General features: G+C 35.9%; 1 pseudogene; it reads right to left on the bottom strand.

Annotated features, from left to right (window-relative positions):
• Positions 1–68,165: 68,165 nt before the first annotated feature.
• LOC149239886 (putative protein phosphatase 2C 44 pseudogene) lies at positions 68,166–99,298 on the bottom strand (annotated as a pseudogene).
• Between the last annotated feature and the right edge of the window lie 44,881 nt (positions 99,299–144,179).

The raw sequence follows: 144,179 nt of genomic DNA, 5'->3' as shown, positions 1-144,179 counted from the left end.
ATTTAATTTGATAACATTTTTTTAATGTAATCTAAAAGGAAAAATGTTACAAGTAGTTTTTGAGATATACCTAAACCCTCAAATACCTCTTTATAATGTTTCCATGTTGTTTCCTTTTTATTAATTACATTAGAAATTTTGGTATTCTCCCACCAAATATTGGATTCACCATTTAATTGGTATGTAGTAAGCCTAGCTTTTGGGTTGTTAGAATATTGATAAATGAAAACATTTTCTTATATTACTCAACCATGAGCTTTTTTCTCTTTAGAATCTCTTTCAGAAATCGATGGCATCAATTTTTGAAATTCCCCTTGTAGTTCTTCTACATTGTTCTTTTTCTCAAAGTGTTTGTTCATTTTGTTCACTATTGTCTAATAATTTAGTGGTCACATTTATTATGTCAGGTTCATTGAACAATTCATTTCCTAGATTAGGTGGAGAGTTTATTTTTAAATATTCCTTTTGTTCCTTTGGAATCCTTTCCTTAATATTATAGCTCTACCCATATTTTTCATTTTCTTTTATCATTAGATCTTTTTAACATTGTTGCATTCATCCTCTATCTCTCTCCTTACATTTTATATTACTCTACCTACATCCTCAATGGTTGTTTGTTATCTATTCTATGCTTATCTATTTCCAGTTTGCATCCATGGCCGATTCTGTTTCACCCTTCCTTCTCCACCTGAAGAAAAAGCTCAAACTACAAATCTCACACTAATGACTGAAACATTAATGCTTGATATTATGGATGTATTTCTTCGTTATTTTTCGGGCTACTTAGCTATTATCTATAGTGTTGATATAATTTTAACTTTTATACCAAATGAAACTACGATATGTAATTGAGTAGTTGGATGTAATTGAAAAAAGCGCATAGTTCTTAATATTTACCTATTGTTAAAACCACTTAAAGGTGGAATTTATATTATATTATGTATTATATTGTGATTAAAAAAATACAAGGTGTTTTATTTAAATCAAATCTAATTTAAGAGGAACTTGTGCCATGGCCCAAAAAAGAGTTACTCTTTAATTTTTTAATTTTATTTTAATGATAAGGAGGTTAAATAGATATTATGTCTAAACGGTTTTATTCCCTTAACGTTTTGTTATCATCTTTCACCAGAATTTTTTTCAAACCAATAATCCTTACTCCACAAAATGTCTTAAGAGAATATACTAATTTTATTGTATAAATTTTGAAACAGTAAAATAATCATAAAATAAAATAAATAAATTTGTAAATTTTAAAACTATTTCAAAAGTTAAATGAAAAATGGAAATAAAGTGATTATATTGATTTATTTTCATAATATTTCAAATTATACAGTTAAATTAAATTAAACTTTAAAATATAAATATTATATATATAAGCCTTAAATCCTAGAAAGAAAAAAATTAATCCTCCTATTATTGAAACTTATAAAAAGTTAATAAAATATCAAGTGAGGAAAGTTCCTGGTACTTGTTTTATTTATTTATATATATAATGGTAATATATGATCACAATGTTAATTTTTTCTAATGTTTATTTTAATAAATTAATTTAAAAATATAATATTTTTTGAATTTTTAAATATTTTTGAATTATTTATGTAATTGTAATTTAGTTTGCTAAGAGGCAGCTCTGCAAGTTAGATGACAATAGTTAATTTTTTCTAATGTTTATTTTAATCAAATAATTTTCAAATATAGTATTTTTTGAATTTTTAAATATTTTTGAATTATTTATGTAACTGCAATTTAATTTGTTAAAAGGCGACTCTACAAGTTAAAGTATATGTGCATGTGTAAAGTGTAGTGCAAGTATGTAAATAATTTTAAATGTTGGTTTTATTAAAATTTAATAAAAAAAATAAAAGTGATATTGGAAATGAGTTTAAACATTTAAATATTGTTTCAATTAATAACAAAAAGTTAAAATGATAAATTTCAACATTAAAATGTTTGCTCAATTAATAATAAAAGTTTAAATTAATAAAAATAATAAAATTCATTTTGTTATATATAATTTATATCGTGTGACAAACAAGTACTACAAAAGTAGTTGACACTTGCTACAGTTTCATATCACAAAACCACCTCACATCAACATTTTCAAAAATGTGAGACACTTAAATGTGTAGATAAAGAGCTCAAAATTATCATTCCAAAAAATCCCCACTAAATTTTAACGAAATAAAAGAAAAATAATGTTGAAAAAAAGGAAAAGTATCTTACAATTAATTTAACTTGTGAATAGGATTAGTTACAATTCCATAGGCCAACACCATGAATTATAAATACCCCATTCCCAAAAACAATAACTTATTTCACAACCAAAATATTTTATAGCAATATGACAAAAAATTTAACCATGGAGATTGACCCCCATATTACAGTTGATATTATTAACTTGTAAATAGGCCTTGTTACAATATCATGGGCCAATACCACGACTTACCAATACAACATACCCTGAAGGACATGAATTATTTCACAATCAAAATATTTTATTAACAACACGAAAAGTTACTTAACCATGGATATTCATCCTCACTTTACGAGATATATTATTAACTTGTAAATAATATTTCTGATAATAGCATGAGCCAATACCATGGCTTATCACGAGATCCTTAACTATAGATATTAACCCCCACTTTTCCATTCATATTATGAATGTGAATAGATTTTGTTACAATACCATGGACCAATACCATGGCTTTTCAATACTACATGCCAAAAAATCATAACTTATTTCGCATTCAAATTTTTTTATAACAATATGACAAGATTCTTAACTATGAATATTGGCCCCCACTTGAAAATAGATATTATTAATTTGCAAATATGATTTGTATAATACCATGGGCCAATACCATGAATTATTAGTACCACATGCCCAAATACCATAAGTTATTTCACAATCGAAATATCTTATATTAATTTAATTTGATAACATTTTTTCAATCGAATCTAAAAGGAAAAATGTTATAAGTAGTTTTGAGATATATCTAAACCCTCAACTACTAAAAATATTTCTATACAAATTAAATCAAGGTTTTAATAAAATTAAAAATGAGAATACTTTTATGTATACTGACGTGAACTTTATATAATATTAAATGATATTATGAAGAAACAACATAGATCCATCCTAACTAAATATCCAAGCGATGAGAGCAAGAAAAGTGACGAACAATAATAGAGGAAAGATAGAGCATGATTTGTTTAAGGTTTTCATTATTTTATTTTCTTTCACATGATTTATCCAAAATATAGGTTTAATATTTTACAACCAATTCAAATTTTTTAATTTAGATACTTCCTTAAACAAAATAAAACATGATCAAATTTAAGAGAGATAAGAAGGGGATAGTAACAAAGTTGGATGGCAGAGATAGGTAGAGACATAGGGGGGAGAGAAAGGGAGGAATAAGAAAGGCACAGAGAGATAAATGTGGAGAGAAAGAGGGAGTGACAAGGGAGAGATTGAGAGAAAGTGAGGTAGAGAGGTAGAGAGGAGAGGAGGGAAGAGAAGAGGAGAGGAAGGAGATAGGGAGAGCATTGAAAAATGTAATTAGGTTCATTCTTCATAATCACTCATGTACTCTTGATATTTTATATTTAATGTAAAAAGAAAAAGGGGAAAAATATTTATTGTTTTATAAGAACGGGTTTCATGCTCAAGCTAATTAGGTCAAGCATGTTCTTCATGCTTTTAGGTCTTTTCAAGTAAAAATATTATTTTTCATAAATCAAGAGAGTCATTGTTATGTATATAATATCCTAGTGGCCATTTTACATCAAAAGAGAAGATTTATTTTTGTGTCTAAAGTGTCAAAAGAGTCCTCCAAGACCAAGTCGGCCTACCTTGAAAAATTCATACTAGGAAGGCCTATTCGACCACATGGAAGTTTATATATAGAAGTGAAATTTGTCTTCATTTAACACAATTACTTAGTTCAATCTACAATAGAAACAATAAGAAAGGAAGTGTGAAGCGACTAGAAGAGAAGAAGAATCCTTAGCGAAGGAAGGAAGACCTAATTCTTAACTATTTTTGCTCACACATGCAAAAGGGCAAGAGTTTTTGACCTATTGTAAGGCTAAGAGATGCAAACTAAGTTGCAAACCTACAGTTGAGGTCCCAAAATATGATTTGACCAACAAAATAGAAGTTTGAGTTTCATTGACTTTGTTGACTTAGGCTGATATGAAGAATTATTTCTTGGAAGGATGACTTGGTGCTTGGATCGAATCTTTGTCTTGGTCTAAAGGTCTTGAAGCTCTCATTTTTTCTTGGTTCTATAAGAAGAAGAGAATTTTAATGTGGTTTTCCCCTAGGAGAGGTGTTTTCCCTAGGTGAGATCCTACATAATATGTTATATTGTTGTTTCGACCTTCATGTTCCTTATGGTTTGATAGTTGCTTGATGAAAATAAGACATAAGAAGACAATATAATTAAAAATTATCACAAGTTGTTATCAAAGTAAGAAAATATTTTATGCCTTTTGATTTTCTAACGGAGAAAAGGCGAAGAGAGAGAGAGGGAGACACAAAAAATGAGGGGAGAGTGAGAAGGAGAGAGGGATTGAGATAATGAAAGAGCTGGAGGGAAGAGGGAGAGAGCAAGTGATGGGGGGAGAGATAGAGGGGTGTGGGGGAGGAAGGGAGGGAGAGGAAGGAAGAGAACACTTAAAAGACAGAAGGTGAGAGATATGGAGTTTGAGGGAGAGAGAGAGGGAGGGAGAGGAAGGAAGAGAAGACTCAAAAGAGAGAAGGTGAGAGAGATGGTGTTTGAGTGGGAGAGAGAGGGAGGGAAGGAGAACGATGTAGAGGGAGAAAGGTGGAGAGAGAGAGGGAATGATAAGGGAGAGATGGAAAGAGAGTGAGGGAGAGAGGAGGAAAGGGAGAGAGAAGGAGAGAGAAAGAGAGAAGGAGAGATAAAGAACCATATATGTAGTTTGTAATATAAAATTAACTTGCATTTTTATTTGAGATGATAATGTTAATGAGAATTTTTTCTAGATAGAAATAAACTATTAGAGGTGAGAAAAATTATGTAACATAAGAGAAAGAAAAGTACTATATTGAGACAGATGATTTAAAAAAATAGTAACAAAGGGAGATGTGACACCTGAACATATTTGACACGAGATAAGACCTAAGAAACCTTGTTGAGAGGAAACCCTAGTTGGAAGGTGAGTCTCCCCTATTCTCTTTCCCTAATAAAAAATGGTTGTGAGTACAAAGAATTATGGCTTGTGGTCGATGGGCTACTATAGTGCACAAATCATCTCCGTGTTCTCTATCTCCTATGCCTCTTAGCTAATTTTTTGCATCCATGGAAGAAATGCACTCTAAATAATGGAACCCCTTTTCTTCCGAGTCACCTGGTTATACTACAACCCAATAGCCTATTAGTGGCTAGGTTTGACTACCTCATCTATTAATGAGAGTTACAATATATACTTTTCTAGGATCTAGTTCACTGTAATAATGTGGCTAGTCCATTTTTCACGAATAAGATGGGATTACATAGGATGCTCTCAAATTATTGTGGTGAAAATAGGAATGTTGAATTTTGAGCGACATAATTTTCACATACGAACTCTGATTGACGAAATTCATTCACAGTTAGAAAGGTATTTGTGTGTACGATAGGAAAACAATGTGTGATGCTAAGGAGACAAATATTTTACCTTAAAAAATTGTCATTTAATGCCTCAAAATTCTTTGATAATGTTTTAGACCCCAATTTGACAAATTGGGTCCTACGAGTAAAAAGGGTCTCGTGAGTTGATTCTTCTAATTTTTTCATTCCAAAAGCATAGAGATGGAGAAAAAAATTATAATGATCAAATCCATATCATAAATTATGGGTATTATAATCCCTTTCCTATGAAATGTGACATCTCCTTTTTATTAGTAGACCATGGCTTGCATTGTTCTGTCTTGTGACAAAATTGTTAATAACACAAATTTTATTTTCTCATAACTTTATCCATTCTTTTTTGGTTCTAAAATTCAATTTTATTCTATTATAAGGAGGGTAAGAATTAGATTTACCTATTCACCTTTTCATTTGTTCCCCAAAGGTAGGGTACATACATAAACAACCTTAAAAATTTGGTGGTGGCGACATCTATATTCATACTTCCCAGTTTCAAATCATGAAACTCCTTGGCTCTATTATCAATGTATCTTTGACGTAAATATTTTTTCTTAGATACCTCCTTAAAATGTTTCCATGTTGTTTCCTTTTTATTAATTACATTAGAAATTTTGGTATTCTCCCACCAAATATTGGATTCACTATTTAATTGGTATGTAGTAAACCTAGCTTTTGGGTTGTTATAATATTGACAAAGATAAAAATATTTTCCTATATTACTCAACCATGCATCTTTTTCTCTTTAGAATCTATTTCAAAAATCGATGGCATCAATTTCTTAAATTCCCCTTATATTTCTTCTACATTGTTCTTTTTTCTCGAAGTGTTTGTTCATTTTGTTCACTATTGTCTAATGATTTAGTGGTCACATTTTTTATGTTAGTTTAATTTGATAATTCATTTCCTAGATTAGGTGGATCATTTATTTTTAAATCTTCCTTTCGTTCCTTTGGAATCCTTTCCTTAATATTATAGTTCTACCCATTATTTCTCATTGTTTTTTTATCATTAGACCTTTTTAACATTGTTGAATTCATCCTCTATTGCTCTTCTTACATTTTATATTACTCTACCTTCCTCCTCAATAGTTGTTTGTTATCCATTCTATGCTTATCTATTTCTAGTTTTCATCCCTTTAATAGTTTCTTAAAGGAATTACTACATATCTTGGATATCTTGATTCCTAGAGATTAGTATTTCAATAGATATCCCTTTTCATGATTCTTTACCTCAATGATGTTCACTCCCTTCACGGATTCAATACAGAGCCTCTCCTTCTCCCTCCTCAACCATTTAACATGTAAGAGTTCTAATAAAACTTATTAGTTATTATATTTTTATTTTACGCCCATGTAGGTCCAAGTGTTGTAAACTAGTTGTTTGATACCATTTCTGATACCTCTCTTAATAGCTCTCCTAATTTTTTTTTTTGGTTTTAACACAAGATATAACTTAGCTTATGAGTTCTCCTTATCTAAGTTTATTATTGACTATAGGTTGACTTTTGTTACCTTATAAATTTTGATAAAAAAATCCACTCTACCATATTATTTGGTGACTCATTGAGGCACAATGGGGAAGATTATATGCTAACCCCACCCTCATATGGTTTTCCCCTTCCCTCAATTTATTTCAACAAGGTTTTATGTTATACCAGGGGGATATATGTTCGATGTGGTGTCTCGCATCACACTTGGGTTTAATTTATGCTTACTTATCACTATGTTCATGTGCTCAAATGGTATTTCGGATCTTAAATAATTGACTAATGTTGATTCCCCTTCTTGTCCCAAATGCAATGTTTTCTATGGGCTTAATAGAAACCTTTTTTGTCATTTTGAACAAAGGTGATCTGAAGCTTAATAGGTAATTGAAATGTGGAAAATGGATTGGCTTCCTCAGTAAGAACATTTTGAAATTAGGTTTTGAACATATTCTTTCAGAGTTATGGTTCTACAGTTTTCATTACTATTGTCCCAATTTTTTTTTGACTCTGTGAATTGTTTTCCTTCATTCCGTTACTAATTTCCTACAATCCATTTTCTTCATTTTATTTTTAGCTTTCCCCCTTCCCTCTTATGCATCCCAAATCTCAGATTGCAATCAACCGAGATTACCCACATCAAGTTTTATTCTTTCTATGAAATGTAAAATTGGATTAACTTTAACTTTCCTAGACTATGTAGAGGATTTGAAAGGAATGGGAAGAAAGGTGGGTAATAACTACATTTTTTTGCTATCTATTTTTGTTTTTCACTTTCTTTTCATTTTTCTAAGACACTCAATTCTTCTTGGCATGGTTTGGGTAGGAGGTTTGTTATTTGGAGGTGAGTTTCTGATAATGCTAAGATATAAACTAAGGAGGGGATGTATGTCGTCCCATGGATGTATTTCGCGAATACTTTCCCTTAGTATGATGATGAGATAATGATAACTTCCTTCCCTTGCTTTGTTTTTCAACCAACTCCTTGCATGGCTTCTATTTTCACTTATTGTGAATGGACTCATTTTCAGCTATCTCTAGTTTATATGGTTATTGGGTCTCCGTAAGACATTTTTTTTGTAATGAAATACGTCAAAGAGGGTTAACACACTAGGATCCCGTTCTTCATACTTATAATATTACTTATCCGTTCCCTTGGAGAAATGGAAATACATCATTTAGTTTAATATTGTTTTATGGTTATTTACTAATGGGTTCTTTTGTGATTCCATTTAGCAATGGAGAGGGTAAGGGTATCATACCATAGCCCTATAATTCTTGCATTATATAATATTGATTCTATTTACAGTGCTCTAAATGTGTATAAATTCTAATATAAAGTGTATGCATTGTTTATTATTCTCCACACTTTTGAGTTTGGGATCTTATTTGAGTTTTGGCCCCTCCCCCGCCCCCGCTAGATATTGATAATAACAATAAATTTAGGGTTGTGTTTAAGGAACCATGACCATGTTTTTCTCACATTAGGAATGTGGTTTTACTTTTCCATTGTGGCTAAAACTCTAGGAATGCATAAAAATTGTTTTTTTTTTGCTTTTGGAGTGAATAGTTACATGCTAGGTTTATCCTTGTATCCACTTTTCTTAGTTATCGACACAACATACCTCATAGGGCATCCCACCTTTCCTAAGAATCTCATGCTTCTAGGTTGTAACTTGCCCTTTACTTGGTGTGCTCAAGGATTTATTCTGATTCTTGGAGTTTGCATGGTCTAAATAGGTTCTTGTAGGAAACATCATAGGTTTTACATTTATCCTTAGCTTCCATTCATAAATGTTATTACCATTAGTTCCCTTGTTTTATGATATTCAATAAACAACATTGAGTTTATCCCTATGCTATAGTTTTGGCATATACTCTTCTCAATACATTTGTCTACTTATATCTATAATTTAATCTAATACATCACATTTGTGTTAAGTCTAGGAGGATGTGTAATCCTTCCATATGTAATATTCTGGGCCTAGCATATTCTTTCTGGACAAGCAATGAAGGAAGATTTAGAAGTTTATCGAAATTCAAGTGGCTCCCTTTGGGACTATCTTGGTATTTCCTAATATGCAAGACATAAATCTAATTTCTTTTTATAGTGTATATTTTTTTTAACCCTACCCATCAACCATTCAAATGCCCATCAATCTAGTGAACAACCATTTTTATTTATTTATTTATTTATTTATTTTTTTCTTTCTACTTTTGGAGTGAATAGTTACATACTAGGTTTATCCTTGTATCCACTTTTCTTAGTTATCGACACAACATACCTCATAGGGCATCCCACCTTTCCTAAGAATCTCATGCTTCTAGGTTGTAACTTGCCCTTTACTTGGTGTGCTCAAGGATTTATTCTGATTCTTGGAGTTTGCATGGTCTAAATAGGTTCTTGTAGGAAACATCATAGGTTTACATTTATCCTTAGCTTCCATTCATAAATGTTATTTCCATTAGTTCCCTTGTTTTATGATATTCAATAAACAACACTAAGTTTATCCCTATGCTATAGTTTTGGCATATACTCTTCTCAATACGTTTGTCACTTATATCTATAATTTAATCTAATACATCACCTTTGTGTTAAGTCTAGGAGGATGTGTAATTCTTCCATATGTAATATTATGGACCTAGCATATTCTTTCTGGACAAGCAATGAAGGAGGATTTAGAAGTTTATCTAAATTCAGGTGGCTTCCCTTTGGGACTATCTTGGTATTTCCTAATATGCAAAACATAATTCTAATTTCTTTTTATAGTGTATATTTTTTTTTAACCCTTCCCATCAACCATTGAAATGCCCATCAATCTAGTGAACAACAATTTAGCTTTATACATTATCCATATTTCTTTTTAACCTTTAAAACGTGTAGACAATAAGATTGATATGAAATTCTTGGGTGGGATAATAACCTTCTCTTAAAGGTTATAATGATTGGTAGTAAAGCCTACAAGATATTCATTTTTGTCAATTTTCTTAAAAAGGCACTACTAAGCAACCTTATTTTATAAACTTCTGCATGATTTAATATATCTTACATGTAACATCATTAGTGATGAATTGAAATCACTACCTGAACACATGCATTAAGGATGAGATGAACCAAGAACCATATGGATGATAAAAATTTATGGGGGATGTTCCACCTATCTGTAGCAGATCAATAAGACAAATCTCTTTACCAACACAACCCTAAGCCTTGGGTTGTGATTTTATAGAGATGAGTTCCTCACGCCTATTTTAGCTCTGTGGATTTTCACTTTCAAGTATTAGATGGTGGTATTCAGAGATCAAGCTCAACCTTTCACTTATTCTCTCACAACATGAGACTCCTCTCTCTTCCTCGGGTAATTATAAATTCATTGTTGATCCTTCATAGCCTCATAACATGTGGAAAATATCCCACTAAAAACTATTTATTTCCTACGACTTGTTCCACCATGAGGCCATATCCCTTTTGTGATACATGCCCCCTGAAGATATGTTGTTTATCCACCTTTCAAATTTATTTTTAGAGAATAAAAATTCCTCGAATCTGTATTTTCCATTCATAGCTTGTCATCAGTCAAGCAGAGCCACCTCATATAAAATCAAAATCCATACTCATAAACATCGCTCATCCAATTGTGTCTATTTATTTATTATTAATAAAATAAAATTGTCTACAACATTTATTACAATATTATTTTCGAAATTTAAAGTTTCGAGACCTTTCAACCATAATTAAAGTAAACTTATGTTCAGAAACCAAAAGTTAAAGCAACTTGTGATAGTAATGGATAACATGTTATTTTTGTTATGTCATCTCAAACACCTGTAATACCGAATCAAATGTTAGCTAGATAATTTTTTTTGAATGTCTCATTGGAAAAACTCATTACTTGAAATTACTTTCCTCACGTATGATAACAAAATAAGAAAAATATAAAACTTATAAAATCCTTAGCAACATAAATTAATCTAATATCATTTGACTAATCTTTACTTACCATTGCAGCCTCAGCTAATTTCATAGGGTGAATTGAAAGTCATGCACCTTGTAAAAATAAGGTGACATGAATAATCAAATAAGTGTATTGCTGAAACACTAGTCTACCGATATGGAAATATTTGTCTGCAGAAATCAAGAAATGTCCAATGACAAGTATGGGATTGTAGTCAATCTCACCAATTTGTTGTAATGCTTAAAAAACACCATTGAATTACCTTGTCAAATCTGAGACATCATATTGTGGCTTTGTTACATGGATGGCTAACCATGTTTCTATACTTGACATGTAGAAAGTGAACACGCACACTATGTTCACCATTAGTGACTCAAGAAAAAGGGTCCAAAACATATAGTGGAGGTTGTGAGCTATAACAGAGACGTCCATATGTCATATGATGTGAGGGATCGAGTTTAATATGAGTTATAAGCATGATACACATTAAACATATCTTGAATTTTAGTAGGGCTAGGTGGAAATGATGAAATGTCTTAATAATCCCCAAACACATTATTTTATTCTCAAGGGGGAGCCATACCACATTGCGATGGGATATTATAGAGACTCAAAAGTTGTTTAAATGTTGTGGAACCCATAGTAAAATCTCATCCTATTTTAGATAGAGAGGATTATTGTTTTTCAAAAATTAAAAGAGAATGAATCTTCATCCAAGAATGTCTCTATACCATTTTACTTATGGTAACCATTTAGAAAAATTTAGAGGGGAAAACTAACTCTATATGAAGTTGGAACTTCTGAACGCTTGTTTAAGAGGAAAGTTCACTTCACCTTAATAATGATAGCATGTTATTACTAGATTAAATATAAGCCAAAAAAAAATTAATGTGTAAATTTGAAGGTGCACTAGAGTTTATATCTCTAATTACATTATGTCTTTTGTACATTTTCTAATTTTATCATTATGATAATATGATTTTAAGTCATTTTATTAGTTATTGGAGACCTTCACACTTGATATGTCAAAGGTTTCCAACGTTTCGCATGGTGACTCTATGGTCCTTCATGATGGATGGAGTCACCATCCAAAACATGGTGACTCTGTGGTCCCTGATGATGGATGGAGTCACCATCCAAAAAATGGTGAGTCTGTGGTCCGTGATATTGGATGGAGTCACCATCCAAAACGTTATCACTCATATTACACATTATTATTTTGTTTTTTATTTCCTTTTATTACTATTACTATTATTATATCTAATATGTTAATACTATTAATCACCTAATTATTCTACTCATTTATTATTTTATATTAATTATCTAATTTTATTATGAGTACTCCTATCATCTCTATTCTATTTATATATTATTCATAACAACTGTACAATTAATTATTAATATTTTTTTTTTTTAAACTAAGGTAAGATTCTATTACTGAAATATAATGTACATACATACGCAGGACGCCACCCACCCTAAAGGGAAACCGGGTGGCCTTCGATAGTATATAATAGCCATCCAAAAAAAGTAGATGTTCAGTCTATCTAACCATGCCAGCAATCCGCCTATTCGTCCTAAAAACATACTATTCATAACTTGAAACCAGACCATTTACTATATCAAAAATACAAAAAAGTTCAATAAAAACCTCCTATCGACCTCTGCATTTGCTACTGCTTCATTGCTTCAGGCTTGCCCTCAGTTTCTGCTTTAACCTCTATACCACTTGCTTTAAACAGCTGGACCAGCTTGTCCATCTTCCTATCCTGCATGAGAAGAGTCAGTTGTATATTCTTCAGTTCTCTTTTAAGGGTGGGCATTCCTTGAGCCAGCTCCACCATTTCTACTGCCACTTGTTCCATAGCCTTAGCGAGTAGTCGCTTCATACCCCAGTATACATGTAAGGATTGCTTGTAAAGGGACATTCGCCCTCTAGTGTGTCCCGGATCAGGGAGAAGACTCGCCCAATCTTCCATTTCAGGGTCAGATTGTTCCTGCATTGCCTCTTCTTCCAGATGATCTATAATTCTCCGAATTTTAGGATTAGTCTCATTAAGATAGGCCTCCTCTGCCTCCTGCAGCTTCCGCCTCATATCCTTTTTGCCTCTCCCCCTACCTCGAACTCCACTGGCTGGACCATCCTCATACCCTGCTTTATTTGTTCGACTCCCACCACTACCTACAGGCCTCCCTCTGCTCCTAACGCTCCCTCGGCCTCGACCGCGACTCCTTCCGCGCCTGTTGCCCTCATCCTCTGCTGACTCTTCCGACTCCTCTTCTGTATCTCCCCTGGCGTCCAATGGAGTATAACTCCGCTTGCTAATCCCAACTTTTCCCCCAGAGGTCGGCCTCTGTTCCTCCTCAGCAAAATAAGCCCGAATATCAAACTCTTCCGAATCTTCCGGTATGTCCAGGTAAATGCAATGCGGTGGTTCGTCAGCAGCCACACTCTTTCCTTTCACATCCCTACTCGCCCCCTGGCTGCGCGTTCGCCTTCCATCACCGCTATCGGGGTTCGCAGCCATACTGTATATCAGTAATTTCGTAAACCGACTACTGTTCGCTCCCACTTGCACGATACTATACGCAGACAGAGGAGCTAAGCCTCCCCCCCTCGCTTGACTGTTATTCACTCGCAAATTGAACTGTTGTAGACTAGCATGCAGCAATAAAATCCTTCTCCTTCGACAGGCATACAAAATGAGAGCGTTGCGCCATCTACAAGCATGCACCATAATAACCTTGCTCGGCCACCTTATTTCCTGACTGCTTGGGTTCCTCCAAACCTGCTCATTATTACACGTCGCAGGTCTTGGATCGTGATGTGATACGATCCCTGTCCGTCTGACGCCACCGCTCCACCACCTCGGTACCTGACCCGTATTCCTTCTTGGAATGATCATTTCGCACAAAACCTTAGTATATTTACGCCTCCTGAAATTAATTATGACGACCTTAATCTTCATACCCCCGATGTTCTCATTAATGAACCTGTCCCTTCCCCTCCGATTCATTATGTGGAGGCAACTAGTCCGTCCTTTCAAGCGTGACCGCCTCTTCATTATCTTGTCGTAAGATGGCTGATAACGCAGTCCACCGTGGATCCGCCTGGAGAACTAACCAACTACCATCCAGCATCCTATTCGGCTCGCCACATGCCCAATTGGCTAAGAAATCAGCAGCCCTATTACCTCGCCTCAGAACATGGGTGAATGTCATATAATCAATCGTCCACATCAGTCCTTCGATGTCCTGTATAATCGCAGCTGTCCTCCAGCTTTTTGCCACATGGTCCCAGCTTTTGCCACCCCTCAATTTCTTTAACATTTCGATCACTAATTGGGAGTCCCCTTCAATATCAAGGCTGCGAAATCCATTTCTTGCGGCAATTCGTAATCCATGATAGACCCCCCATAACTCGGCTTCATTATTGGACATGTCGCCTCCCCATTCTGCATATACCCACCGTGAAATCCCTCTACAGTCTCGGAATATACCTCCCCATCCTGCTTGCCCAGGATTGCCCTTTGATGCGCCATCGAAGGACAGTTTAATTTGGCTATCTCCGGGGAAGCGAAAATGATTTGGGCTCTGCATGCGGTACCTAATACGCTTGTCAGTGTTGGGATATAACATTGTATAGTCAATATTCAATTTTGATAGAATTCGCTGCTCAACCAAGTTTAATTTCCAATCATCTTCACTCCAGGTTTCAGATAAGATCGTCTCTTTGATCGATCGGCAAACTTCGTCCCAAATTAGTGATTCATGGCAACACCTATCTCTGAAAATTCTACGATTCCGTTCTTTCCACACCGCCCATATTACAAAACCAACCGCTAGACTCCATATCCTCCTGATAAGTTTACTTTGAAACTGCCCCTTTCCCCATTGTAAAATGGTATTCCTCAGACTATCTGGATCTCGGTTTGTCTGGCCAAAGAGTATCCGAAGTTCTTCCCACAAACTCTGAGTATACATACATCTGTTCAATAAGTGTTCCTGGTTCTCAAAGTCCTTGCTACACAAAGAGCACCGGGATGGACCAATCATTCCTCGTTTCTGCAAATTGTCCCAAGTCAAGATCCTTCCTCTACACACCAACCATGCAAAAAGTGTTACTTTTGGCCACCATTTACCTTCCCAGATCTTTTTCCAATCCACTGGTTCGTCCACCCTTTCCTCCTTCGTTATCCAGTAATAAGCCTCTTTGACTGTGAACATACCTTGCATTGTTTTACCCCATCTGAGGATATCACTGCCTGCCCTGATCTTAATTTTCCGCGAGTCCATTTCTCTAATATACGCTTGCTGAGTTTCCAGACTACTTCTCGCAGCCCATGCTTGCGGTCTTTTCCATTTCCTCCACATATCATTCAAGTCTGCTCTATGCCAATAATCCCTAACATATTCCATTCCTGCCCCCTGCGCTACAGCTTGTAGTTCGTCATGAAAGATTTGAATTCTTGCCAACTGCTCACGCTGTTGCCATCCATCCTCCCAAAACCGCACTGAACTTCCATCACGAATCTCCCAAAAAGCAAAGTCCCGAACCAGATCATTATTCTTTCTTGCTAATTCCCATATTTGCGATCCTCGCGGAGTTTCTGCTACCCGGAGGCGTCCTTCAATTGATCGTGGCATATCATATTTATGATTCCATATTCGCTTCCATACATCCGCACCCCCCTGCACCCATCTCCACCATAACTTTGCCCCTAAAACCTTATTGACTAGTTCCAGATCCCTGACCCCTAAACCTCCTTCCTCTTTCCGCCTGATTACATGTTGCCATGAAACCAAAGTCCATTTTTTCTGCTGCGTAGGTCCCCCCCAAAGGAATTTACCCAATATTTCTCTCAATTTGGAAAAAAAAGCTTTAGGTGCAGCCATAATTGACAAAGGATATATAGGGATAGATAGTAATACCGATTTTAAAAGAACAATTCAACTTGCTATATTGAGTATTCGAAACGACCAACTATCTAATCTTTTCCGGATCTTATCTAATAACCATTGCCAATTCTTGATGCGCGTTGAATTGATATCTAGCTGAATACCCAAGTATTTTGTGGGTAGTTCTCCCTGTCTAAAGCCTAACACTCTAGTTAAATGGGCCTTAACAGCTTCAGGGGAGTTAAAAATAAAAGTACAAGATTTATCGTTATTAACCGCCATACCTGAAGCATTCATAAAAACTTCTAAGACATATTTGAAACCCCTTACCTCTCTGAGCGACGCTTCTCCGAACAACATTAGATCATCAACAAACTGTTGATGTGTGATGATCAGATTATCTCCCCATAAACGAATGCCTTTGATCCTTCTTTCCCTGACCTCCTTCTTAATTTTCCTGCTTAATCCTTCCATAGCCAGTATGAACAGGAACGGCGAAATTGGATCCCCCTGTCGGATGCCCCTGGTGGCATTAAAGGTATCTGTAGGTATCCCATTAACCAAAATTGAGAAGTGCGGAGTAGAGACCATACTACTTATCCAAGCAATCCACCTGCTTTCAAACCCGTAAGCTTCTAGAACCGCTTTTAGGTAATCCCAATTCAATCGATCATAAGCTTTAGACATATCCAATTTCATAAGCATCCCTTTCTTTTTCCTCTGTTTTAACGAATGTATTACTTCCTGAGAAACCACAATACCGTCCAAAATTTGCCTACCTTCCACAAACCCAGTTTGTTCAGGCGCAATTAAACTGGGTAGAAGAGGTTTCAAGCACTTCGCAATCACTGTAGATATAATCTTATAAATTACATTACACAAGGCGATGGGTCTAAAACCCTGTGGTTCTTCTGATGTTCTGCTCTTAGGGATTAATGTGAAAAAAGTTGAGTTAATACCAGTCCATATTCGCTGCCTGATACGTGATTCCTCCACAGCTTCCAGTATTTCTTTGCCTAGAAATTGCCAGCAGGCCTGAAAGAATTCAATTGTGTACCCATCGGGCCCTGGTGCCTTATTTTTAGCCATATTCATCACAACTTCTTCTATCTCCTCCATGGTAATTGCCCGCATTAATGCCTTATTCTGGTCCTCTGTAACGAGTCTTGGTATCTCTCCGCATATATTACGAATTGCCTCCCTTCTATCCCTCTGATTTTCCGTGAGCACCCCCTTAAAGTAATCCACTAGAGTCTTTTCAATATCTTTCTGTTCTACCACTCTTTCTCCCTCTGCATTCTTAATTGAAAAAATTTGATTCCTCTGCCTATGTTGAATCATAGCTTGATGAAAAAATTTTGTATTTCTTTCGCCTTCCCTTAACCATCGTACCCTTGATTTTTGTCGCCATAAAATCTCCTCTTGTTTTCGTCGTTCCTCTAATTGGCTTATAATACACCCTTCCTCCCTACTTTTAACTTCATTTCTGCCTTCCAGTATAATTTGTTGCTGTAGATCCTCCATTTCTCCCTCCAAACGCTGCTTAGCCTCCAAAATATTCCCAAATTCTTTCCGGTTCCATTCTCTGATCCTTTGTTTTAGTTCCTTAAGTTTCAATTGAAGAGTATGCATTCTCCCTCTGCCCTGACTAGTGCATTGATTCCACCATGCTTCCAGCTTCGTTATAAATTGTGGATCCCTAAGCCAAAAAGATTCAAAACGAAAAGGTTTCTTCCCTTTTGTCAGCTTGATATCAACCTCCAACCGAATGGGCCAGTGATCAGATCCAATGCTAGGGAGAATTTTAGCTTCAATGAACACATCCCTGTTCAAAATTTCCTCCGATAATAAAAATCGATCCAGTCGAGAAGCAATTTGACTATGTCCTCCACGACGGTTGTTCCAAGTATGTACACCATTTATTGTTTGTATATCGATTAATCTCAAATCTCTGATCATATCATTGAACCCTTCCATATTCAAATCTTCTCGCCTTACCCCCCCTCTCTTCTCTCCTAGATGTCTAATCAGATTAAAATCCCCCCCAATTATCCACGGGAGGGTCGGAAGAAGATGTCTCATAGTATTACTATTAAAATCAATTATTCTTATTTTCTTTTTTTGAGTTAGTTTCTCAGAATCTTTTTCTTTGATTCCTAGGATTTCTATACCTCACCTTTCCCACCTCTTATCTTGCAACACATATGCATATGGACCTTACCACTCTTATGCTCTTAAACATTTGGTCTGAAATGTATATCTCCTTTTAGATTTGAAAAATCAAATGAAAATGATCTATAAATCTCCAAAATCAGATTCTACAAAATTTAATGAAAAAAATCTCAAAACATTATGATTTAAATTTTAAAAGATTAAAGAAAGGCATTAACTTTAGTAATAACTTATTTTTTTGATAATTTATTTTTCGTACTTTTATTTAGTAAAGTGAATAGCAATATGGTATCCTAAAGTAATATTCATTTTTAAAGAAAAACCATCATATCTATTTAATGAGAGAATGACAACTATACCTCTAACAATCCATGTAACTTTTTTGCATTTTATTTTTGTGTCAAGTAACTAAAAGTTAAATTGTTTATAAAAAGAAGTTTGAGTAATAATTTAAATAATAATATATTTATTAATTGTTAAAAATATAATTTGTATTTTTTTTTTCAATTATTTAAATTAAGTTAATTGATAATATTTTTTGGCAAAATATAAATATGAATGATTTATCTAATTTTTATAATAAAATATAATGTTATAACAATAAATAATAAATAAAATTAATAATATATAACAAAATTATGCTCTATTTTTTTGGGTTAATTTCTAGAACAAAAAAGATCTCAATGTAAAGATAAAGATGAAAGAAGATTTAAATGTAAATTTAAATTTCATATTTGATGATAAAAAAAACAAAACCAACAAAGCTCCGAATCCGATTTAATGTAAAAGGGGATTTTCTAAGCGATTTAAAATTCCGGTTTAAATCCGATTTAATGTTTACGGCCGTTTCAGATGGAAATGATATAAAGCCAACATTACGCTAGATTCATCTCATTCGTTTCATCTTCTCTAAATTGTGTTGGTTTCTTTTTCGTTTGGCTTGTATCAGCTTCCTCTGTACTTTCATTGCTAAACATGTTAGTTGGTTTTTACAGTCGGTTTTCTTTTACTGTTTTTTTTTGGTCGTAGCAAAAACGTGTAGCTCGTTTTGCTGGTTGATCTTTTCTTCATTTTTTTTGGTTGATAGATTTTGTTTTATAGCAAAATATAAGGGGCGGAGATGAAACTTGATATAAGAGGATCATTAATTGTTACATTGGAGATATGATACAAGTAGAAGCGTGCAGCTTCCAACGAGGTTACGAAGGTTGGTTTGCAAGTAGAAGCGTGCAGCTTCCAGCGAGGTTACGAAGGTGCGTAGTTTGAGGGCATCATATTGTCCTGCGAGAGGGACCACTGCAATGTACTCTTCGAACAATACAGAAATGAAGATGGGAATGGGCCTCTGGTAGAGTAAACAGAGTACCATCTATTAAGGCCACGCCCTCCTCCGACCACATTAAGAAATTGGGCGGTTGGCGATCTGGTGGAAGCAAATGAAAATGACGCCTGGTGGAGAGGTATTGTGACGCAGATTTCACCTGCCCAGCAATACCGTGTAGTATTTCCAAATACGGCTTCAGAGAATATATTCCACCTGCCCATATACCGAATGCAATGTATATATGAGAATATATTCTCTGAAGCCGTATCTGGAAATACTACACGGTATTGCTGGGCAGGTGAAATCTGCGTCACAATACCTCTCCACCAGGCGTCATTTTCATTTGCTTCCACCAGATCGCCAACCGCCCAATTTCTTAAGGTGGTCGAGGAGGGCGTGGCCTTAATAGATGGTACTCTGTTTCCTCTACCAGAGGCTCATTCCCATCTTCATTTCTGTATTGTTCGAAGAGTACATTGCAGTGGTCCCTCTCGCAGGACAATATGATGCCCTCAAACCACGCACGCTGGAAGCTGCACGCTTCTACTGGATCATTAATTGTTACATTGGAAGTGAGATCAAAAGATCGCTCCCTCTGTCACTTTTGCATCTCATCATGAGAGATGTCGCATACAATGGGTGAGGTCGCGAGGAACACCACCAACGCTGTTTAAGGTCAGCAGTCGATACCCATTAGTGCGGTTTATTTTTAATATTATTTGTTATTCTCTTGAAGGATTTTTTGAATTGGTTATTTCAGATTCCAAAGCTTTTATTGTTTATGTTAGGTCAGTGTTGAAGGATTTTTTGAATTGGTTATTTCAGATTCCAAAGCTTTTATTGTTTATGTTAGGTCAGTGTTTGAGATCCACATGATACCAGGTTTGATGGTTTGCGAAGTTGATTTTTAATATTCAATTTTTCAGAAATTGAAATTCCTAGGTATAACTGTATTAATTTGGGCTAATTCTGAATGGGCTCTATGTACTACAGTATTGAATGGGATACGTATTAGACATAACACTGATTAATCAATACATCGCCCTCCATCTTTACGGCCAGGATTTTGGCTGCCAGTTCAGTACCTCTATTCCAGTTCTGGTTCGCTCAGTTCATTTCGCTTTGTGTAGCGTTTGACTAGAAGTTCCTCTGAATTTTCTGGCCCAGCAGGCTTCTGGTGGAATTCTCTATTTTGGCCCGTGAGGGTTATCCACGTATTGAACGCGATTCTGGATTATTACTAATTTTGACTATTCTGTACTTACGAGTTATGAGCCAAGATAAACATTTTGGTGAATATAGAAAGCATACACTATGCAATATAGAGGGTTATCCCTGTTTAAATTCTCTGGTTTGCAATTTTTCTGCCTTACATTCTCCGGCCAAGATAAACATTTTGGTGAATATAGAAAGCATACACTATGCTTTTCGCCTCAGCAATTTTGAATTTGTACGGAACACTGATATGTACCGGTTGTAGAAATATCTAAGAAAACTTTAAGATAACACTGAAAAATAAGAATAGAACCTATGCAATTAGAAATTTTATATTAACAATCAGACAATTTTACCCAAACTAAAGCAAGTTAGGAACAGATTGACTTTGATATTCAAGGTAATAGACAAGTGTATATCTATTGTACCTGTAGTTTAACTTTATTAAGCAAATTGTGTCACTCATCATACAACTTTTTCTCATCATACAAAGGAAAAAATTATCAATATTTCAAGATGTTATGAGGAACTTCAACGTCAAGTTTTGGTCTTCCACTTTTGAACAAGGTGACACTGATTTCAATGGAAGCTGAGCGATTCTCAAGTGAACATGGCAGGATTTCTCCTTTTTTTTTTACCATGATCTCTAAACACAATTTTCTTTCTTAGAAAGACTTTTAAACATGGCTACAATGTACTCTAATATATCCACAATTTGAAGACCAGAAGCTACTGGGAATTTATCAATAATGATATCTTTCATCAGCAAAAGATCCTTTCCAAGTGCCAAAGAATTATGTCCCGCCCGTTGTTCTGCTTTGTTGTTCTGCTTCGTGTGCCCCTCTGAAATAGCAAAGGCATCATTCCAACCCTCAATTTCTCTGGCTATGGCTATGCATAGAATTACAACATTATCCAACACATCCCACTGATGCCGAAAAACAAATGACAATCAGTCACATCCCAGTGATGCCCAAAAACAAATGACAATCAGTTATGACCGTGGATGATGTCATGACCGTTGATGAAGGCCCTTCTTAGCAATCCCGTGATTGAGATCTTCACTACAGATATCTATTCTATTGCAACCGGTTCATTAAACTTAACGAGGGTGGTGGCAACGTCCACTATACAAAGTCACTTTTATTCCAAGAATCTTAGAAGAAGGGGGATTTCCACTACCCTCCTTAACCTTACTAAACTAAATGCAATAAATATAAATAGTAAAAATCTGAATCACAGGTTTTCTATTCTGGCAATGGCCTCCATAGAGGACTTGTTAAAATAAGATAATTACTCTTGAGTTGGGTAAATATAGAGAGTCAATTAATTGAGTGATTGAGTATTTGAGTATTTGTGCAAGTGGAGTGATATATGACTTTTAGTGTGTGGTTGCATGTCAAGGCAAGTAGCTAGTTGGAAAAGGATAAATACCTTTCACTGGGTTCATTGTAAGCATAATTCTTTGGCTCTTGAAAAGTGTCTTTTGTTGATGAGATATAATTATTATTGAAGGTCCAACAGCTTATGGTCTTTGACTTGTGGATATATTAGAGTACATTGTTGCTACGTTCAAACGTGTTTCTTAGATCCACCGCATAGAGTTCATGGTAAAAAAGAGAACCAAAGCATTAGAGGATGTTAACATGAGAATCACGCAGTTTGGATTGGAAACCATTGTCTGCACCACGGCTTGATGTCTGATGTCTGCATAACATCTTGAAATATTGATAACTTTTTCTTTTCTACTGTCACTTTGACGTAGATGAGAATACTTTTTCCTTTCCACTGTCACTTTGAGGTAGATTAGAATAATTTGTAAGATGAGTGACACAGTTTATTTAAGGATGTTAATCTACCTGTACAATAGATATACATTTGTCTATTAACTTTACTTTGAATGTTTCATACATTGAAATTCTTGGTTAGAACTGTATACTTCACACAAAATTCGCTGCTAATACAAGAACTGTATACACAAAATTCGCTTCAACTGTATTAATAATGGGTGTTAACTAGTCATTGTCGGTAAAGGTGCAAAGGTACACTTAATAAATGAAAGATTTGGAAAGATCATATTTAGTTAAGCATATCTAACTATAATTCATGCTTTGTATTTTGTTATAGAGTTAAATCTTTTTAAGCACACTAGACAACGAAATGATTTGGGAAAGGTTATTTTTATTGATTTGATGAGTCATAGTAAACAATGAGGCTGCTTTTGGATGTTGCTCATTTGAATCGTGTGTTTTCAGGGGACTTGCGACGTAAATTCCATATTTATTAAAATTGGGGTTATTTCAATTTCTGGTTATGACATCTCGTTTATGACTAGCTTTTGGAGAGGGAGACAAATCTTCACTGGATATCTTCAAACTTGTTTTTATTACTCTAATATGAGGTTAAATCTGTTGGAATTTAATTCCAACTGCAACAATGAACAACTGGACAAGAATCTGATCTGCAGTAAATACTCCAGGCTGATCGGTGCATCAAAGTCAAGCCCGATATTTTTGCACATTAATATGCATTAAAGTTTCAATTGAATTCCCCTGCAGACAGCCGACTTGTTTTTTGATAGAAGCATCACCGCCTTGCTGCATTAAATACAAAGATAAACATTAGAAGATATTTTGTAATATTTTACTTTTTTAATCAGATACGTTTTAGCATATAAATATCACACAACAGTTCTGTTTTGAGGTTAGCAACAGTTGAAGAATCACACAGAGCAGAGGAGAGCATGCAGCAGCGTGAGGAAGAAGAATAATTTCAGAACAGTGAAATGCACAGAAGTGCAGAAATTTGAATGTAATTTGCTTTCTGGTTGTTTGCTGATAGAAAGGGTAGATGTTATTTGTGTGGAACAGAAGCGTTCCTTGGTAAATCTATTTTGTAATAGAAGTTGTGAAATTCCCTCAGTATGAGGAAGACAAATCTGTAACAGTTAGTTTATTTTGATGAATACAAGTTAATTTCTTCTGTTGTTGTTACACCGTCACCGTTGTTGTTACACCGTAACTCAAAAAAATACTTGACGTCAAAAATTTACGTTGCTGCAACACCACGAACAACGTTGCTGCAACACAAGTTACAACAACTGAGGAAAAACTGCGTTGCTGCAACACCATTTCCAGAGAACGAATTTTTCTGTTTTCTGAGTTAAAAACTGAGTATTTTTCTGTGTTAAAACAGAGTGTTATTCTGCGTTGCTGCAACACCAAACTCAGTTGCTGCAACACCAAACTGTATTGCTGAAACACCGTTTCCAGCAAGCGATTTTTCTGTTTTTTGTGCAAAAAAAACAGAGTGCAAAAACAGAGCAATTTTTTGTCTGTCTGTTATGGAATTTATCAGAAAATTCCAACATGGTATCAGAGCTAGTCTAGGCACTCAGTGAGTCAAAAACAGAGTTTGTTTTTCACTGTAGGAGCTGTAAGAAGTTTGTTGAATAGATTTTTCCAGTAGAGAAAGTTTTTGCTTGTTTTCAAAATACAGTCAGTATCTTTTCTTTACCAGTACAGGTTAAGATGGCAGATGCTGGAACAGGTTTGACAAATCCCCAACTGCCTCAGTTTAATGGGAAAAATTATAGTTATTGGTCCATAACAATGAAAGCATTGTTTGCTTCTCAAGGAATATGGGAGCTGGTTGAAACAGGTTATGCTGAACCTGCAGATGGAACAGCGTTGGCTGCTTTGACAGCAGCAGGAAGAGACCAGTTGAAGAGCGAAAAAAAGAAGGATGCCAAAGCCCTCTTTTTCCTCTTCCAATCAGTACATGAAAGTGTTTTTCCACGGATTGCAGCAGCAACAAAATCTAAGGAGGCATGGGATATTCTCCAAACTGCCTATCAAGGCATGGAGAAGGTGAAGACTGCAAAGTTGCAGATGTTGAGGAGAGACTTTGAAAATCTCAGCATGAAGGAATCTGATACAATAGATTCATTCTTCACTCAGGTTATTGGCTTGATAACCCAGATAAGATCTCATGGTGAGATTCTTGAAGATAGAAGGATTGTAGAGAAAATCTTGAGATGTTTACCCTCAAGGTTTGAATCTATTGTGGTAGCAATAGAAGAAACAAAAGATCTCTCACAGTTCACGGTAGATGAGCTGAGTGCTTCTCTGTTGTCTCATGAACACAGACTGAGTAGAGGAACAAATTCCTCTTTTGAGCAAGCATTTAAGACTCAGATGTCTTTTGGCCAAAGAAGAGGTCGAGGCAGAGCAAATAACAGAGGTCGTGGTAGAAGCCAAAACAGAGGCAGAAATTATCCTGCTAGCACAAGCGGAAGGAGCTGCAATCAAAACCAAGCTGAAGGTTCAAGCAAACAGCAAGCTCATGGGCAAAGGTATGACAAATCCCAAGTCCAATGTCATTATTGTAAGAAATTTGGGCACTATGCCAATGAATGTAAGAAAAAACAAAATGACATGAATAATAGGAAAAATGTTAATTTTGCAAATGAAGAAGATAAGAACCGAAAGAATGTGTTGTTAACATGTAACATAGCACAAGACAAACAAGATGATTTTTGGTTCTTAGACTCAGGTTGTAGTAATCACATGACTGGAAATATTGCAATGTTTGCCAATCTGGATGAAAATGTGAAATCTGAGGTAACAACAGGGACTGATAATAAGATATATGTCAAGGGTAAGGGCAGTGTCAATATCTGAGCAAAAAATGGAGAATAGATGACTGTACAAGCTGTATACTATGTACCTGGTCTGAAATGTAATCTTTTGAGCATTGGACAGCTCATGGACAAAGGTTACAACGTGTTCTTCAAAGATGATACGTGTACAATCAGAGACATACCTCCAAGTAAGAAGATCATTGCACAGGTGCAGATGACCAGCAATAGAATGTTTCCTCTCAAACTCAGGGCAGATTTGAAGGAAGGCAGAACTATTGCGGCTGTAACACAAGAAGTCTTTCAAGAACATGTGAAAGATGTGAATTGGTTGTGGCATTTGAGATTTGGACATCTCAATTTCGGAGGCCTGAATCTGTTGCACAGAAAGGGCATGGTAAAGGGATTGCCGTTGATTGAGAAACCAGATAGCCTTTGTGAAGGCTGCATCTTGGGCAAGCAACACAAGGAAAGCTTTCCAGCAGGAAAGAGTATAAGGGCAAAAGCACCCTTGGAAATTGTTCATTCTGATGTGTGCGGACCGATGCAAATACCATCATTTGCTGGAAATAAATATGTTTTAACTTTTATTGATGATTACACCAGAAAGACATGGGTGTATATGTTGAAACAGAAGAGTGAAGTGTTTGAGAAATTCCGCCAGTTCAAAACTCTTGTTGAAAAGCAAAGTGGGCATTATATCAAAGTGCTCAGAACAGATAGAGGAGGAGAGTACATCTCCCAAGACTTTCTGCGTTTTTGCAGAGAAAATGGCATACAAAAGCAATTTACCACAAGGTATACACCTCAGCAAAACGGTGTTGCTGAAAGAAAGAATAGGACCATTCTTGACATGGTTAGAAGTATGCTGAAGGCAAAACATTTGCCGTATGAGTATTGGGCAGAAGCTGTTACTTGCGCAGTTTACATCTTGAATAGATGCCCAACTAAAGTTGTCATGAACAGAATACCAGAAGAGGCATGGAGTGGTCAAAAGCAAATTGTCACTCACATGAGAGTATTCGGTTGTGTTGCATATGCACATGTACCGGATCAGCTAAGGAAAAAGCTTGATAGTAAGGTGGAGAAGTGTGTCTTTATTGGCTATTGTGATGAGTCAAAAGCATACAAACTCTATAATCCATCCACCAAGAAATTAATAGTAAGCAGAGATGTGCAGTTCATTGAAGATGAAGCTTGGGATGGAAGCTTGGAAAAAACAGTGAATGTAAAGACAATAGTGTCTCATGAAGAACAAGAGGAAGGGACAGCAGCAAATAATCCTTCCTTGGTGGCTCCTCCTACACCACAGCAAGTACAACAAACCACACCACAAGCTGGAATCCGAACAGCCTTGAGAAGTCAAGGAAGAATAGATGTTGTTACACCACAAAGAGCTGATGCTGAAACACCACAGGGATCTGAAATACCCTCAAGTTCGGATGGAACTCCAAGCACACCAAGAATACCAAGATTCAGAAATCTGAATGAGATTTATGAACAAGGAGAGGTAAGTAACAATACCGGTCTGAATTCATTATTCGCTTTGTATTGTCATATTGATGACCCAATCCATTTTGAAGATGCTGTAAATGAAGATAAATGGATTGAAGCAATGAATGAAGAAATTGGTGCAATTGAGAAGAGTAAAACATGGGAGTTAGTGGACCTCCCTGAAGGCAAGGATGCCATTGGAGTTAAGTGGGTCTATAAGACCAAAAGCAATGCTGAAGGTAGGATTGACAGGCACAAAGCAAGACTAGTTGTGAAAGGCTACAAGCAGCAACAAGGCAGAGACTATGATGAAACCTTTGCACCAGTAGCAAGGATGGAAATAGTGAGAACAGTGTTGTCTATTGCAGCACAACACAAATGGAAGATTTATCAGATGGATGTTAAATCTGCATTCCTGAATGGAGTGTTAAAAGAAGAGGTTTATGTTGATCAACCTCCGGGCTATGAAGTTGAAGGCCAAAAGCATAAAGTTTGTAAATTGAAAAAGACTCTTTATGGGCTGAAGCAAGCTCCAAGAGCATGGTACAACAGAATTGATGCTTATCTGATTGAGAATGGGTTTGCTAAGTGTGATGGTGAACCCACACTCTACATAAAACAAAATGATGGTAAGATTATTATTGTTGTTTTATATGTAGATGATCTGATTTTTACTAGCAATGATGCTTCTCTCATTGCTGATTTTCAAGCAGTCATGAAGAGTGAATTTGAAATGACTGACTTGGGCTTATTAAGATATTTTCTTAGAATTGAAGTAGACCAAAGTGAAAATGGTGTTTTCATTTCTCAAGATAAATATGTAGAAGCTGTGTTGAAGAGATTTAACATGCAGAACAGCAAGGCTGCTGTGATTCCAACAGTAGTGGGGCTGAAATTAACCAAAGAAGACAACAGCAAATATTTTGATCCAAAACTGTACAAGAGCATAGTTGGCAGCCTTATGTACTTGACTGCAACTAGGCCGGACATTATGCACGCTGTGAGTTTAATCTCCAGATTTATGGAAAGACCGAAAGAGACTCATTGGCAGGCAGCCAAGAGGATTCTAAGGTATGTGAATGGAACGAAGGGGTTTGGTATTTTATACTCCTCTTCTGAAAGTTTCATGTTGACAGGTTACACTGACAGTGATTGGGCTGGAAGTGTTGATGATAGGAAAAGCACATAGGGATATGTGTTTCATATGGGATCGGGAGCCATCTCATGGGCTTCCAAAAAGCAACCAGTTGTGGCTTTGTCAACAGCAGAGGCAGAGTATGTGGCAGCAACAGCAGCAGTATGCCAAGCAGTATGGCTGAGAAGAGTTCTCAAAGATTTGTGTCATGAACAAGAAAATGGCACAACCATTTAGTGTGACAATAGCTCAGCAATAGCACTGTCTAAAAACTTTGTTGTTCATAAAAGAACAAAGCACATAGACACCAAATTTCACTTCATACGTGAATTGGTTAACAATGGTGAGATTGTTTTGCAGCACTGCAGAACAGAGGATCAGCTTGCTGACATCTTGACAAAACCATTAGCAAAGAAAGGTTTTGATCATTTCAGAAAATGTCTGGGTATGCAGTAGTTGAAATTAAGGGGGAGTGTTGGAATTTAATTCCAACTGCAACAATGAACAGCTGGACAAGAATCTGATCTGCAGTAAATACTCCAGGCTGATCGGTGCATCAAAGTCAAGCCCGATATTTTTGCACATTAATATGCATTAAAGTTTCAATTGAATTCCCCTGCAGACAGCCGACTTGTTTTTTGATAGAAGCATCACCGCCTTGCTGCATTAAATACAGAGATAAACATTAGAAGATATTTTGTAATATTTTACTGTTTTTAATCAGATATGTTTTAGCATATAAATATCACACAACAGTTCTGTTTTGAGGTTAGCAGTAGCTGAAGAATCATACAGAGTAGAGGAGAGCACGCAGCAGCGTTAGGAAGAAGAATAATTTCAGAACAGTGAAATGCACAGCAGTGCAGAAATTTGAATGTAATTTTCTTTCTGGTTTTTTGCTGATAGAAAGGGTAGATGTTATTTGTGTGGAACAAAGGCGTTCCTTGGTAAATCTATTTTGTAATAGAAGTTGTGAAATTCCCTTAGTATGAGGAAGACAAATATGTAACAGTTAGTTTATTTTGATGAATACAAGTTAATTTCTTCTGTTGTTGTTACACCATCACTGTTGCTGTTACACCGTAACTCAAAAAATACTTGACGTCAAAAATTTACGTTGCTGCAACACCACGAACAACATTGCTGCAACACAAGTTACAACAACTGAAGAAAAACTGCGTTGCTGCAACACCATTTCCAGAGAACGATTTTTTCTGTTTTCTGAGTTAAAAACTGAGTATTTTTCTCTGTTAAAACAGAGTGTTATTCTGCGTTGCTGCAACACCAAACTCAGTTTCTGCAACACTAAGCTGTGTTGCTGAAACACCGTTTCCAGCAAGCGATTTTTCTGTTTTTTGTGCAAAAAAAACAGAGTGCAAAAACAGAGCAATTTTTTGTCTGTCTGTTATGGAATTTATCAGAAAATTCCAACAAAATCACCAAAATCTAGGAAAGATGTCTTCTCTTAGAACATTTCTTCTCATTTAAGTCTGATATTTATGTGGGTCCTATCACATTGGATAAGCCAAATGAAATGCATGAAGAAAAATGTGGGTGGGTGGCGCAAATTTAGTTGCAATATGAGAAACCTTGTATGCAGGAATATTTTATTGGCTTTCTACAATGAATTTTTGAGGGATATGGCATTCATTATGGTTTCTTGACAAAATAACGTAGAGGGCACTTTCCTGGATAATATTTTCCTTTTACAACAGTTTGTCCGGTTTTCTTTGGGAAGATCCATAATGTCGAATAACATTCCAAGCAATGCGACACATGATTGACATTGTTCGAACAGAGCGAGAAATTGAGTTTCACAGTAAATGTCTGTTGAAGTTTGAGGCTGTTTAATGAGCTCGCTGTTGAAATTAAATTCTCTTAAATTTGAAAAGCTACTTTCGGTCAAGTTTGAATTCTAGTAATTTTGAACTCGGAAATTTAAGTTTTAATTAGGAAGAATTTACGTTGCCTCCATTAAAATTTAACGTTTTGAGGATTTGGATCATTTCTGACATTGCATTCGGTATTTTGCTTTGATGTCAAAATTTAACGTCTTGAGGATTTGTACCATTTCGTATTTTATGTTTGACCGTTAAAGTACTTTACTTTCTCGTGAAAATATTTGATTTCTTATTTTGAGCGTTGGGCATTTTTGAGTTTGAGGTTTCTTCTGAACGAAAAATCTGATTTCAAGATATTTGATTGAATTTAATGTTATATATGATTTCTACCGATTATAATGAGAGTTGTGATTTTAAAAAATTGTGAAACTTATGCACTCACCAGCGGTTGGATCAATTTTTAGAGCCATAGACAACTGCGATAAAATGACATTATCAAATTTTGGTGGGACGAGCTCCATGAACGACTCTGTATCACATGTCGGCACCACTCAGATATCGTGAATCCGTTATTAAAGTCACCCAATGCCGCTGGAATCTCCAATGAATAATAGTTTCAGTCTTACTTGTGTTTTATTAAGTTGCAGGTAAAACAACTTGTATTTTTATTTATTTCCTAAGTTTGGTATTTTTCTCTTTGATGGGACGAGTTTCATGGCCGATTCTGTATCACATGCAGGCACCACTCATATATTGTGAATGCGTCTTTAAAGTCACCCTATGCCGCTGGAAGCTTCAATAAATAATAGTTTCAGATAATGATTGACTTTGTGTTGATAGGCACATTATTCATTGGAGCTTCCAGCGGCATTGGGTGACTTGACGGATTCACGATATCAAAGAGAAAAATCTGAAACCTAGGAAATAAATAAAAATGCGAGTTGTTTTACCTGCAACTTAATAACACACTAGTAATACGGGCTGACTGACTTTAAAGACGGATTTACGATATCTCTGAGTGGTGCCCGCTTGTGATACAGAATCTGCCATGGAACTCGTCCCACCAAAATCTGACAACGTCATTGTATCGCTGTTGTCTCTGCCTCAAAAAAATGGATCCAATCACTCGTGAGTGCATAAGTTTCACCCTTCCTTCTCCACCTGAAGAAATTGCTTTCTAACGCAAAAATGCTCCAAAGAAGCTCAAACCACAAATCTCGCACTAATGACTGAAACATTAATGCTTGATATTTTGGATGTATGTTATAATTTCAAACAATAATACTGGTTGATTTTCTTCGTTGTTTTTCGGGCTACTTAGCTATTATCTATATTGTTGATATAATTTTAACTTTTGTACCAAATGAAACTATGATATGTAATTGAGTGGTCGGATGTAATTGAAACAAGCGCATAGTTCTTAATATTTACCTGTTGTTAAAACCACTTAAAGATCGAATTTATATTCATATTATATATTATATTGTGATTAAAAAAATACAAGGTGTTTTATTTAAAGAAAATCTAACTTGAAAGGAACCTGTGCGCCCAAAAAAGAGTTATTGTTTACTTGAATTAATTTTTTAATTTTATTTTTCGGATATTTTATTTTAATGATAAGGAGGTTAAATAGATATCATGTCTAAATGGTTTTATTCTAGACATATTTTTCCGTTAACGTTTTGTTATCATTTTTCACTAGAATTTTTTCCAAACCAATAATCTTTACATTACAGAATGTTTTAAATAAATTTGTAAATTTTAAAACTATTTCCAGAGATAAATGAAAAAATGGAAATCAAGTGATTGTATTGACTTATGTTAGTAATATTTCAAATTATATAGTAAAATTAAATTCAATTTGAAATTATAAATATTATAAATAAATGAAAAATATGGAAATCGAGAATTATATTGATTTATGTTCGTAATATTTCAAATTATACAGTAAAAATAAATTCAACTTGAACCAGGTTTCCACACCCTAGGGATGTCTTGATCAAGTCTAGACAGTTTGCGAACCAGTCCTTCGTGCTTGTCTACTTTCACACAGCTGCCTTCTCTATGCAACTACCTTTGTGTGGTTTGGATGACAAGCGTGACTGGTCTTTACACTCTATAGTACTTATTAGTATTATAGATCTTGAGTTAAATTAAGTGGGCCCAATGTTTTCCTTTACCATTCAACATAAATAGACAAACGCGTAAACGTAAACCTTAAAGAGATGCATAAATCATAACAGAAGAATAACCACCTTTATGAGCAGATGCATAATATTTCAGAAACACTTATCTTTTATTGATCTTTCGTTCTAGTACAATCCAATTCCACCTTGCGCACTCAGCTGTAAGGGTTTGCGCACATAGCTGCGGACTCTACCAGGCCTTTGTGCACATAGCTACAGAGCTTCTTGTACAACTACAACCCTCAACTTGGACTTACGGACTCAAAGCGATTATCACTTTCAGAAACCCATATACTTTCAGATCTAAACAAAACCTACTAAAAAACTGACCTCTGTACCTAGAACCTTGCTCTATTTATACATTCCCATGGTCTGTGGACCATGGGCAGGTCAACTCTCTTTCTATTATCTTGCATTATTTCGGGCAGACAACCCTTTGACTTGACAATTTGTACTTTGTGCTCTGCGCACTTTGTGGAGCCTTTATAATACCATTACCTAAAAATGTGGGCTTTAAACCCCAAAACCATTATGCGAGGGATCCCTTGCCCAACAGGCTCCCAACACAATCTTCGTGACTCGTCTTAAGTCACTTGGCTGGTGCAGTGATGTTCATGCGAAGTTCATCCAATAATCTCTGTGCTTCGCTTACGTCTGCAACACATTATTTTGCTATCTGATGTACCTATTGTGTGCGTATCTATGATGTTTGATTTTCCAGTGCATGTCCTTGCCTGTGTGCATATACGCCCTACATGTGTGCCAACTTTCCCTCGATCTTGGCGGTGACCGTGAATGCTTCCTCCAGCCAAGGCTAGATACGTTCTTTAAGCACTATTTATTTTTTATGTGCGGCGTCCACCTGGGCATTTAAGGCCTTAGATTCCCTCATCTTGGCCAGCCACTGAGTAAGGGAAACTGTCTGCACGATCCCCCAGATATTTTCGTAAGCCTGCTGCAACTATTACGCTTCTGTCTGTTATGAAACCAACTCACAAAAAGATACAACAGATAGTTGAATGCCTTAGAATTCAACCTCTTCAAGGGGGCAACCTCCTTTACATTACACAAATGAACAATTCTTGAATGATACAAATGACAAGGCCTCCTTTCTATATATAGGAGTCTAAGGGGTCATAATATAATCAGAGCTGACATAACAATAATAATGTAAGGGCACAATAATAACAATAATGGGCTTCTATGGGGCACAATAATAACAATATGGGGACTACATGGGCACAAAAATATAATAAGGGGGTTGTACTAATAACAATAATGGGTTACACTAATAGTATAGTGACCTAACATGCCCCTCTCCTTCAAAAAGTGTTGCCTTCAATGCTTGAGTAGTTCTTGATGCTTCTGTACAGAATTCTTGTCCTCCCATGTGGAATCTTCAGCAGGTAAGTTCTTCCACTTTATGAGATACACTAAAATTGATCGATTTTGTAGCTGTTAGGTTCTTACTTCTATGAATTCTTTAAGTTCCAATATGATTTTTTCCTTCCTCTTCAAGTTCTGGCAATATTGTTTAAATTGGGATCTTCTGCAACTTTTGAATGAGTGGCCATAGTTCTTCGTCCTTCTTCCATTCATCCCTTGCTTCATTTATCAAATCTGGTTGGATAATAGAAATAACACAAAACAATGCTTCCACATCCTCATCCTTTCTTGAGAGTGCATCTGCAACAAAATTTTGCTTCCCTTTTCTATAGCTGATGTGAAAGTCATAACCGAACATATTTGTGACCCATTTTTTCTGTTCTTCTAAAGATAATAGTTGTTCTAAAAGGTATTTAAGACTATCATGATCCATTTTTACCTTGAAGTATCTTTCCATTCGGTAAGGTCGCCATTTCTTAAGTGCATGTAGTATTGCCAACATTTCCTTCTCATAAATAGCTTTCTTGAGATGTAGCAGTAAAAATACCCAATCATCTACATCAAAACATTTTTCACTATGATGTTGATCTACCTGTTTCATTCGTTTTTGCACCAAACTGGTGTTATCCTTTAAAAGCTGGAGAATTTGTTGTTGATGCTCGATGTGATCTTTCACTGCTTGAACCTTTTTCTTCTTGATATATCCTTCTATCTTGAGAGTTTGAAGAGTGATAATTTCTTCCAATGCTTTACAAGATATGGTCGGATTCATTTCTTGAAGCTCGATGTGATCTTTCACTTGAACATTTTTTTTCTTGATATGTCTTTCTATCTAGATATTTGAGGAGTGGTAATTCCGGTCAATGCATTACAAGATATGGTTGGATTCATATCTTCTTTCTTGATGTGATATTTCACTTCTAACTTTTTTCTTTTTGATATGTCCTTCTTTCTTAAGAGTTTGAGGAGTGGTACTTCTTGCCAATGCTCTACAAGATATGGTCGGATTTATTTCTTCTTTCTCCGGGGTTGGGTCCTCATGTATATCCTCTTCTTTTGATATTTCTTGATCCTTTTATTCCTCCTCTTCATACTCTATGTAAAATAATTTATTCTCAACACAATTATGACCTTTAGTGCATTTGATATCACAATTATAACAAAGTCCTTTTTCTCTTTTTTCTTCTAGTTTTTGTGGTGTAACCCCTGTAGGTTGTGGAAGGCTAGGAGAAACAAAACTTCCATCTTTATAGTTATGAGGGGTATAATTCTTTGTTTCCATAATTTTTCTCTCCACTTTGTAACAAAGCTTTTTTTCTCTTTTTTCTTCCAATTGCTGTGGTGTTGTTCTAAAGAAGTTGTTGCTCTTTGTATTCTCATAATGTGCTATAATTTCCTCCGTGAAAATTGACCAGGTAACAAGTTGTTTATGAGAACAAAGCCCTTTATACCATAAAAATTGATCTTGTTCTAAATAGGAAGATGCAATACATATCTCTTGTAACAGTTGTACCCCATGTAGATGAAAATATTTCTCCCTCAGTAGTATCCAATTTATCGGATCCTTGCCATCAAACCTCCTCATCTCGTTTTTTTCCTAATTTTAGGAGCTCAATCTTGAAATGACTTTAACTCTGTATTTTCTGATCTTTAAGTTCTGAAATTGTGACTTGTAGTAGCTCTCTGCATCCTCTTTCTAATGCCACCAGTCTGATCAAATTTAGATTCTCGAATAAAGATTTATGCACAATCTCCCAAAATGACTTGACTATATACCTTTTAAGAAGAGAAAACTGTGTATGAAGTACCATGTGTCCATTCTCTTTCTACAACTTCTTACGAAATTTTAATCTGATGCTCAAAACAAAAGTTATGAAAGTTTTTCCTAGGTCACCTATTTGGAATTTAATTTGGGAGTCTCCAAAAAGGCCAACTTCCTCAGATCATATATCCAAAAATATAACGCAAAAAGATCTAAAAATTAGACCCATGGTTCAGAACGATTTCGACCCAAATGGGTTTTTTTTGTAGCGTCTGAAACATCGAAGAAAAAAAGTTATATTGCAAATTCCATGATGACATGTTTAGAGTAGCGAAACCCTAGAATCCAAAGTTTTGATACCAAATGTTATGAAACCAGCTCACAAAATGATAGAAAAGATAGTTGAATGCCTTACAATTCAGCCTCTTGGAGAGGGCAACCTCCTTTACATTACAAAAATAAACAATTCTTGGATGATACAAATGACAAAACCTCCTTTCTATATATAGGAGTCTAAAGGGTCATAATATAATCAGAGCTGAGATAACAATAATAATGTAAGGGCACAATAATAACAATAGTGGGCTTCTATGGGGTACAATAATAACAATATGGGGACTACATGGGCACAACAATATAATAAGGGGGTTGTACTAATAACTATAAGGGGTTACACTGGTAGTATAGGGACCTAACATTGTATCTAGGCGTTGGAGTGTTGGGTCTTCCTGTAGTGAAGTGAGAGTGACGAGTGACTGATTGAGCAAGCCAGTGCAATCCTGTATGGCACACTCTATTACTTCCAACCCTACTTGAATGGCATGGTGTCGCTATTCTCTGACCTCCAGCAGTGTAGTGGGTTGCGCCTTCAGCCTCAGTGTCACGATCTGCAAGTTGAGGTCCAACTAGATCCTCGTTTCCTTTTCCTTTGCCTCGTGTAACCCACTGGCCAATTTGTGGATTCGTAAGCCTACTGGTAAGTCTGCTGCAATCTCGAGCTCGGGGACGCGGCTACATGTTTCCTCAATGATTTGCTCCAACTACCAAGTCAATGATATTGCTTCATCGCATTGGAGGCTTAGCTACTCAATGTTGATTCGTTGTTCACTAAGAAACTATATTGCGCGTCCTTCCCTAGTGCGGAGCTCTGTTGTCACTCCATCTTGTTGTTGGTATAATATTTCTCGTGGGGGGGGGTAGCCAAGTTTAAGCCAAGTCCCTTGAGCCATCCAGCCACAGCTTTGTCCTCCGCGCTGTCTGCTATTAGTGCTCCTTCTGGCAACGCGACAATATTAACCATTTTGGCCCGTAGCAATTGCTAATTTGTTGATGTACGCATAGCCCCATAGGCGACAACCATTCCCTGTTGTGGAGGCCGCACCTGAAGTTCTTGAAGTTGCATTGTGTGTACCCCCAACACAATTTGTGGCTCTGTCATTACCTCTTGGAGTGACTCCCTGGTGACTTCGCAAACTGTATCACCAATGTCACATAGGTCACCCTCAGTCAGTGTGATAGGCTCCCCATCCAGCTTGGATGACTTGTTCTTCTTTTGTGGCCCTATTTGTTCTATCACGTGTAGCCATTTTAAGTGTGTAGATGTGGTGCTTGGGTCCGCACCTTCCGGCATATTATCTATCCCAGGTCCTGTGGTCACGTTCGGGCCTCTATCTTCTTTTGTTGTATTGGTGCCTCCTCCTGTTGCCTTTTCTGTAGTGGCCTTCGCTGCCTCTCGGGATGCCCGTACTTCTTCAACTAGCTATTCATTCCACTCATGTTGTGCTAGAAACTTTGCGACAGCCTTCTATCTTTGAATCTCCCTCTCATTGCGCACCACCGCATCTAGCATATGCCATTCTTATGGCCATGTGTCGAGCATCGTGAAGACATCGTCATCTATTGTGATGAATGGGAGCGTGGTCCATTTCTGCTCTGGATCCTTTCGTGCCCTGATATACACATGGTGCATATCTGCTTTAAAATCTGTAAAGCTCTTCACAGTGTCATATACCGAGGCGGATAGGCACAGTCGTTTGTTAATCCTCGGTCGTATTCTTTCCTCCATCAATAACCAGAAGATATTGGCTTGTCAGATTCTTGTAACATCTTTCATCGGCCATAGCGAGGCATATTTTGCTACCTCTGTACAATCTTGGTCAAGAGCAGGAAACTAACTATCCTCATTGAGTTCACCTGTGACTAATAGGATGGATAAGAGCAACCAAGCGTAGTGGAGGTTCTTACCTTGGTCTTTGGCCTCCTTATAGTTTGTCAAGAACTCATCATGGAGGAACTACGCCCAATTGAACTGTACCCCTTCTGCGCATTGCTCGGCTAGCATGATGACCATTGTTGGTACATTGCCCCATCATTTTCTCATCACCTTTTTTGCCAACGACTAGGTAGCAATGTAGACCCCTTTATCTTGAATACTAGTAATAATGTACCCCCACTGCTTTTGTTCCAACTTATATTTCATTTTGATGGCCTCCATAATTGTCAAGTTGCCACTTGTGCCAGCTATTTCCGCAACGTCCCTTCCTGCACAGGGAAGTCGAGAAATCCTATGAATGAGCTCTGCTATTATGGGAATGGGCTCTTCTAGCCATAATTACCCTTCGCGCACCAGGAAGAGCAGTTTCTTGATGACAAATATCGTGATTGGGGCCCGATGAAAGTGTGGAATTGATAGGAGGTGGAGTAGTCTGGCCTCCTCCACCCCACACAACCACGTCTGCAGATGTAGTGTTGTAACGACCCCCTCCGTGCTTTGTTCCATTAGCTCGCTAGTTTCCAAATGAGGAAACTTCTCGCTATTCGCAAGGTCCCAGTCTTCAAACTTCATAGTGGGAATGCGGCCCACAGCCACTCCATTGAATAGAACCCTCTCGGGGAGGGATGCGGTGTTAAGTGTGCTTTTAATGACATCCAAGTCTTTAGGTACCTTTACCCTTCCTTTCGATGAAGGGACATACTTGGGTAGTTTTACTGCAGTACGTATTGGCTGGATATCTTCTCCCATCTCTTCCTCTGGTTCCATCTCTTTGACAAAGGTCAGATGATCTTGTTCCTCATCATCACTCTCAATATTAGCTATTTTTCCCTTTTCTTCCATCGAGAGTTTTATAAACTGTAGATTTCGCAAAGAGATATGGAGCAGTCTTGCTACCTGTGGGTCCTTCTTAGGCCTCAGTGTTTGGGGTGATTTAGGGATTTCTAGTGCATCCCCTATCGGTGGCGTAGGACTCCATGTGGCTCCCTTGGTTGTTGACATGATTCTAATCCAGGACTCCTGTGTATCCTTCGGTAATGCTTCAAACCACGAGCTTGCTCTTACGACCTCCTCATTCATCAATTTCATACATGCTTGATAACGCAACAATTTTATTTGAACATGCCAAGGGTTGTTTGGTGGAGAGCCATCTGTGATTTATAGGCCCGTTGAAATTCAAATTTAAATGTCCCCCCATATTCTAGCTCATTAATGTTATACTGCGGGCAGATCGTTTCAAATCTAGTTCTGAATTTATGTCTTAAATCCCCACCGCCCACTTCTTTTTTCCTTAACTCGGACGTCTTGTCATGAACAGTGATTTCAATGGTCACTTCCTTGTTTATCCACGTGGTAGCATAGCCCCTTCTACGTGACCACGACCCTTGTGACATATCGACCCTGTGCGCACCCTTGCTATCACACAGCTTCGTAACGATTTGTTTTATAGTCCTGCGCTCTCTTTCAATTGTCTGGAGCACTTAGACTGTCTCTTCTTCGGTTAGTTAGGTGGTCGCACCCCCTTGGTGCATTGATATCGTGTCTTGATGAGCAACCCATGACATGGTATTTATTGTCGCTGCTATGCAGCTACTGGAGGTAGTGCGCTATCCTGATTTCCCTTCAATGATATAATGTTGATATAATTTTAACTTTTGTACCAAATGAAACTACGATATGTAATTGAGTAGTCGGATGTAATTGAAACAAGCGCATAGTTCTTAATATTTACCTGTTGTTAAAACAACTTAAAGGTCGAATTTATATTCATATTATATATTATATTGTGATTAAAAAAATACAAGGCACTTAAAGATCGAATTTATATTCATATTATATATTATATTGTGATTAAAAAAATACAAGGTGTTTTATTCAAAGAAAATCTAACTTGAAAGGAACCTGTGCGCCCAAAAAAGAGTTATTGTTTACTTGAATTAATTTTTAAATTTTATTTTTCAAATATTTTATTTTAATGATAAGGAGGTTAAATAGATATTATGTCTAAATGGTTTTATTCTAGATATCTTTTTCCGTTAACGTTTTGTTATCATTTTTCACTAGAATTCTTTCCAAACCAATAATCTTTACATTACAGAATGTTTTAAATAAATTTGTAAATTTAAAAATATTTCCAGAGATAAATGAAAAAATGGAAATCAAGTGATTATATTGATTTATGTTAGTAATATTTCAAATTATACAGTAAAATTAAATTCAATTTGAAATTATAAATATTATAAATAAATGAAAAATATGGAAAACGAAAATTATATTGATTTATGTTCGTAATATTTCAAATTATACAGTAAAAATAAATTCAACTTGAACCAGGTTTCCACACCCTAGGGATGTCTTGATCAAGTCTAGACAGTTTGCGAACCAATCCTTCATGCTGGTCTACTTTCGCACAGCTGCCTTCTCTATGCAACTACCTTTGTGTGGTTTGGATGACAAGCGTGACTGGTCTTTACACTCTATAGTACTTATTAGTATTATAGATCTTGAGTTAAATTAAGTGGGCCCAATGTTTTCCATTACCATTCAACATAAATAGACAAACGCGTAAACGTAAGCCTTAAAGAGATGCATAAATCATAACAGAAGAATAACCACATAGATTTATGAGCAGATGCATAATATTTCAGAAACACTTATCTTTTATTGATCTTTTGTTCTAGTACAATCCAATTCCACCTTGCGCACTCAGCTGTAAGGGTCTGCGCACTTAGCTGCGGACTCTACCAGGCCTTTGTGCACATAGCTACAAAGCTTCTTGTACAACTACAACCCTCAACTTGGACTTACGGACTCAAAGCGATTATCAGTTTCAGAAACCCATATACTTTCAGATCTAAACAAAAGCCACTAAAAAACTGACCTCTGTACTATTTATATGGACAGGTCAACTCTCTTTCTATTATCTTGCATTATTTCGGGCAGACAACCCTTTGACTTGACTTATTGTACTTTGTGCTTTGCGCACTTTGTGGAGCCTTTATAATACCATTACCTAAAAATGTGGGCTTTAAACCCCAAAACCATTATGCGAGGGATCCCTTGCCCAACAGGCTCCCAACACAATCTTCGTGACTCGTCTTAAGTCACTTGGCTGGTGCAGTGATGTTCATGCGAAGTTCATCCAATAATCTCTGCGCTTCGCTTACGTCCGCAACACATTCTTTTGCTATCTGATGTACCTGTTGTGTGCGTATCTCTGATGTTTGATTTTCTAGTGCATGTCCTTGCCTACGTGCATATACGCCCTCCATGTGTGCCAACTTTCCCTCGATCTTGGCGATGACCGTGAATGCTTCCTCCAGCCAAGGCTAGATACGTTCTTTAAGCATTATTTATTTTTTATGTGCGGCGTCCACCTGGGCCTTTAAGGACTCAGATTCCCTCATCTTGGCCAGCCACTGAGTAAGGGCGACTGTCTGCACGATCCCCCAGATATTGTCGTAAGCCTGCTGCAACTCTTACGCTTCTGTCTGTTATGAAACCAACTCACAAAAAGATACAATAAATAGTTGAATGCCTTAGAATTCAACCTCTTCAAGGGGGCAACCTCCTTTACATTACACAAATGAACAATTCTTGAATGATACAAATGACAAGGCCTCCTTTCTATATATAGGAGTCTAAGGGGTCATAATATAATCAGAGCTGACATAACAATAATAATGTAAAGGCTCAATAATAACAATAGTGGGCTTCTATGGGGCACAATAATAACAATATGGGGACTACATGGGCACAAAAATATAATAAGGGGGTTGTACTAATAACAATAAGGGGTTACACTAATAGTATAGTGACCTAACATGCCCCTCTCCTTCAAAAAGTGTTGCCTTCAATGCTTGAGTAGTTCTTGATGCTTCTGTACAGAATTCTTGTCCTCCCATGTGGAATCTTCAGCAGGTAAGTTCTTCCACTTTATGAGATACACTGAAATTGATCGATTTTGTAGCTGTTAGGTTCTTACTTCTATGAACTCTTTAAGTTCCAATATGATTTTTTCCTTCCTCTTCAAGTTCTGGAAATATTGTTTAAATTGGGATCTTCTGCAACTTTTTAATGAGTGGCCATAGTTCTTCATCCTTCTTCCATTCATCCCTTGCTTCATTTATCAAATCTGGTTGGATAATAGAAATAGCGCAAAACAATGCTTCCACATCCTCATCCTTTCTTGAGAGTTCATCTGCAACAAAATTTTGCTTCCCTTTTCTATAGCTGATGTGAAAGTCATAACCCAACATATTTGTGACCCATTTTTTCTGTTCTTCTAAAGATAATAGTTGTTCTAAAAATTATTTAAGACTATCATGATCCATTTTTACCTTGAAGTATCTTTCCATTCGGTAAGGTCGCCATTTCATAAGTGCATGTAGTATTGCCAACATTTCCTTCTCATAAATAGCTTTCTTGAGATGTAGCAGTAAAAATACCCAATCATCTACATCAAAACATTTTTCACTATGATGTTGATCTACCTATTTCATTCGATTTTGCACCAAAGTGGTGTTATCCTTTAAAAGCTGGAGAATTTGTTGTTGATGCTCGATGTGATCTTTCACTGCTTGAACCTTTTTCTTCTTGATATATCCTTCTATCTTGAGAGTTTGAAGAGTGATAATTTCTTCCAATGCTTTACAAGATATGGTCGGATTCATTTCTTGATGCTCGATGTGATCTTTCACTTGAACATTTTTTTTCTTGATATATCTTTCTATCTAGATATTTGAGGAGTGGTAATTCCAGTCAATGCATTACAAGATATGGTTGGATTCATATCTTCTTTCTTGATGTGATATTTCACTTCTAACTTTTTTCTTCTTGATATATCCTTCTATCTTAAGAGTTTGAGGAGTGGTACTTCTTGCCAATGCTCTACAAGATATGGTCAGATTCATTTCTTCTTTATCTGGGGTTGGGTCCTCATGTATATCCTCTTCTTTTGATATTTCTTGATCCTTTTATTCCTCCTCTTCATACTCTATGTAAAATAATTTATTCCCAACACAATTATGACCTTTAGTGCATTTGATATCACAATTATAACAAAGTCCTTTTTCTCTTTTTTCTTCTAATTTTTGTGGTGTAACCCCTGTAGGTTGTGGAAGGCTAGAGAAACAAAACTTCCATCTTTATAGTTATGAGGGGTATAATTCTTTGTTTCCATAATTTTTCTCTCCACTTTGTAACAAAGCCTTTTTTCTCTTTTTTCTTCCAATTGTTGTGGTGTTGCTCTAAAGAAGGTGTTGCTCTTTGTATTCTCATAATGTGTTGTAATTTCCTCCGTGAAAATTGACCAGGTAACAAGTTGTTTATGAGAACAAAGCCCTTTATACCATAAAAATTGATCTTGTTCTAAATATGAAGATGCAATACATATCTTTTGTAACAGTGGTACCCCATGTAGATCAAAATATTTCTCCCTCTGTAATATCCAATTTACCGGATCCTTGCCATCAAAACCTCCTCATCTCGTTTTTTTCCTGATTTTAGGAGCTCAATCTTGAAATGACTTTAACTCTGTATTTTTTGATCTTTAAGTTCTAAAATTGTGACTTGTAGTATCTCTCTGCATCCTCTTTCTAATGCCACCAGTCTGATCAAATTTAGATTCTCTAATAAAGAGTTATGCACAATCTCCCAAGATGACTTGTCTATATACCTTTTAAGAAGAGAAAACTTGTGTGAAGTGCCATGTGTCACTGTTTTTACCTTCGGATCTAAAAAATATACACAAGAAACTATAGTCCATTCTCTTTCTATAACTTCTTACGAAATTTTAATCTGATGCTCAAAACAAAAGTTATGAAAGTTTTTCCTAGGTCACCTATTTGGAATGTAATTTGGGAGTCTGCAAAAAGGCCAACTTCCTCAGATCATATATCCAAAAATATAGCGCAAAAAGATCTAAAAATCAGACCCATGGTTCAGAACGATTTCGACCCAAATGGGTTTTTTTTGTAGCGTCTGAAACATCGCAGAAAAAAAGTTATATTGAAAATTCCATGATGGCATGTTTAGAGTAGAGAAACCCTAGAATCCAAAGTTTTGATACCAAATGTTATGAAACCAGCTCACAAAATGATAGAAAAGATAGTTGAACGCCTTAGAATTTAGCCTCTTGGAGGGGGCAACCTCCTTTACATTACAAAAATAAACAATTCTTGGATGATACAAATGACAAAACCTCCTTTCTATATATAGGAGTCTAAAGGGTCATAATATAATTAGAGCCGAGATAACAATAATAATGTAAGGGCACAATAATAACAATAGTGGGCTTCTATGGGGCACAATAATAACAATATGGGGACTAGATGGGCGCAACAATATAATAAGGGGGTTGTACTAATAACTATAAGGGGTTACACTGGTAGTATAGGGACCTAACACTGTCTCTAGGCGTTGGAGTGTTGGGTCTTCCTGTAGTGAAGTGAGAGTGACGAGTGACTGATCGAGAAAGCCAGTGCAATCCTGTATGGCACACTTTATTACTTCCAACCCTGCTTGAATGGCATGGTGTCGCTATTCTCTGACCTCCAGCAGTGTAGTGGGTTGCGCCTTTAGCCTCAGTGTCGCGATCTGCAAGTTGAGGTCCAACTGGATCCTCGTTTCCTTTTCCTTTGCCTCGTGGAACCCACTGGCCAATTTGTGGATTCGTAAGCCTACTGGTAAGTCTGCTGCAATCTCGAGCTCGGGGATGCGGCTACATGTTTCCTCAACGATTTTCTCCAACTACCAAGTCTGTGTTATTGCTTCATCGCATTGGAGGCTTAGCTACTCAATGTTGATTCGTTGTTCGCTAAGCAACTATACTGTGCGTCCTTCCCTAGTGCGGAGCTCTGTTGTCACTCCATCTTGTTGTTGGTATAATATTTCCCGTGGGGGGGTAGCCAAGTTTAAGCCAAGTCCCTTGAGCCATCCTGCCACAACTTTGTCGTCCGCGTTGTCTGCTATTAGTGCTCCTTCTGGCAACGGGACAATATTAGCCATTTTGGCCCGTAGCAACTGCTAATTTGTTGATGTACGCATAGCCCCATAGGCGGAAACCATTCCCTGTTGTCGAGGCCGCACCTGAAGTTATTGAACTTGCATTGTGTGTGCCCCCAACACAATCTGCGGCTCTATCATTGCCTCTTGGAGTGCCTCCCTAGTGACTTCGCAAACTGTATCACCAATGTCACATAGGTCACCCTTAGTCAGTGTGATAGGCTCCCCATCCAGCTTGGATGCCTTGTTCCTCTTCTGTGGCCCTATTTGTTCTATCACGTGTAGCCATAGGGTGTAGATGTGGTGCTTGGGTCCGTACCTTCCGGCATATTATCTATCCCAGGTCCTGTGGTCACGTTCGGGCCTCTATCTTCTTCTGTTGTAGTGGTGCCTCCTCCTGTTGCCTTTTCTGTAGTGGCCTTCGCTACCTCTCGGGATGCCCGTACTTCTTCAACTAGCTATTGATTCCGCTCATGTTGTGCTAGAAACTTTGCGACAACCTTCTATCTTTGAATCTCCGTCTCATTGCGCACCACCGCATCTAGCGCATGCCATTCTTATGGCCATGTGTCGAGCATCGTGAAGACATCGTCATCTATTGTGATGAATGGGAGCATGGTCCATTTCTGCTCTGGATCCTTTTGTGCCCTGATATACACATGGTGCATATCTGCTTTAAAATCTGTAAAGCTCTTCACACTGTCATATACCGAGGAAGATAGGCACAGTCGTTTGTTAATCCTCGGTCGTATTCTTTCCTCCATCAATATCTAGAAGATACTGGCTTCTCAGATTCTTGTAACATCTTTCATCGCCCATAGCGACGCATATTTTGCTACCTCTGTACAATCTTGGTCAAGAGGAGGAAACTAACTATCCTCATTGAGTTCACCTGTGACCAATAGGATGGATAAGAGCAACCACGCGTAGTGGTGGGTCTTACCTTGGTCTTTGGCCTCCTTATAGTTTGTCAAGAACTCATCATCGAGGAACTACGCCCAATTGAACTGTACCCCTTCTGCACATTGCTCAGCAAGCATGATGACCGTTGTTGGTACATTGCCCCAGCATTTTCTCATCACCTTTCTTGCCAACGAATAGGTAGCAACGTAGATCCCTTTATCTTGAATACTAGTAATAATGTACCCCCACTACTTTTTCTCCAACTTATATTTCATTTTCATGGCCTCCATAATTGTCAAGTTGCCACTTGTGCCAACTATTTCCACAAGGTGCCTTATTGCACAGGGAAGTCGAGAAATCCTATGAATGAGCTCTGCTATTATGGGAATGGGCTCTTCTAGCCATAAGTACCCTTCGCGCACCAGGAAGAGCAGTTTCTTGATGACAAATATCGTGATTGGGGCCCGATGAAAGTGTGGAATTGATAGGAGGTGGAGTAGTCTGGCCTCCTCCACCCCACACAATCACGTCTGCAGATGTAGTGTTGTAACGACCCCCTCCGTGCTTTGTTCCATTAGCTCGCTAGTTTCCAAATGAGGAAACTTCTCGCTATTCACAAGGTCCCAGTCTTAAAACTTCATAGTTGGAATGCGGCCCACAACCACTCCATTGAATAGAACCCTCTCGGGGAGGGATGAGGTGTTAGTGTGCTTTTAATGACATCCAAGTCTTTAGGTACCTTTACCCTTCCTTTCGATGAAGGGACATACTTGGGCAGTTTTACTGCAGTACGTATTGGCTAGATATCTTCTCCCATCTCTACCTCTGGTTCCATCTCTTTGACAAAGGTCAGATGATCTTGTTCCTCATCATCACTCTCAATATTAACTATTTTTCCCTTTTCTTCCATCGACAGTTTTATAAACTGTAGATTTCGTAAAGAGATATGGAGCAGTCTTGCTACCTATGGGTCCTTCTTAGGCCTCGGTGTTTGGGGTGATTTAGGGATTTCTAGTGCATCCCCTATCGGTGGCGTAGGACTCCATGTGGCTCCCTTGGTTGTTGACATGATTCTGATCAAGGACTCCTGTGTATCCTTTGGTAATGCTTCAAACCACGAGCTTGCTCTTACAACCTCCTCATTCATCAATTTCATACATGCTTGATAACGAAACAATTTTATTTGAACATGCCAAGGGTTGTTTGGTGGAGAGCCATCTGTGATTTATAGGCCCGTTGAAATTCAAATTTAAATGTCCCCCCATATTCTAGCTCATTAATGTTATACTGCGGGCAGATCGTTTCAAATCTAGTTCTGAATTTATGTCTTAAATCCCCACCGCCCACTTCTTTTTTCCTTAACTCGGACATCTTGTAATGAACAGTGATTTCAATGGTCACTTCCTTGTTTATCCATGTGGTAGCATAGCCCCTTCTACGTGACCACGACCCTTGTGACATATCGACCCTGTGCGCACCCTTGCTATCCACAGCTCCGTAACAATTTGTTTTATAGTCCTGCACTCTCTTTCAATTATCTGGAGCGCTTAGACTGTCTCTTCTTTGCTTAGTTAGGTGGTCGCACCTCCTTGGTGCATCGATATTGTGTCTTGATGAGCAAACCAGGACATGGTATTTATTGTCGCTCCTATGCAGCTACTGGAGGTAGTGCGCTATCCTGATTTCCATTGAGAGTGACGCATTGCCTTAACCATGGAATTCGACCAATTACCTTGTGGTCATACTCCTCCAATTCATCCTTAGTTTTGCGCATATCTGGCGGCAACTTTCCAGGTTTTTTGTTTATAAAGCCCTCCTTTAGTTCCCTTTCCAGCTATTTAATCTCTGCACCCAGCATCATATTCTTCGTTTGGAGTAGTGTCTTGTTTCTTTCTAGTTCTCGAAGTTGCACATTCCCTTACCGAATAGCTTCCTAAATCCCTTCATATTATTCTTTGCATGGTCTTATGAGTTCTTCAGTCCGAACTTCATGCACTGTTCTCTTTATTTCCACGGCCTTCTGCAGAGGTTCTTCAAGGACTTCAGTTCTTATACAATTCTGCAGCCTTGGACTCAACTTCGCGGCCAGGTTCTTTCATAGTGCCGTAGATGCCCATATGACCACTGGGGCATGCAGGTTCCCTTTTTTACATGGTGTTCGTTGATCCTTGTTCATGACTTTTCATACCTTGGCAAATGCTTTCCCCTGCACACTTGGTAGAGCGATCCCTTTCTTCCTCCAATGCATCCTGTTTGGGCCTGCTATTGTAATATTGCTGCGCGCTAGAACAGTCTATTCTATATACATCTGTACCCATTCACAAGGGTGTGCTTGCAAACTGTTCTATCTTTTTCCACCATGGGGTCTTCCAAATTGTAAGCGCATTGTTCTTCTATATTTGCGCTAATTCCCGATATCCTTCTGACGTATATGTGTGCAACACCCATGCGAGCGATCTGCACTGCTGCTATTCCGATACAGTACTTTCAAATTTCTCTAAGGGTCCATTCATTCTTGTTACCCCATCATCCACTGGCATTTCCCTTGCTTCGATCATCATATTCCGTAGGGATCGGATCATCATGTTGCAATTCAGCATTGTAACTTTGTGCAACTGGTTCTACGAATGTTCTATTTCTTCATCGGAATCCAAAGTACAGGAACTATCATGCTCCCATGAGATTCTCCCATCTTTATTTGGGTTCACCTGATCCTGGTCTTGCGCCATTATCTGGTAAATGCAATCCAGCTCATCGTGACTATCATCTTCGCGCACAGGTTTAGTGTAGCGCGTCCCTTTGGCTGGATCGAGCGGAACTAGTACGTGTAGGGACTTTTTATTGAAAATAATTTTCCTATTTTTTACTTTGCTGACTCCATTCATATCCATGGCCTAATCTATCCCTAACAACATGGGGTAGGGGTTTCTATCATCCACAATCTCTATTACCTCAAAGTCAGTCTGTGTGCTCGCACCTTTGATATCCATTGTTACCATGTCTACTTTCGTCACACATTTGCATCTGATCCTAGGTCTAGGATGACCTGATCCATCACATATTCACCAATTTGCGCTATCAACCGCATTTCCCTACCAGTGCGCAATGCATGCTTTCCTAGCTTTCAGACTAACCGTTGTTCCCCTAACCTTGCGCACCTAGTTATCAACTCCTGTAATCCTTTAATCACCTTATTTTCATGTAGCAACTTCATGGATGTCTCTGAAAGGTAGTAAGAATAGAAGGATCCATTCCCGGCTCTGGTTGATCATTACTACCTGAAGTAGAGGCCTCTGTGAAGCTCTTCTTAGCTTCCATAAACGTTTCCTTTGCGCATTCCAAGTCAAACTAAATTTCCTTCATAGGAGCTTTGCGAACCCATGTATCATCCTCAGGTTTCTTTCCCTTATCATCCCCTGTGGTCGCTGCGCTTCTAAGCACCATGTTCACATTGGGGTCTTCTTCACACAGTTCAGACCTCATCATTTGGATATTTTGAGTCAGAGTATATTGTAGTACCCTTCTCTCACTCATTTTTGCGATCAACGTTGGAAAATCTACCATTTCATTATCAAACTGCTCACAGTACAGACAAGATATTCTCATTGGGTTGGTACAACTGCAAGTGTAGTGTCATGGTCCTCCATAATTGTAACAGATTAACTGTTCGCGGCCCCTTCTGGGCCCCATTCCTCCTCATCCTTGTCTTCACCCTTGAAATCCCCCACATGATATTACTGTGGCTGGTTCGAGGCCTCGCATTTCTATTTGCATTTGATAAGAAGGGTTCCTATCCATCATTAGCTCATAACTCCGACACGTATGCTCATCTTGGCCCACTGATCTACAGAAATTGCAAAACAGTTGTTGTAGAGTCGGTGTATACTTCTGCAATAGGTGACAGTTGTCTATTGTGTGCTTTCCTCCCACCTGACAGATCACACACTAGAGCGTAGGTGTTGCACTTGGCCTTGCTTGTGCCTCTGGTCTCAATGGCATTGGTCCTCCTCCTGTCAAATAGGTCACAAATACTGGACAGTGGTCCTTATCTTGGCCATGGCCTTTACATTTTATGCACCACACTTCTTCACATGCTTCTGGCCAGTGTGCCCTATCCTTTTTCAAACTCTGCATCTCCAAGCATAGGTTTTGTAGCTGCACGTGGATTTTTTGGATTCCCAACCCTGGATCCTATATCAATGTTTCATGCAACCTCATAGCCATTTCCAAGGTTTCTGCCTGGGTTGAGAGCTTCTACTATGACATCGTCGTCCTCAGATGTGGTGTCAAAGATGCTACAAACCATGCACAGTGTTGTGCATCTGTCAGTGTCATATTAGCCTCGCAGATCGTAATTTTTAGCCTCTTATCGAGCTCCTAGGGGGTTTCGCCTGGAAGCATTGCAATCTCCTTAAATATGATAATTGACTGCGTTTCAGATTTCGTCCTGCTAAATTCTTTGTTCAACGCGATCTGGATCTTCACTATTCCTGCATTTGGGTGATCATTCGAGTGCTTGATATACCAAGTCAATGCGCAGTCCTACAACATGCTTATCAATGTGGCCTTCTTAATGTTATCATCTGTAACCCTATGTGCTTCCCATATTGCTCTTAATACAAACCAAAACTGATCTAGATCTTTGTTCCCTACTCTAAATAACAGGTAGCTTGATCGCGCTCGCCATGCTGAATTGCTGGTTTGGTGGAGGTGGTGTGGGTGAAGATGGAGGTGAAGGAGGCATCATGAGTGGTGGCGTAAGTGGGGATGGTAGCGATAGAATGCATTGCCTTATCAAACTAACCGCACTCCTTGGAGAAACCCAAGCGTGCTCTTCCTCGCTCACAAGTGGAGGTGTCATTCCACTCATTAATGCATTCACATCACCCATTTTTGACATAACAACATCTTAATCTAGGTATTCAAAGATTTGATGTACTTACCTCGCGGTCCCTTGAGAAAATGCATATCTGCTTCGCTGTAGCTTATAGTCATGTCTATCACAAATTCGGTGATAAACCCTCCTATTATCTGATCGAGCCAATGGTCTACTACCCATGCAATCTTATCATTTGAAGCCTCTAGCCTGCGCACCAACTCCGCAGTCCACACTATTGGTGGATCAAGCTTGCACCTTCCCTGGCTATCGGCTAGCCTTGTGATCCAAACATACAACTCTAAAGAGAAGGTTGCGTAGAACATTTCATGGATTTCCGTGTATACGTAGCGATCCAACCACCTCTTCTTGGATATTTGCAGGGTTTTGTTTTCGTGTATCACGAAATTGTGAAGCTTTTGATCCAACCAATCTTCAATTTGTTTATTCGTAGGGTTCCAAAGTTCCGACATCTGACATCCCTTAGGAAAATCCCGGTCTCAGCAACGGAACCATTTGTTGGCTTATTAGGGCCTGACCCAGGTTTAGAAGTGTTTTAGCCAAACAAATCCTGAAACTACTGTATCTTTTGGTAATAGTCCGCGGGGCAAGGACTGAGGTTTCACCTGAGGTAGTACAGGAGGGTGCTGGAACCAGGTTTCCGCACCCTAGGGATGTCTTGATGAAGTCTAGACAGTTCATAAACTAGTCCTTTGCGTTGGGCTACTTTCGCATAGCTGCCTTCTCTGTGCAACTACCTTTGCGCGGTTTGGATGACAAGCACAACTGGTCTTTACCCACACAGATCTATGAGCAGATGTACAACATTTCAGAAACACTTATACTTTATTGATCTTCCATTCTAGTACAATGCAATTCCACCCTGCACACTCAGTTGCAGGGGTCTGCACACACAACTGCGGACTCTACCAGGCCTCGGCACACACAGCTGTAGAGCCTCTTCTACAACTACAACCCTCAACTTGGACTTACATACTCAGAGAGATTATCACTTTCAGAAACCCATATACTTTCAGATTTGAACAAAACCTACCAAAAAACTGACCTCTACACCTAGAACCTTGCTCTATTTATACATTCCCATGGTCCGTAGGCCATGGGCAAGCCGACTCTCTTTCTATTATTTTGCATTATTTTCAGACGGACAACCTTTCGACTTGACTTATTGTACTTCATGCTCCGCACACTTCGCAGAGCCTTTATAATACCATTACCCAAAACTGTGGGCTTTAAGCCCCAAAACCATTATGTGGGGGATCCGGTGCCCAACAAATTCAATTTGTTATAGATAATTTATATAGTGTGACAAGAAGGTACTACAAAGTAGTTGACACTTGCAACTGGTTACATATAAAAAAAAACCTTGATGTCGACATCAACATTATAGAAAATGCGAGACACTTAAATCTGCATATAAAGAGCTTAAAATTATCATTCCAAAAAATCCCCACTAAATTTTAACGAAATCAAAGAAAAACAATGTTGAAAAAAATGAAAAACATCTTACAATTAATTTGACTTGTGAATAATATTTGCTACAATTCCATGGGCCAACACCATGGCTTATAAATACCGCATTCCGAAAAACAATAACTTATTTCACAACCAAAATATTTTATAGCAATATGACAATTATTAACCATGGAGATTGACCCCCCATATTACAGTGGATATTATTAACTAGTAAGTAGGCTTTGTTACAGTATCATGGACCAATACCAAGACTTACCAATACAACATACCTTGAAAGACATGAATTATTTCACAATCAAATATTTTATTGACAATGCCAAAAGTTTCTTAACCATGGATATTCACCCCCACTTTACCATATATATTATTAACTTGTAAATAAAATTTCTTATAATAGCATGGGCTAATACCATGGCTTATCACGAGATCCTTAACCATGGGTATTCACCCCAACTTTTCCATTCATATTATGAACATGTGAATAGATTTTGCTACAATACCATGGCTTATCAGTACTACATGCCAAAAAATCAGAACTTATTTCACATTCAAAATATTTATATTGTGATGAAAAAAATACAAGGTGTTTTATTTAAAGCAAATCTAACTTAAAAGGAACCTGTGACACGGCCCAAAAAAGAGTTACTGTTTACTTGAATTATTTTTTTAATTTTATTTTTCGAATATTTTATTTTAATGATAAGGAGGTTAAATAGGTATTATGTCTGAATGGTTTTATTCCAGACATCTTTGTCCCTTAACATTTTGTTATCATCTTTCACTAGAATTTTTTTCAAACCAACAATCTTTACACTATAGAATGTTTTAATAGAATATACTAATTTTTATTGTATGAGCTTTGAAATAGTAAAATAATCTTTAAGAAAAAAATAAAATTATGTAAATAAATCTAAATTTTAAACTATTTCAAGAGATAAATGAAAAAATGGAAATCAAGTGATTATATTTATTTATGTTCATAATATTTATAAAATTAAATTCAAGTTGAAATTATAAATATTATAAATATAAGCCGTAAATCCTATAAAAAGATAATCCCCTTATTATTGAAACTTATAAAAGGTTAAGTTCCTGGCACTTATTTTATATATATATATATATATATATATATATATATATATATATATATATATATGTGATAGGTAATACAGGATGACAATAGTTAATCTTTTCTAATCTTTATTTTAATAAATTAATTTAATAGTATAGTATTTTTTGAATTATTGATGTAATTGCAAATTATTTTCTTAAGAGGTGGCTCTACAAGTGAAAATAGATGTGCAAGTGTAAAGTGTAATGCAAGTATGTAAATAATTTTAAATGTTGGTTTCATTAAAATATAATAAAAAATAAAAGTGATATTGGAAATGAGTTTAAACATTTAAATATTGCCTCAATTAATAATAAAAAGTTAAAATGATAAGGGTAAACATTAAAATATTTGCTAAATTAATAATAAAAAGTTAAAATAATAAAAATAATAAATTCAATTTTTTATAGATAATTTATATCATTTGACAAACAAGTACTGCAAAAGTAGTTGACACTTGCTACATCTTCATACCGGAAAACTATCTCCATGTGGACACTTGAAATGTGCATTTAAATATTGGCTCAATTAATAATAGAAAGTCAAATTAATAAACTCAATTTGTTATAGATAATTTATATAGTGTGACAAGCAAGTACTACAAAGTAGTTGACACTTGCAACCATTACATATAAAAAAATCCCCGATGTCGACATCAATATTTTAAAAAATGCAAGACAGTTAATGTGCAAATGAAGAGCTCAAAATTATCATTCCAAAAAATCCCCACTAAATTTTAACGAAATAAAAGAAAAAAAATGTTGAAGAAAATGAAAAACATCTTACAATTAATTTAACTTGTGAATAATATTTGTTACAATTCCATTGGCCAACACCATGGCTTATAAATACCGTATTCCCAGAAACTATAACTTATTTGACAACCAAAATATTTTATAGCAATAGGACAATTTTTAACCATGGAGATTGACCACCATATTACAGTGGATAATATTAACTTGTAAATATGCTTTGTTACAATATCATGGACCAATACCATGACTTACCAATACAACATATCCTGAAAGACATGAATTATTTCACAATCAAAATATGAAACCATAACTTACTTCCCAACCAAAATATTTTATAGCAATATGACAATTTTGAACCATGGAGATTGACCCCCATATTATAGTGGATATTATTAACTTGTAAATAGGCTTTGTTACAATATCATGGGTCAATACGATGACTTACCAATACAACATACCCTGAAGGACATGAACTATTTCACAATCAAAATATTTTATTGACAACGCCAAAATTTTCTTAACCACGGATATTCACCCCCACTTTACCATATATATTATTAAGTTGTAAACAAATTTTCCTATAATAGCATGGGCCAATACCATGGCTTATCATGAGATCCTTAACCATAGATATTCACCCCCACTTTTCCATTCATATTATGAACATGTGAATAGATTTTGCTACAATACCATGGGCCAATACCATGGATTATCAATACTACATGCCAAAAAATCATAACTTATTTCACATTAAAAATATTTTATAACAATATGACAAGATTCTTAACTATGAATATTGGCCCCCACTTGCAAATGGATATTATTAATTTGCAAATATGATTTTTATAACACCATGGGCCAATACCATGAATTATTAGTACCACATGCCGAAAAACCATAAGTTATTTCACAATCAAAATATCTTATAGTAATTTAATTTTATAACATTTTTTCAATGGAATCTAAAAGGAAAAATGTTACAAATAGTTTTTGAGATATATCTAAACCCTCAAATACCTCTTTATAATGTTTCCATGTTGTTTCCTTTTTATTAATTACATTAGAAATTTTGGTATTCTCCCACCAAATATTGGATTCACCATTTAATTGGTATGTAGTAAGCCTAGCTTTTGGGTTTTTAGAATATTGATAAACATGAAAATATTTTCTTATATTACTCAACCATGAGCTTTTTTCTCTTTAGAATCTCTTTCAGAAATCGATGGCATCAATTTTTGAAATTCCCCTTGTAGTTCTTCTACATTGTTCTTTTTCTCAAAGTGTTTGTTCATTTTGTTCACTATTGTCTAATAATTTAGTGGTCACATTTATTATGTCAGGTTCATTGAACAGTTCATTTCCTAGATTAGGTGGATAACTTATTTTTAAATATTCGTTTTGTTCCTTTGGAATCCTTTCCTTAATATTATAGCTTTACCCATTATTTTTCATTTTCTTTTATCATTAGATCTTTTTAACATTGTTGCATTCATCCTCTATCTCTCTCCTTACATTTTATATTACTCTACCTACATCCTCACGGCTGTTTGTTATCTATTCCATGCTTATCTATTTCCAGTTTGCATCCATGGCCGATTTTGTTTCACCCTTCCTTCTCCACCTGAAGAAAAAGCTCAAACTACAAATCTCGCACTAATGACTGAAACATTAATGCTTGATATTTTGGATGTATGTTATAGTTTTCTTAGTTATTTTTCGGGCTACTTAGCTATTATCTATACTGTTGATATAATTTTAACTTCTATACCAAATGAAACTACGATATGTAATTGAGTAGTCGGATGTAATTGAAAAAAGCGCATAGTTCTTAATATTTACCTGTTGTTAAAACCACTTAAAGGTGGAATTTATATTATATTATGTATTATATTGTGATTAAAAAAATACAAGGTGTTTTATTTAAATCAAATCTAATTTAAGAGATATCTGTGCCATGGCCCAATAAAGAGTTACTGTTTAGTTGAATTAATTTTTTAATTTTATTTTAATGATAAGGAGGTTAAATAGATATTATGTCTAAACAATTTTATTCCAGACATCTTTTTCCCTTAACGTTTTGTTATCATCTTTTGCTAGAATTTTTTTCAAACCAATAATCCTTACTCCACAAAATGTCTTAAGAGAATATACTAATTTTATTGTATAAATTTTGAAACAGTAAAATAATCATAAAATAAAATAGATAAATTTGTAAATTTTAAAACTATTTCAAAAGTTAAATGAAAAATGGAAATAAAGCGATTATATTGATTTATGTTCATAATATTTCAAATTATACAGTTAAATTAAATTGAACTTTAAAATATAAATATTATATATATAAGCCTTAAATCCTAGAAAAAATAAATTTAATCCGCCTATTATTGAAACTTATAAAAAGTTAATAAAATATCAAGTGAGGAAAGTTCCTGCTACTTGTTTTATTTATTTGTATATATAATGGTAATATATGATCACAATGTTAATTTTTTCTAATGTTTATTTTAATAAATTAATTTAAAAATATAATATTTTTTGAATTTTTAAATATTTTTGAATTATTTATGTAATTGTAATTTGTTTTCCTAAGAGGCACCTCTGCAAGTTAGATCACAATAGTTAATTTTTTCTAATGTTTATTTTAATAAATTAATTTTCAAATATAATATTTTTTGAATTTTTAAATATTTTTGAATTATTTATGTAACTGCAATTTATTTTGTTAAAAGGCGGCTCTACAAGTTAAAGTATATGTGCATGTGTAAAGTGTAGTGCAAGTATGTAAATAATTTTAAATGTTGGTTTTATTAAAATTTAATAAAAAAAATAAAAGTGATATTGGAAATGAGTTTAAACATTTAAATATTGTTTCAATTAATAATAAAAAGTTAAAATGATAAATTTCAACATTAAAATGTTTGCTAAATTAATAATAAAAGGTTAAATTAATAAAAATAATAAAATTTATTTTGTTATAGATAATTTATATCGTGTGACAAACAAGTACTACAAAAGTAGTTGACACTTGCTACAGTTTCATATCACAAAACCACCTCACATCAACATTTTAAAAAATGTGAGACACTTAAATGTGTAGATAAAGAGCTAAAAATTATCATTCCAAAAAATCCCCGCTAAATTTTAACGGAATAAAAGAAAAATAATGTTGAAAAAAAGGAAAAGTATCTTACAATTAATTTAACTTGTGAATAGGATTAGTTACAATTCCATAGGCCAACACCATGACTTATAAATACCTCATTCCCAAAAACAATAACTTATATCACAACCAAAATATTTTATAGCAATATGACAAAAAATTTAACCATGGAGATTGACCCCCATATTACAGTTGATATTATTAACTTGTAAATAGGCCTTGTTACAATATCATGGGCCAATACCACGACTTACCAATACAACATACCTTGAAGGACATGAATTATTTCACAATCAAAATATTTTATTAACAACAAGAAAAGTTTCTTAACCATGGATATTCATCCTCACTTTACCAATATATTATTAACTTGTAAATAATATTTCTGATAATAGCATGGGCCAATACCATGGCTTAGCACGAGATCCTTAACTATAGATATTAACCCCCACTTTTCCATTCATATTATGAATGTGAATAGATTTTGTTACAATACCATGGACCAATACCATGGGTTTTCAATACTACATGCCAAAAAATCATAACTTATTTCCCATTCAAATTTTTTTATAACAATATGACAAGATTCTTAACTATGAATATTGGCCCCCACTTGAAAATAGATATTATTAATTTGCAAATATGATTTGTATAATACCATGGCCCAATACCATGAATTATTAGTACCACATGCCCAAATACCATAAGTTATTTCACAATCGAAATATCTTATATTAATTTAATTTGATAACATTTTTTCAATCGAATCTAAAAGGAAAAAGGTTATAAGTAGTTTTTAGATATATCTAAACCCTCAACTACTAAAAATATTTCTATAGAAATTAAATCAAGGTTTTAATAAAATTAAAAATGAGAATACTTTTACGTATAATGATGTGAACTTTATATAATATAAATGATATTATGAAGAAACAACATAGATCCATCCTAACTAAAGATCCAAGCGATGAGAGTAAGAAAAGTGACTAACAATAATAGAGGAAAGATAGAGCATGATTTGTTTAAGTTTTTCATTATTTTATTTTCTTTGACATGATTTATCCAAAATATAGGTTTAATATTTTACAACCAATTCAAATTTTTTAATTTAGATACTTCCTTAAACAAAATAAAACGTGATCAAATTTAAGAGAGATAAGAAGGGGATAGTAACAAAGTTGGATGGCAGAGAGAGATAGAGATAGAGGGGGGAGATAGAGGGAGGAAATAACAAAGGCACAGAGAGATAAATGTGGAGAGAAAGAGGGAGTGACAAGGGAGAGATTGAGAGAAAGTGAGGTAGAGAGTAGAGGAGGGAAGAGAAGAGGAGAGGAAGGAGATAGGGAGAGCATTGAAAAATGTAATTAGGTTCATTCTTCATAATCACTCATGTAATCTTGATATTTTATATTTAATGTAAAAAGAAAAAGGAGAAAAATATTTATTGTTTTATAAGCACGGGTTTCATGCTCAAGCTAATTAGGTCAAGCATGTTCTTCATGCTTTTAGGTCTTTTCAAGTAAAAATATTATTTTTCATAAATCAAGAGAGTCATTGTTATGTATATAATATCCTAGTGGCCATTTTACATCAAAAGAGAAGATTTATTTTTGTGTTTAAAGTGTCAAAAGAGTCCTCCAAGACCAAGTCGGCCTATCCTGAAAAACTCATACTAGGAAGGCCTATTCGACCACATGGAAAATTATATAGAAGTGAAATTTGTCTTCATTTAACACAGTTACTTAGTTCAATCTACAATACAAACAATAAGAAAGGAAGTGTGAAGAGACTAGAAGAGAAGAAGAATCCTTAGCGAAGGAAGGAAGACCTAATTCTTAACTATTTTAGCTCACACATGCAAAAGGGCAAGAGTTTTTGACCTATTGTAAGGCTAAAAGATGCAGACTAAGTTGCAAACCTACAGTTGAGGTCCCAAAATATGATTTGACCAACAAAATAGAAGTTTGAGTTTCATTGACTTTGTTGACTTAGGCTGATATGAAGAATTATTTCTTGGAAGGATGACTTGGTGCTTGGGTCAAATCTTTGTCTTGGTCTAAAGGTCTTGAAGCCCTCATTTTTTCTTGGTTCTATAAGAAGAAGAGAATTTTAATGTTGTTTTCCCCTAGGAGAGGTGTTTTCCCTAGGTGAGATCCTACATAATATGTTCTATTGTTGTTTCGACCTTCATGTTCTTTATGGTTTGACAGTTGCTTGATGAAAATAAGACATAAGAAGACAATATAATTAAAAATATGGTTTCATAGGTTTTGTAGCTGCACGTGGATTTTTTGGTTTCCCAACCCCGAATCCTATACCAATGTTTCATTCAACCTCATAGCCATTTCCAAGGCTTCTGCCTGGGTTGAGAGCTTCTACTATGACATCGCCATCCTCAGATGTGGTGTCAAAGATGCCACAAACCATGCACAGTGCTGCGCATCTGTCAGTGTCATATTAGCCTTGCAGATCGTACTTTTGAGCCTCTGATCCAGCTCCTAGGGGGTTTCGCCTGGAAGCATTGCAATCTCCTTAAATATGATAATCGATTACGTTTCAGATTTCGGCCTGCTAAATTCTTTGTTCAACGCGATATAGATCTCCGTTATTCCTGCATTTGGGTGATCATTCGAGTTCTTGATATACCAAGTCAATGCGCAGTCCTACAATAGGCTTATCAATGTGGCCTTCTTAATGTTATCATCCATAACCTTGTGTGCTTCCCATACTTCTCCTAATACAAACCAAAACTGATCTAGATCTTTGTTCCCTACTCTAAATAACAGGTAGCTTGATCGTGCTCGCCATGCTGAATTGCTGGTTTGGTGGAGGTGGTGTGGGTGAAGATGGAGGTGAAGGAGGCATCATGAGTGGTGGCATAAGTGGGGAGGGTAGCTGTGGAATGCATTGCCTTATCAAACTAACCGCACTCCTTGGAGAAAGCCAACCGTGCTCTTCCTCGCTCACAAGTGGAGGTGAAATTAAAGGATTGTTTGTAGACCTTTCTGCTCTGCGTCATTCCACTCATTAATGTATTCACATCACCCGTTTTTCACATAACAAAACCTTAATCTAGGTATTCAAAGATTTTATGTACTTACCTCGCGGTCCCTTGAGAAAATGCATTTCTGCTTCGCTATAGCTTATAGTCATGTCTATCACAAATTCGGTGATAAACCCTCCTATTATATGATCAAGCCAATGGTTTACTACTCGTGCAATCTTATCATTTGAACCCTCTAGTCTGCGCACCAACTCCGCAGTCCACACTATTGGTTCATCAAGCTTGCACCTTCCCTGGCTATCGGCTAGCCTTGCGATCCAATTATACAACTCTAAAGAGAAGGTTGCGTAGAACATTTCGTGGATTTCCGTGTATACGTAGCGATCCAACCACCTCTTCTTGGATATTTGCGGGGTTTTGTTTTCCTGTATCACGAAATCATGAAGCTTTTGATCCAACCAATCTTCAATTTCTTTCTTCGTAGGGTTCCAATGTTAAGACATCTGACATCCCTTAGGCAGATCCCGGTCTCAGCAACGGAAACATTTGTTGGCTTATTAGGGCCTGACCCAGGTTCAGAAGTGTTTTAGCAAAAAAAATCCTAAAACTACCATACCTTTTGGTAATAGTCCGCGGGGCACGAACTGAGGTCTCACCTCAGGTAGTATGGGAGGGTGCTAGAACCAGGTTTCCGCAGGCCGACTCTCTTTCTATTATTTTGCATTATTTTCAGGCAGACAACCCTTCGACTTGACTTATTGTACTTCGTGCTCCGCAAACTTCGCAGAGCCTTTACTATAACATTACCAAAAAATGTGGGCTTTAAGCCCCAAAACCATTATGTGGGGGATCCGGTGCCCAACAAATTCAATTTGTTAGAGATAATTTATATAGTGTGACAAGAAAGTACTACAAAGTAGTTGACACTTGCAAGTGGTTACATATAAAAAAAAACCTTGATGTCGACATCAACATTTTAGAAAATGCGAGACACTTAAATCTGCATATAAAGAGCTCAAAATTATCATTCCAAAAAATCCCCACTAAATTTTAACGAAATCAAAGAAGAAAAATGTTGAAAAAAATGAAAAACATCTTACAATTAATTTGACTTGTGAATAAGATTTTCTACAATTCCATGGGCCAACACCATGGCTTATAAATACCGCATTCCCAAAAACAATAACTTATTTCACAACCAAAATATTCTATAGCAATATGACAATTATTAACCATGGAGATTGACCCCCCATATTACAGTGGGTATTATGTCTAAATGGTTTTATTCCAGACATCTTTGTCCCTTAACATTTTGTTGTCGTCTTTCACCAGAATTTTTTCCAAACCAATAATCTTTACACTACATAATGTTTTAGGAGAATATACTAATTTTTATTATATGAGTTTTGAAATAGTAAAATAATCTTTAAGAAAAAAATAAAATTATGTAAATAAATTTCTAAATTTTAAAACTATTTCAAGAGATAAATGAAAAAATGGAAATCAAGTGATTATATTGATTTGTGTTCATAATATTTATAAAATTAAATTCAACTTGAAATTATAAATATTATAAATATAAGCCGTAAATCCTATAAAAAAATAATCCCCTTATTATTGAAACTTATAAAATGTTAAGTTCCTGGCACTTATTTTATATATATCTATATATATATATATATTTTTTTTTTCCGAGGAAAAAAGCACAACTTTTTATTAATACTGTAAAAAGTTTTTGTACATATTGTTCAAAAACCATGAAGTGGCTCAATAAGAACACATTCTGCTCAACCCATAGGGAGCTATTCTGCTGAGATATGTAAAAACTGATGGAGTCTTCCTCCCGGGAGGATGTAAAAGCAGTATAACAACATGACATAAGTAATCCTGGGGTCACCTTCTCAGAAGGATAAACAACCCCAAAATAAACCAAAAACTGTAAATGTCTGTCGTCCAGTGCTAATATAAACAAAAAGTTATAAATATAGTCTGATATCTATATGCTATAAGCCGGTACTGAAGTCTGTAAAGGAAAAAGTATATACAAAGACATAAGACGATATACAAAATCTGAGAAAAAAGCTGTCAAAAATGTAGATATTTACTGAGATCAAAGAGCCTGTGCATAAGGGGGCTGATCTGTTCTGAAAGACTGCCCCTGTCTGGTTTCTTCTATCGCCCAGCTGCCCGGATCCTGTTGTAGACCAGCCTTAGATAGCTGATCTGCCTCCTCATTCCTGTCCCTGTATATATGGCAAATTGAAAACCTGTTAAAATAAGACTTCAGATAAGAAATTTCTTCAAAAATTGTTTTCAAAATCTGGTTTTGACAATTTGCATATCCATTGACCCAATTTATGACATTTTGTGAGTCTCCAAAAATCTGTATGGTGTTGATGTTTCTGTGATGAAGCCAGCATAAGAGGTATCTCAAGGCCGAGAGTTCAGCGAAGTTGTTTGTGCCAGTACCCAAACCAACAAAAGCTTTTAAAGAATGTTCCGGATTGATGTGGATATACAGTCCTGCTCCAGCTCTATTATTTTGGGAGGCCCCATCAAAATAGCCACACGGAATACCCTCCTGAATATTGATATGTTTTTGTTTTGTTTTGGAATTTTTGTCCTTGGGAGGAGGCAAAGCTGAATAAATGGCTGAGATATTAGTGGCTGTGACAGAGGAAGGTGTATCCTTATCATGAAACAGACTCTTGTTTCTAGCGAGCCAAACTCCCCAACAGAAAATAAGTGGCAGATTCCTCATATTCCCTTCCGAATAGGATTTCCACCATTTCCTCCAAGCATCATCCAAAGGGTCTTGCCCCCACTGAGCTTTAACCTTAAGAAGAGCAGTGACCTCCTCCCAGATCTTCCTTGAGAGAACACAGGTGGTGAAGAGATGATTGGTGGTTTCCTCATCAGATTTACATAAGGGGCATCGCCCTGGCCGAAATAAAAACCTTTTCTGTAATGTTTCCCATGTTGGAACCTTCCTTTTTAGTATGCACCAAAGAAAGAGCCTAGACTTGGCAGGGCATTTTAATTTCCATATATCTTTTGCCCACCAATCCGGAACTCCCCAGCCTTTCTTTCCCATTAGAAAAGAATAACCATCTTTAGGAGAAAACTCCCCAGAATTGCTATGTGCCCATAACAAGCAATCAGGCTCATCCTTAATCCTGATATTGGATCTTTGCAATTCTTTAATGAACCCCGCCCATTCATTCTTCCATCTAATGTTTAACCCAAGTTCTTCATCATCCTTCCAAGCCTGTCCCCAGATCGTGGACTGACCCACTTTTTCCACCTGATTTAGTGATGAAATACCTTTTGAATCAAGGTGTCGAAGAAGCCCTGGGGATAAGGCATAAGCTTCATTGCATCCTATCCAAGGGTCCCTGCCAATCCTGACCTGTCTCCCATCTCCCACTTTCCAAGCTAATCCTTGCTCAATCACTGAAAAGGCTTCCACCGTGGCCTTCCAGACTACTGAAGAATTTTTTACCTTCTTGTTTTGACTCCGGATCCAATCTTCCAAAGGCATTGGGTCTATATACTTCCTTTTCACCACCCTGGTCCACAGATTTTCCATGGTTATTAGCCTCCACCCTGATTTTGCTGCTAATGAGATGCTGAACTCAGGGAGTCTTTTTATCCCCCATCCTCCCCATTCTTTAGGTCTGGCGACTTTGTCCCAAGCCACCCAAGGTAAACCCGATGAATCTTTGTTGCCTGCCCATAGGAATCTGCAACAAATTCTTCTAATTTTCTCCATTACTCCTTTGGGGATCCAAGTTAGGGCTGCCCAATACACTGGGATAGCTAATAGGACTGATTTAAGAAGGGTCAATCTACCAGCTCTGGACAACCATCTAAAGCTCCAGTGAGATATTCGGGTTTCTATCTTTGCTATGAGCCAGTTCCAATCATCTTTTTTATAGGCATCAGGCTTTAGCCAAAAGCCCAGATATTTGAATGGAACTTCCAGAGGTTGACTAGGGAAAGGAAATAGTTCAGCCATTTGATTCCTTCTCCTTCTTTCAAAATCTGCCATACAAAATTGTGATTTCCCAGAATTAATCTGCATTCCTGTTGCTTTTAGAAATAGATCAAAGATACATTTTAACTCCTTTAATTCACTACCAGTACCATTAGTGAAAATCAAAATATCATCAACGAAAAGAAGGTGAGTGATGAAGAGATTAATTGCAACCTCGATACCTTTTACCTTTCCCTCTCTTCTGGCTTTGTGAATCAGTCTACTGAGCCCTTCTGGCACAAGGAGGAACAGGAGAGGGGACAATGGGCACCCTTGTCTGAGGCCTCTCTGGCTGTTGAAGAAGGGGGAGGCTGCTCCGTTGACCAGAACTGCAAAGCTAACATTTGTGATGCACCCCATGATCCAACTGACGAAAGGATAGCTGAAACCCACATGTGTTAGTAGCATCCTTAGATATAGCCAGCTGATTCTATCATATGCTTTGGAAAGGTCAATTTTAAGAACAGCTCCCTTCTTTTTCTTCATTTTGATACTGTGGATAACCTCCTGGGCAACCCCAATGGCTTCATGGATCTGTCTGCCATCCAGGAACCCAAATTGTTCCATTGATATGTTTCATGACAGGATTGGTGTTATTCTGAGTGCTATAACCTTTGAAATAATATTGTAAATACAATTACATAAAGAGATAGGCCTAAAGTCTTCAAAACTGTCCGGCTCATCCTTCTTGGGAATAAGGGCGATAAAAGTTGAGTTATAGGGTCTGTAGACAACTCCTTTCAATCTGGATTCTTCAACTACATCAGTTATCTCTGTTCCAATCTGATCAAAAAAATGGAGAAACAATTCTATGGTCCAGCCATCAGGGCCTGGGCTTTTGTCTTTGCCCATAAGCTTCATAGCTGTTTCAATCTCCTCCTTAGTGACCAGAACTGAGAGGTCTTCTGCTTCATCTTCCTCAATGAATCTAGGAAAACATTGCACAGTTTTGAAAACTTCTGCGATAGTAGCCTCTCCCGGATCTGCAAAGATCTTTTGAAAATGTCTTTTTCCTAAGCCAGAAAGCTCTGGAAAGGATCTGACTTCTCTCCCTTCTTCATCTTTAAGGTGCCAGATGGTATTTGAAGATTTCCTTCCTTTTGCATAACTATGGAAAAACCTAGTGTTCTCATCTCCAGATTTTAGCCAAATTGCCCTACTTTTAATCCTCCACTCTTCCTCCCTATCCAACAGAATTTTGTTTTGTTGTTTTTCCAATTGAAAGATTCTGTCCTTTGAAACCTGTGAGGTGTATCCATCTGTGTCCATACTCTCCAACTGCTTCAGCTCCTCCTTTATACTGATCAACTCCTCATTTTGTTTTAATTTTCTGTCTTTAGCCCAGGAAATTGTAGCTTTCTTCAATCTTTTTAAATTCTCCATGAATAAAAAACATTTATCCTCTCCAGCATTGGGATCAGGGTGATCCCAAGTTTCTTTAAACAGGTTGCCATATGTGGGGTCTTGAAGCCAAGCAGGATTGAATTTAAAAGGAGCCGGCGGTTTGTGAGGGGGAATAGATATGTCTAAGAAAATTGGGAAATGATCTGAATTCCCTATTTCCTCCACCCACTGTCTGATCAGAGGAGCTTTAGAAGATAAAGACTCCGTTAAAAGAAAGCGGTCTATCCTTTTGGCAATCCTTCCTTCTCCTACTCTGCGATTTCTCCAAGTAGGCTTCAGCTTAATTGGGGAAGGATCAATTATATTCTTCTCCATGATGAGGTTATAGAAAAAATCAGTAAGGGGGTCTTCTCTCGCAGAAGGGCCCCAAGCTTCAGCTCTACCCATAGAAAAGTTTAAGTCACCTCCCATGATCATTAGCTGTGAATTCACAATGGTTTTTGTCATCAATTCTTCCCAGAAAGATTCCCTTTCTTGACATGGCCCATAGATATTTACAAGGGTGATGGGAAAAGAGAAGTCTGGGGATATAATCTCCATGCCCAATACATTTTTCATCCCCTAGCGGTTGATGGCTTTAACCCTCCCTTCTCTGTACCCAATTGCGATGCCCCCCGAATGGCCAGAGGCATCCATAGCAGTGAAAACCCACCCTGGGAGTAGGATTTTAAGCATAGGTTCAATCTCAGAAGCCTTCCCCAAAGTTTCTTGCAGAAAGATAACATCTAGTTTGGAATTAGTTATCCAATCTTTCAAGGCCAGTTTTTTCGGTTTACTGGCCAAACCTCTGCAATTCCAAGATGTCAAGATCATTTTATAACACCCTCTGGGGGAAGAACTGCTCTAAGAACCCCCGTGATCGAATGTTGTTTTCCATCTGCCACATCCAATTTGGCTTTAAGTTTTGCCTTTGACATATCTGATTTCCTTCCTCATTTGTTTTTGGAACTGTTATGTAAATGTATTGGTCCCAAACCCCCTACAGACCCCCGATCCTCAAGGTTCCCTCCCGATGATCTCAGGTTATAAGGGCAAAGTGGTCGGGTTACAGGAAGGGAAAGAGGAGGCCATTTATCTTCACAATTTATATTCAAAGACGGTAAAGCTTCGGCTATAGTTTCCACACTCGGACATGTCATTGTATGATCCATAATATCATCATTAAAATTTACTTGCTCTTGATTTGATAAAGAAGCAGTATTTACATTAACAGATTTTTGTTCAGGAGGAATAAGAGAAGGAATAGAAGTCCCGGCAGACATACCCTTTTCCGATTCGATGTTTTGATCAGGATTTGCATTTTCTTCCTCAGCGAGCCCTTCCACCGCTACCGCTTCTGTATTGGTCTCCTCCGCAGCTACCTCCGGAATCATGTCATTTACCACAACAGCCTCCTGAGATTGATATCCTTCGTCCGCTGTCTCCTTTACATTCTCCTCTGTCTCCATATTCCTTGGTACTTGTGTTTCCGGCACTTCGTGCTCCATCGGCCTCTGAACCTCCGCTTGTGCATTATCTCTATTAGCTGTAGTCCTTCGGAAATGTCGCCTTCTTCTCATCTGTGGGCAATCTTTTGCCAAGTGCCCATACTCATGGCACCAATGGCATCTGAATGGCAGGTACTCATAATCTAGTATCTGCTCGTATACATAGTCATCAAATTGTAGGTTGATTTTTTGTGCCAATCCTCCACTCGGGTTGAGCATTACAAGTATGCAAGCTATTGCCCTGTTCTTTGTTGTCAAAAATGACATATCTGCTTCCATATAAACCCCCAATCTGTTACCAATAGTTTTGAATACTTCCTCTGTCCATAGGAAAGAAGGTAATCCCGGAGCTCGCACCCAGACTGGAAACTCGTCCGTTCGCTCCTTAATTGCATCAAAAAGAGGGGTCCATTTCTTTAGCAGAACTGGAATGTTCCCTATGTGCTAATTCCGCTGAAGTACCCAGTCTGCCGATTCTCTATCTTTGAATCAAAGCTTAAACCATCCCTTAGCAAGTACTAATGCTTCAAACTGTAGTGAGTTATCTGATACAAAGCATTTCTCCCCCCATTCTTGTAAAAAATCAGATGTGAGTTTCTTACCTCTGGCCCTACCGACCAAGGTGCAATCTGCTACAGCTAGGGCTTCTATCATGGACACCTCCATCCCAAGGATCAAATTGTCAGCAATCGCCTGGGATCTTATGGGTCTTTGTGGCTTTCTCTTCTCTGCTTTGTATCTACACTCTTCCTCCGGCGTTCTTATGCCCTTTCGACCCTCGTTCCTCGCAGGGGTTAGCTGTGCCGTGCCCAAAAGGGGATCTGTCTCCGGCTGAGCCAGGATCTGGCCCAAAGACCCCGATTCGTCATTCCCAAAGGGGAAGAAGTCCGACCCCTGCCCATCAGAGACTGCCAGCCCCCCTACAGTAGAAACCCCGGGATCCCTTGCTGCATTATCTATGTGGTTTTGAGGATCTCTTGGAAGGGAAGCCCTCGAAAGTGTAGTAATACCTCCTTGAGCCCGAGAATGTACCTTACCAGCTGAAAGCCCTAAGTGGGAAATGTTTTCCAAACCCTTGTGGGCTATAAACCACCCAAGCAGAGATTTTCCTTTTGGGTCAGTAGACAGACCACCCACATTCGCTCCTCCCGGCACTATTGCTTTCGCGGCTGGTGTGGATGCTCCCTCTGAACCAGAGATATGTACCCCATGACCCGACTCCTTCCCATGAGACAAAAACTGTTGATTTTCCACCTGTGATAACACCTCCAGACTAGGAAGTTCAAAGGGGCCAAAATAATGTTCCACGTTGTGTTCAGTGACATCCTTCCCCCACATGGAGAGGAGGTCTTCTACCTCTGGGTCCAGGGATAAAAACTCGGCGGGGTTTACCATGGTTGGACCCGATCCAATGCAACCGACAGTCAATTGAGGTAACCTTCATGGTAAACTTGTTGTTGGAAACGGACAAACAGGCGAATGAAGGTAACAGAATAGAGTTTAACTTTCAAAACGGAAACATATGCCAAAATCTCGTGAAACCTCCACCTGCCAGTTAAACGAAGCTGCAAGGAAGTTCCCCGCGTCGGCAACTGTGCAGGGCTTCTGACCTCGTTCACCTAATCGAGGCTTGTGCGCGGTTCCGCCCACTGCCCAGGGATCGAAACCCTAACCATCTCCATTCCCGCCCAGCTCTCATCATCTTCTCATGTTCATCTATATATATATATATATATATATATATATATATATATATATATGATGGTAATACAGGATCACAATAGTTAACCTTTACTAATCTTTATTTTAATAAATTAATTTAATAATATAGTATTTTTTGAATTATTGATGTAATTGCAAATTATTTTGTTAAGAGGCGGCTCTACAAGTGAAAATATATGTGCGAGTGTAAAGTGTAATGCAAGTATGTAAATAATTTTAAATGTTGGTTTCATTAAAATATAATAAAAATAAAAGTGATATTGGAAATGATTTTAAACATTTAAATATTGCCTCAATTAATAATAAAAAGTTAAAATGATAAGGGTAAACATTAAAATATTTGCTCAATTAATAATAAAAAGTTAAAATAATAAAAATAATAAATTCAATTTGTTATAGATAATTTATATCATGCGACAAACAAGTACTGCAAAAGTAGTTGACACTTGCTACATCTTCATACCGCAAAACTATCTCCATGTGGACACTTGAAATGTGCATTTAAATATTGGCTCAATTAATAATAAAAAATCAAATTAATAAACTCAATTTGTTATAGATATTTTATATAGTGTGACAAGCAAGAACTACAAAGTAGTTGACACTTGCAATCGGTTACATATAAAAAAATCCCCGATGTCGACATCAACATTTTAAAAAATGCGAGACAATTAATGTGCAAATGAAGAGATCAAAATTATCATTCCAAAAAATCCCCACTAAATTTTAACGAAATCAAGGAAAAACAATGTTGAAGAAAATGAAAAACATCTTACAATTAATTTAACTTGTGAATAATATTTGTTACAATTCCATTGGCCACCACCATGGCTTATAAATACCGTATTCCCAGAAACCATAACTTATTTCACAACCAAAATACTTTATAGTGGATATTATTTACTTGTAAATAGGTTTTGTTACAATATCATGGGCCAATACCATGACTTACCAATACAACATACCCTGAAAGACATGAATTATTTTACAATCAAAATATGAAACCATAACTTACTTCACAACCAAAATATTTATAGCAATATGGCAATTTTTAACCATGGAGATTGACCCCCATATTATAGTGGATATTATTAACTTGTAAATAGGCTTTGTTACAATATCATGGGCCAATACCATGACTTACCAATACAACATACCATGACATACCAATACAACATACCCTAAAAGACATGAATTATTTCACAATCAAAATATTTGATTGACAACGCCAAAATTTTCTTAACCACAGATATTCACCCCCACTTTACCATATATATTATTTAGTTGTAAACAAATTTTCCTATAATAGCACAGGCCAATACCATGGCTTATCACGAGATCCTTAACCATAGATATTCACCCCCACTTTTCCATTCATATTATGAACATGTGAATAGATTTTGCTACAATACCATGGGCCAATACCATGAATTATTAGTACCACATGCCCAAAAACCATAAGTTATTTCACAACCAAAATATCTTATATTAATTTAATTTGATAACATTTTTTCAATGGAATCTAAAAGGAAAAATGTTACAAGTAGTTTTTGAGATATATCTAAACCCTCAAATACCTCTTTATAATATTTCCATGTTGTTTCCTTTTTATTAATTACATTAGAAATTTTGGTATTCTCCCACCAAATATTGGATTCACCATTTAATTGGTATGTAGTAAGCCTAGCTTTTGGGTTGTTAAAATATTGATAAAGATGAAAATATTTTCTTATAATACTCAACCATGAGCTTTTTTCTCTTTAGAATCTCTTTCAGAAATCGATGGCATCAAATTTTGAAATTCCCCTTGTAGTTCTTCTACATTGTTCTTTTTTCTCAAAGTGTTTGTTCATTTTGTTCACTATTGTCTAATAATTTCATGGTCACATTTATTATGTCAGGTTCATTCGACAATTCATTTCCTAGATTAGGTGGATAATTTATTTTTAAATATTCCTTTTGTTCCTTTGGAATCCTTTCCTTAATATTATAGCTCTACCGATTATTTTTCATTTTCTTTTATCATTAGATCTTTTTAACATTGTTGCATTCATCCTCTATCTCTCTCCTTACATTTTATATTACTCTACCTACATCCTCAATGGCTGTTTGTTATCTATTCTATGCTTATCTATTTCCAGTTTGCATCCATGGCCGATTCTGTTTCACCCTTCCTTCTCCACCTGAAGAAAAAGCTCAAACTACAAATCTCGCACTAATGACTGAAACATTAATGCTTGATATTTTGGATGTATGTTATAGTTTTCTTCGTTATTTTTCGGGCTACTTAGCTATTATCTATACTGTTGATATAATTTTAACTTTTATACCAAATGAAACTACGATATGTAATTGAGTAGTCAGATGTAATTGAAAAAAGTGCATAGTTCTTAATATTTACTTGTTGTTAAAACCACTTAAAGCTAGAATTTATATTATATTATATATTATATTGTGATTAAAAAAATACAAGGTCTTTTATTTAAATCAAATCTAATTTAAAAGGAACCTGTGCCATGGCCCAAAAAAGAGTTACTCTTTAGTTGAATTAAATTTTTAATTTTATTTTAATGATAAGGAGGTTAAATAGATATTATGTCTAAATGGTTTTATTCCGGACATCTTTTTCCCTTAACATTTCGTTATCATCTTTCACCAGAATTTTTTTCAAACCAATAATCCTTACTCCACAAAATGTCTTAAGAGAGTATACTAATTTTATTGTATGAATTTTTAAACAGTAAAATAATCATAAAATAATGTATATAAATTTGCAGATTTTAAAACTATTTCAAAAGTTAAATGAAAAATGGAAATAAAGTGATTATATTGATTTATGTTCGTAATATTTCAAATTATACAGTTAAATTAAATTTAACTTTAAATTATAAATATTTTATATATAAGCCTTAAATCCTAGGAAAAAAAATTAATCCTCCTATTATTGAAATTTATAAAAAGTTAATAAAATATCAAGTGATGAAAGTTCCTGGTACTTGTTTTATTTATTTATATATATAATGGTAATATATGATCACAATGTTAATTTTTTCTAATGTTTATTTTAATAAATTAATTTAAAAATATAATATTTTTTAAATTTTTAAATATTTTTGAATTATTTATGTAATTGTAATTTATCTTGCTTAGAGGCAGCTCTGCAAGTCTGATCACAATAGTTAATTTTTTCTAATGTTTATTTTAATAAATTAATTTTCAAATATAGTATTTTTTGAATCTTTAAATATTTTTGAATTATTTATGTAACTGCAATTTATTTTGTTAAAAGGAGGCTGTACAAGTTAAAGTATATGTGCACGTGTACATTGTAGTGCAAGTAAATAATTTTAAATGTTGATTTTATTAAAATTTAATAAAAAAAATAAAAGTGGTATTGGAAATGAGTTTAAACATTTAAATATTGCTTCAATTAATAATAAAAAGTTAAAATGATAAATTTCAACATTAAAATGTTTTCTCAATTAATAATAAAAGGTTAGATTAATAAAAATAATAAAATTCAATTTGTTATAGATAATTTATATCATGTGACAAACAAGTACTGCAAAAGTAGTTTGTACTTGCTACAGTTTCATATCACAAAACCACCTCACATCAACATTTTCAAAAATGTGAGACACTTAAATGTGTAGATAAAGAGCTCAAAATTATCATTCCAAAAAATCTCCACTAAATTTTAACGAAATCAAAGAAAAATAATGTTGGAAAAAAGGAAAAGTATCTTACAATTAATTTAACTTGTGAATAGGATTAGTTACAATTCCATAGGCCAACACCATGACTTATAAATACCCCATTCCCAAAAACAATAACTTATTTCACAACCAAAATATTTTATAGCAATATGACAAAAAATTTAACCATGGAGATTGACCCCCATATTACAGTTGATATTATTAACTTGTAAATAGGCCTTGTTACAATATCATGGGCCAATACCACGACTTACCAATACAACATACCCTGAAAGACATGAATTATTTCACAATCAAAATATTTTATTAACAACACGAAAAGTTTCCTAACCATGGATATTCATCGTCACTTTACCAGATATATTATTAACATGTAAATAATATTTCTGATAATAGCATGGGCCAATACCATGGCTTATCACGAGATCCTTAACTATAGATATTAACCCCCACTTTTCTATTCATATTATGAACATGTGAATAGATTTTGTTACAATACCATGGACCAATACCATGGCTTTTCATTATTACATGCCAAAAAATCATAACTTATTTCGCATTCAAATTTTTTTGTAACAATATGACAAGATTCTTAACTATGAATATTGGCCCCCACTTGAAAATAGATATTATTAATTTGAAAATATGATTTGTATAATACCATGGGCCAATAACATGAATTATTAGTACCACATGCCCAAAAACCATAAGTTATTTCACAATCGAAATATCTTATATTAATTTAATTTGATAACATTTTCTCAATCGAATCTAAAAGGAAAAATGTTATAAGTAGTTTTGAGATATATCTAAACCCTCAACTACTAAAAATATTTCTATAGAAATTAAATCAAAGTTTTAATAAAATTAAAAATGAGAATACTTTTATGTATAATGATGTGAACTTTATATAATATAAATGATATTATGAAGAAACAACATAGATCCATCCTAACTAAAGATCGAAGCGATGAAGCAAGCAAAGTGACTAACAATAATAGAGGAAAGATAGAGCATGATTTGTTTACATTTTTCATTATTTTATTTTCTTTGACATGATTTATCCAAAATATAGGTTTAATATTTTACAACCAATTCAACTTTTTTAATTTAGATACTTCCTTAAACAAAGTAAAACATGATCAAATTTAAGAGAGATAAGAAGGGGATAGTAACAAAGTTGGATGTGAGAGAGAGATAGAGATAGAGGGGGGAGAGAGAGGGAGGAAATAACAAGGGCACAGAGAGATAGATGTGGAGAGAAAGAGGGAGTGACAAGGGAGAGATTGAGAGAAAGTGAGGTAGAGAGGAGAGGAGGGAAGAGAAGAGGAGAGGAAGGAGATAGGGAGAGCATTGAAAAATGTAATTAGGTTCATTCTTCATAATCACTCATGTACTCTTGATATTTTATATTTGATGTAAAAAGAAAAAGGAGAAAAATAGGTATTGTTTTATAAGCACGGGTTTCATGCTCAAGTTAATTAGGTCAAGCATGTTCTTCATGCTTTTAGGTCTTTTCAGGTAAAAATATTATTTTTCATAAATCAAGAGAGTCATTGTTATTGTTAAGTTATGGTATGTTCTATGCTTATAATAGTTTACTTCTTTTTTTTATTATATTCCACCGATTAGCAATCACATGTACATAAAGTAAAGTGCATATATAACATTAAACGATCAACAGAAAACAAGCCAAGACAAGAGACACAAGATGTGGCGGCTAGCCAGGGACAAACCCCACAATGTGTGGGGAAACCCTTTGATCAAATCTTCTCTTATCTTCAATAAATCAGCAGAGAGAAATAGAACAATAAATCTGATTCATATCAGCAGTAGCAAACCCTAGATCAATAGCATCAGCATTAGCGGCTTCATTATCAAACTAGGGCAGACCATATCTCACAAACCGACAGTCGGATTGACTTCATTCCACCACCAAACATTTCGGCTTCCAGAGGAGGTTCAGATGAACCTATAATACAGTTCAGATGAGGATATCTTCTAGGCCATGCAATTCAATCTTTACTTCTGCAGTTGCAGCTTCAGTTTCAACAGTTTCTAGCTTCAAACTAGGGCAGTCGATATCTTGCAAACCGTTCGTCGGATTGACTTCATTCCACCACCAAAAGTTGCGGCTTTCAAAGGAGGTTCAGATGAACCTACAACATAGTTCAGATGAGAAGATCTTCTAGGCCACGCAATTCAATATTTACTTCTGCAGTTGCAGCTTCAAATTCAACCGCTTCTGGCTTCACTTGTGTGTGAGAGAGAGACCCATTTCAGTGCAGTAGAGAAGAGACTCATATCTGCGCAGTAGAGAGAGAGAGAGATGTGATGAAATGAGTGAGTCTAAATGAGGAAAAGTCCTCTAATATTTATACACAACGTTGGTGGGTGAATAGATGTGACTGTTGGGCTTCTGAGCCTACATGAGTTGTAGGTAGGTTTGATAATAATTCCATAATCAAAATAAATTCATATCTCCATGAATACTTATCGGAATTGGATGATCTTTATATAAATCCTACACCTCTCGACGAGAGGAATCTAACAAAAATATTATTAGACATGAATAAGATGACCCACATGAAGTTTTTCCCTGGTCGCCAATTTTAACACTCCCTCTCAACCATGGAGAACTTCATCTGCAATCTGTCTATCGGTCGGTACTATTCATCCATCAAATGCACTGCCTTGTACAGCCTAACCCTTGCCCTCCTCTCCTCTATTTTGCCTGATCGGCCTTGTCTTGTTCTTCCCTGCACTGATCTGTACTGTTTTGTTCTGTTCTGCTCTGCTCTTGCATTGTTCTGTTCTAATCTGCTTTTGCATTGTTCTGTTCTACTATGCTTTTGTCCGAATTATGAAGAAGAAGAAATGATCGAGGATGTATCATACTGACCCAAATTCAGTCTCAGAGTATGCACCACTGGTCCCAGACCAGTCTCAACCAACCCAAAGTCAACGTCATAGCGAGTACAACTCCAATGGTCCCAGACCAATATTATCCTCCACTAACTCAAAGTCTATCTCAGAGTATGTACCACTGATCCCACACCAGTCTCAACCGACCCGAAGTCAGCGTCATAGTATGGTACAACTCCTACAACTGGTCCCAGACTAGTATCATTGATCCCAGATCAATGGAGGTCATCCTAGCGTAGGGAGTACGGTAGTTACAACGATGCATCCATCGGTACTACTATGGTCCCTAACTTCATTTCCCTGCTCATTGATCAGATGAGAGGTACTTCTGATGAGTCCCAGACTGCATGGGTAGGATGCCTCGACAGGAGAACTAATCAATCCTGTCCTCACAGGAGAACACATCAATCCAGGCCTCACAGGAGAACACATCAATCCTGCTACAATTTCCATGGAGAACACATCAATCCAGGCCGCCATGGAGAACACATCAATCCAGGCCTCACAGGAGAACACATCAATCCTACTACAATTGCCATGGAGAACACATCAATCCAGGCCTCACAGGAGAACTAATCATCCTGCTACACAGGAGAGTGAATCATCCTGTTCCACAAGAGAGTGAATCATCTTGTCCCACAAGAGAGCGAATCATCTTGTTCCAGTGTGCACCACCAGGGGAGGGTGAGTCACCCTGTGGTTGTATGTTGCTCCAGTAATAACCGCAAGCCCTCAGAGCTCCCAGAGCTCAATGTATGTAACATTCAGGACCCTTGTACAAGGGTTTCTTACCGACTCCAAGTCGTTTGGGAAGATCACAGATTAGATCTTTCCTCGGGGCTTTGACAAGGTGTATCAACCTGTACATCATCTTAATGCAATGGAGCCTCCTTGCTCATCAACTTACCATATCCAAGATGATGTCTATCTGCTGGAGAAATCGACGAATACGGGATTCCTGAGTAATCGAATCCCACCTCTGGTTGTTATAGAGAATCACAGTGGTATCCAATGTAAATCTAAACAGCTCACTGAAGAGCTTTCGCAACCAGACTACCTCACACGAGGTTACGCTAGCAACAATATATCCTGCTTCGGCGGTGCTCAAAGCCACCGACTTCTGCTTCCTGCTCATCCAGGATATCGAAGCAGATCCCAAGGTGAAACAGCACCCGGAAGTGCTCTTACGGTCCACCACACTGCCTGCCCAATCAACATCAGTATATCCAAGTAGTCTCACATCTCCGACAGTGTATCCTAATCCATGAGAGATTATGTCCTGAAGACATCTCAGAAGATTCCTGGCGTCAATCTAGTGAGGCTCAACCAAATATGAGCTCACAATGCTAACTGAAAAAAAATATGTTTAGACGGAGGTTCACCAAGAACATCAATGCGAATGAGTTTATGAAACTCAAAGGCATTTCCCAAATCTGGTCCGACATCACTACCATATAACTTCTAAAAGTTAAGATCCTCGAGGTAGTCACAGGCTTGCAGTCCATCATCCCAAATCTTTCCAATATCTTTACCACATATTTCCCTTGGCTTCTGCCATACTTCAAGTCCTAGGAAGTAGTGCATCAGTCCTAGGTCTTTCATCTAAAATTCAGAGGCCAGCTCCCTCTTACATTTGTGAATGAGAGGGTCTGCACCTGTTAGAAAGAGGTCATCCACATACAACACCAGTATGAGAGGCTTGACATCTTCAACCTTAAAGTAAAGGTTAGGATCGGCTTCACTCCTAGTGAATCCCAGCTTCATCAAATAGCTATCGATCCTCTCATACCATGCTCGGGGTGCTTGCTTCAGCCCATAGAGAGCTTTCTTCAACCTGCATACATGAGATTTTCGATCATAAATCTCAAATCCTTCAGGTTGCTCCACGTAGACCTCTTCTTTGATCGAGCCATGCAAGAATGCAGTCTTGACATCCATCTGATGTAGGTTCCATCCTTGTGAAGTGGTAAGGGCTATGATCGAGCGGATGTTCATATATCTGGCAACAGGTGAAAATATCTCATCATAGTCTGTACCTTCCTTTTGGGAGAAACCTCGAGCAACAAAACAAGATTTATACTTTTTCATGCTTCCATCTGCTGCATGTTTTATCTTGCAAAGCCATTTTGAAGTAACAATTGTCTTGTCCAGGGTTTGGGAACTACTTCCCAGACATCATTCTCCATAATAGACTCATATTCTGCAGTCATAGTATCCTTCCATACTTGATGCTTGACGGCATCTCAGAATGACGAAGGCTCATTTTGTATGATCGTGCTCATGATGGTCAGGTATCCTTGATACCTATTAAGTTTCTTACTTTGACGGAATGTTCCTCAGGGTGCAGCATTTCCTTTAGCATCATCAAGTATCCCCCTAAGCCATGAAGGCCTCTTCCTAGAAGAGGAAGGCTCATGTGGATGAGAATCTATCAGATCCATGGTTTCTTCTACATCAGGCATTGATTCATCATCCTTTTCTTTCGGTTCCCTAGTGTTGGCTTCTTGAGAGCTCCTCAAAGTCGAAAGATTGTTCACCTTGTGGTGAACTTTTCTTTAGGAGTCTTCGAACCCAATGCTTGACGAGGGCATCAATTTTGTACATATACGACGGTGATTGCAGTTTCAGCCCATAGAAAACATCAGAAGTCTTTGATCATGTAGCATGGCCTAGACAGCTTCCATCATTGTGCGGTTCTTCCTTCCCACCACACCATTCTGCTCAGTAGTATGTGGTGTAGTAGTCTCCCTCTTAATGACAGCCTCAGGTATGCCTGAGTGAACCAATTGTAATATATCAAAGGTCTTGCTTTGGCTTGAGCGGAATGGTCACCTTTTGAGCTTTCCTTCAGCACATCCTGGACATACACCTTCATTCTCTATTCAGAATTTAGGCATCCATATCACCATTTGTCTTACACCGAGTATAGCTTTATAATGAAGGGGGGAAAACCTCTAATGCCAAAGTTCAGAATGAAGAGATGTGTCATAAGACATGACACCTAGCAGACTTCCATCGACCTGATATAATGAATCAACACTAAACCCAAGAGTAAAGGCATCTTTAACATTATTTTTCCATATACATACCTTGCCATGGCTGAAGGTTACCTTGTAGCCTTTGTCTTCCGTTCTCGAGATGGACAATAGGTTCCTTTTGAGGTCAGGTGCATTTAATACATCCTAGCATTTCTGGCCTTCTTGAATGCTTGTCCTCTTCCTTGATTCCCAGCTCTCCTCTTACCTTTGCTGTTGAATTTGTCATTCCTTTGATTGCTATCACAAGGATTTTGATCATCTTCCTAGAGTGAGTCCTTTCTATCAGGGCACTCCCTTGCATAGTGACCTGCTTTATCGCAAATGTAACATCGTCATTTTCTTCTAGCCTTAGGTCCAGCCTTTCCTTTTGATTTATTCCCGGAATTATTTCTTTTCTTTGCATGAAAAGAAAAGGTAGTAGGAGGACCTTTAGGCATGGGCATTTCTTACACTTCTTCCCTTGTTTCTTCTTGAATGCATCTAACCATTAATTCCTCGAAACTAGGAATTACATTATAGTTCAGAAGAGTAGTCGTGAACACATATTATTTAGATGGTAATCCTTCAAGAGTTGTGAGTGCCATTTCTCTATCAGTAATAGCTTCCCCAATAGATAGGAGATCGTTCTTGATCTCAGTGATTCTTAAGAAGTATGCTTGCATACTTTCATCTTTACCCTTCTTGATTTCCCTCAGCTTATTTCTAAGAAACAAAACTTGATTTGCATCATTAACTTTAAATAAACTCACCAGTCTGTCGTAGATTTCCTTGGAGGTGTCTAGATCAGAGATGTAGGCCTCCAAGTGCTTGTCGATAGAGTCCCGGATGATCTTCTTTGTTTTGACTTCTCCATTTTTCCGTTTGTTCCAGGCAGCAGTAGATGCATTTGATGAAGGCTCAACAATATTGCCTCTTACATGGTCCAACACTCCTTGATCTTCAAGGGTTAGATCGATAGACATCTTTCGTCCGTGATAGTCAGCTTTGTCACGGAGCTTGTCTTCGGCAGGAAAGAGTGTTGAGGACCCCATAGTTCTTTTAGGATAGCCTTGCCAATGATTGCTCTTGCTCTTGCTCAGGCTTTGTCTTCACCTCATCTCTGATAGCATGTTAAGTTATGGTATGTTCTATGCTTATAACAGTTTACTTCTTTTGCTTATTATATTCCACCGATTAGCAATCACATGTACATAAAGTAAAGTGCAGATAGAACATTAAACGATCGACAGAAAACAAGCCAAGACAAGAGACACAAGATGTGGCGGCTAGCCAGGGACAAACCCCACAATGTGTGGGGAAACCCTTTGATCAAATCTTATTTTATCTTCAATAATTCAGCAGAGAGAAATAGCACAATAAATCTGATTCATATCAGCAGTAGCAAACCCTAGATCAATAGCATCAACATTAGCAGCTTCATTATCAAACTAGGGCAGACCATATCTCACAAACCGACAGTCGGATTGACTTCATTCCACCACCAAAAGTTTCAGCTTCCAGAGGAGGTTCAAATGTACCTACAACACAGTTCAGATGAGGAGATCTTCTAGGCCACGCAAGTCAATCTTTACTTCTGCAGTTGCAGCTTCAGTTTCAGCAGTTTCCAGCTTCAAACTACGGCAGTCGATATCTTGCAAACCGTCCGTCGGATTGACTTCATTCCACCACCAAAAGTTGCAGCTTTCAAAGGAGGTTCAGATGAACCTACAGTGTAGTTCAGATGAGGAGATCTTCTAGGCCACGCAAGTCAATATTTACTTCTGCAGTTGAAACTTCAAATTCAACAGCTTCCGGCTTCACTTGTGTGTGAGAGAGAGACCCATTTCAGCGCAGTAGAGAAGAGACTCATATCTGCGTAGTAGAGAGAGAAAGATGTGATGAGATGAGTGAGTCTAAATGAGGAAAAGTCCTCTTATATTTATACACAACGTAGGTGGGTGAATAGGTGCGACTGTTGGGCTTCTGAGCCTACATGATTTATAGGTCGGCTTGATAATAATTCCATAATCAAAATAAATTCATATCTCCATGAATACTTATCGGAATTGGATGATCTTTATATCAATCCTACACCTCTTGACGAGAGGAATCTAATAAAATTATTATTAGCCATGAATAAGATGACCCACATGAATTTTTGCCCTGGTTACCAATTTTAACAGTTATGTATATAATATCCTAGTGGCCATTTTACATCAAAAGAGAATATTTACTTTTGTGTTTAAAGTGTCAAAGGAGTCCTCCAAGACCAAGTCGGCCTATCCTGAAAAACTCATACTAGGAAGGCCTATTCGACCACATAGAAATTTATAAATAGAAGTGAAATTTTTCTTCATTTAACACAATTACTTAGTTCAATCTATAATAGAAACAATAAGAAAGGAAGTGTGAAGAGACTAGAAGAGAAGAAGAATCCTTAGCGAAGGAAGGAAGACCTAATTCTTGACTATTACTGCTCACACGTGCAAAAGGGCAAGATTTTTTGACCTATTGTAAGGCTAAAATATGCAGACTAAGTTGCAAACCTACAGTTGAGGTCCCAAAATATGATTTGACCAAAAAAATAGAAGTTTGAGTTTCATTGACTTTTTTGACTTAGGCTGATATGAAGAATTATTTCTTGGAAGGATCACTTGGTGCTTGGGTTGAATCTTTGTCTTGGTATAAAGGTCTTGAAGCTCTCATTTTGTCTTGGTTCTATAAGAAGAAGAGAATTTTAATGTGGTTTTCCCCTAGGAGAGGTGTTTTCCCTAGGTGAGATCCTACATAATATGTTGTATTGTTGTTTCTACCTTCATGTTCTTTATGGTTTGATAGTTTCTTGATGAAAATAAGACATAAGAAGACAATATAATTAAAAATTATCACAAGTTGTTATCAAAGTAAGAAAATATTTTATGCCTTTTGATTTTCTAACGGAGAAAAGGGGAAGATAAAGAGAGGGAGACACCAAAAATGAGGGGAGAGTGAGAATGAGAGAGGGATTGAGATAATGAAAGAGCTGGAGGGAAGAGGGAGAGAGAAAGTGATGGGGGGAGAGATAGAGGGGTGTGGGAGAGAAAGGGAGGGAGAGGAAGGAAGAGAAGACTCAAAAGAGAGAAGGTGAGAGAGATGGCGTTTGAGGGGGAGAGAGAGGGAGGGAGATGAAGGAAGAGAAGACTCAAAAGAGAGAAGGTGAGAGAGATGGTGTTTGAGGGGGAGAGAGAGGGAGGGAAGGAGAACGATGTAGAGGGAGAAAGGTGGAGAGAGAGAGGGAATGATAAGGGAAAGATGGAAAGAGAGTGAGGGAGAGAGGAGGAAAGGGAGAGAGAAGGAGAGAGAAAGAGAGAAGGAGAGATAAAGAACCATATATGTAGTTTCTAATATAAAATTAACTTGCATTTTTATTTGAGATGATAATGTTAATGATAATTTTTTCTAGATGGAAATAAACTATTAGAGGTGAGAAAAAATATCTAACATAAGAGAAAGAAAAGTACTATATCGAGACAAATGATTTAAAAAAATAGTAACAAAGGGAGATGTGACACATGAACATATTTGACACGAGATAAGGCCTAAGAAACCTTCTTGAGAGGAAAACCTAGTTGGAAGGTGAGTCTCCCCTATTCTCTTTCCCTAATAAAAAATTGTTGTGAGTACAAAGAATTATGGCTTGTGGTCGATGGGCTACTATAGTGCACAAATCATCTCCGTGTTCTCTATCTCCTATGCCTCTTAGCTAATTTTTTGCATCCATGGAACAAATGCACTCTAAATAAGGGAGCCCCTTTTCTTCTGAGTCACCTGGTTATACTACAACCCAATAGCCTATTAGTGGCTAGGTTTGACTATCTCATCTATTAATGAGAGATACAATATATACTTTTCTAGGATCTAGTTCACTGTAATAATGTGGCTAGTCCATTTTTCACGAATAAGATGGGATTACATAGGATGCTCTCAAATTATTGTGGTGAAAATAGGAATGTTGAATTCTGAGCCACATAATTTTCACATATGAACTCTGATTGACGAAATTCATTCACAGTTAGAAAGGTATTTGTGTGTACAATAGGAAAACAATGTGTGATGCTAAGGAGACAAAGATTTTACCTTAAAAAATTGTCATTTAATGCCTCAAAATTCTTTGATAATGTTTTAGACCCCAATTTGACAAATTGGGTCCTACGAGTAAAAAGGGTCTCGTGAGTTGATTCTTCTAATTTTTTCATTCTAAAAGCATTGAGATGGAGAAAAAAATTATAATGATCAAATCCATATCATAAATTATGTTTATTAGAATCCCTTTCCTATGAAATGTAACATCTCCTTTTTATTAGTAGACCATGGCTTGCATTGTTCTGTCTTGTGACTAAATTGTTAATAACACAAATTTTATTTTCTCATAACTTTATCCATTCTTTTTTGGTTGTAAAATTCAATTTGATTTTATTATAAGGAGGGTAAGAATTATATTTATCTGTTCACCTTTTCATTTGTTCCCCAAAGGTAGGGTACATACATAAACAACCTTAAAAATTTGGTGGTGGCAACATCTATATTCATACTTCCCTGTTTCAAATCATGAAACTCCTTGGCTCTATTATCAATGTATCTTTGACGTAAATATTTTTTCTCAGATACCTCCTTAAAATGTTTCCATGTTGTTTCCTTTTTATTAATTACATTAGAAATTTTGGTATTCTCCCACCAAATATTGGATTCACCATTTAATTGGTATGTAGTGAACCTAGCTTTTGGGTTGTTATAATATTGAAAAATATAACAATATTTTCCTATATTACTCAACCATGCATTTTTTTCTCTTTTGAATCTCTTTCAAAAATCGATGGCATCAATTTCTTAAATTCCCCTTATATTTCTTCTACATTGTTCTTTTTTCTCAAAGCGTTTGTTCATTTTGTTCACTATTGTCTAATGATTTAGTGGTCACATTTTTTATCTTAGTTTAATTTGATAATTCATTTCCTATATTAGGTGGATCATTTATTTTTAAATCTTCCTTTCGTTCCTTTGGAATCCTTTCCTTAATATTATAGTTCTACCCATTATTTCTCATTGTTTTTTTATCATTAGACCTTTTTAACATTGTTGAATTCATCCTCTATTGCTCTTCTTACATTTTATATTACTCTACCTACCTCCTCAACAACTGTTTGTTATCTATTCTATGCTTATCTATTTCTAGTTTTCATCCCTTTAATAGTTTCTTAAAGGAATTACTACATATCTTGGATATCTTGATTCCTAGAGATTAGTATTTCAATAGATATCCCTTTTCATGATTCTTTACCTCAATGATGTTCACTCCCTTCATGGCTCCAATATAGAGCCTCTCCTTCTCCCTCCTCAACCATTTAACATGTAAGAGTTGTAATAAAACTTATTAGTTATTATATTTTTATTTTATGCCCATGTATGTCCAAGTGTTGTAAACTAGCTATTTGATACCATTTTTGATACCTCTCTTAATAGCTCTCCTAATTTTTTTTTTTTGGTTTTAACACAAGATATAACTTAGCTTATGAGTTGTCCTTATCTAAGTTTATTATTAACTATAGGTTGAATTTTGTTACCTTATAAATTTTGATAAAAACATTCACTCTACCATGTTATTTGGTGACTCATTGAGGCACAATGGGGAAGATTATATGCTAACCCCACCCTCATATGGTTTTCCCCTTCCCTCAATTTATTTCAACAAGCTTTTATGTTATACTAGGGGGATATATGTTCGATGTAGTGTCTCACATGACACTTGGGTTTAATTTATGCTTAATTATCACTATGTTCATGTGCTCAAATGGTATTTCGGCTCTTAAATAATTGACTAACCTTGATTCCCCTTCTTGTCCCAAATGCAATGTTTTCTATGGGCTTAATAGAAACCTTTTTTGTCATTTTGAACAAAGGTGATCTGAAGCTTAATAGGTAATTGAAATGTGGAAAATGGATTGGCTTCCTCAGTAAGAACATTTTGAAATTAGGTTTTGAACATATCCTTTAAGAGTTATGGTTCTAGAGTTTTCATTACTATTGTCCCAGTTTTTTTTTGACTCTGTGAATTTTTTTCCTTCATTCCGTTACTAATTTCCTACAATCCATTTTCTTCATTTTATTTTTAGCTTTCCCCCTTCCCTCTTATGCATCCCAAATCTTAGATTGCAATCAACCGAGATTACCCACATCAAGTTTTATTCTTTATATGAAATGTAAAATTGGATTAACTTTATCTTTCCTACACTATGTAGAGGATTTGAAAGGAATGGGAAGCAAGGTAGGTAATAACTACTTTTTTTTGCTATCTATTTTTGTTGTTCACTTTCTTTTCATTTTTATAAGACACTAAATTCTTCTTGGCATGGTTTGGGCAGGAGGTTTGTTATTTGGAGGTGAGTTTCTGATAATGCTAAGATATAAACTAAGGAGGGGATGTATGTCGTCCCATGGATGTACTTCCCAAATACTTTCGCTTAGTATGATGATGAGATAATGATAACTTCCTTCCCTTGCTTTGTTTTTCAACCATCTCCTTGCATGGATTCTATTTTCACTTATTGTGAATGGACTCATTTTCAGCTATCTCTAGTTTATATGGTTATTGGGTCTCCGTAAGACATTTTTTTTGTAATGAAATACGTCAAAGAGGGTTAACACACTAGGATCCCGTTCTTCATACTCATAATATTACTTATCCGTTCCCTTGGAGAAATGGAAAGACATCATTTAGTTTAATATTGTTTTATGGTTATTTACTAATGGGTTCTTTTGTGATTCCATTTAGCAATGGAGAGGGTAAGGGTATCATACCATAGCCCTATCATTCTTCCATTATATAATATTGATTCTGTTTACAGTGCTCTAAATGTGTATAAATTTTAATATAAAGTGTATGCATTGTTTATTATTCTTCACACTTTTGAGTTTGGGATCTTATTTGACTTTTGGCCCCTCCCCCGCCCCCGCTAGATATTGATAATAACAATAAATTTCGGGTTGTATTTAAGGAACCATGACCATGTTTTTCTCACATTAGGAATGTGGTTTTACTTTTCCATTGTGGCTAAAACTCTAGGAATGCATAAAAAGCGTTTTTTTTTTTTTTTGCTTTTGGAGTGAATAGTTACATGCTAGGTTTATCCTTGTATCCACTTTTCTTAGTTATCGACACAACATACCTCATAGGGCATCCCACCTTTCCTAAGAATCTCATGCTTCTAGGTTGTAACTTGCCCTTTACTTGGTGTGCTCAAGGATTTATTCTGATTCTTGGAGTTTGCATGGTCTAAATAGGTTCTTGTAGGAAACATCATAGGTTTTACATTTATCCTTAGCTTCCATTCATAAATTTTATTGCCATTAGTTCCCTTGTTTTATGATATTCAATAAACAACATTGAGTTTATCCCTATGCTATAGTTTTGGCATATACTCTTCTCAATATGTTTGTCATTTATATCTATAATTTAATCTAATACATCACATTTGTGTTAAGTCTAGGAGGATGTGTAATCCTTCCATATGTAATATTCTGGGCCTAGCATATTCTTTTTGGACAAGCAATGAAGGAAGATTTAGAAGTTTATCGAAATTCAAGTGGCTCCCCTTTGGGACTATCTTGGTATTTCCTAATATGCAAGACATAAATCTGATTTCTTTTTATAGTGTATATTCTTTTTTAACCCTACCCATCAACCATTCAAATGCCCATCAATCTAGTGAACAACCATTTAGCTTTATACATTATCCATATTTCTTTTTAACCTTGAAAATGTGTAGACAATAAGATTGATATGACATTCTTGGGTGGGATAATAACCTTCTCTTAAAGGTTATAATGATTGGTAGTAAAGCCTACAAGATATTCATTTTTGTCAATTTTCTTAAAAAGGCACTAGCATTCTAAGAAACCTTATTTTATAAACTTCTGCATGATTGAATATATCTTACATGTAACATCAATAGTGATGAATTGAAATCACTACTTGAACACATGCATTAAGGATGGGATGAACCAAGAACCATATGGATGATAAAAATTTATGGGGGATGTTCCACCTATCTGTAGCGGATCAATAAGACAAAACTTTTTACCAACACAACCCTAAGCCTTGGGTTGTGATTTTATAGAGATGAGTTCCTCACGCCTATTTTAGCTCTGTGGATTTTCACTTTCAAGTATTAGATGGTGGTATTCATAGATCAAGCTCAACCTTTCACTTATTCTCTCACAACATGAGACTCCTCTCTCTACCTCGGGTACTTATAAATTCATTGTTGATCCTTCATAGCCTCATAACATGTGGAAAATATCCCACTAACAACTATTTATTTCCTACAACTTGTTCCACCATGAGGCCATATCCCTTTTCTGATACATGCCCCCTGAAGATATGTTCTTTATCCACCTTTCAAATTTATTTTTAGAGAATAAAAATTCCTCGACTCTGTATTTTCCATTCATAGCTTGTCATCAGTCAAGCAGGGCCACCTCATATAAAATCAAAATCCATACTCATAAATATCGCTCATCCAATTGTGTCTATTTATTTATTATTAATAAAATAAAATTGTCTACAATATTTATTACAATATTATTTTTGAAATTTAAAGTTTCGAGACCTTTCAACCATAATTAAAGTAAACTTATCTTCAGAAACCAAAAGTTAAAGCAACTTGTGATAGTAATGGATAACATGTTATCTTTGTTATGTCATCTCAAACACCTGTAATACCGAATCAAATGTTAGCTAGATAATTTTTTTTGAATGTCTCATTGGAAAAACTCATTACTTGAAATTACTTTCCTCACGCATGATAACAAAATAAGAAAAATATAAAACTTATAAAATACTTAGCAACATAAATTAATCTAATATCATTTGACTAATCTTTACTTACCATTGCAGCCTGAGCTAATTTCATAGGGTGAATTGAAAGTCATGCACCTTGTAAAAATAAGGTGACATGAATAATCAAATAAGTGTATTGCTGAAACACTAGTCTACCGATATGGAAATATTTGTCTGCAAAAATCAAGCAATGTCAAATGACAAGTATGGGATTGTAGTCAATCTCACCAATTTGTTGTAGTGCTTAAAAAACACCTTTCAATTAACTTGTCAAATCTGAGACATCATATTGTGGCTTTGTTACATGGATGGCTAACCATGTTTCTATACTTGACATGTAGAAAGTGAACCCACACACTATGTTCACCATTAGTGACTCAAGAAAAAGGGTCTAAAACATATAGTGGAGGTTGTGAGCTATAACAGAGACGTCCATATGTCATATGATGTGAGGGATCGAGTTTAATATGAGTTATAAGCATGATTCACATTAAACATATCTTGAGTTTTAGTAGGGCTAGGTGGAAATGATGAAATGTCTTAATAATCCCCAAACACATTATTTTATTCTCAAGGGGAAGCCATACCACATTGCGATGGGATATTATAGAGACTCAAAAGTTGTTTAAATGTTGTGGAACCCATAGTGAAATCTCATCCTATTTTAGATAGAGAGAATTATTGTTTTTCAAAAAGTAAAAGAGAATGAATCTTCATCCAAGAATGTCTCTATACCATTTGACTTATGGAAACCATTTAGAAACATTTAGAGGGGAAAACTAACTCTATATGAGGTCGGAACTTCCGAACGCTTGTTTAAGAGGAAAGTTCACTTCACCTTAATAATGATAACATGATTACTAGACTAAATATAAGCCAAAAAAAAATTAATGTGTAAATTTGAAGGTGCACTAGAGTTTATATCTCTAATTACATTATGTCTTTTGTACATTTTCTAATTTTATCATTATGATAATATGATTTTAAGTCATTTTATTAGTTATTGGAGACCTTCACAGTTGATCTGTCCAAGGTTTCCAACGTTTCGCATGGTGACTCTATGGTCCTTCATGATGGATGGAGTCACCATCCAAAAAATGGTGAGTCTGTGGTCCGTGATATTGTATGGTGACCCGTGATATTGGATGGAGTCACCATCCAAAACGTTATCACTCATATTACACATTATTATTTTGTTTTTTATTTCCTTTTATTACTATTATTATTATATCTAATATGTTAATACTATTAATCACCTAATTATTATACTCATTTATTATTTTATATTAATTATCTAATTTTATTATGAGTACTCCTATCATCTTTATTCTATTTATATATTATTCATAACAACTATACAATTAATTATTAATATTACTATTAAAATCAATTATTCTTATTTCTTTTTTTTGAGTTAGTTTCTCGGAATCTTTTTCTTTGATTCCTAGGATTTCTATACCTCACCTTTTCCACCTCTTATCTTGCAACACATATGCGTATGGACCTTACCACTCTTATGCTCTTAAACATTTGGTCTTAAAGGTATATCTCCTTTTAGATTTGAAAAATCAAATGAAAATGATCTATAAATCTCCAAAATCAGATTCTACAAAATTTAATGAAAAAATTCTCAAAACATTATGATTTAAATTTTAAAAGATTAAAGAAAGACATTAACTTTAGTAATAACTTATTTTTCTCATAATTTATTTTTCGTACTTTTATTTAGTAAAGTGAATAGCAATATGGTATCCTAAAGTAATATTCATTTTTAAAGAAAAACCATCATATCTATTTACTGAGAGAATGGCACTTAGACTATACCTCTAACAATCCATGTAACTTTTCTGCATTTTATTTTTATGTCAAGTAACTAAAAGTTAAATTGTTTATAAAAAGAAGTTTGAGTAATAATTTAAATAATAATATATTTATTAATTTAAGTATGGGGGTTTACGCAGTGCATTATATTAGATATCATTTTGGGATTCAACTGCGTTAAAAATATAATTTAATTTTTTTTTTCAATTATTTAAATTAAGTTCATTGATAATAATTTTTTGCAAAATAAAAATATGAATGATTTATCTAATTTATATAATAAAATATAATGTTATAACAATAAAAAAATAAAAAAAAATAATAATATATAACAAAATTATGCTATATTTTTTTGGGTTAATTTCTAGAATAAAAAAGATCTCAATGTAAAGATAAAGATGAAAGAAGATCTAAATGTAAATTTAAATTTCATATTTGATGATAAAAAAACAAAACCAACAAACCTCCCAATCCGATTTAATGTAAAAGGGGATTCTCTAAGCGATTTAAAATTCAGGTTTAATGGATTTGATAATAAGAAAGTAAACATTCGAATGCTTATGACCGTTTCAAATGGAAACGATACATGGAAATTAAACGTTACAATGTTTAAAACCGTTTCATCTCATTCGTTTCATCTTCTCTAAATTGCGTTGGTTTCTTTTTCGTTTGGCTTGTATCAGCTTCCTCTGTACTTTCATTGCTAAACATGTTAGTTGGTTTTTACAGTCGGTTTTCTTTTACTGTTTTTTTTGGTCGTAGCAAAAACGTGTAGCTCGTTTTGCTGGTTGATAGATTTCGTTTTATAGCAAAATATAAGGGGCGGAGATGAAACTTGATATAAGAGGATCATTAATTGTTACATTGGAGATATGATACTAGAGCTGATGACAAGTGAGATCAAAAGATCGCTCCCTCTGTCACTTTTGCATCTCATCATGAGAGATGTCGCATACAATGGGTGAGGTATCGGCTGCTGTTTAAGGTCAGCAGTCTATTTTTAATATTAATATTATTAATATTATTTTTAATATTATTTGTTACTCTCTTGAAGGATTTTTTGAATTGGTTATTTCAGATTCCAAAGCTTTTATTGTTTACGTTAGGTCAGTGTTTGAGATCCACATCATACCAGGTTTGATGGTTTGCGAAGTTGATTTTTAATATTCAATTTTTCAGAAATTGAAATTCCTAGGTATAACTCTATTAATTTGGGCTAATTCTGAATGGGCTCTATCTAATACAGTGATCAGTATTGAATGGGATACGTATTAGACATAACCATGATTAATCAATACATCGCCCTCCATCTTTACGGCCAGGATTTTGGCTGCCAGTTCAGTACCTCTATTCCAGTTCTGGTTCGCTCAGTTCATTTCGCTTTGTGTAGCGTTTGACTAGAAGTTCCTCTGAATTTTCTGGCCCACCAGGCTTCTGGTGGAATTCTCTATTTTGGTCCGTGAGGGTTATCCACGTATTGAACGCGATTCTGGATTATTACTAATTTTGGCTATTCTGTACTTACGAGTTATGACCGATAATCCCTGTTTACATTCTCTGATTTGCAATTTTTCTGCCTTACATTCTCCGACCAAGATAAACATTTTGGTGAATATAGAAAGCATACACTATGCTTTTCGCCTCAGAAAGCATACACTATGCTTTTCGCCTCAGCAATTTTGAATCTGTACGGAACACTGATATGTACCGGTTGTAGAAATATCTAAGAAAACTTTAAGATAACACTGAAAAATAAGAATAGAACCCTGTGCTATTAGAAATTTTATATTAACAATCAGACAATTTTACCTAATACCCAAACTAAAGCAAGTTAGGAACAGATTGACTTTGATATTCAAGGTAATAGACAAGTGTATATCTATTGTACCTGTAGTTTAACTTTATTAAGTAAATTGTGTCACTCATCATACAAAGGAAAAAGTTATCAATATTTCAAGATGTTATGAGGAACTTCAACGTCAAATTTTGGTCTTCCACTTTTGAACAAGGTGACACTGATTTCCAATGGAAGGTGAGCGAGTGAACATGGCACGATTTCCTTTTTTTTTTACCATGATCTCTAAGCACAATTTTCTTTCTTACAAAAACTTTTAAACATGGCTACAATGTACTTTAATATATCCCCAATTTGAAGACCAGAAGCTACTGGGAATTTATCAATAATTATATCTTTCATCAGCAAAAAATCTTTTCCAAGTGCCAAAGAATTATGTCCCGCCTGTTTTTCTGCTTTGTTGTTCTGCTTCTTGTACTTGCCCCTCTGAAATAGCAAAGGCATCATTCCAACCCTCAATTTCTCTGGCTATGGCTATGCATAGAATTACAACATTATCCAACACATCCCACTGATGCCGAAAAACAAATGACAATCAGTCACATCCCAGTGATGCCCAAAAACAAATGACAATCAGTTATGACCGTGGATGATGTCATGACCGTTGATGAAGGCCCTTCTTAGCAATCCCGTGATTGAGATCTTCACTACAGATATCTATTCTATTGCAACCGGTTCATTAAACTTAACGAGGGTAGTGGAAACGTCCACTATACAAAGTCACTTTTATTCAAAGAATCTTAGAAGAAGGGGGATTTCCATTACCCTCATTAAGCTTACTAAACTAAATGCAATAGATATAAATAGTAAAAATCTGAATCACAGGTTTTCTATTCTGGTAATGGCCTCCATAGAGGACCTCTTAAAATAAGATAATTACTCTTGAGTTGTGTAAATATAGAGAGTCAGAGTTAATTGAGTGATTGAGTATTTGTGCAAGTGGAGTGATATATGACTTTTAGTGTGTGGTTGCATGTGGTTACATGTCAAGGCAAGTAGCTAGTTGGAAAAGTATAAATACCCTTCACTGGGTTTATTGTAAGCATCATGTTTTGTGTGATCAATAGAAAAGCAGCAACTCTTGTTTTATGTGTGAATTCATGCTTTGTCTTGTAAACCTTTCCAATAAAACCATAACTTTATTGTCAAGTTTCTTAAGAGATTTATTGGATGTGTTGGTTAATGTTATAATTCTACACATATCAAGTGAAATTGAGGATTGAGATGATGTACCATGGGCAAGTACATGAAGCATAACAATAGGCTCAGCATAATTCTTTGGCTCTTGAAAAGTGTCTTTTGTTGATCAGATATAATTATTATTGAAGGCCCAATAGCTTATGGTCTTGACTTGTGGATATATTAGAGTACATTGTTGCTACGTTCAAACGTGTTTCTTACATCCACCGCATAGAGTTCATGGTAAAAAAGAGAACCAAAGCATTAGAGGATGTTAACATGAGAATCAGGCAGTTTGGATTGGAAACCAGTGTCTGCACCACGGCTTGATGTCTGATGTCTGCATAACATCTTGAAATATTGATAACTTTTTCTTGTCTACTGTCACTTTGACGTAGATGAGAATACTTTTTCCTTTCTACTGTCATTTTCACATAGATTAGAATAATTTGTAAGATGAGTGACACAGTTTATTTAAGAATGTTAATCCACGTGTACAATAGATATACACTTGTCTATTAACTTTACTTTGAATGTTTCATACATTGAAATTCTTGGTTAGAACTGTATACTTCACGCAAAATTCGCTGCTAATACAAGAACTGTATACACAAAATTCGCTTCAACTGTATTAATAATGGGTGTTAACTAGTCATTGTCGGTAAAGGTGCAAAGGTACACTTAATAAATGAAAGATTTGGAAAGATCATATTTAGTTAATCATATCTAACTATAATTCATGCTTTGTATTTTGTTATAAAGTTAAATCTTTTTAATCACACTAGACAACAAAATGATTTGGGAAAGGTTGTTTTTATGGAATTGTAGTTATTGATTTGATGAGTCATAGTAAACAATGAGGCTGCTTTTGGATGTTGCTCATTTGAATCGTGTGTTTTCGGGGGACTTGCGACGTAAATTCCATATTTATTAAAATTTGGGTTATTTCAATTTCTGGTTATGACATCTCGTTTATGCCTAGAATAAAATACACTAGCTTTTGGAGAGGGAGACAAATCTTCACTGGATATCTTCAAACTTGTTTTTATTAGTCTAATATGAGGTTAAATCACCAAAATCTAGGAAAGATGTCTTCTCTTAGAACATTTCTTCTCATTTCAGTCTGATATTTATGTGGGTCCTATCACATTGGATAAGCCAAATGAAATGCATGAAGAAAAATGTGGGTGGGTGGCGCAAATTTAGTTGCAATATGAGAAACCTTGTATGCAGAAATATTTTATTGGCTTTCTGCAATGAATTTTTGAGGGATATGGCATTCATTATGGTTTTGTTTGACAAAATAACGTAGAGGGCACTTTCCTGGATAATATTTTCCTTTTACAACAGTTCGGGTTTTCTTTCGGAAGATCCATAATGTCGAATAATATTCCAAGCAATGCGACACATGATTGATGTTGTTCGAACAGAGCGAGAAATTGAGTTTCACAGTAAATGTCTGTTGAAGTTTGAGGCTGTTGAAATTAAATTCTCTTAAATTTGAAAAGTTACTTTCGGTCAAGTTTGAATTCTAGTAATTTTGAACAGGGAAATTTAAGCTTTAATTAGGAAGAATTTACGTTGCTTCCATTAAAATTTAACGTTTTGAGGATTTGGATCATTTCTGACATTGCTTTGATGTCAAAATTTAACGTCTTGAGTTGTTTTATCGACTACATTTGAGGATTTGTACCATTTCGTATTTTATGTTTGACCGTTAAAGTATTTTACTTTCTCGTCAAAATATTTGATTTCTTATTTTGAGCGTTGGGCATTTTTGAGTTTGAGGTTTCTTCTGAACGAAAAATATGATTTCAAGATATTTGATTGAATTTAATGTTATATAGTGAGAATTGTGATTTTAAGAAATTGTGAAACTTATGCAGTCACCAGTGGTTGGATCGATTTTTAGAGCAAGAGACAACTGCGATAAAATGACGTTATCAAATTTTGGTGGGACGAGCTCCATGACCGACTCTGTATCACATGCCGGCACCACTCAGATATCGTGAATCCGTTATTAAAGTCACCCATGCCGCTGGAACCTCCAATGAATAATAGCTTCATAGTATTACTAGTGTTTTATTAAGTTGCAGTTAAAACAACTTGTATTCTTATTTATTTACTAAGTTTGGTATTTTTCTCTTTGATGGGACGAGTTTCATGGCCGATTCTGTATCACATGCAGGCACCACTCATATATTGTGAATGCGTCTTTAAAGTCACCCTATGCCACTGGAAGCTTCAATGAATAATAGTTTCAGATAATTATTGGAGCTTCCAGCCGCATTGGGTGACTTTAATGACGGATTCAGTGGTGCCTGCATGTGATACAGAATCGGCCATGAAACTCGTCCCATCAAAAAGAAAAATCCTAAACATAGAAAATAAATAAAAATACGAGTTGTTTTACCTGCAACTTAATAAAACACTAGTAATACTACTATGAAGCTATTATTCATTGTTCCAGCAGCGTTGGGTGACTTCAAAGACGGATTCACGATATCACTGAGTGGTGCCTGCTTGTGATACAGAATCTGCCATGGAACTCGTCCCACCAAAATCTGACAACGTCATTGTATCGCTGTTGTCTCTGCCTCAAAAAAATGGATCTAATCACTCGTGAGTGCATAAGTTTCACCCTTCATTCTCCACCTTAAGAAATTGCCTTCTAACGCAAAAATGCTCCAAAGAAGCTCAAACCACAAATCTCGCACTAATGACTGAGACATTAATGCTTGATATTTTGGATGTATGTTATAATTTCAAACAATAATACTGGTTGATTTTCTTCGTTGTTTTTGGGGCTACTTAGCTATTATCTATACTGTTGATATAATTTTAACTTTTGTACCAAATGAAACTACGATATGTAATTGAGTAGTCGGATGTAATTGAAACAAGCGCATAGTTCTTAATATTTACCTGTTGTTAAAACCACTTAAAGATCGAATTTATATTCATATTATATTGTGATTAAAAAAATACAAGGTGTTTTATTTAAAGAAAAATCTAACTTGAAAGGAACCTGTGTGCCCAAAAAAGAGTTATTGTTTACTTGAATTAATTTTTTAATTTTATTTTTCGAATATTTACGTCGTAAGCTTTCCTCTGGAAAGGACTCCCCTCCAGTGCCACTCTGTACCTTTCTGCGCCATTGATTTAGTTGTTAGACGATAGAATTAATATTCACCGTCTGATTCGAAGTATTCCATTCATTATCCATGACCGCGCATGGCATCTAGCATCTGGCCGCGGCGATTCGAAGTATTCCATTCATTATCCATGGCCACGCATGGCATCTGCAATCTGGCCGCGGCGCAAGAAAAGAGCGTTTACATGTAATTGGGTGAGGTACGTGGCTCCCTTGGAATGCTTTACTGGGAGACTTGGTCCACTCAACGGCCTTCGCATCACAATTGATCCCATCCCATTTCAGAGTAATCAACCGATCCATATTTCCTCAAATTTCTCTGCCCATTTCTGGGTTTTATATAAAGGCTACAATAACCCAACAATGACCAGAAAACTATAATATGAAGTAACCCAACAATGACCAGAAAACTATCAGGTATTTATTGTTTTTTTAGAGTGTTAGATTTATGGATCTGCCTGTGTTTTTGAATTTTGTTGATCCATCTCTTTTTCTTATATTAATTCATCTATCCATCTCTGTACTGAAAAATACAACGAGAGGCTCATGGAAGCCAACGCTGGAACAAAAAACTGTACTTGAATCTATTCACAAAAGCGGCATTCATTCACTAAGGTTGGAAGAGATACGGAGGATTACCAAACATTTGCAGCAGTATGGCAAAGTTGAAAATAAAAGTTCTGTCTGCAAGTATTTGATTCTGATTTGGAAGCATTGCCAACACAGCAGGAATCATTAGGCATTCAAAGGCTGATTATGTCTGAAATACTCAAATTGCAAATTTGTTTTGTGAAGGTCTTGGAGAAAGGGGATAGCTATGAGGTTCAATACACACATTTTATCAATTTGCTTGACTTATCATTCTGCTTCCACATACTGTCTGTTTTAGCATTCTATTCGATTAGAAGAGAATTCTTGCCCATGTATACATTGTTAATTTGTAATAATATAATGCATCTTTGATTCAACTGGTGAGGTCGACGGAATGTAAGCCAACCACCTTACCTCCATTCTCGCTACAGTTTTCCGCATTCCTATAGCATAAGTTAAGGGGTGACACTAAACGCCCCTCGGATCTGGCACCTAGGGAAAGGAAATCCTATGTTTGCAATGCAGTTACTTCGCATCTTTCTTTAAGAACTTCAAAAAAGAACCTGGAGTTGTTGCTACACTAGTGAATAATATGAAGGCTACAATAACCCAACAATGACCAGAAAACTATCAGGTATTTATTGTTTTTTACAGTGCTAGATTTATGAATCTGCATGTGTTTTTGATTTTTGTTGATCCATCTCTTTTTCTTATATTAATTTCATCACGTCAATTTGAAATGTTTTAAAACTGTTATCATTTCTGCTTACAGTTGCCAAACCTTTTCACTTCCTAAATGGTTAGTTCAGTAGTTCAGCGCTTCGTTGATAATAATACAATTCATCTACACAAACTTATATGATTCAATGCATGCACATTGATGTATAAGGGGCAGGGCTCCCATAAATTCCGGCTATCACATTTATAGTTTTGCACCCAACCTGTCTGACTTTATCACTTATTTTTGTTAACGCTATATGAGTGCCCATAATGTCTGAGAAATACATGAATTCTGTGAGATACATATAGCTAAACATCACCTTCGCCCTCGTTTTACTGAAAATCTAAAACATTTTATATCGTTGCTATTTTTTTGGCCGTTGATGCAGCCATTTTAATTTTTAGCATGCCCATTTAAATGATTTGATATGATTACTATCTGCTTTTATATGAGTACTGCGCTTTTTTTTGGGTCATTGATGCAACCATTTCAATTTTTAGGGTGCCTAGTTAAAACGTTTTATATGATTACTATCTGCTTTTACAGTTCATGCGCCCATTTTAAATTTTGGATGGTCCCCAGTGACCATAATGTATGAGAAAGGCATCGAATTTTCTCATTGTAATAATATAGCTATAAGACAGCTAGGAGGGAGGAGTGCATCGAATTTTCTCATTGTAATAATATAGCTATAAGACAGCTAGGAGGGAGGAGTGCAATTGTTTTAGGGTTTTGTGCTATGTCAGAATTTGCTTATACAATTTTTATTTTGGGATGCTGGTTTGAAGTTTAAATGAATAATACTTCGGAATTTCAAAACTCTTATGGTCACCGGTTTCACATGGTAAAACATAGTACCCAATCCTTTAATCCTTTGGCTGATAATTTATTGTAATCGTTCGATGTGATTTGCATCGAATATTTAATAGTTAAAGCATTCTCTAAGACTTTATGGCGAAAATTCGATAGTATATATCTATAAAAAAAAAAGTGATAGATCATTGGAATGCCTGTCGAGTGTGCGTTATCGAAAAAACTTGGGACTCACTTCTTTGCAAAAACTGTAATTATCACGCCGTAAGGCGTTCCTCTTTCTCTCGGAAGGACGCCCCTCCAGTGCCACTCTGTACCTTCCTGCGCCATTGATTTCGTTGTTAGACGATGGAATTAATATTCACCCTTTTGATTCGAAGTGTTCGATTCGCCGCGCATGGCATCTAGCATCTGGCCACGGCGCAAGAAAGGAGCGTTTACACGTAATTGGTTGAAGTACGTGGCTCCCTTGGAATGCTTTACGGGGAGACTTGGTGCACTCAACGGCCTTCGCATCACAATTGATCCCATCCCATTTCAGAGTAATCAACCGATCCATATTTCCATTAATTCTTCTAATTTTTCTGCCCATTTCTGGGTTTTATATAAAGAGTCTTTCGATTTACTTTCGTCCATAGGCGGGTTTCATATATCTCATCTTACTTTCATTGAGCTCCTCCTCTCATCATCGAATCCATTCGTGGGGTGGAGTTGTTGCTACACTAGTGAATAATATGAAGGCTACAATAACCCAACAATGACCAGAAAACTATCAGGTATTTATTGTTTTTTTAGAGTGCTAGATTTATGGATCTGCTTGTGTTTTTGAATTTTGTTGATCCATCTCTTTTTCTTATATTAATTCATCTATCCATCTCTGTACCGAAAAATACAACGAGAGGCTCCACTCGTCGATGGAAGCCAACGCTCGAACAAAAAACTGTACTTGAATCTATTCACAAAAGCGGCATTCATTCACCAACGTTGGAAGAGATACGGAGGATTACCAAACAATTACCAAACATTTGCAGAAGTATGGCAAAGTTGAAAATAAAAGTTCTGTCTGCAAGTATTTGATTCTGATTTGGAAGCATTGCCAACACAGCAGGAATCATTAGGCATTCAAAGGCTGATTATGTGAAGGTCTTGGAGAAAGGGGATAGCTATGAGGTTCAATAGACACAATTTATCAATTTTCTTGACTTATCATTCTACTTCCACATACTGTCTGTTTTAGCATTCTATTCGATTAGAAGAGAATTCTTGCTCATGTATACATTGCTAATTTGTAATAATATAATGCATCTTTGATTCAACTAGTGAGGTCGACGGAATGTTAAGCCAACCACCTTACCTCCATTCTCGCTATAGTTTTCCGCATTCCTATAGCATAAGTTAAGGGGTGACACTACGTGCAATTCCAGGGAGTGGGCAGATAAATGCCCCTCGGATCTGGCACCTAGGGAAAGGAAATCCTCCCTTTGCAATGCAGTTACTTGGGGCATCTTTCTTTAAGAACTTCAAAAAAGAACCTCTCTGGTATTCAGATGAACTATTCAAGTAAAATTAATGACAATACAGTAATCAAAAAATTTCCTAGATGCTTTCTCCCATGAGATGAGTTTGCAAAAAAAAAAATATGCATCTAACAGTAACTATGCAAATAAGTAAATGATTGGAAAAAATGCCTTGCCTTCCATAATCCATCACTAGCCAAAATGAGAAATTTTGTGGTTGCATCTATGGTCGTGTCTCTCACATCTGGTTCTGAACTTAAATGAACTCGAGGTACATCTCCTAATATATAAAAAAAAAACGCCATTAAGTATACAGTTTCTCCTGTGACCATTCAAATGTTACTCTTGAGCTAGACCATTAAGATAGAATTATAAAGTTACAAATCAAAAAGTTATTTAAGTATGTTATCATTAATATTAATCTCTGCACAACATTTGTAGTGGTATCTGGCAGGAGTGTCACAAATCCACCCTTCTCGATGTTTTGGCGTTCAATACTTGGCTCATGATCAACAGTCAGCTCAATAGCAATGCCATTTTTACATATAACAGCCCTGGAATCCCCTGTATTTGCTACAAAGAGTTTTTTCCCATCAACTAAAATAGCAGTGACTGTTGTGGAGCCACCGGGCCCTAAATCAACTGCCTTTGCTAAAATTTTCCCATCAGTCCGGTTGTATGCATTCTTGATGGCACTTTCTGGGTCTATCCAAAACTTCGGCTCCATTATTATCAGAGATACTTGTCAGCATTAAAATACTTAATTAGCATTTTACACCATACGAAACTTTGAAAATAGCAAGTGACAACCAATACAACGAATGGCAGATCAGCTGTAAAAGCATTTTACTGGATGTGCATTAGAGTCAGAAATCTCATCTAATATACAATTTTTTTTTCTAAAGAGTCATTTGAGAACCATCATATTTATATAAATGAAGGAAATTATCAAAAATGATATCGATTTGTCAGAAACCCAATTTTTTGCAATAAGGAAGCACTATTGCTTTATTCCATGACGTAACGCTACTATTGGACGTTTTTTCTTTGGATAGGTGCAAGAGACAAATGAACATATAAGTATAGGAAATATATGAACAGTTTAAGCTATTTGAAAAATAGTGGATTTACGCATGAAACATATTCAACTAGAAATATGATGGGGAAAAACAAGAAATTCATTATATGTGAGAAGTAAAATGTTGGAGAATCTTCACCTGCTAGATTTCTCCATCGTTCTTACAAGTTTAGTAGGTTTATTTTAGTGTAAGGAGCCTCAAGGCACTCGAGATATTAACTACCCATTGTTCATCGGTTCGATTCCCAAACGAAATACAAACCCTCCGCCGCTGAATTTCCGAGGGTTTCAACAACAAATTATCATGCAGGCGCCCTTTCAAAGGTACAACTTTTTTACAGCTCGTTTGAGATCCAGTTTTGGGGTTATGTTCTTTTGTTGTTGGGCTGAAATTGGGTTTACTCAGTGTTAGGTTATTCAGTTGTGTGGGCATATTATCGGTTTCGTTAATTGAGTGATGCGAATCCTATCTAATTTTTGTAGAAATTATAAAAAAAAAATTCCTGGTGGTTCACGGCGTTCGGCACATTGTCTGTGAATTTTCAAGGTTTTTACAAATTTCATTATTATTTAAATTCAGGGTTTTGTTGTAATTGTGGTTCAATTTTGGCTGCAATTGATCTAGTGTTTATGTAAAATTGCAAGAGAGTAGGGTACAAGTCTAATCACTGCTCCTGGAGGTGATAACAGTTTCTTCTGTCTCCATTTCAGGTACATTCATTCTTGTTGTTAGTACCTTGTCTGCGTATTCTATGCACAATTGCATTGAGTAGAGGTTATTTAGTTATTGGACATGAATTCCCGCACTTAATTTTATGATGGTCGTGTTTTTTTTGTTTGTTTGTTTAAATTATATTTGTTTATTGCATATGCACTGGGAGGTATGAGCATAACAAGATCCACTAGGCACCGGTAGGTGTGATTGCATTAGTTTTTAGTAGCAGGAACAAGAATCTAGCTGTAACTTAGCCTGGACAATCACGGTCGCCCTCCATTGCAAAGCGTACATCAAACAGGAAAAGTCGGAAATTAAGTCATGGCTCTCAGATGGTTCTAAAAGATGAGAGGACTCCACATGGATTAGACGTTCCTGCTTTGGCAGGTCCTCACATAGATGATGCAGTCCAGAATCTGGGGAATTACAACCATCTTGACATTGCTCCAGAACATGGTCCTCATACAACAACATCTGGTTTATTGGAGATAGCAGAGGGAGTTACTTTTGAAATTCTGCCAGTTTATGACAAATTAGCACCACTTCTTAACTTGCCAAACTTTACAGATGTTCGAATAGAGGAGAGTTTTTTGTAGGGTAGGCTAGATTTGAGATCTTTGTCTGCCATGATGGCTGCTGATAAAAGGATTAGACGTCAGAACTGTGCTGGAATGGGAGAACCTTCCACAAAGTATGAGACTCTTCAGGGCAGGTTGAAAGCACTATCATCATCATGTGACTCAAGCCAAAAGTTCTGTCTGCAAGTATTTGATTTTGATTTGGAGGCATTGCCAACACAACAGGAATCATTAGGCATTCAAAGGCTGATTATGTCTAAAATAGAAAAATTGCAAATTTTTTATGTGAAGGTCTTGGAGAAAGGGGATAACTATGAGATTCAATACACACATTTTTCAATTTGCTTGACTTATCATTCTACTTCCACATACTGTTTGTTTTAGCATTCTATTCGATTAGAAGAGAATTCTTGCCCATGTATACATTGCTAATTTGTAATACTATAATGCATCTTTGCATATTCTATGTCACTAAGAATCAGTGCTTCGATTTGGGCCCCGGGAGGTTGGTGTCCCTTCCTAATTGCAACAATTTTGGTCATGCTTGTGGGTTGGAACATGCATGTTTTTCTTATATCACCCTTCACTCTGTTTTTTTCTATCTTTGAAGGAGTTTATCTATCATCTGTATTGAAAAAGGCGCCACAGGGTGGTTGGTGTCCCTTCATCATTGCAACAATTTTTCTGACCATAATGTTCGCTTGGAAATAAGGAAGGTAGAAAAAGTATAAATATTTAGCATAGAGAAAATTCAGCATAGAAGGTTTGAATGGATTGGTTGTCGAGGTGAATTCACTTGTACCAAGAATTCATTTCTTTTGTAGTGACCTTATTTCTGACTTACCACCGATTATTGAGCATTATGTAAAGAATGTGGGGTCTCGACATGAAGTTCTTGTCATTGTCACCATAAGAATGGTTCCAGTCAAGACAATACTTTTGTTGGAGAGATTTATGGTTGGAAAACTAGAGCCAAAAGGTGTCAATACTTTTGTTGGATAGATTTATGGTTGGAAAACTAGAGCCAAAAGGTGTATATAAATGTGTAGCCCAATCTGGTTACAAAGATGTCCAAACATTGAAGGATCTGAATTTATCAACCAGGTTTTTGAAAGCATAAAAGACTATCTCAAGCTTAGAGGAACTCATTCCTCCTCACATGACATAAGTTATGCAAGCAGAAATACAGTGGAAGAAAGTAAATACTCTTAAATGAGGAATTGTAGTAGATTGAATTGGCAAAGAATACAAGGTTTGTGTATGTTCTAGGAAAAACCACATTGAAGACTAACAATTTCAATTGCAACTCATTATCATCCACCCTTGCTTTCAACAATGCTCATTCACATGTCGCTATTCTTCCACACTCTATGCCTTACGGCGTTTCCTTTGCAACATCAGGTGCAAATGCTAGTTTATTTTAATGATAAGGAGGTTAAATAGATATTATGTCTAAATGGTTTTATTCTAGACATCTTTGTCCGTTAACGTTTTGTTATCATTTTTCACCAAAATGTTTTCCAAAATAATAATTTTTACATTACAGAATGTTTTAAATAAATTTCTAAATTTTAAAACTATTTCCAGAGATAAATGAAAAAATGGAAATCAAGTGATTATATTGATTTATGTTAGTAATATTTCAAATTATACAGTAAAATTAAATTCAATTTGAAATTATAAATATTATAAATAAATGAAAAATATGGAAATCGAGAATTATATTGATTTATGTTCGTAATATTTCAAATTATACAGTAAAAATAAATTCAACTTGAACCAGGTTTCCACACCCTAGGGATGTCTTGATCAAGTCTAGACAATTTGCGAATTATTTCTTCGTGCTGGTCTACTTTCGCACAGCTGCCTTCTCTATGCAACTACCTTTGTGTGGTTTGGATGACAAGAGTGACTGGTCTTTACACTCTATAGTAATTATTAGTATTATAGATCTTGAGTTAAATTAAGTGGGCCCAATGTTTTCCTTTACCATTCAACATAAATAGACAAACGCGTAAACATAAACCTTAAAGAGGTACATAAATCATAATAGAAGAATAACCACATAGATTTATGAGCAGATGCATAATATTTCAGAAACACTTATCCTTTATTGATCTTTTGTTCTAGTACAATCCAATTCCACCTTGCGCACTCAGCTGTAAGGGTCGGCGCACATAGTTTCGGACTCTACCAGGCCTTTGTGCACATAGCTACAGAGCTTCTTGTATAACTACAACCCTCAACTTGGACTTACAGACTCAAAGCGATTATCACTTTCAGAAACCCATATACTTTCAGATCTAAACAAAACCTACTAAAAAACTCACCTCCGTACCTAGAACCTTGCTCTATTTATACATTCTCATGGTCTGCGGACCATGGGCAGGTCAAGTCTCTTTCTATTATCTTGCATTATTTTCGGGCAAACAACCCTTTGACTTGACTTATTGTATTTTGTGCTCTGCGCACTTTTTGGAGCCTTTATAATACCATTACCTAAAAATGTGGGCTTTAAGCCCCAAAACCATTATGCGAGGGATCCCTTGCCCAACAGGCTCCCAACACAATAATCTCTACGCTTCGCTTATATCCGCATCACATTCTTTTGCTATTTGTTGTACCTGTTGTGCGCGTATCTCTGATGTTTGATTTTCCAGTGCATGTCCTTGCCTGCGTGCATATACGCCCTGCATGTGTGCCAACTTTCCCTCGATCTTAGCGGTGACCATGAATGCTTCCTCCAGCCAAGGCTAGATACGTTCTTTAAGCATTATTTCCTTTTTATGTGCGGCGTCCACTTGGGCCTTTAAGGCCTTGGATTCCCTCATCTTGGCCAGCCACTGAGTAAGGGCGACTTTCTGCACAATCCCCTAGATATTGTTGTAAGCCTGTTGCAACTCTTATGCTTCTGTCTGTTATGAAACCAACTCACAAAAAGATAGAACAGGTAGTTGAACGCCTTAGAATTCAACCTCTTCAAGGGGGCAACCTACTTTACATTACACAAATGAACAATTCTTGAATGATACAAATGACAAGGCCTCCTTTCTATATATAGGAGTCTAAGGGGTCATAATATAATCAGAGCTGACATAAGAATAATAATGTAAGGGCACAATAATAACAATAGTGGGCTTCTATGGGGCACAATAATAACAATATGGGGACTACATGGGCATAAAAATATAATAAGGGGGTTGTACTAATAACAATAAGGGGTTACACTAGTAGTATAGTGACCTAACATGCCCCTCTCCTTCAAAAAGTGTTGCCTTCAATGCTTGAGTAGTTCTTGATGCTTCTGTACAAAATTCTTGTCCTCCCATGTGGAATCTTCAGCAGGTAAGTTCTTCCACTTTATGATATACACTAAAATTGATCGATTTTGTAGCTGTTAGGTTTTATTTCTATGAATTCTTTAAGTTCCAATATGATTTTTTCCTTCCTCTTCAAGTTCTGGCAATATTGTTTAAATTGGGATCTTCTGCAACTTTCGAATGAGTGGCCATAGTTCTTTGTCCTTCTTCCATTTATCTCTTGCTCCATTTATCAAATCTGGTTGGATAATAGAAATAGCGCAAAACAATACTTCCACTTCCTCATCTTTTCTTGAGAGTGCATCTGCAACAAAATTTTGCTTCCATTTTCTATAGATGATGTGAAAGTCATAACCCAACATATTTGTGACCCATTTTTTCTGTTCTTCTAAAGATAATAGTTGTTCTAAAATGTATTTAAGACTATCATGATCCATTTTTACCTTGAAGTATCTTTCCATTCGGTAAGGTCACCATTTCTTAAGTGCATGTAGTATTGCCAACATTTCCTTCTCATAAATAGCTTGCTTGAGATGTAGCAGTAAAAATACCCAATCATCTACATCAAAACATTTTTCACTATGATGTTGATCTACCTGTTTCATTCGATTTTGCACCAAAGTGGTGTTATCCTTTAAACGCTGGAGAATTTGTTGTTGATGCTCGATGTGATCTTTCACTGCTTGAACCTTTTTCTTCTTGATATATCCTTCTATCTTGAGAGTTTGAAGAGTGATAATTTCTTCCAATGCTTTACAAGATATGGTCGGATTCATTTCTTGATGCTCGATGTGATCTTTCACTTGAACATTTTTTTTCTTGATATATCTTTATATCTAGATATTTGAGGAGTGGTAATTCCAGTCAATGCATTACAAGAAATGGTTGGATTCATATCTTCTTTCTTGATGTGATATTTTACTTCTAACTTTTTTCTTCTTGATATGTCCTTCTATCTTAAGAGTTTGAGGAGTGGTACTTCTTGCCAATGCTCTACAAGATATGGTCGAATTCATTTCTTCTTTCTCTGGGGTTGGGTCCTCATGTATATCGTCTTCTTTTGATATTTCTTGATCCTTTTATTCCTCCTCTTCATACTCTATGTAAAATAATTTATTCTCAACACAATTATGACCTTTAGTGCATTTGATATCACAATTATAACAAAGTCCTCTCTCTCTTTTTTCTTCTAATTTTTTTGGTGTAACCCCTGTAGGTTGTGGAAGGCTAGGAGAAACAAAACTTCCATCTTTATAGTTATGAGGGGTATAATTCTTTGTTTCCATAATTTTTCTCTCCACTTTGTAACAAAGCCTTTTTTCTCTTTTTTCTTCCAATTGTTGTGGTGTTGCTCTAAAGAAGGTGTTTCTCTTTGTATTCTCATAATGTGCTATAATTTCCTCCGTGAAAATTGACCAGGTAACAAGTTGTTTATGAGAACAAAGCCCTTTATACCATAAAAATTGGTCTTGTTCTAAATATGAAGATGCAATACATATCTTTTGTAACAGTGGTATCCCATGTAGATCAAAATATTTCTCCCTCTGTAGTATCCAATTTACCGGATCCTTGCCATCAAACCTCCTCATCTCGTTTTTTTCCTGATTTTAGGAGCTCAACCTTGAAATGACTTTAACTCTGTATTTTCTGATCTTTAAGTTCTGAAATTGTGACTTGTAGTAGCTCTCTGCATCCTCTTTCTAGTGCCACCAGTTTGATCAAATTTAGATTCTCCAATAAAGAGTTATTCACAATCTCCCAAGGTGACTTGACTATATACCTTTTAAGAAGAGAAAACTTGTATGAAGTGCCATGTCTCACTGTTTTTACCTTCGGATCTAAAAAATATACACAAGAAAATATAGTCCATTCTCTTTCTATAACTTCTTACGAAATTTTAATCTGATGCTCAAAACAAAAGTTATGAAAGTTTTTCCTAGGTCACCTGTTTGGAATGTAATTCGGGAGTTTGAAAAAGGGCCAACTTCCTCAGATCATATATCCAAAAATATAGCACAAAAAGATCTAAAAATTAGACCCATGGTTCAGAACGATTTCGACCCAAATGGGTTTTTTTTGTAGCGTCTGAAACATCGCATAAAAAAAGTTATATTGAAAATTTCATGATGACATGTTTAGAGTAGCGAAACCCTAGAATCAAAAGTTTTGATACCAGATGTTATGAAACCAGCTCACAAAATGATAGAAAAGATAGTTGAACGCCTTAGAATTCAGCCTCTTGGAGGGGGCAACCTCCTTTACATTACAAAAATAAACAATTCTTGGATGATACAAATGACAACACCTTCTTTCTATAGATAGGAGTCTAAAGGGTCATAATATAATCAGAGCCGAGATAACAATAATAATGTAAGGGCACAATAATAACAATAGTGGGCTTCTATGGGGCACTATAATAACAATATGGGGACTACATGGGCACAACAATATAATAAGGGGGTTGTACTAATAACTATAAAGGGTTACACTGGTAGTATAGGGACCTAACACTGTCTCTAGGCATTGGAGTGTTGGGTCTTCCTGTAGTGAAGTGAGAGTGACGAGTGATTGATCGAGCAAGCCAGTGCAATCTTGTATGGCACACTCTATTACTTCCAACCTTGCTTGAATGGCATGGTGTCGTTATTCTCTGACCTCTAACGGTGTAGTGGGTTGCGCCTTCAGCCTCAGTGCCGCGATCTGCAAGTTGAGGTCCAACTGGATCCTCGTTTCCTTTTCCTTTGCCTCATGGAACCCACTGGCAGATTTGTGGATTCGTAAACCTACTTGTAAGTCTGCTGCAATCTCGAGCTTGGGGATGCGACTACATGTTTCCTCAACGATTTGCTCCAACTACCAAGTCTTTGTTATTGCTTCATCGCATTGGAGGCTTAGCTACTCAATGTTGATTCGTTGTTCACTAAGCAACTATACTGCGCGTCGTTCCCTAGTGTGGAGATCTGTTGTCACACCATCTTGTTTTTGGTATAATATTTCTCGTGGGGGGGTAGCCAAGTTAAAGCCAAGTCCCTTGAGCCGTCCTACCATGGCTCGGTCCTCCGCGTTGTCTGCTATTAGTGCTCCTTCTGGAAACGCGACGATATTAGCCATTTTGGCCCATAGCAACTGCTAATTTGTTGATGTACCCATAGCCCCATAGGCGGCAACCATTCCTTGTTGTGGAGGCCGCACCTGAAGTTCTTGAAGTTGCATTGTGAGTACCCCCAACACAATCTCCTGCTCTGTCATTGCCTCTTGGAGCGCCTCCCTGGTGACTTCGCAAACTGTATCACCGATGTCACATAGGTCACCCTCAGTCAGTGTGATAGGCTCCCCATCCAGCTTGGATGCCTTGTTCTTCTTCTCTGGCCCTATTTGTTCTATCACATGTCGCCATTTTAAGTGTGTAGATGTGGTGGTTGGGTCCACACCTTCCGTTACATTATCTATCCTAGGTCCTGTGGTCACGTTCGGGCCTCTGTCTTCTTCTGTTGTAGTGGTGCCTCCTCCTGTTGCCTTTTCTGCAGAGGCCTTCGCTGCCTCTTGGGATGCCCGTACTTCTTCAACTAGCTATTCATTCTGCTCATGTTGTGCTAGAAACTTTGCGACAGCCTTCTATCTTTGAATCTCCGTCTCATTGCGCACCACCGCATCTGGCGCATGCCATTCTTATGGCCGTGTGTCGAGCACCGTGAAGACATCGTCATTTATTGTGATGAATGGGAGCATGGTCCATTTCTGCTCTAGATCCTTTCGTGCCCTGATATACACATGGTGCATATCTGCTTAAAAATCTGTAAAGCTCTTCACACTGTCATATACCGAGGCGAATAGGCACAGTTGTTTGTTAATCCTCGGTCGTATTCTTTCCTCCATCAATATCCAGAAGATACTGGCTTCTCATATTCTTGTAACATCTTTCATCGCCCATAGCGACGCATATTTTGCTACCTCTGTACAATCTTGGTCAAGGGGAGGAAACTAACTATCCTCATTGAGTTCACCTATGACCAATAGGATGGATAAGAGCAACCATGCATAGTGGAGGGTCTTACCTTGGTCTTTGGCCTCCTTATAGTTTTTCAAGAACTCATCATGGAGGAACTACGCCCAATTGAACTATACCCCTTCTGCGCATTGCTCGGCTAGCATGATGACCGTTGTTGGTACATTGCCCCAACATTTTCTCATCACCTTTCTTGCCAACGACTAGGTAGCAACGTAGACCCCTTTATCTTGAATACTAGTAATAATGTACCCCCGCTGCTTTTTCTCCAACTTATATTTCATTTTCATGGTCTCCATAATTGTCAAGTTGCCACTTGTGCCATCTATTTCCGCAACGTCCCTTCCTGCACAGGGAAGTCGAGAAATCCTATGAATGAGCTCTGCTATTATGGGAATGGGCTCTTCTAGCCATAAGTACCCTTCGCGCACCAGGAAGAGCAGTTTCTTGATGACAAATATCGTGATTGGGGCCCGATGAAAGTGTGGAATTGATAGGAGGTGGAGTAGTCTGGCCTCCTCCACCCCACACAACCACGTCTGCAGATGTAGTGTTGTAACGACCCCCTCCGTGCTTTGTTCCATCAGCTCGCTAGTTTCCAAATGAGGAAACTTCTCGCTATCCGCAAGGTCCCAGTCTTCAAATTTCATAGTGGGAATGCGGCCCACAGCCACTCCATTGAACAGAACCCTCTCTGGGAGGGATGCAGTGTTAAGTGTGCTTTTAATGACATCCAAGTCTTTAGGTACCTTTACCCTTCCTTTCGATGAAGGGACATACTTGGGCAGTTTTACTGCAGTACGTATTAGCTGGATATCTTCTCCCATCTCTTGCTCTGGTTCCATCTCTTTGACAAAGGTCAGATGATCTTGTTCCTCATCATCACTCTCAATATTAACTATTTTTCCCTTTTCTTCCATCGATAGTTTTATAAACTACAGATTTCGCAAAGAGATATGGAGCAGTCTTGCTACCTGTGGGTCCTTCTTAGGCCTCGGCGTTTGGGGTGATTTAGGGATTTCTATTGCATCCCCTATCAGTGGCGTAGGACTCCACGTGGCTCCCTTGGTTGTTGACATGATTCTGATCAAGGACTCCTGTGTATCCTTCGGTAATGCTTCAAACCACGAGCTTGCTCTTATGACCTCATCATCATCAGTTTCATACCTGATTGATAACGCAACAATTTTATTTGAACATGCCAAGGGTTGTTTGGTGGAGAGCCATCTGTGATTTATAGGCCGTTGAAATTCAAATTTAAATGTACCCCCATATTCTAGCTCATTAATGTTATACTGCGGGCAGATCGTTTCAAATCTAGTTCTGAATTTATGTCTTAAATCCCCACCGCCCACTTCTTTTTTCCTTAACTTAGACGTCTTTTCATGAACAGTGATTTCAATGGTCACTTCCTTGTTTATCCACGTGGTAGCATAGCCCCTTCTACGTGACCACGACCCTTGTGACATATCGACCCTGTGCGCACCCTTGCTATCACACAGCTCCGTAACGATTTGTTTTATAGTCCTGCTCTCTTTCAATTGTCTGGAGCGCTTAGACTGTCTCTTCTTCGGTTAGTTAGGTGGTCGCACCCCCTTGGTGCATCGATATCGTGTCTTGATGAGTAACCCATGACATGGTATTTATTGTCGCTGCTATGCAGCTACTGGAAGTAGTGCGCTATCCTGATTTCCCTTGAGAGTGACGCATTGCCTTAACCATGGAATTTGACCAATTACCTTGTGGTCATACTCCTCCAATTCATCCTTAGTTTTGCGCATATCTGGCGGCAACTTTCCAGGTTTTTTGTTCAGAAAGCCCTCCTTTAGTTCCTTTTCCAGCTATTTAATCTCTGCACCCAGCATCATATTCTTTGTTTGGAGTAGTGTCTTGTTTCTTTCTAGTTCCCGAAGTTGCACATTCCCTTACCGAATAACTTCCTAAATCCCTTCATATTATTCTTTGCATGGTCTTATGAGTTCTTCACTCCAAACTTCATGCATTGTTCTCTTTATGTCCACGGCCTTCTGCAGAGGTTCTTCAAGGACCTCAGTTCTTATACCATTCTGCAGCCTTGGACTCAACTTCGCAGCCAAGTTCTTGCATAGTGCCGTAGATGCCCATATGACCACTGGGGCATGCAGGTTCCCTTTTTTACATGGTATTCACTGATCCTTGTTCATGAATTTTCATACCTTGGCGAATGCTTTCCCCTGCACACTTGGTAGAGCGATCCCTTTCTTCCTCCAATGCATCCTGTTTGGGCCTGCTATTGTAATATTGTTGCGCGCTAGAACAATCTATTCTATATACATCTGTACCCATTCACAAGGGTGTCCTTGCAAGCTGTTCTATCTTTTTCCACCATGGGGTCTTCCAAATTGTAAGCGCATTCGTCTTCTATATTTGCGCTATTCCCGATATCCTTCTGACGTATATGTGTGCAACACCCATGCAAGCGATCTGCACTGCTGCTATTCTGATACAGTACTTTCAAATTTGTCTAGGGGTCCATTCATTCTTGTTACCCCATCATCCACTGGCATTTCCCTTGCTTCGGTCATCATGTGCCGTAGGGATCGGATCATCATGTTGCAATTCAGCATTGTAACTTTGTGCAACCGGCTCTACCAATGTTCTATTTCTTCATCAGAATCTAAAGTACAAGAACTATCATGCTCCCATGAGTTTCTCCCATCTTTAGTTGGGTTCACCTGATCCTGGTCTTGCGCCATTATCCGGTAAATGCAATCCATCTCATCGTGACTATCATCTTCGCGCACAGGTTTAGTGTAGCGCGTCCCTTTGGCTGGATCGAGCAGAACTAGTACGTGTAGGGACCTTTTATTGAAAATAATTTTCTGATTTTTTACTTTGATGACTCCATTCATATCCATGGCCTAATCTATCCCTAACAACATGGGGTAGGGGTTGCTATCATCCACAATCTCTATTACCTCAAAGTCAATCTGTGTGCTAGCACCTTCGATATCCACTGTTACCATGTCTACTTTGGTCACACATTTGCATCTGATCCTAGGTCTAGGATGACCTGATCCATCACATATTCACCAATTTGCGTTATCAACCGCATTTCCCTACCAGTGCGCAATGCATGCTTTCCTAGCTTTCAGACTAACCGTTGTTCCCCTAACCTTGCGCACCTAGTTATCAACTCCTGTAATCCTTTAATCACCTTATTGTCATGTAGCAACTTCATGCATGTCTTTGAAAGGTAGTAAGAATAGAAGGATCCGTTCCCGGCTCTGGTTGATCATTACTACCTGAAGTAGAGGCCTCCGTGAAGCTCTTCTTAGCTTCCATAAACGTTTCCTTTGCGCATTCCAAGTCAAACTCAAGTTCCTTCATAGGAGCTTTGCGAACTCATGTATCATCCTCTGGTTTCTTTCCCTTATCATCCCCTGTGGTCGCTGCACTTCTGAGCACCATGTTCACATTGGGGTCTTATTCACGCAGTTCAGACCTCATCATTTGGATATTTTGAGTCAGAGTATACTGTAGTACCCTTTTCTCGCTCATTCGTGCGATCAACGTTGGAAATCTACCATTTCATTATCAAACTGCTCACAGTACAGACAAGATATTCTCATTGGGTTGGTACAATTGCAAGTGTAGTGTCATGGTCCTCCATAATTGTAACAAATTAACTGTTCGCGGCCCCTTCTGGGCCCCATTCCTCCTCATCCTCGCCTTCACCCTTGAAATCCCCCACGTGCTATTGTTGTGGCTGGTTCGAGGCCTCGCGTTTCTATCTGCATTTGATAAGAAGGGTTCCTATCCATCATTAGCTCATAACTCCGACACGTCCGCTCATCTTGGCCCACTGATCTAGAGAAATTACAAAACAATTGTGTAGAGTCTGTGTATACTTCTGCAATAGGTGACAGTTGTCTATTGTGTGCTTTCCTCCCACCTGACAGATCGCACACTAGAGCATAGGTGCTGCACTTGGCCTTGCTTGTGCCTCTGGTCTCAACGGCATTGGTCCTCCTCCTGTCAAATAGGTCACCAATACTGGACAGTGGTCCTTATCTTGGCCGTGGCCTTTACATTTTATGCACCACACTTCTTCACATGCTTCTGGCCAGTGTGCCCTATCCTGTTTCAAACTCTGCATCTCCAAGCATAGGTTTTGTAGCTGCACGTGGATTTTTTGGATTCCCAACCCCAGAACCTATATCAATGTTTCATGCAACCTCATAGCCATTTCCAAGGCTTTTGCCTGGGTTGAGAGCTTCTACTATGACATCACCATCCTCAGATGTGGTATCAAAGATGCCACAAACCATGCACAGTGTTGCGCATCTGTCAGTGTCATATTAGCCTTGCAGATCGTACTTTTTAGCCTCTGATCCAGCTCCTAGGGGGTTTCTCCTAGAAGCATTGCAATATCCTTAAATATGATAATCGACTGCGTTTCATATTTCGGCCTGCTAAATTCTTTGTTCAACGCGATCTGGATCTTCGTTATTCCTGCATTTGGGTGATCATTCGAGTGCTTGATATACCAAGTCAATGCGCAGTCCTACAACACGCTTATCAATGTGGCCTTCTTAACGTTATCATCCGTAACCCTGTGTGCTTCCCATACTGCTCTTAATACAAACCAAAACTGATCTAGATCTTTGTTCCCTACTCTAAATAACAGGTAGCTTGATCACGCTCGCCATGCTGAATTGCTGGTTTGGTGGAGGTGGTGTGGGTGAAGATGGAGGTGAAGGAGGCATCATGAGTGGTGGCGTAAGTGGGGATGGTAGCTGTAGAATGCATTGCCTTATCAAACTAACCGCACTCCTTGGAGAAACCCAAGTGTGCTCTTCCTCGCTCACAAGTGGAGGTGAAATTAAAGGATTGTTTGTAGACCTTTCCGCTCTACGTCATTCCACTCATTAATGTATTCACATCACCCGTTTTTCACATAACAACATCTTAATCTAGGTATTCAAAGATTTGATGTACTTACCTTGGGGTCCCTTGAGAAAACGCATATTTGCTATTATCTGATCGAGCCAATTATCTACTACCCGTGCAATCTTATCATTTGAAGCCTCTATCCTGTGCACCAACTCCACAGTCCACACTATTGGTTGATCAAGCTTGCACCTTCCCTGGCTATCGGCTAGCCTTGTGATCCAATCATACAACTCTAAAGAGAAGGTTGCGTAGAACATTTCATGGATTTTCGTGTATACGTAGCGATCCGACCACCTCTTCTTGGATATTTGTAGGGTTTTGTTTTCCTGTATCACGAAATCGTGAAGCTTTTGATCCAACCAATCTTCAATTTCTTTCTTTGTAGGGTTCCAATGTTCCGACATCTGACATCCCTTAGGAAAATCCCGGTCTCAGCAACGGAACCATTTGTTGGCTTCTAAGGGCCTGACCCAGGTTCAGAAGTGTTTTAGCCAAACAAATCCTGAAACTACGGTACCTTTTGGTAATAGTCCGCGGGGCACGGACTGAGGTCTCACCTGAGGTAGTATGGGAGGGTGCTGGAACCAGGTTTCTGCACCCTAGGGATGTCTTGATGAAGTCTAGACAGTTCATAAACTAGTCCTTTGCATTGGGCTACTTTTGCATAGGTGCCTTCTCTATGCAACTACCTTTGTGCGGTTTGGATGAGAAGCACGACTGGTCTTTACCCTCTATAGTGCTTATTAGTATTATAGATCTTGAGTTAAATTAAGTGGGCCCAATGTTTTCCTTTACCATTCAACATAAATAGACAAGTGCATAAACATAAACCTTAAAGAGTTGCATAAATCATAACAGAAGAATAACCACACAGATCTATGAGCAGATGTACAACATTTCAGAAACACTTATACTTTATTGATCTTCCATTCTAGTACAATGCAATTCCACCCTGCACACTCAGTTGCAGGGGTCCGCACACACAACTGCGGACTCTACCAAGCCTCTGCACGCACAGCTGCAGAGCCTCTTCTACAACTACAACTCCCAACTTGGACTTACATACTCAGAGAGATTATCACTTTCAGAAACCCATATACTTTCAGATTTGAACAAAACCTACCAAAAAACTGACCTCTACACCTAGAACCTTGCTCTATTTATACATTCCCATGGTCCGTAGGCCATGGGCAGGCCGACTCTCTTTCTATTATTTTGCATTATTTTCAGGTAGACAACCCTTCGACTTGACTTATTGTACTTCATGCTCCGCACACTTCGTAGAGCCTATGCAATACCATTACCCAAAACTGTGGGCTTTAAGCCCCAAAACCATTATGTGGGGGATCCGGTGCCCAACAAATTCAATTTGTTATAGATAATTTATATAGTGTGACAAGAAAGTACTACAAAGTAGTTGACACTTCCAACCGGTTACATTTAAAAAAAAAACCTTGATGTCGACATCAACATTATAGAAAATGCGAGACACTTAAATGTGCATATAAAGAGCTCAAAATTATCATTCCAAAAAATCCCCACTAAATTTTAACGAAATCAGAGAAAAACAATGTTGAAAAAAATGAAAAACATCTTACAATTAATTTGACTTGTGAATAAGGTTTGCTACAATTCCATGGGCCAACACCATGGCTTATAAATACCACATTCCCAAAAACAATAACTTATTTCACAACCAAAATATTTTATAGCAATATGACAATTATTAACCATGGAGATTGACCCCCCATATTACAGTGGATATTATTAACTAGTAAGTAGGCTTTGTTACAGTATCATGGACCAATACCAAGACTTACCAATACAACATACCTTGAAAGACATGAATTATTTCACAATCAAAATATTTTTATTGACAATGCCAAAAGTTTCTTAACCATGGATATTCACCCCCACTTTACCATATATATTATTAACTTGTAAATAAAATTTCTTATAATAGCATGGGCCAATACCATGGCTTATCACGAGATCCTTAACCATGGATATTCACCCCAACTTTTCCATTCATATTATGAACATGTGAATAGATTTTGCTACAATACCATGGCTTATCAGTACTACATGCCAAAAAATCAGAACTTATTTCACATTCAAAATATTTATATTGTGCTTAAAAAAATACAAGGTGTTTTATTTAAAGCAAATCTAACTTAAAAGGAACCTGTGCCACGGCCCAAAAAAGAGTTACTGTTTACTTGAATTAATTTTTTAATTTTATTTTTCGAATATTTTATTTTAATGATAAGGAGGTTAAATAGGTATTATGTCTAAATGGTTTTATTCCAGACATCTTTGTCCCTTAACGTTTTGTTATCATCTTTGATTAGAATTTTTTTCAAACCAATAATCTTTACACTATAAAATGTTTTAAGAGAATATACTAATTTTTATTGTATGAGTTTTGAAATAGTAAAATAATCTTTAAGAAAAAAAAAATTATGTAAATAAATTTCTAAATTTTAAACTATTTCAAGAGATAAATGAAAAAATGGAAATCAAGTGATTATATTGATTTATGTTCATAATATTTATAAAATTAAATTCAAGTTGAAATTATAAATATTATAAATATAAGTCGTAAATCCTATAAAAAAAAATCCCCTTATTATTGAAACTTATAAAAGGTTAAGTTCGTGGCACTATATATATATATATATATATATATATATATATATGATGGTAATACAGGATCACAATAGTTAATCTTTTCTAATCTTTATTTTAATAAATTAATTTAATAATATAGTATTTTTTGAATTATTGATATAATTGAAAATTATTTTGTTAAGAGGTGGCTCTACAAGTGAAAATAGATGTGCAAGTGTAAAGTGTAATGCAAGTACGTAAATAATTTTAAATGTTGGTTTCATTAAAATATAATAAAAAATAAAAGTGATATTGGAAATGAGTTTAAACATTTAAATATTGCCTCAATTAATAATAAAAAGTTAAAATAATAAAAAAAATAAATTCAATTTGTTATAGATAATTTATATCATGTGACAAACAAGTACTGCAAAAGTAGTTGACACTTGCTACATCTTCATACCGCAAAACTATCTCCATGTGGACACTTGAAATGTGCATTTAAATATTGGCTCAATTAATAATAAAAAGCCAAATTAATAAACTCAATTTGTTATAGATAATTTATATAGTGTGACAAGCAAGTACTACAAAGTAGTTGACACTTGCAACCGTTACATATAAAAAAATCCCCGATTTCGACATCAATATTTTAAAAAATGCGAGACAGTTAATGTGCAAATGAAGAGCTCAAAATTATCATTCCAAATAATCCCCACTAAATTTTAACGAAATCAAAGAAAAAAATGTTGAAGAAAATGAAAAAAATCTTACAATTAATTTAACTTGTGAATAATATTTGTTACAATTACATTGGCCAACACCATGGCTTATAAATACTGTATTCCCAGAAACCATAACTTATTTCACAACCAAAATATTTTATAGCAATAGGACAATTTTTAACCATGGAGATTGACCCCCATATTATAGTAGATATTATTAACTTGTAAATAGGCTTTGTTACAATATCATGGGTCAATACCATGACTTACCAATACAACATACCCTGAAAGACATGAACTATTTCACAATCAAAATATTTTATTGACAACGCCAAAATTTTCTTAACCACGGATATTCACCCCCACTTTACCATATATATTATTAAGTTGTAAACAAATTTTCCTATAATAGCATGGGCCAATACCATGGCTTATCACGAGATCCTTAACCATAGATATTCACCCCCACTTTTCCATTCATATTATGAACATGTGAATAGATTTTGCTACAATACCATGGGCCAATACCATGGCTTATCAATACTACATGCCAAAAAATCATAACTTATTTCACATTAAAAATATTTTATAACAATATGACAACATTCTTAACTATGAATATTGGACCCCACTTGCAAATGGATATTATTAATTTGCAAATATGATTTGTATAACACCATGGGCCAATACCATGAATTATTAGTACCACATGCCCAAAAACCATACATTATTTCACAATCAAAATATATTATATTAATTTAATTTGATAACATTTTTTTAATGTAATCTAAAAGGAAAAATGTTACAAGTAGTTTTTGAGATATACCTAAACCCTCAAATACCTCTTTATAATGTTTCCATGTTGTTTCCTTTTTATTAATTACATTAGAAATTTTGGTATTCTCCCACCAAATATTGGATTCACCATTTAATTGGTATGTACTAAGCCTAGCTTTTGGGTTGTTAGAATATTGATAAATGAAAACATTTTCTTATATTACTCAAGCATGAGATTTTTTCTCTTTAGAATCTCTTTCAGAAATCGATGGCATCAATTTTTGAAATTCCCCTTGTAGTTCTTCTACATTGTTCTTTTTCTCAAAGTGTTTGTTCATTTTGTTCACTATTGTCTAATAATTTAGTGGTCACATTTATTATGTCAGGTTCATTGAACAATTCATTTCCTAGATTAGGTGGATAGTTTATTTTTAAATATTCCTTTTGTTCCTTTGGAATCCTTTCCTTAATATTATAGCTCTACCCATATTTTTCATTTTCTTTTATCATTAGATCTTTTTAACATTGTTGCATTCATCCTCTATCTCTATCCTTACATTTTATATTACTCTACCTACATCCTCAATGGTTGTTTGTTATCTATTCTATGCTTATCTATTTCCAGTTTTCATCCATGGCCGATTCTGTTTCACCCTTCCTTCTCCACCTGAAGAAAAAGCTCAAACTACAAATCTCACACTAATGACTGAAACGTTAATGCTTGATATTTTGGATGTATGTTATAGTTTTCTTCGTTATTTTTCGGGCTACTTAGCTATTATCTATACTGTTGATATAATTTTAACTTTTATACCAAATGAAACTACGATATGTAATTGAGTAGTTGGATGTAATTGAAAAAAGCGCATAGTTCTTAATATTTACCTGTTGTTAAAACCACTTAAAGGTGGAATTTATATTATATTATGTATTATATTGTGATTAAAAAAATACAAGGTGTTTTATTTAAATCAAATCTAATTTAAGAGGAGCCTATGCCATGGCCAAAAAAAGAGTTACTGTTTAGTTGAATTAATTTTTTTAATTTTATTTTAATGATAAGGAGGTTAAATAGATATTATGTCTAAACGATTTTATTCCAGACATCTTTTTCCCTTAACGTTTTGTTATCATCTTTCACGAGAATTTTTTTCAAACCAATAATCCTTACTCCACAAAATGTCTTAAGAGAATATACTAATTTTATTGTATAAATTTTGAAACAGTAAAATAATCATAAAATAAAATAAATAAATTTGTAAATTTTAAAACTATTTCAAAAGTTAAATGAAAAATGGAAATAAAGTGATTATATTGATTTATTTTTATAATATTTCAAATTATACAGTTAAATTAAATTGAACTTTAAAATATAAATATTATATATATAAGCCTTAAATCCTAGAAAGAAAAAAATTAATCCTCCTATTATTGAAACTTATAAAAAGTTAATAAAATATCAAGTGAGGAAAGTTCCTGGTACTTGTTTTATTTATTTATATATATAATGGTAATATAGGATCACAATGTTAATTTTTTCTAATGTTTATTTTAATTTAATTTAATATAATTTTTTTGAATTTTTAAATATTTTTGAATTATTTATGTAATTGTAATTTATTTTGCTAAGAGGCAGCTCTGCAAGTTAGATGACAATAGTTAATTTTTTCTAATGCTTATTTTAATCAATTAATTTTCAAATATAGTATTTTTTGAATTTTTAAATATTTTTGAATTATTTATGTAACTTCAATTTAATTTGTTAAAAGGCGACTCTACAAGTTAAAGTATATGTGCATGTGTAAAGTGTAGTGCAAGTATGTAAATAATTTTAAATGTTGGTTTTATTAAAATTTAATAAAAAAAATAAAAGTGATATTGGAAACGAGTTTAAACATTTAAATATTGTTTCAATTAATAATAAAAAGTTAAAATGATAAATTTCAACATTAAAATGTTTGCTCAATTAATAATAAAAGTTTAAATTAATAAAAAAAATAAAATTCATTTTGTTATATATAATTTATATCGTGTGACAAACAAGTACTACAAAAGTAGTTGACACTTGCTACAGTTTCATATCACAAAACCACCTCACATCAACATTTTCAAAAATGTGAGACACTTAAATGTGTAGATAAAGAGCTCAAAATTATCATTCCAAAAAATCCCCACTAAATTTTAACGAAATAAAAGAAAAATAATGTTGAAAAAAAGGAAAAGTATCTTACAATTAATTTAACTTGTGAATAGGATTAGTTACAATTCCATAGGCCAACACCATGACTTATAATACCCCATTCCCAAAAACAATAACTTCTTTCACAACCAAAATATTTTATAGCAATATGACAAAAAATTTAACCATGGAGATTGACCCCCATATTACAGTTGATATTATTAACTTGTAAATAGGCCTTGTTACAATATCATGGGCCAATACCGCGACTTACCAATACAACATACCCTGAAGGACATGAATTATTTCACAATCAAAATATTTTATTAACAACATGGAAAGTTACTTGACCATGGATATTCATCCTCACTTTACGAGATATATTATTAACTTGTAAATAATATTTCTGATAATAGAATGGGCCAATACCATGGCTTATCACGAGATCCTTAACTATAGATATTAACCCCCACTTTTCCATTCATATTATGAATGTGAATAGATTTTGTTACAATACCATGGACCAATACCATGAATTATTAGTACCACATGCCCAAGTACCATAAGTTATTTCACAATCGAAATATCTTATATTAATTTAATTTGATAACATTTTTTCAATCGAATCTAAAAGGAAAAATGTTATAAGTAGTTTTGAGATATATCTAAACCCTCAACTACTAAAAATATTTCTATACAAATTAAATCAAGGTTTTAATAAAATTAAAAATGAGAATACTTTTATGTATAATGACGTGAACTTTATATAATATAAATGATATTATGAAGAAACAACATAGATCCATCCTAACTAAAGATCCAAGCGATGAGAGCAAGAAAAGTGACCAACAATAATAGAGGAAAGATAGAGCATGATTTGTTTAAGGTTTTCATTATTTTATTTTCTTTGACATGATTTATCCAGAATATAGGTTTAATATTTTACAACCAATTCAAATTTTTTAATTTAGATACTTCCTTAAACAAAATAAAACATGATCAAATTTAAGAGAGATAAGAAGGGGATAGTAACAAAGTTGGATGGCAGAGAGAGATAGAGACAGAGGGGGGAGAGAGAGGGAGGAATAAGAAAGGCACAGAGAGATAAATGTGAAGAGAAAGAGGGAGTGACAAGGGAGAGATTGAGAGAAAGTGAGGTAGAGAGGTAGAGAGGAGAGCAGGGAAGAGAAGAGGAGAGGAAGGAGATAGGGGGAGCATTGAAAAATGTAATTAGGTTCATTCTTCATAATCACTCATGTACTCTTGATATTTTATATTTAATGTAAAAAAGAAAAAGGAGAAAAATATTTATTGTTTTATAAGCACAGGTTTCATGCTCAAGCTAATTAGGTCAAGCATGTTCTTCATGCTTTTAGGTCTTTTCAAGTAAAAATATTATTTTTCATAAATCAAGAGAGTCATTGTTATGTATATAATATCCTAGTGGCCATTTTACATCAAAAGAGAAGATTTATTTTTGTGTCTAAAGTGTCAAAAGAGTCCTCCAAGACCAAGTCGGCCTATCCTGAAAAACTCATACTAGGAAGGCCTATTCGACCACATGGAAATTTATATATAGAAGTGAAATTTGTCTTCATTTAACACAATTACTTAGTTCAATCTACAATAGAAACAATAAGAAAGGAAGTGTGAAGCGACTAGAAGAGAAGAAGAATCCTTAGCGAAGGAAGGAAGACCTAATTCTTAACTATTTTTGCTCACACATGCAAAAGGGCAAGAGTTTTTGACCTATTGTAAGGCTAAAAGATGCAAACTAAGTTGCAAACCTACAGTTGAGGTCCCAAAATATGATTTGACCAACAAAATAGAAGTTTGAGTTTCATTGACTTTGTTGACTTAGGCTGATATGAAGAATTATTTCTTGGAAGGATGACTTGGTGCTTGGATCGAATCTTTGTCTTGGTCTAAAGGTCTTGAAGCTCTCATTTTGTCTTGGTTCTATAAGAAGAAGAGAATTTTAATGTGGTTTTCCCCTAGGAGAGGTGTTTTCCCTAGGTGAGATCCTACATAATATGTTCTATTGTTGTTTCGACCTTCATGTTCTTTATGGTTTGATAGTTGCTTGATGAAAATAAGACATAAGAAGACAATATAATTAAAAATTATCACAAGTTGTTATCAAAGGAAGAAAATATTTTATGCCTTTTGATTTTCTAACGGAGAAAAGGCGAAGAGAGAGAGAGGGAGACACAAAAAATGAGGGGAGAGTGAGAAGGAGAGAGGGATTGAGATAATGAAAGAGCTGGAGGGAAGAGGGAGAGAGCAAGTGATGGGGGAAGAGATAGAGGGGTGTGGGAGAGAAAGGGAGGGAGAGGAAGGAAGAGAAGACTCAAAAGACAGAAGGTGAGAGATATGGAGTTTGAGGGAGAGAGAGAGGGAGGGAGAGGAAGGAAGAGAATACTCAAAAGAGAGAAGGTGAGAGAGATGGTGTTTGAGTGGGAGAGAGAGAGAGGGAAGGAGAACGATGTAGAGGGAGAAAGGTGGAGAGAGAGAGGGAATGATAAGGGAGAGATTGAAAGAGAGTGAGGGAGAGAGGAGGAAAGGGAGAGAGAAGGAGAGAGAAAGAGAGAAGGAGAGATAAAGAACCATATATGTAGTTTGTAATATAAAATTAACTTGCATTTTTATTTGAGATGATAATGTTAATGAGAATTTTTTCTAGATAGAAATAAACTATTAGAGGTGAGAAAAAATATGTAACATAAGAGAAAGAAAAGTACTATATTGAGACAGATGATTTAAAAAAATAGTAACAAAGGGAGATGTGACACCTGAACATATTTGACACGAGATAAGACCTAAGAAACCTTGTTGAGAGGAAACCCTAGTTGGAAGGTGAGTCTCCCCTATTCTCTTTCCCTAATAAAAAATGGTTGTGAGTACAAAGAATTATGGCTTGTGGTCGATGGGCTACTATAGTGCACAAATCATCTCCGTGTTCTCTATCTCCTATGCCTCTTAGCTAATTTTTTGCATCCATGGAAGAAATTCACTCTAAATAATGGAACCCCTTTTCTTCCGAGTCACCTGGTTATACTACAACCCAATAGCCTATTAGTGGCTAGGTTTGACTACCTCATCTATTAATGAGAGTTACAATATATACTTTTCTAGGATCTAGTTCACTGTAATAATGTGGCTAGTCCATTTTTCACGAATAAGATGGGATTACATAGGATGCTCTCAAATTATTGTGGTGAAAATAGGAATTTTGAATTTTGAGCGACATAATTTTCACATACGAACTCTGATTGACGAAATTCATTCACAGTTAGAAAGGTATTTGTGTGTACGATAGGAAAACAATGTGTGATGCTAAGGAGACAAATATTTTACCTTAAAAAATTGTCATTTAATGCCTCAAAATTCTTTGATAATGTTTTAGACCCCAATTTGACAAATTGGGTCCTACGAGTAAAAAGGGTCTCGTGAGTTGATTCTTCTAATTTTTTCATTCTAAAAGCATCGAGATGGAGAAAAAAATTATAATGATCAAATCCATATCATAAATTATGGGTATTAGAATCCCTTTCCTATGAAATGTGACATCTCCTTTTTATTAGTAGACCATGGCTTGCATTGTTCTGTCTTGTGAAAAAATTGTTAATAACACAAATTTTATTTTCTCATAACTTTATCCATTCTTTTTTGGTTCTAAAATTCAATTTTATTCTATTATAAGGAGGGTAAGAATTAGATTTATCTATTCACCTTTTCATTTGTTCCCCAAAGGTAGGGTACATACATAAACAACCTTAAAAATTTGGTGGTGGCGACATCTATATTCATACTTCCCAGTTTCAAATCATGAAACTCCTTGGCTCTATTATCAATGTATCTTTGACGTAAATATTTTTTCTCAGATACCTCCTTAAAATGTTTCCATGTTGTTTCCTTTTTATTAATTACATTAGAAATTTTGGTATTCTCCCACCAAATATTGGATTCACCATTTAATTGGTATGTAGTAAACCTAGATTTTGGGTTGTTATAATATTGACAAAGATAAAAATATTTTCCTATATTACTCAACCATGCATTTTTTTCTCTTTAGAATCTATTTCAAAAATCGATGGCATCAATTTCTTAAATTCCCCTTATATTTCTTCTACATTGTTCATTTTGTTCACTATTGTCTAATGATTTAGTGGTCACATTTTTTATGCTAGTTTAATTTGATAATTCATTTCCTAGATTAGGTGGATCATTTATTTTTAAATCTTCCTTTCGTTCCTTTGGAATCCTTTCCTTAATATTATAGTTCTACCCATTATTTCTCATTGTTTTTTTATCATTAGACCTTTTTAACATTGTTGAATTCATCCTCTATTGCTCTTCTTACATTTTATATTACTCTACCTACCTCCTCAATAGTTGTTTGTTATCCATTCTATGCTTATCTATTTCTAGTTTTCATCCCTTTAATAGTTTCTTAAAGGAATTACTACATATCTTGGATATCTTGATTCCTAGAGATTAATATTTCAATAGATATCCCTTTTCATGATTCTTTACCTCAATGATGTTCACTCCCTTCACGGATTCAATACAGAGCCTCTCCTTCTCCCTCCTCAACCGTTTAACATGTAAGAGTTGTAATAAAACTTATTAGTTATTATATTTTTATTTTACGCCCATGTAGGTCCAAGTGTTGTAAACTAGTTGTTTGATACCATTTCTGATACCTCTCTTAATAGCTCTCCTAATATTTTGTTTTTGGTTTTAACACAAGATATAACTTAGCTTATGAGTTGTCCTTATCTAAGTTTATTATTGACTATAGGTTGACTTTTGTTACCTTATAAATTTTGATAAAAAATTCACTCTACAATATTATTTGGTGACTCATTGAGGCACAATGGGGAAGATTATATGCTAACCCCACCCTCATATGGTTTTCCCCTTCCCTCAATTTATTTCAACAAGGTTTTATGTTATACCAGGGGGATATATGTTCGATGTGGTGTCTCGCATCACACTTGGGTTTAATTTATGCTTACTTATCACTATGTTCATGTGCTCAAATGGTATTTCGGCTCTTAAATAATTGACTAATGTTGATTCCCCTTCTTGTCCCAAATGCAATGTTTTCTATGGGCTTAATAGAAACCTTTTTTGTCATTTTGAACAAAGGTGATCTGAAGCTTAATAGGTAATTGAAATGTGGAAAATGGATTGGCTTCCTCAGTAAGAACATTTTGAAATTAGGTTTTGAACATATCCTTTCAGAGTTATGGTTCTAGAGATTTCATTACTATTGTCCCAATTTTTTTTTGACTCTGTGAATTGTTTTCCTTCATTCTGTTACTAATTTCCTACAATCCATTTTCTTCATTTTATTTTCAGCTTTCCCCCTTCCCTCTTATGCATCCCAAATCTCAGATTGCAATCAACCGAGATTACCCACATCAAGTTTTATTCTTTCTATGAAATGTAAAATTGGATTAACTTTATCTTTCCTACACTATGTAAAGGATTTGAAAGGAATGGGAAGCAAGGTGGGTAATAACTACATTTTTTTGCTATCTTCTTGGCATGGTTTGGGCAGGGGGTTTGTTATTTGGAGGTGAGTTTCTGATAATGCTAAGATATAAACTAAGGAGGGGATGTATGTCGTCCCATGGATGTACTTCCCGAATACTTTCCCTTAGTATGATGATGAGATAATGATAACTTCCTTCCCTTGCTTTGTTTTTCAACCAACTCCTTGCATGGCTTCTATTTTCACTTATTGTGAATGGACTCATTTTCAGCTATCTCTAGTTTATATGGTTATTGGGTCTCCGTAAGACATTTTTTTTGTAATGAAATACGTCAAAGAGGGTTAACACACTAGGATCCCGTTCTTCATAATTATAATATTACTTATTCGTTCCCTTGGAGAAATGGAAAGACATCATTTAGTTTAATATTGTTTTATGGTTATTTACTAATGGGTTCTTTTGTGATTCCATTTAGCAATGGAGAGGGTAAGGGTATCATACCATAGCCCTATAATTCTTGCATTATATAATATTGATTCTATTTACAGTGCTCTAAATGTGTATAAATTCTAATATAAAGTGTATGCATTGTTTATTATTCTCCACACTTTTGAGTTTGGGATCTTATTTGAGTTTTGGCCCCTCCCCCGCCCCCGCTAGATATTGATAATAACAACAAATTTAGGGTTGTATTTAAGGAACCATGACCATATTTTTCTCACATTAGGAATGTGGTTTTACTTTTCCATTGTGGCTAAAACTCTAGGAATGCATAAAAATTGTTTTTTTTTTTTTTTTTTTTCTTTAGGAGTGAATAGTTACATGCTAGGTTTATCCTTGTATCCACTTTTCTTAGTTATCGACACAACATACCTCATAGGGCATCCCACCTTTCCTAAGAATCTCATGCTTCTAGGTTGTAACTTGCCCTTTACTTGGTGTGCTCAAGGATTTATTCTGATTCTTGGAGTTTGCATGGTCAAAATAGGTTCTTGTAGGAAACATCATAGGTTTTACATTTATCCTTAGCTTCCATTAATAAATGTTATTACCATTAGTTCCCTTGTTTTATGATATTCAATAAACAACATTGAGTTTATCCCTATGCTATAGTTTTGGCATATACTCTTCTCAATACGTTTGTCACTTATATCTATAATTTAATCTAATACATCACATTTGTGTTAAGTCTAGGAGGATGTGTAATCCTTCCATATGTAATATTCTGGGCCTAGCATATTCTTTCTGGACAAGCAATGAAGGAAGATTTGGAAGTTTATCGAAATTCAAGTGGATCCCTTTGGGACTATCTTGGTATTTCCTAATATGCAAGACATAAATCTAATTTCTTCTTATAGTGTATATTTTTTTTAACCCTACCCATCAACCATTCAAATGCCCATCAATCTAGTGAACAACCTTTTATTTATTTATTTATTTTTTTCTTTCTACTTTTGGAGTGAATAGTTACATACTAGGTTTATCCTTGTATCCACTTTTCTTAGTTATCGACACAACATACCTCATAGGGCATCCCACCTTTCCTAAGAATCTCATGCTTCTAGGTTGTAACTTGCCCTTTACTTGGTGTGCTCAAGGATTTATTCTGATTCTTGGAGTTTGCATGGTCTAAATAGGTTCTTGTAGGAAACATCATAGGTTTTACATTTATCCTTAGCTTCCATTCATAAATGTTATTTCCATTAGTTCCCTTGTTTTCTGATATTCAATAAACAACACTGAGTTTATCCCTATGCTATAGTTTTGGCATATACTCTTCTCAATACGTTTGTCACTTATATCTATAATTTAATCTAATACATCACCTTTGTCTTAAGTCTAGGAGGATGTGTAATTCTTCCATATGTAATATTATGGACCTAGCATATTCTTTCTGGACAAGCAATGAAGGAGGATTTAGAAGTTTATCGAAATTCAAGTGGCTTCCCTTTGGGACTATATTGATATTTCCTAATATGCAAAACATAAATCTAATTTCTTTTTATAGTGTCTTTTTTTTTAACCCTTCCAATCAACAATTGAAATGCCCATCAATCTAGTGAACAACAATTTAGCTTTATACATTATCCATATTTCTTTTTAACCTTTAAAACGTGTAGACAATAAGATTGATATGACATTCTTGGGTGGGATAATAACCTTCTCTTAAAGGTTATAATGATTGGTAGTAAAGCCTACAAGATATTCATTTTTGTCAATTTTCTTAAAAAGGCACTACTAAGAAACCTTATTTTATAAACTTCTGCATGATTTAATATATCTTACATGTAACATCAGTAGTGATGAATTGAAATAACTACCTGAACACATGCATTAAGGATGGGATGAACCAAGAACCATATGGATGATACAAATTTATGGGGGATGTTCCACCTATCTGTAGCAGATCAATAAGACAAACCTCTTTACCAACACACCCCTCACGCCTATAGAGATGAGTTCCTCACGCCTATTTTAGCTCTGTGGATTTTCACTTTCAAGTATTAGATGGTGGTATTCAGAGATCAAGCTCAACCTTTCACTTATTCTCTCACAACATGAGACTCCTCTCTCTACCTCGACTACTTATAAATTCATTGTTGATCCTTCATAGCCTCATAAGGTGTGGAAAATATCCCACTAACAACTATTTATTTCCTACGACTTGTTCCACCATGAGGCCATATCCCTTTTGTGATACATGCCCCGTGAAGATATGTTGTTTATCCACCTTTCAAATTTATTTTTAGAGAATAAAAATTCCTCGAATCTGTATTTTCCATTCATAGCTTGTCATCAGTCAAGCAGAGCCACCTCATATAAAATCAAAATCCATACTCATAAACATCGCTCATCCAATTGTGTCTATTTATTTATTATTAATAAAATAAAATTGTCTACAACATTTATTACAATATTATTTTTGAAATTTAAAGTTTCGAGACCTTTCAACCATAATTAAAGTAAACTTATGTTCAGAAACCAAAAGTTAAAGCAACTTGTGATAGTAATGGATAACATGTTATTTTTGTTATGTCATCTCAAACACCCGTAATACCGAATCAAATGTTAGCTAGATAATTTTTTTTGAATGTCTCATTGGAAAAACTCATTACTTGAAATTACTTTCCTCACGTATGATAACAAAATAAGAAAAATATAAAACTTATAAAATCCTTAGCAACATAAATTAATCTAATATCATTTGACTAATCTTTACTTACCATTGCAGCCTCAGCTAATTTCATAGGGTGAATTGAAAGTCATGCACCTTGTAAAAATAAGGTGACATGAATAATCAAATAAGTGTATTGCTGAAACACTAGTCTACCGATATGGAAATATTTGTCTGGAAAAATCAAGAAATGTCAAATGACAAGTATGGGATTGTAGTCAATCTCACCAATTTGTTGTAATGCTTAAAAAACACCATTGAATTACCTTGTCAAATCTGAGACATCATATTGTGGCTTTGTTACATAGATGGCTAACCATGTTTTTATACTTGAGATGTAGAAAGTGAACACACACACTATGTTCACCATTAGTGACTCAAGAAAAACGGTCTAAAACCTATAGTGGAGGTTGTGAGCTATAACAGAGACGTCCATATGTCATATGATGTGAGGGATCGAGTTTAATATGAGTTATAAGCATGATTCACATTAAACATATCTTGAATTTTAGTAGGGCTAGGTGGAAATGATGAAATGTCTTAATAATCCCCAAGCACATTATTTTATTCTCAAGGGGAAGCCATACCACATTGCGATGGGATATTATAGAGACTCAAATGTTGTTTAAATGTTGTGGAACCCATAGTGAAATCTCATCCTATTTTAGATAGAGAGAATTATTGTTTTTCAAAAATTAAAGAGAATGAATCTTCATCCAAGAATGTCTCTATACCATGTTACTTATGGAAACCATTTAGAAACTTTTAGCGGGGAAAACTAACTCTATATGAAGTTGGAACTTCTGAATGCTTGTTTAAGAGGAAAGTTCACTTCACCTTAATAATGATAACATGTTATTACTAGATTAAATATAAGCCAAAAAAAATTAATGTGTAAATTTGAAGGTGCACTAGAGTTTATATCTCTAATTACATTATGTCTTTTGTACATTTTCTAATTTTATCATTATGATAATATGATTTTAAGTCATTTTATTAGTTATTGGAGACCTTCACAGTTGATCTGTCCAAGGTTTCCAACGTTTCGCATGGTGACTCTATGGTCCTTCATGATGGATGGAGTCACTATCCAAAACATGGTGACTCTGTGGTCCCTGATGATGGATGGAGTCACCATCCAAAAAATGGTGAGTCTCTGGTCCGTGATATTAGATGGAGTCACATTACACATATTACACATTATTATTTTGTTTTTTTATTTCCTTTGATTACTATTACTATTATTATATCTAATATGTTAATACTATTAATCACCTAATTATTCTACTCACTTATTATTTTATATTAATTATCTAATTTTATTATGAATACTCCTATCATCTCTATTCTATTTATATATTATTCATAACAACTATACAATTAATTATTAATATTACTATTAAAATCAATTATTCTTATTTTCTTTTTTTGAGTTAGTTTCTCGGAATCTTTTTCTTTGATTCCTAGGATTTCTATACCTCACCTTTCCTACCTCTTATCTTGCAACACATATGCATATGGACCTTACCACTCTTATGCTCTTAAACATTTGGTCTTAAAGGTATATCTCCTTTTAGATTTGAAAAATCAAATGAAAATGATCTATAAATCTCCAAAATCAGATTCTACAAAATTTAATGAAAAAAATCTCAAAACATTATGATTTAAATTTTAAAAGATTAAAGAAAGGCATTAACTTTAGTAATAACTTATTTTTCTCATAATTTATTTTTCGTACTTTTATTTAGTAAAGTGAATAGCAATATGGTATCCTAAAGTAATATTCATTTTTAAAGAAAAACCATCATATCTATTTAGTGAGAGAATGACACTTAGACTATACCTCTAACAATCCATGTAACTTTTCTGCATTTTATTTTTGTGTCAAGTAACTAAAAGTTAAATTGTTTATAAAAAGAAGTTTGAGTAATAATTTAAATAATAATATATTTATTAATTGTTAAAAATATAATTTGTATTTTTTTTCAATTATTTAAATTAAGTTAATTGATAATATTTTTTTGCAAAATATAAATATGAATGATTTATCTCATTTTTATAATAAAATATAATGTTATAACAATAAATAATAAATAAAATTAATAATATATAACAAAATTATGCTCTATTTTTTTGGGTTAATTTCTAGAACAAAAAAGATCTCAATGTAAAGATAAAGATGAAAGAAGATTTAAATGTAAATTTAAATTTCATATTTGATGATAAAAAAAACAAAACCAACAAAGCTCCCAATCCGATTTAATGTAAAAGGGGATTTTCTAAGCGATTTAAAATTCCGGTTTAAATCCGATTTAATGTTTACGGCCGTTTCAGATGGAAATGATATAAAGCCAACATTACGCTAGATTCATCTCATTCGTTTCATCTTCTTTAAATTGCGTTGGTTTCTTTTTCGTTTGGCTTGTATCAGCTTCCTCTGTACTTTCATTGCTAAACATGTTAGTTGGTTTTTACAGTCGGTTTTCTTTTACTGTTTTTTTTGGTCGTAGCAAAAACGTGTAGCTCGTTTTGCTGGTTGATCTTTTCTTCATTTTTTTGGTTGACAGATTTTGTTTTATAGCAAAATATAAGGGGCGGAGATGAAACTTGATATAAGAGGATCATTAATTGTTACATTGGAGATATGATACAAGTAGAAGCGTGCAGCTTCCAACGAGGTTACGAAGGTTGGTTTGCAAGTAGAAGCGTATTGCAGCTCCCATATATACATTGCATTCGGTATATATTCTCTGAAGCCGTATCTGGAAATACTACACGGTATTGCTGGGCAGGTGAAACCTGCGTCACAATACCCCTCCTCCGACCACCTTTTCATTTGCTTGGCGAGATCGAAGCAAATGCCCAATGACGCCTGGTGGAGAGGTAGGACGGCGTGGCCTTAATAGTGGTACAGATACGGCTTCAGAGAATATACCACCTGCCCATTCCGAATGCTTATATTCTGTATTGATGGTACTGTTTCCTTCGAAGAGTACATTGCAGTTGGTCCCTCTCGCAGGACAATATGATGCCCTCAAACCACGCACATTCGTAACCTCGCTGGAAGCTGCACGCTTCTACTGGATCATTAATTGTTACATTGGAAGTGAGATCAAAAGATCGCTCCCTCTGTCACTTTTGCATCTCATCATGAGAGATGTCGCATACAATGGGTGAGGTCGCGAGGAACACCACCAACGCTGTTTAAGGTCAGCAGTCGATACCCATTATTGCGGTTTATTTTTAATATTATTTGTTACTCTCTTGAAGGATTTTTTGAATTGGTTATTTCAGATTCCAAAGCTTTTATTGTTTATGTTAGGTCAGTGTTGAAGGATTTTTTGAATTGGTTATTTCAGATTCCAAATTGTTTATGTTAGGTCAGTGTTTGAGATCCACATCATACCAGGTTTGATGGTTTGCGAAGTTGATTTTTAATATTCCATTTTTCAGAAATTGAAATTCCTAGGTATAACTGTATTAATTTGGGCTAATTCTGAATGGGCTCTATGTACTACAGTATTGAATGGGATAGGTATTAGACATAACACTGATTAATCAATACATCGCCTCCATCTTTATGGCCAGGATTTTGGCTGCCAGTTCAGTACCTCTATTCCAGTTCTGGTTCGCTCAGTTCATTTCGCTTTGTGTAGTGTTTGACTAGAAGTTCCTCTGAATTTTCTGGCCCAGCAGGCTTCTGGTGGAATTCTCTATTTTGGCCCGTGAGGGTTATCCACGTATTGAACGCGATTCTGGATTATCCCTGTTTACACTATGAAATATAGAGGGTTATCCCTGTTTACATTCTCTGGTTTGTAATTTTTCTGCCTTACATTCTCCGGCCAAGATAAACATTTTGGTGAATATAGAAAGCATACACTATGCTTTTCGCCTCAGCAATTTTGAATTTGTACGGAACACTGATATGTACCGGTTGTAGAAATATCTAAGAAAACTTTAAGATAACACTGAAAAATAAGAATAGAACCCTATGCAATTAGAAATTTTATATTAACAATCAGACAATTTTACCCAAACTAAAGCAAGTTAGGAACAGATTGACTTTGATATTCAAGGTAATAGACAAGTGTATATCTATTGTACCTGTAGTTTAACTTTATTAAGCAAATTGTGTCACTCATCATACAACTTTTTCTCATCATACAAAGGAAAAAGTTATCAATATTTCAAGATGTTATGAGGAACTTCAACGTCAAGTTTTGGTCTTCCACTTTTGAACAAGGTGACACTGATTTCCAATGGAAGCTGAGCGATTCTGAAGTGAACATGGCACGATTTCCTTTTTTTTTTACCATGATCTCTCAACACAATTTTCTCTCTTAGAAAAACTTTTAAACATGGCTACAATGTACTCTAATATATCCACAATTTGAAGACCAGAAGCTACTGGGAATTTATCAATAATTATATCTTTCATTAGCAAAAGATCCTTTCCAAGTGCCAAAGAATTATGTCCCGCCTGTTGTTCTGCTTTGTTGTTCTGCTTCGTGTGCCCCTCTGAAATAGCGAAGGCATCATTCCAACCCTCAATTTCTCTGGCTATGGCTATGCATAGAATTACAACATTATCCAACACATCCCACTGATGCCGAAAAACAAATGACAATCAGTCACATCCGAGTGATGCCCAAAAACAAATGACAATCAGTTATGACCGAGTTATGACCGTGGATGATGTCATGACCGTTGATGAAGGCCCTTCTTAGCAATCCCGTGATTGAGATCTTCACTACAGATATCTATTCTATTGCAACCGGTTCATTAAACTTAACGAGGGTGGTGGCAACGTCCACTATACAAAGTCACTTTTATTCAAAGAATCTTAGAAGAAGGGGGATTTGCAGTACCCTCCTTAACCTTACTAAACTAAATGCAATAAATATAAATAGTAAAAATCTGAATCACAGGTTTTCTATTCTGGCAATGGCCTCCATAGAGGACTTGTTAAAATAAGATAATTACTCTTGAGTTGGGTAAATATAGAGAGTCAATTAATTGACTGATTGAGTATTTGAGTATTTGTGCAAGTGGAGTGATATATGACTTTTAGTGTGTGGTTGCATGTCAAGGCAAGTAGCTAGTTGGAAAAGGATAAATACCTTTCACTGGGTTCATTGTAAGCATCATGTTTTGTGTGATCAATAGAAAAACAACAACTCGTGTTTTATATGTGAATTCATGCTTTGTCTCCTAAACCTTTCCAATAGAACCATAACTTTATTGCCAGGTTTCTTAAGACATTTATTGGATGTGTTGGTTGATGTTATAATTCTATGCATATCAAGTGAAATTGAGGGTTGAGATGATGTATGATGGGCAAGTACATGAAGCATAACAATAGGCTCAGCATAATTCTTTGGCTCTTGAAAGGTGTCGTTTGTTGATCAGATATAATTATTATTGAAGGCCCAATAGCTTATGGTCTTCGACTTGTGGATATATTAGAGTACATTGTTGCTACTTTCAAACGTGTTTCTTAGATCCACCGCATAGAGTTCATGGTAAAAAAGAGAACCAAAGCATTAGAGGATGTTAACATGAGAATCACGCAGTTTGGATTGGAAACCAGTGTCTGCACCACGGCTTCATGTCTGATGTCTGCATAACATCTTGAAATATTGTTAACTTTTTCTTTTCTACTGTCACTTTGACGTAGATGAGAATACATTTTCCTTTCTACTGTCACTTTGACATAGATTAGAATAATTTGTAAGATGAGTGACACAGTTTATTTAAGAATGTTAATCTACCTGTACAATAGATATACACTTGTCTATTAACTTTACTTTGAATGTTTCATACATTGAAATTCTTGGTTAGAACTGTATACTTCACGCAAAATTCGCTGCTAATACAAGAACTGTATACACAAAATTCGCTTCAACTGTATTAATAATGGGTGTTAACTAGTCATTGTCGGTAAAGGTGCAAAGGTACACTTAATAAATGAAAGATTTGGAAAGATCATATTTAGTTAAGCATATCTAACTATAATTCATGCTTTGTATTTTGTTATACAGTTAAATCTTTTTAAGCACACTAGACAACAAAATGATTTGGGAAAGGTTGTTTTTATGGAATTGTAGTTATTGATTTGATGAGTCATAGTAAACAATGAGGCTGCTTTTGGATGTTGCTCATTTGAATCGTGTGTTTTCGGGGGACTTGCGACGTAAATTCCATATTTATTAAAATTTGGGTTATTTCAATTTCTGGTTATGACATCTCGTTTATGCCTAGAATAAAATACACTAGCTTTTGGAGAGGGAGACAAATCTTCACTGGATATCTTCAAACTTGTTTTTATTAGTCTAATATGAGGTTAAATCACCAAAATCTAGGAAAGATGTCTTCTCTTAGAACATTTCTTCTCATTTCAGTCTGATATTTATGTGGGTCCTATCACATTGGATAAGCCAAATGAAATGCATGAAGAAAAATGTGGGTGGGTGGCGCAAATTTAGTTGCAATATGAGAAACCTTGTATGCAGGAATATTTTATTAGCTTTCTGCAATGAATTTTTGAGGGATATGGCATTCATTATGGTTTTGTTTGACAAAATAACGTAGAGGGCACTTTCCTCGATAATATTTTCCTTTTACAACAGTTTGTCGGGTTTTCTTTCGGAAGATCCATAATGTCGAATAATATTCCAAGCAATGCGACACATGATTGATGTTGTTCGAACAGAGCGAGAAATTGAGTTTCACAGTAAATGTCTGTTGAAGTTTGAGGCTGTTTAATGAGCTCGCTGTTGAAATTAAATTCTCTTAAATTTGAAAAGTTACTTTCGGTCAAGTTTGAATTCTAGTAATTTTGAACTGGGAAATTTAAGCTTTAATTAGGAAGAATTTACGTTGCTTCCATTAAAATTTAATGTTTTGAGGATTTGGATCATTTCTGACATTGCTTTGATGTCAAAATTTAACGTCTTGAGTTGTTTTATCGACTACATTTGAGGATTTGTACCATTTCGTATTTTATGTTTTACCGTTAAAGTATTTTACTTTCTCGTCAAAATATTTGATTTCTTATTTTGAGCGTTGGGCATTTTTGAATTTGAGGTTTCTTCTGAACGAAAAATATGATTTCTGTTGAAATTATAATTTCAACTGCAGTGAACAGAATAGCAGCAGCTACTTTATTTATTTGTCGTGATCCGGCGCCCCACATTTTCTCCCGATCTTTTATGTCACCGCCATTACCATCTTTTCACTCTTTAATTATTTTTGAGTTCCCGAAGGATGAAGATCAGATACAGCACTACATCATTTACTTCTCAACAACTATATTAATGAGCAGAACGGCTGAAACAGAAAAAGAACCAGCTTCGAGCCGACACAACATTTATCAGCCATAGATTTCATCACCACCGACTCAAGAAATACAGCAAAAGATCAAATCTGTTAATCATGAGCAGCATAAACTTTATCAGCAAGTTAAAGCGGTGAAGACCCTTTCCCGCACTATAAATAGAAACAGAAACAGAGAAATAGAGAGAAAAGGGGAGCACACAGCAGTGTAGAACAAGAGAGTTTTTTTTTTGTATTGCACAGCAGTGCTGAAATTTTCTGAGATAGTTGTTTTGTGGAACTGAAGCGTTCCTGTTGTAATCCCTCTGTCAAGAGGAAGATGCTCTTTAGCATAATATTTTGTGAAGATCCCTCTACGTGAGGAAGACTTATTTTATCAGTTGGTTTATTTTCATAAATAGAAGTTTCTTTCTGTGCGTTGCTGTTACACCAAAAGTTATTTTGTCAAAAATTTCCTGTTGCTGTTACACCGTAAGTCGAAAAATACTTGACGTCAAAAATTTACGTTGCTGCAACACCACGAACAACAAGTGAAAAAATTTACGTTGCTGCAACACCACGAACAGCGTTGTTGCAACACCACGAAAAGCGTTGCTGCAACACAAGATACAGCAACTGAAAAAAAAACTGTGTTGCTGCAACACCGTTTCCAGAGAACGAATTTTTCTGTTTTTCTGAGTTAAAAACAGAGTATTTTTCTGCGTCAAAGACAAAGTATTATTTTGATCAGTTTTTTATCCTGAGGCAAAGTAGAGTATTATTTTATGCTCTGTTCTTGTGTTTTTGAATTATCAGAAAACAGAGTATTACTCTCTGTTCATATTTTTGTCGTTTCAGAATTTATAAGAAAATTCTGAACAGTGGAAACTGAGGATTTTTCCACTGTATTTTGTTTGGAATAACCAGAAATTCCCGACATGGTATCAGAGCTTGTCCAGGCTCTTTGAAGACATCAAAGAAGCTGAAAGAAGATTTTTTGCTGCAGCAGATTATCCAGCAAAGCGAAAACGCTGTCAAGGTATTTTTCAGATTAGTTTTTTGTGTAGCTGCTGAAGACAATTAAGTGATTTTTTTTTACAGTCAAGTATTGCAAGAATGGCCAGCACCAGCGTGGGTATGTTTAATACCCAACTCCCACAGTTCAATGGGAAAAATTATGACTACTGGGCAATAACCATGAAAGCCGTGTTTGCCTCACAAGATTTATGGGAACTTGTTGAATATGGATTTGAAGAGCCAGCAAATGAAGAAGAGTTTACTGGATTAATTCAGGCAGAGAAAGAGTTGTTGAAGAGCAATAAGAAGAAGGACTCAAAAGCCCTTGTATTCTTATATCAAGCAGTGCATGAGAGTGTGTTTCCGAGGATAGCAGCAGCCAATACATCCAGAGAAGCATGGAAAACTCTCAAGACAGCTTATCAAGGCATGGAGAAAGTGAAGACAACAAAACTACAGTTGCTGAGGAAATATTTTGAGAACCTGCGTATGAAGGAGTCAGACAATATTGACTCATTCTTCACACAAGCAATTGGTTTGGTCACACAGATAAGGACTCATGGAGAAACTCTTGAAGAAAGGAGGATTGTGGAGAAACTATTGAGGTTCCTACCCTCAAAGTTTGATGTGATTGTCACCACCATAGAAGAGACAAAGGATCTCTCAAATTTTTCAGTTGATGAACTTCATGCATCACTGATAACACATGAGCAAAGGTTGAGTAGAAATGAAAACTCATCTCTAGAGCAAGTCTTCAAGACCCAGATGTCATTTGGAACAGGAAGAGGTCAAGGCAGAGGAAACAAGAGAGGAAGAGGCAGAACCCAATACAGAGGCGGAAGAAACAGTCCAGCAAACGTTCAAGGAAGAGGCAGCAATCCAAATCAGAACCAAGGCCATGGTAGCAGCCAGCAAAGTGGACAACATCATGCTCAAGGAAAAAGGTATGAAAAATCCAATGTCCAATGTTATTATTGTAAAAAATATGGGCACTATGCAAATGAATGTAAGAAAAAACAGCATGAGTAATAGATCTAGTTCAAATATCACTAGAGAAAATATCAGTCAAGATAATGTGTTGTTAGTTTTAATATGGCTGAAACAAATAGTGAGGATATATGGTTTCTAGATTCTGGTTGCAGCAACCATATGACAGGAAACATAGCCCTGTTTTCTGCTCTAGATCAGAGTGTGCAGTCACAAGTCACACTTGGGACTGATAGTAAAATTTCTGTTATGGGAAAAGGAGAAGTTAAAATATTTACAAAGAAAGGTGAAAAGAAAACCATAGCAGATGTCTATTATGTTCCTGGAATGAAGTGTAATCTCTTGAGTATTGGACAGCTTGTTCAGAAAGGTTACAATGTTTTCTTTGAGAATGATGTATGAACCATCATGGACAGATTACCCAGCAAACGTTGTATTGCTGAAGTGAAGATGACAAGGAACAGGATGTTCCCTCTCAGAATAAGGGCAGATCTGAAAAATAAAGAAGTAATTGCAGCAGTGACACAAGAGGCTCTCCAAAGTGTACCAAAGGATGAAAATTGGTTGTGGCATTTGAGATTTGGACATCTCAACTTTGGAGGTCTTAATTTGTTGAGTAGAAAAGGAATGGTAAGAGGATTACCATTGATAGAAAAGCCAGACAGCCTTTGTGAAGGTTGTATATTGGGAAAACAACACAGAGAAAGTTTTCCAACTGGGAAAAGCATAAGGGCAAAAGCACCCTTAGAAATTGTCCACTCAGATTTATGTGGACCGATGCAAGCTCCATCACTTGCAGGCAGCCAATATTTTCTAACATTTATTGATGACTTTACTAGAAAGACTTGGGTTTATTTTCTGAAGAATAAGAGTGAAGTGTTTGAAAAATTCCAAAATTTCAAAGCACTTGTAGAAAATCAAAGTGGGCTGCGTATCAAGGTTTTGAGAACTGACAGAGGAGGTGAGTATATCTCCAAAGAATTTTTACGTTTTTGCAGAGAAAATGGAATTCATAAACAATTTACAGCAAGGTACACCCTGCAGCAAAATGGAGTTGCTGAAAGAAAAAACAGAACAATCATGGATATGGCGAGGAGCATGTTGAAGGCAAAGCATTTGCCAAATGATTATTGGGCTGAAGCTGCACACTGTACAGTATATATTTTGAATAGATGTCCTACAAAAGCAGTGATGAACAAAGTGCCAGAAGAAGCATGGAGTAGGAGAAAGCAAGGAGTCACCCACATGAAAGTTTTTGGTTGTGTGGCTTATGCACACATTCCAGATCAGCTAAGGAAGAAATTGGACATCAAAGGGGAGAAATGTATTTTCATTGGATACAGTGAAGAATCCAAAGCTTACAGGTTATATATCCCATCCACCAAGAAGTTTTTTGTGAGCAGAGATGTTCAATTTATTGAAGAGGAAGCCTGGGATGGAAGCATAGAGAAAACAGTTAATGTTAAAAACTGTTTGTCTCATGATGATGATGATGAAGAGTTGGCTGAAACACATCCCCAAACAGTAGCGCCAACAACAGAACAGCAAAAGACACCCTTGAGGAGAAATGAGAGTGCTTCTCCAAGCACACCACAAGGAGGAAATTCAAGTGCATCTACAAGCACTTGCACACCGAATGAAAGAGGTAAGAAATTCAGAAATTTAAGTGATATTTATGATGAAGGAATGAATTCTTTGTTTGCCTTGTATCGTCATATTGATGACCCTGTTCATTTTGAAGATGCAATTAAAGATAAGAAATGGATAGAAGCTATGGATGAGGAGATGAATGCCATAGAAAGAAATAAGACATGGGATTTAGTTGATCTACCAAAAGGTAAAGAAGTCATTGGAGTTAAATGGGTCTACAAGACCAAGAGTAATGCTGAAGGAAAGATAGAAAGGCATAAGGCAAGACTTGCTGTCAAGGGATACAAGCAGCAATATGGGAGAGATTATGAGGAGACTTTCGCACCAGTTGCAAGAATGGAAACAGTAAGAGCAGTGCTGTCCATAGCAGCACAAAACAAATGGAAAGTTTACCAAATGGACGTGAAGTCAACATTCTTGAATGGAGTATTAATGGAAGAGGTTTACATCGAGCAACCTCTAGGCTATGAGAAGAAAGGCCAAGAGCACAAAGTCTGCAGATTGAAGAAAGCTCTTTATGGGCTGAAGCAAGCACCAAGAGCGTGGTACAGTAGGATAGATTCCTATCTACTGGAGAACGGATTTGAGAAGTGTGAGGGAGAACCCACTGTTTACATCAAAGAAAAAGACTGTAGAATTTTAATTGTTGTGTTATATGTTGATGATGTGATTTTTACAGGTAATGATGACTAACTCATTGAAAATTTCAAATCAGTCATGAAAGAAGAATTTGAGATGACTGACATGGGTTTGCTGAGATACTTCTTAGGAATAGAAGTAGATCAAAATAAAAATGGAATTTTTATTTCACAGGAAAAATATGTAAATGAAGTGTTGAGCAGATTTAACATGCAGGACAGCAAGGCAGCAATCACTCCCACAGTGATGAGATTAAAACTCAGCAAAGAGGATAGCAGCAAAGATTTTGACCCTAGTGTGTACAAGAGCATAGTTGGAAGCCTCATGTATTTGACTGCAACTAGGCCAGACATAATGTATGCTGTTAGTTTAATTTCCAGATTCATGGAGAAGCCAAAAGAAACACATTGGCAGGCAGCAAAGAGAATTCTGAGGTATGTTAAAGGTACAAAAAGGTATGGCATATTTTATACTGTTTCAGAATGTTCAGATTTAGTTGGATACACAGATAGTGATTGGGCTGGAAGTGTAGATGACCGGAAAAGCACATCTACATTTTTCACATAGGTTCAGGAGCCATTTCATGGGCTTCCAAGAAACAGCCAATAGTGGCATTGTCTACAGCAGAAGCAGAGTATGTGGCAGCTACAGCAGCAGCATGTCAAGCGGTTTGGATGAGGAGAATGTTGAGAAGTCTATGCCAGGAGCAGGCAACAACAACAGTTATTTTTTGTGACAATAGCTCAGCTATTGCATTATCCAAGAACTCTGTATTCCACAAGAGAACAAAACACATAGACACAAAGTTTCACTACATCAGAGAATTGGTGAACAATGGAGAAATCATTTTACAACATTGCAGGACTCAGGAACAGGTTGCAGATATTCTCACAAAGCCATTGGATCAGAAAAGTTTTGAGTTTTTAAGGAAACTTCTGGGTATGACTGATAACCTAGCAGTTGAAATTAAAGGGGAGTGTTGAAATTATAATTTCAACTGCAGTGAACAGAACAACAACAGCTACTTTATTTATTTGTCGTGATCCGGCGCCCCACATTTTCTCCCGATCTTTTATGTCACCGCCATTACCATCTTTTCACTCTTTAATTATTTTTGAGTTCCCGAAGGATGAAGATCAGATACAACACTACATCATTTACTTCTCAACAACTATATTAATGAGCAGAACGGCTGAAATAGAAAAAGAACCAGCCACAAGCCGACACAGCATTTATCAACCATAGATTTCATCACCACCGACTCAAGAAATACAACAAAAGATCAAATCTGTTAATCATGAGCAGCATAAACTTTATCAGCAAGTTAAAGCGGTGAAGACCCTTTCCCGCACTATAAATAGAAACAGAAACAGAGAAATAGAGAGAAAAGGGGAGCACACAGCAGTGTAGAACAAGAGAGTTTTTTTTTTGTATTGCACAACAGTGCTGAAATTTTCTGAGATAGTTGTTTTGTGGAACTGAAGCGTTCCTGTTGTAATCCCTCTGTCAAGAGGAAGATGCTCTTTAGCATAATATTTTGTGAAGATCCCTCTACGTGAGGAAGACTTATTTTATGAGTTGGTTTATTTTCATAAATAGAAGTTTCTTTCTGTGCGTTGCTATTACACCAAAAGTTATTTTGTCAAAAATTTCCTGTTGCTGTTACACCGTAAGTCGAAAAATACTTGACATCAAAAATTTATGTTGCTGCAACACCACGAACAGCAAGTGAAAAAATTTACGTTGCTGCAACACCACGAACATCGTTGCTGCAACACCACGAACAACATTGCTGCAACACAAGATACAACAACTGAAAAAAAAACTGTGTTGCTGCAACACCGTTTCCAGAGAACGAATTTTTCTATTTTTCTGAGTTAAAAACAAAGTATTTTTCTGCGTCAAAGACAAAGTATTATTTTGATCAGTTTTTGATCCTGAGGCAAAGTAGAGTATTATTTTATGCTCTGTTCTTGTGTTTTTGAATTATCAGAAAACAGAGTATTACTCTCTGTTCATATTTTTGTTGTTTCGGAATTTATCAGAAAATTCTGAACAGTGGAAACTGAGGATTTTTCCACTGTATTTTGTTTGGAATAACCAGAAATTCCCGACAATTTCAAGATATTTGATTGAATTTAATGTTATATAGTGAGAATTGTGATTTTAAGAAATTGTGAAACTTATGCACTCACCAGTGGTTGGATCGATTTTTAGATCAAGAGACAACTGCGATAAAATGACGTTATCAAATTTTCGTGGGACGAGCTCCATGACCGACTCTGTATCACATGCCGGCACCACTCAGATATCGTGAATCCGTTATTAAAGTCACCCATGGCGACACCACTCAGATATCGTGAATCCGTTATTAAAGCTTTTATTGTTTATGTTAGGTCAGTGTTTGAGATCCACATCATACCAGGTTTGATGGTTTGTGAAGTTGATTTTTAATATTCAATTTTTCAGAAATTGAAATTCCTAGGTATAACTCTATTAATTTGGGCTAATTCTGAATGGGCTCTATCTACTACAGTGATCAGTATTGAATGGGATACGTATTAGACATAACAATGATTAATCAATACATCGCCCTCCATCTTTACGGCCAGGATTTTGGCTGCCAGTTCAGTACCTCTATTCCAGTTCTGGTTCGCTCAGTTCATTTCGCTTTGTGTAGCGTTTGACTAGAAGTTCCTCTGAATTTTCTGGCCCACCAGGCTTCTGGTGGAATTCTCTATTTTGGTCTGTGAGGGTTATCCATGTATTGAACGCGATTATGGATTATTACTAGTTTTGGCTATTCTGTACTTACGAGTTATGACCGATAATCCCTGTTTACATTCTCTGATTTGCAATTTTTCTGTCTTACATTCTCCGGCCAAGATAAACATTTTGGTGAATATAGAAAGCATACACTATGCTTTTCACCTCAGCAATTTTGAATTTGTATGGAACACTGATATGTATCGGTTGTAGAAATATCTAAGAAAACTTTAAGATAACACTGAAAAATAAGAATAGAACCCTGTGCAATTAGAAATTTTATATTAACAATCAGACAATTTTACCCAAACTAAAGCAAGTTAGGAACAGATTGACTTTGATATTCAAGGTAATAGACAAGTGTATATCTATTGTACCTGTAGTTTAACTTTATTAAGTAAATTGTGTCACTCATCATACAACTTTTTCTCATCATACAAAGGAAAAAGTTATCAATATTTCAAGATGTTATGAGGAACTTCAACGTCAAATTTTGGTCTTCCACTTTTGAACAAGGTGACACTGATTTCCAATGGAAGCTGAGCGATTCTCAAGTGAACATGGCACGATTTCCTTTTTTTTTTACCATGATCTCTAAGCAAATTTTCTTTCTTAGAAAAACTTTTAAACATGGCTACAATGTACTCTAATATATCCACAATTTGAAGACCAGAAGCTACTGGGAATTTATCGATAATTATATCTTTCATCAGCAAAAGATCTTTTCCAAGTGCCAAAGAATTATGTCCCGCCTGTTTTTCTACTTTATTGTTTTGCTTCTTGTACTTTCCCCTCTGAAATAGCAAAGGCATCATTCCAACCCTCAATTTCTCTGGCTATGGCTATGCATAGAATTACAACATTATCCAACACATCCCACTGATGCCGAAAAAAAAATGACAATCAGTCACATCCCAGTGATGCCCAAAAACAAATGACAATCAGTTATGACCGTGGATGATGTCATGACCGTTGATGAAGGCCCTTCTTAGCAATCCCGTGATTGAGATCTTCACTACAGATATCTATTCTATTGCAACCGGTTCATTAAACTTAATGAGGGTAGTGGCAACGTCCACTATACAAAGTCACTTTTATTCAAAGAATCTTAGAAGAAGGGGGATTTCCACTACCCTCATTAAGCTTACTAAACTAAATGCAATAGATATAAATAGTAAAAATCTGAATCACAGGTTTTCTATTCTGGTAATGGCCTCCATAGAGGACCTGTTAAAATAAGATAATTACTCTTGTGTTGGGTAAACATAGAGAGTCAGTTAATTGAGTGATTGAGTATTTGTGCAAGTGGAGTGATATATGACTTTTAGTGTGTGGTTGCATGTGGTTACATGTCAAGGCAAGTAGCTAGTTGGAAAAGGATAAATACCCTTCACGGGGTTTATTGTAAGCATCATGTTTTGTGTGATCAATAGAAAAGCAACAACTCTTGTTTTATGTGTGAATTCATGCTTTGTCTCCTAAGCCTTTCCAATAGAACCATAACTTTATTGTTAGGTTTCTTAAGAGATTTATTGGATGTGTTGGTTAATGTTATAATTCTACGCATATCAAGTGAAATTGAGGGTTGAGATGATGTACCATGGGCAAGTACATGAAGCATAACAATAGG

The sequence above is a fragment of the Pinus tabuliformis genome, chromosome 8 (assembly GCF_031772625.1).
Source record: "Pinus tabuliformis cultivar Carrire ecotype Pingquan chromosome 8, CPIR1, whole genome shotgun sequence".
In the NCBI taxonomy this organism is placed as follows: domain Eukaryota; kingdom Viridiplantae; phylum Streptophyta; class Pinopsida; order Pinales; family Pinaceae; genus Pinus; species Pinus tabuliformis.
Note: the sequence above shows the minus strand (reverse complement) of the source record. Positions and strands in the feature narration are given on the sequence as shown.